The following is a 144,179-nucleotide window of genomic DNA, read 5'->3' on the forward strand; positions in this document are numbered from 1 at the left end:
GTTATGTCCTCAGGCATAATATTTCAGTTTTCCCTCCAGAAAAAAGTCCACAGGCGTCAAACTCGGGAAACGGACCGGCCAAGGTGCAGGTCCTCTGCGTCCAATCCTACGATTTGGAAACAATTCGCGACGACATGCTATAGTACTTCATGCACTGCAGAGGAACATCTTCTAACACCCGAGAAGGTGGACTGTTAGGAGGCTGCGATAGCTATGCGTGTCAGTGCTCCGTCTATGAAAACGGGCCCGTGAGCCTATGATTTGCACAAGTTTACACTCCGTGGACGCTGACGTTCCATCTGCGGAAGCCAACGAGAACTGTCAACAGACCAATAGTGCATGTTTCGGTGGTTTACCTGGCCATTATTGGTAAATGTAGCTTCATCACTGAACAAGATACGTCATACACCTGGAGTATCCTTATTTTAATACCTACATACGAAGGCTAACACCTCATAAGCGTTTCCATGCAGCTCTTGATGGAGAGAGATGTGATAGGGATGGAACCTATGTCGATGGAGAATGATCAGGACACTTGCCTGACTCAAGCCACTTCCTCGTGCGATTGCGCGGGAACTATGTGTAGATCAACTGCAACAGCTCCGCTGACGGCCGGCCGCGGTGGTCGTGCGGTTCTAGGCGCTCCAGTCCGGAGCCGCGCTGCCGCTACGGTCTCAGGTTCGAATCCTCCTTGGGCATGGATGTGTGTGATGTCCTAAGGTCAGTTAGGTTTAAGTAGTTCTAAGTTCTAGGGGACTGATGACTACAGCAGTTGAGTCCCATAGTGCTCAGAGCCATTTGAACCAGCCAGCTCCGCTGACGTCACTTGTTTCCTTCTGTTCCGTTGTCTAGGTGTTACACTTTCACTTTCACGTAACTTGGTTCAAATGGCTCTGAGCACTATGGGACTTAACATTTGAGGTGATCAGTCCCCTAGAACTTAGAACTACTTAAACCTAACTAACCTAAGGACATCACACACATCCATGCCCGAGGCAGGATTCCAACCTGCGACCGTAGCAGCAGCGCAGTTGCGGACTGAAGTGCCTAGAACCGCTCGGCCACAGCGGCCAGCTTATGACTTGCTGTTTTTGTCTTTCTTTTATAGTAACCCATTACCAATTCCAAAGTGATTATCTGTTCTGGGCAGCCTCTCCAGGGTCTGAATCCTCCTTGGTGTTCCCCTAGTTCCATTTCATCTTTACAACGATTGTATAGAACTCTTGACATTACTTTATATGTGATACCCAAAAGGGAAATTCCTCTATAGTTGTCTGGATTTGATTTCTCTCTTTTTTGTATAGTGGACGGATTATGGTTGTGGTCCAGTGTTCTGGTTATTCTTTTTGTTCCAGATTTTCATTATACGTTGATGGAATGATATCTTCACTGCTTCTGCAGCATATTTCCGAAGTTCCGCAAATGTTTGATCTTCTCCACCTGCTTTGTAATTTTTAAGCACTTTCAAAACTTTGCAGACTACGTGGATTGCACATGGGTTTATACTTTCTGCAGTAGTGAGTATTGAAAATGAGTGAAGCGATTTCATAAATTCACTGTAACTATATTAACTGACATACTGTCACAAAACGCAGCATTAGTAAAGAAAGACTCAAAAATTTTTGTTTTGTTACAGTCGCACTTCACTTTTCTGCCACGAGAGCGCAGGAGGGAGATGTTAGGCAAGGTGGCGAAAGGCACCGAGAAAGCGTATGTTGTGTTTGAAATGCATCCTCATCTGTCGGCCGTAACTGTAAAAATACTTCTGAACGAAGTTCATCAAAGATCCACCAACTGCTGACTCCACTCGGAGGTGGTGTGCTCAGCTTAAAGTTTGAGGATGTCTCTGCAAGGGGAATCAACGGATTGGCCTGCAGTGAGAGGCGATATGGTTGACCGTGGTTCAAAAAATGGCTCTGAGCACTATGGGACTTAACTTCTGAGGTCATCAGAGCTTAGAACTGCTTAAATCTAACTACCTAAGGACATGACACACATCCATGCGCGAGTCAGGATTCGAACCTGTGACCGTAGCAGGGCGCGGTTCCGGACTGAAGTGCCTAGAACCGCTCGGCCACAGCGGCCGCCGGCGCTTCAGTGTATTTCACAGGAGTATTTCACAGCAACGGAATTCGTGAGCTCCTTTGACTGCAACGGAATTCGTGAGCTCTATATGGGACGACTCTTCCTGGAACGTGAGCCCTGACCGGTATGCCAAGCGTTTGTCTTGTACCGCTTCTCACTGCTTTTGGATGAGCCTTTCTGAGACGTTCTCGCGCTGATGAAACATACCCGTAAGGAAAGGTGTAGCCCTTATTTGCACCTATAATGTCCCATATTGACGGACTGTATTCAGAAAATGTGCTGTCTGCTTCATGGATAATTATGTCCCCTCTCCTTGAATGGTCCACATAATCTCGGCGGTTGACTGCATCCAGCAGAATTTATGGATAACGCTAGTGTGATTGTGTGCTGGTCAGACAGCAAGGCCATCGGTCAGAGTGATTTCTATGTACGTGTGTGCCGCCGGCCAGCCAGTGAGGCAGGGTGCTTGACCCGGAGCGTTTGATCGCCCGGAACAGACGGAAGCCCGCCGGGGCACGGACCACACGCGAGCGGGCGTGCCGGGGCGGCTGCCGGGGTCGCGAGATATGCGCGCCGGGCCCGGCTGGTCCTGGCCGCGCCTCGCGTTAACGCCGACAACCGGGCGCGCCCGTGTTCTGTGGCCGGCGGCCGCAGCGCGCGTTACCACAGCACGCCGTACCGCTGCATACTCCACGCAGGTACAGCGCCGCGTGAGCCTGCTGTGTTCGCTGCAGCAGTGTGTCGCGGTGGAGTGCAAGGGAGTAGGCTGCAGAGGCACACGCAGTCTGAAATTACCAGAAAAGGCCGGGAACGATTTCTCAATAGGCTACGATTTCTTTTGCAGAACGTCTTGGTCAAACCATACCTACATTTACAGCTCAGCAAGCCATCCCGGTGTGCCTCTTACCACTATCTTTTCCCACTTCCTCTGACTATCAGTAAAACCCCGAAAGAGAATTTCTCTCATTTTCTCGTTTCCATCATTCTGCACGAAGTACGTGAGAGGAAATATACAGTAATGCGTTGCCCAACTCTTTCCGGAAAGTATTCTCTCAGAATTTAGTTAGAATACCTCACCGTGATCTACGACGCCTCTCCTGTAGCGCTTGCAAGGATCCCGTAGTGAACACTACTGCTCGTCGTAGGTCCTTCTGTATTTCTGCTATTAATCCATTCTGGTTTTCTTGTGCCAGTAAACAAGGGCGTACCCAGGATCTTAACTAGGGGGGCAGGTCATACTAGTCTCAGGAAACAAGGGCTCGAGACAACATACAGCACTTCTTATTAAATAAACCAGTAAACCAGTGAAAAATTGCTTTTAATAAACATTTTAAATACAAGAATGTACTTGTACAATCCGAGAAAACATGCATCATTTCTTATTAAATAAAACAGTAAACTAGTGAAAAACGGCGAATACCTTCTGGGGGGGGGGGGGGGGGCAGCTGCCTCCCCCCCCCTGCCCCTCGCTGGGTACTCCCATGCCAGTAAATGCCGATATTAACCTCAATCTTCTACGATGTTCTCCATCGTTGCACATGGGGTGTTCGATAAGAAATGCAACACATTTTTTTCTCGGCCAACTGCCTTTGGAAAAACGTGGAATCTGTTGTGGGACATAGTAGAATATTCTCGTTTCAGCCCCTATAGTTTCACGAAGTTCCGATAGGTAGCGCCACTATATGTACCCTTCAAAATGGCGTCAGTAACGGAGGTGTGTTCCAAGCAGAGAAGTGACATTCAGTTTCTTTTGACGTAAAACCAGAGCACCGCAGATATTCGTAGGCATTTGAAAAAGTCTACGGAGACCTGAAATTGAACAAAAGCACGGTGATCCGTTGGGCGAGGCAACTGTCATCATCGTCCCGCAAATGTGTTCAACATCCCGCGGGCCATCCGGCTGCACACTGCTGTGAATCCTGCAATGTGGAAACTTGCAGTCACTCTCTTTCGAGGTGACCATAATCACCCACCTCGCTGCTCAGCTGGACGTCCACCAGTTGGGGCACTCAAAAAACATGTCTGTCCGCTGGGTCTCTCGCTGCTTAGAAGAAGACTATAAAGAGCACCGCAGGACCATCTGTGCAGAATTGTTCGCGCCTTATGAGGCTAATCCTGACAATTTGTTGTCGAATTGTCGAACATCATTACAGGCGATGAAACATGTGTTCTTCAGTTCGAACCGGAAACAAAATGGCAATCCATCCGAGTGGTGCCACACCAATACTCCTCCAAAGAAAACATTCAGTGCTGGTAAAGTCATGACGATGCTCTTTCGGGAGTCTGAAGTGGCTATTCTGTTTTATGTCCTCCCTCATGGTGCAACGATCAAATCAGGAAATCGAAGAAACGACTTCAGTGCGTTCGTTGCCATAAAAATGCAAACGAACTTCTCCTTCTCCGTGACAACATAAGACATCACAAAAGTCTGCGCACCGAAGAGGAGCTCCCAAAACAGCCCGGATCTCACACCTTCCGACTTCTATCTGTTTGGCCCAATGAAGGATGCACTTCACTGGAAGCAGTACATGCATGATGGAGACTTTATTGATGCAGGAAGATGATGACTCTGACGTCAAACACTAAAGTGGTACCGTGCGAGCATGCAGGCTCTCCCAGTAAGGCAGGATGAGGTCGTAGCATTGAACGGAGATTATGTTGAGAAATAAGAGTTTTGTAGCCAAAAGAGTGGGGAACAATGTGTTGTACTGGAATCCTGAATAAAAACAAACACGCTTTCAGAAAAAAAGTGTTGCATTACTGATTGTGTGCTGTCCTAAAGAATCGACTGTACACTGCCAGCGCAGCGCCGCGAAACGGATCAAGAAACCGTTGACCCGCGCGCCAATGGGAAGAGCGGGCAGCACCACACCTCCAGGAAGACACAGTTCAGAGCTGGCTGTCAACGCTGACTTAACCAGCCGCCCATCGCAGATCGGGCCCATTTCGGTCGCAGACTATGGTCACACCATAGAAGTATAGCATAGGAAATTTATTCTATATTCTGGTCACCGTTCGGTTCGCAACAATGTCGCAGCTTGTGATAATAGGAAGACGATTCTCAGCTTGCTTCTGTGAGTGCTAATAGTGTGTAAAAGTAATTGCATGTAGGAGGCACAGCAAGCATATCAAGCCACCTCATAACGAGAAGGTAAGTTGCGTTTCTTTGCTTCTATTAAGTGTTATGTACAGATCATTTTGGATTCCTGTTACCGGCCACCGCGACTTCTCTCCTTCTTTGTTTGTAGCGGTGCTGACTCCCACAGCAGCCGACTCAACAGACTGAACGCCCCCCGCAGACAAGAGCAGAAACACATCTAGATTCTTTTTATATGCTGCTTGGGCAGTTTAAAACTTAGCAGAATGCACTATCATTACGTTACGGAGATGTCGGAAATTTACATACGGTGTGACGAAACTCACGTTGCTATTCCACCATCATTTTTCTGCGTCACGATGGTAATGTTCACAACTAATCGACGGTCGACGACGAGATGAGTAAAGGTGGATTTCTAGCATAATGATCTAGAATAAAAATGGCTCTGAGCGCTATGGGACTTAACATCTAAGGTCATCAGTCCCCTAGAACTTAGAACTACTTAAACCTAACTAACCTAAGGACATTACACACATCCATGCCCGAGGCAGGATTCGAACCTGCGACCGTAGCGGTCGCGTGATTCCAGACTGAAGCGCCTAGAACCGCTCGGCCACATCGGCCGGCGACCTAGAATACGCCCTGTCCTTATTGAAGCTTAGTCGTTTCCTCGGCGATCTAGTGAGCGAGCATGTCCATGGTAAAATCGGGCTTCATATCGGAGCATAAAGCCGTCGGCTAGCTGTAAGTGGTGTTTGACGTATGTGACGGATTGACGAGCTGAGTGAAGCCAATAAATTTCATTTGTTTCTGTGGAAACTCAATATTTGTTTAAGTATGTTTTTGAATAGGGTCCGCCTTTAGCAAAACACAGTTTTGTTTTTTAACCCAAACATGTTTCACTGCAGTTGCAGCATCTTCAGTGGGCTTTTATTTTTCATCTGTTAAAGATAAAGAGTGTTCTTTGCTGTTTGTATACATGTAGCTATTAGTTTTAAATCGTAATTACAGATATTTGAAAAACACATAAATTATGAATTCATACCTTTCTACCGCATGGTGTGGTTTTTCTGTTGTGTTTGGGTTAAAAAACAAAACCGTGTTTTGCTAAGGGCGGACCCTATCCAAAAACATACGTATTGTTAAAGCAAACACGGAGAAAAAAAAAAGAGCTTCAACCCCAAGATAAATATTTGTTGTTTCTGTATGACTATTTTTCCCGTTTCACTTGGAAGTGTTTTCTATTTTTGGAGCACAGTTGCTGCAACCTGGCTCTAGGCATTGTAGTGACTGTTTCTAGGAATCTTTCTGAATTAAATTTCTGGAGTAGATTTTTTTCCGGTACAGGAGTAGTGACAACTTTAACCCTGCCTCGCTGGTCAGAGTATCTAGGCGAGCTTTAATAATACTGATCTAATAGTGGGCCAGTACAAATGATTAATCCGCGTCCGCCATTAACGTTCCCAAGTACACCTGCTGAGCAATAAGGCGAATAAAATGTTTCGCTCATCACACATCGCTAAGAGTGCATAGGCGCGTAATCCACGGCTGAGTGTCACAGATATGCCCAGAACATTGAGCTGGGAGTCGCTTGAAAATAGAGGCTAGTAATCGCGCAGATGTCTACTTAATGGGATTCAAGAACCATCATGGATGGATATGGGAAAACACAACATCCTGCTACGTATCACTGACGTGGGAACTATGATGGCAAGATAACAGCGCATACAGACACATTTAAGCAAGATTGCTTTCCGCTCTCCACAGGCGACGGAATAGGAAGAAGCCCCAATAAGTGGATCGATGGGAAGTAAATTTTGGGCGTCCAAATCACAGTGATTTACAGATGTAGATTCTGGCCGCGGGACCGGTTCTTGCGGTTACGACACGGTAGCTCGGATAAGAGAGTTAGACAACATTTCACAACTCTTTCCTGTGGACAGTATATTGACGAACATTCTCAGCCAGTGACGTTCGCCTCATAATACAGGATGATTCAAAAAGAATACCACAACTTTAGGAATTTAAAACTCTGCAACGACAAAAGGCAGAGCTAAGCACTATCTGTCGGCGAATTAAGGGAGCTATAAAGTTTCATTTAGTTGCACATTTGTTCGCTTGAGGCGCTGCTGACTAGGCTGAAAACCAAACTACCCGAGGCAGCCCGTGACAGAGCACTTCATCATTGGCCTCCAAGAAGCCCTGATCTTACCCCCTGCGATTTTTTCTTATGGGGGTATGTTAAGGATATGGTGTTTCGGCCACCTCTCCCAGCCACCAGTGATGATTTGAAACGAGACATAACAACAGCTATCCAAACTGTTACGCCTGATATGCTACAGAGAGTGTGGAACGAGTTGGAGTATCGGGTTGATATTGCTCGTGTGTCTGGAGGGGGCCATATTGAACATCTCTGAACTTGTTTTTGAGTGAAAAAAAAAACCTTTTTAAATACTCATTGTAATGATGTATAACAGAAGGTTATATTATGTTTCTTTCATTAAATACACATTTTTAAAGTTGTGGTATTCTTTTTGAATCAGCCTGTATACCTTCGTAAAAATCTTCCAGAGTACACCGATGAGAAAAAACATTATGACCAACTACTTAACACCGTGTTAGTATACCTCGGCAATGCAGTACACCATTGATTCTGCGTATAATGTATTCGACAAATCGCTAGCAGATTTCCAGAGGTATGTAGCACCGATTTGTCTACGCGAGGCTCACACGGTTCCCATAAATTGTGGGAGGGCTGCTGGTGCCCATAGCGTCCCTGATAAGTTTCTTCGGGTTCAGATCAGGCGAAATTTGTGGCCAAGGCATCAATGTGAGTTCCCTGTGATGCTTCTCAAACCACTGCAGCAATATTCTGGGCATGTGACAAGGACTGATATCCTGCTGAAAGATGCCATTGCCGTCAGGAAAGACACCAAGCATGAAGGAGTGGAGACGGTCCGCAATGAAGTTCACCTAGTCCACAGATGTCATGGTGACTTCGGTGACTACAACACGTACCGTAGAAGGCCACGTGAACGCCCTCCCCCCTCCCATAACAAAATATGCCCCCACCAGCCAGTGTCCGTGGTACCCCGTATTTTTCGAGCTGTTGTTCGCCTTGGTGACAGCATACATTTTGCGGGTACGACCACCGAACTGGTGTAACAAGAAACGTGACTGAATCGAAACGTTCCAGTGATCCACGGTCCAATTGCAATGACCCCTTGCCTACTGCTATCGTAGTTGACCATGTTGTTTCATCACGATGAGAACACGTACGGAGCGTCTGCTACAAAGCCCCGTGTTCAACTATTTGCACTGAACAGCGTGCTCCGAAAGATTTGTTCGTACACCAGCAATGCACTCTGTCTCCAGACCTAGCACAGATCGCCGTCTATCTTGATTTACAGAATGAGCAAGCCTCCGACCCCCAAGTTCTGTGATGAGGCATGGATATCCAACATCTTCTGACCTACTCATTGTTTCGCCGGCCTTCAGCCACTTTCCACAGATGCTCACGACAGCAGCATTCGGACAGCCGACCTGTTTCGCCCTTTCCACGTTGCTCGGTCCCAGGCGCCGGTTCATAACAACAACTCCACCTTATGGCAGTGGAATTTCCCATTTGTGGCCCGATTCGTCGCTGAAATGACTACCCACCGGTCTCTTCCCCGCTAAATGTTTCCCGCGTCATTTGTCCGCAACGCCATCGGCTGATGTAGTCTGGATGGGCAGTGGTCGTAATTTAGAAATAAATCAAAAACAGTATTTGTAATGGTTACAAGTTTAGGTCAGAATGTAAATATCTTCAGTCCATGCATACGACGATGGTTAGCGGTGGCGGTGAACGGAGCAGGTGTTTGACTCCACGAACATCAACTGCTCAACTTTCGCCAGTTGACGTTCGTCGGGTAACAAAATCTGCCCCACTTGCAGCCACCGCCAACCATCACGGTATAAACGGTCTAAAGACGGCCAGATTCTGACCAAAACCGGTAACCATTGCAAATAAGAAATTTTATTGCGGTCAAGACTGTTGTCAAACCATTATAAAGTATTTCAGCCAGACGGCTATTTTTCTCCACGAGAAATGTTATAAAAAATTAGTGGTCATAATGTTTTGACTCCTTGGTTTTAAATACACTGAAGTAATAAAAGTCATGGGATAGCGATATGCACACCCAGAGATGGTACTAGTATCGTGTACAGAAGGTAAAAAAGGGCATTGCATTGGTGGAGGTGTGATTTGTACTCAGGTGATTCATGTGAAAAGGGTTCCAACGTGTTTATGGGCGCACGACGGGAATTCAAAGACTCTCATCGTGGATGTTAGTCGGAGCTAGAGGCATGGGACATTGCATTTCGGAAGTCGTTGGGAAAAACCAAGATCCACAGTGTCAAGAGTGTGCCGAGAATACCAGATCTGAGGCATTATCCCTCCCACGGCCGACGCAGTGAGCGACGGCCTTTGCTTAACGACTGAGAGCAGCAGCCTTTGCGTAGGGTTTTCAGTGCTAACAGGTAAGCAGCACTGAGTTAAATAAGCGGAGAAATGAACATTGGTTGTACGACGAACGTATTCGTTATGACTGTGCGGCGGAATTTGGCGTCCATGGGCTATGGCAGCAGACGACCGACGGGGTGCCTTTGCTAACAGCATGACATCGCCTGCAGCGCCTCTGCTGGGCTCGTGACCATATCGGTTTTACCCTAGCCTAGTAGAAAACAGTGGGCCAGTCATATGAGTCCAGATTTCAGCCGTATTGGTGGCGCAGACCACACGAATCCATGTACCCAAATTGTCAACAAGACGGTGTGCAAGCTGGTGGTGGCTTGATAATGGTGTGGGCTGTGTTTACGTGGCATGAACTTGGTCCTTTGGTCCACTTGAACCGATCATTGACTGGAAAAGATTATATTCGACTACTTGGAGGCTGTTTGCAGCTATTTACGACATCCGCGTTCCCAAACAACTATGGAATTTATGTCGATGACAGTGCGCCTTGTCACTGGGCCACAATTTTTCGCGACTTGTTTGAAGAATATTCTGGACAGTTCGAGCGATGGTCTGTGCCAGCCATATCTACCGATATGAATCCCGTCGCCGATCTGTGCCAGCCATATCTACCGATATGAATCCCATCGAACATTTGTGGGACATAATCGAGAGGTAGTTCGTGCACAAACTCCTCCACCGGCAGCCCTTTCGCAATTATGAATGGCTATAGTGGCAACATGGCTCAATATTTCTGCAGGGGACTTCCAACAACGACGAGTCCATGGCACATCGCCGGCCGGAGTGGCCGAGCGGTTCTAGGCGCTTCAGTCGGGAACCGCGCGACCGCTACGGTCGCAGGTTCGAATCCTGCCTCCGGCATGGATGTGTGTGATGTCGTTAGGTTAGTTAGGTTTAAGTAGTTCTAAGTTCTAGGGGACTGATGACTTCAGAAGTTGAGTCCCATAGTGCTCAGAGCCATTTGAACCATGCCACATCGAGATGCTGCACTACTCCGGGCAAAAGGAGATCTGACACAATATAATACCGGTACAATGGTCTTTCATAAATACCAGATGAAGTGTATAATGACAAGTTAACTAAAGCAGATAAAGCAGACGGTGTTTCCACGAGCTGGCGAGTGGCGTCGGTCGCGTTGCAGTCGCCAGTAACTGATGTCGAATTGGATGCAGTAAGGACGCGCCGGCGGACATCGCAGGTGTCAGGTGAGAAGCCATCCCCCGTGAGTTACTGCCGCGGCCGCTGCACGGCGCTGCACCTTGTCTGGCAGTGCGGCCATTGTCTGTCCTCCCCTGCAAACACCATTCAACCATTAATTGCTGTCCATAAACAACGCCGGGAGCGGGCAGGCCGGCCGGCGCAGATTGCGCGCGCTTTAAACGCGGCCCGCGGATTGCTAATGCTTTGAGGGGGGAGGGGAGGAGGGTTGTGGCTGGCAAGTGATGGACACAAGCCTGTCTGGCCGGATTACCGCTAACAGCCCCCCTTCTCCTTCTCACTGCTCCGTTCACTGTATCGCGCTTCGTTCTGACGTTCTGAACACGGCTCTGCCACGTATCGGATTGCTTCTCGCCTACTTCCATTTCCGTCTCGCAGTTGTTGCAGGGTTCTATCGTGCATATGTAAAGTAAATCGCATGCAAGACGCTAGTGTGACCATTTGAGATGTGGTGCGACAGAAGAAGTTTAGGTAGACTGATAAGATAAGGAATGAAAATGTTCTCCAGAGAATAGGAGAAAAAAGGAATATACGGAAAAGGAGGGATAAAATGGCAGAACACCTGTTAAGACATCAGGGAATAACTTTCATAGTACCGGAGGAACTGTAGAGGGTAAAGACTGTAGGAGAAGACAGATATTGAGGTATATCTAGCAAATAATTGAGGACATAGGCTGCAAGTGCTACTCTGAGACGAAAAGGTTGGCACAGAGGAGGAATTTATGGGGGGGCCTCTTCAAACTAGACTGATTACTCAACAAAAAAATTCTCGTTTATCGTCCTGATGCAAATATGACGCGTTGCTGACGGAAATGGACAGATATGAAGATGATACAGGGAGTTCGAAACAATTCATACTGTGTAAAAAATGCTTATCTGCGACTGAACATTAGCCTACAGTGCCCATTTACATAGAATCTGTCAGGGTACGTGTTAGGTAAAGAGATTATTTAAATGTCATCATCTACATAAATACTCCGAAAGTCACCATACATTGGATGTAGGGAGGTACATCGTTACAAATATTATCAGTTTTCTTTCCTATTCCATTCGTATGCCGAGCGAGGGGAGAATGACGGTCCCTTGCCTCCGTTCGGGCCCTAATTTCTCTCATCTTTTTCTCATGATGCCTTCGCGATTAAAAACAGTTACTACTTTAAAACAAATGGAATCCAAAGAACTAATACATTCAGTGCTGCCCATCAACCGCGTATCCATTTATCCTAATATGCAGCAAATAGGTATTAACCTACTGATTAGTGCCATTACTTTGTAACTGCATATCCAAAAACAGAATATTCATCATCACCATCACAAATTAGGCACTTTTCCTCGTACATCATGCTACGTTGTCCATTTGCTCGACGTATATCAGTACTTCGGCAAATGTTGAGGCCAATGTTGTCTGTGGCATTCTGTTTTGTCATTCACGGCGGGTTTTTTGTTGTTATCGAATTGTGTCGTATATGGCGCTTTCTAGAGATATATCCATGAACTCGATCTATTTCGTTTCAGTCTCCTGAATTCTGCCTTCTCCGTGGGTTTTCTAATTCAAATTTCGCGAATCTACAAAAGGTGAAATGTGGCCTGTAGTAAATTACACAGATTTGGGGATTGATATGCATATGGTCCTGCACTGGGCGCCAAAATGTAGTAACTTAAATTAAAAAGTGATAAATACGTCGAAACAATTACATTTATTATTATTATTATTATCATTTACAAATCACAAATACAAATACAGTCTCATGGCTGATATGACTGGTCATAGACACGACTAAGTAATTATGCAAGTAAGTGGGGGGAGGGGAGAGATGAGGATTAATTACTTCATTTCACCACTTGACGGTGTCGATGTTATTTGCAAGTGTGTGTGGCTGAGGTGATGCTGGGGCAACGTGTTGATCTCCTTTGGTGTCGTGTGGCTGCTGGGTGACAGTTAGCTGTCTTCGTCTTTCGTATCCCGTGGTTCTCAGACGGCGCTTTCTGCAGCTTAACTCCTTCCTTCACCCGCTGTTCGACAGCCAGCCAGTTAGAGGTCTGCGTTATTGCCTGTGCGCGCGGCGTTTATTCCTGCAGTGATCAGCTCGCCGGGGCTGCATTCTGCCGAATGACATCCGTCTACAATTGCGACTCAGGCAGTCTATACTGGTCAACACACAACACTGCACCTGTATTTACATGTTCTTGTTAGCATAAGCCAATATGTCATAGTATGATCTCAGGGTGATATCCGGATACATTACGCTATATTCATTGGTTTCGAGATTGTTCGCGAAACCCCTGCAAATTACATCGCAGAAACTGTCATTGTGTTTGTCTGTTTTGTGAAAGAGGATGCTCAGAATGTTAGTTTAATCCTGCTAGTAGATGTGAATCTATGTCAGAGTTGCAGCTACTGTTTGTGAGTCGTCGGCGATCGCTTTTCCGACGTGACAAATTTCTCTGTGAACCGACGCTCTATTGTCCGCGTAATACCTTTTCGTCTACAGCATTATGTTAGGTTGACTAAGTAAAAAGATAGTCTCTATAACTAACAATTCAGATACAGATGTGCCAATAAAACCGGTTTTTGAAACATTGAATACTTCCCGCTCCACCTATACCTGTTGCCCCTATGTTGACAACATCGGTAGCTCCGTGAGGCTATTTGCAGATGACACGGTTGTCTACAAGAAAGTAGCAACATCAGAAGACTCGTACGTACTCCAGGAGGACCTGCAGAGGATTAATGCATGGTGCGACAGCTGGCAGCTTTCCCTAAACGTAGATAAATGTAATATAATGCGCATACATAGGGGCAGAAATCCATTCCAGTACGATTATGCCATAGGTGGTAAATCATTGGAAGCGGTAACGACCGTAAAATACTTAGGAGTTACTATCCGGAGCGATCTGAAGTGGAATGATCACATAAAACAAATAGTGGGAAAAGCAGGCGCCAGGTTGAGATTCATAGGAAGAATTCTAAGAAAATGTGACTCATCGACGAAAGAAGTAGCTTACAAAACGCTTGTTCGTCCGATTCTTGAGTATTGCTCATCAGTATGGGACCCTTACCAGGTTGGATTAATAGAAGAGATAGACATGATCCAGCGAAAAGCAGCGCGATTCGTCATGGGGACATTTAGTCAGCGCGAGAGCGTTACGGAGATGCTGAACAAGCTCCAGTGGCGGACACTTCAAGAAAGGCGTTACTCAATACGGAGAGGTTTATTATCGAAATTACGAGAGAGCACATTCCGGGAAGAGATGGGCAACATATTACTACCGCCCACATATATCTCGCGTAATGATCACAACGAAAAGATCCGAGAAATTAGAGCAAATACGGAGACTTACAAGCAGTCGTTCTTCCCACGCACAATTCGTGAATGGAACAGGGAAGGGGGGATCAGATAGTGGTACAATAAGTACCCTCCGCCACACACCGTAAGGTGGCTCGCGGAGTATAGATGTAGATGTTTTCTTTTTACACACTCCATACTGCACCTTACTCGAACGATCTGCAGATACATAATGTATCTAGTGCAACGGATAGGTCAAACGTCGAACAGAGTGAAATTTGCATCAAAGTGAAAGGCTTATAGCTCATTGTACAGGTCGACGAGCCACGTCGAAAGATCAGTCTTCAAACTGAAATCATTCTACCATAGTGAGCAGGTCGTCTAAAAGCAACTGGGAAGTGTTTTGCGTTCGCTTCGGTTTAGTGTGCACAGCAGCCAATAATTTTACGGTATCTGTCATCCGCCTATTATTTCTTTCGTTCTATAGAGATAGGGTTCCCCTGAAGGACCCAAGATTTTGATGAGATATTATTTTTAAAAAAAAAACGTGTTTTGCCAGACTTATGGCTTACGGTTTTCTATAATTTTTTTCTCCTCCCTTCTCTACAACTGGTAAGTCTCTGTGAAAAACGAATAATTTCTCCAGCTGAGAGAACTAGTGTACGAAACGTAACGCCTCTCAATGCCTCGTTCACTACTATTGTAGGCACCTTCTCTGGGACCCGCAGACGTTCTCCCTCTAAATCATTCCACACCTCTACTGCGCCACGGCAAAAAGTCTTCTTTAATAACGCAAATAATCTAGTTTATTTGTGTCAAAATAGTAATTTGTGGAAGTGATGACAAACTTCGTACGATGACAAAGTATGAAAAAGTTTCTGCTTTGTTTCGCAATAGGTGTGCCATGCCTAAGGGAATGCCGTGCTGACGTGTAATGGCTGTTTGTATCAAGACTCCTTTTAAATGTCTCCATCGAAATCCGTCTATACACTATATAGATGGCAGGAGCTCAGGACACTGTCACTGGTGCCATTTAGCATTCGGATAGAATGAATTGTCTGATACCTTGACTAGACACGGCCGGAAACTTACACGGTCTTCACGTTTGATAATTATAACGGAACCAATACTATCTAGGAATATTTTTGGCGTTTCTGGAGCACATACTCATAACTGCATGCTAATACATGCACATGTGGATTACAGGTGCATCTGCTAACTTCAAACTATTGACAGATGTTAGTACAAAGTGATTAGAAACGTTAAGGGTGTACCTCGGTCACCTCCACCAAATGCTCTACCCGTGAAACTCAGTCATCGAGATTCCCCTCAACCTCTGGAGACAATATATGTTTTGGAGGGAGACAATGTAAGTACTGGTTAAAATACCTCCTAAGCTAGTCAGAATTCAAACACAGCGTTTAGTTTTGGGGATCTGTGGATAGAGGCTGAAATGTACCTACATATATTCGTTTTCAAAGAAGTTTCCGCCTACATATTTTACGATATCATATCATAGTGCTCCAGAATTCCGGCATCCTCTCATCATCACTGCTTCACTACTGAACAACGAGATACAATAATGGACTTGGACAGGCGAACACCTACGCCTTAAGGAATTTGTTACGGAGAAGCATCGACTTCTGTCTGAAGAAGTGAATGGTGCATAGTATGATGCAGTGCCACAGTAGGGTGGTTGATTCAAAGCCACAGAAACGTAGCGTATTGCCGTGTTAGAACGACGTAATAAGCTGAAAATGTAGATGTCTGAGTTGCTTTCATCGTCGATGCTGTTAAACACTCATTCCGTGAACACGGGCCATTACTAGGTGAGTCAAACAGAAAAACAAGTGGAAGAAGTATCATCGTAGTAGAAAGATTATTACGGTTTGAGTGATGTGCACTGTGGCGTAAGGAGAAACTGAAGAAGGAAATGTGACCAAGTTCCGCACATTGAACTGTTTTATCATGTGCGCCTCAAACTATGTCTGTCCTGTCAAAATAAGGCAGGGTACTGTGAATAAATACTCATGAACATTCTATCGCTACTGTTCAAAAAAATGGCTCTGAGCACTATGGGACTTGTAGTATTTACATTACAAATTAAATACCGCATGAAAAAACTTCAACACCTGAAAAGATAGCAAATAACAAAATTATACTTATTGTGTGTATACGGTACAGCAGAAAGAATATATTCACAGACGGTAGGTAGCAGTACTAACAGTGGAGGGAATATAACCGTGTTGGGGGGAAGCGGAAAGCAGTGCAGTCGTTATAGTAATGCAGGAACGGAGCGATTTATCAGACGTCCAAAAGGGCATGATCATTGGCTGCCGAGCAGAGGGTGGAAGCAATTCCGAAACGGCTAAGTTTGTGAACTGTTTCCGTAACACCACGGTTAAAATATATCTTGGGCGGCAAAATAGAGCTGTCCAAAATCGGCGCCGAGGCAACTGTGCTGCGCCACAGGCCATATAACGGCGCGGGGGGGGGGGGGGGGGGGGGGTGAGACGGCTGCAGAAATTTGTACGAGCGAAGAATAGACGTGCAGTTGTTGAGCAACTGACCACCCAGGTGAACCGAAGGGACACCAACAATCTCTCCTCAACGACCGTTCAGCAACGTTGCTGCTTCTGGACCTTGGCAGCAGGCGCCTGGTTAGTGCGCCCATACTGACAACTGTCCATCGGCGACTGAAATTTACACGCCAGTACCACAACTTGATGTTCACTGACAGGTGACAGTTGGCCTTTTTAGAAGAATCTCGTTTTATACTCCATCGGACAGATGGCGGTTGGCGTGTATGCTGTGAAACATCTGGAAACAAATGGCCGAATCCGGAGGAGGAAGCGTTATGGTCTGGGAATTACGTTTTTGTGGCGTTCCCTGGGTGATCTCGTCATACTGGAAGGCACACTGGATCAACACAGGTATGCAACCATCCTTGGGGCCACGTTTTTTCCCCCTCGTTACTATGGCAACTACCAACAGGGCAATGGAGCGCGTCAAACAGCTTGCAGTGTGCCTGTGTGGTTCGAACAGCACCAGGATGTGTTTACTGTACTACCCTAGCCACCAGACTCCCCGGATTTAAACCCGATCGAGAATCTGTGGGACAACCCCGATCAGGCTGTTCGCCCCATGGACATTCAAGCGAGAAATCTGGTGCAGGTGGCCACAGGACTGGAGTCAGCACGGCTCCACATCCCTCTCGGTACCATCCAGAGCCTCACTGATTCCCCCCCTGCACTTCTCGCGGCGGTCCGCGCTCGTTATTCGGTTTTTTTGAAAGGTGGTCTCATTAATGTGACTGAACAGTGAATTTATTAAACTTGATCAATGACAATGCCTGGTGATTGGTGGCGTATCAGTCTATCAGCAAACCATAACCAGATGTTTTCAATTGGTAAGACACCTGCAGGATATACAGGCGAGGGCATCAGACGAACACTCTTCGTAGCAAAGTGGTTCTGGACAGCACAGCCAACATGTCGTCTTACATCCCGGAGACCTCGAAGATAAAGCACAACCACCTACCTTAGAACGTCAGAAATGTATCGGCTGCTACCGAAATTACTGGCTCTGCGAACGAGAGTTGATCGTGTTGATTACCCAACTTCACCTGATTCCGTCGAGCCGTTTGCTGGAACCATAATATGAAATGCAATCGTTCAAAATAGCTCTGAGCACTATGGGACTTAACTGCTGAGGTCAGCAGTCCCATAGAACTTAGAACTAGTTAAACCTAACTAACCTAAGGACGACACACACATCCATGCCCGAGGCAGGATTCGAACCTGCGACCGTAGCGGTCGCGCGGCCAGACTGTAGCGCCTAGAACCGCTCGGCCACTCCGGCCGGCGAAATGCAATCGTGATGCGGTACGCAGAACCGGGCCGGATCCCAAAAAAGGACGTCGTGTCATTCCTGTATCCAGTGTTGTCATTGGACGCACTGCTATTGGCACAACTCTCTCTGCTGCCACGTCAAGGGAGGCCGTAGTAGCGGTCATCGTGCCAACAGGCAGTGGTGCTGCAGACAGCGTTGAATTGTCCATTGCTTGACTCAACGTACGTTACATGGCTGTACGACCAACCGAGTGCAGAAGATGTCAGTCCTCTCAGGTGCTAGTCGCGTGGGACCGTTGAGCTCCAACATGGCGTTGAGTACGGCTCTCCTGACTCATCGACAGACATTGGGGCCCTAGCAACACGAGCAGCAATACTGTAGAATCATAAACAGTACTCTCGACAGATTGAGATATGCAGCCATCGGAAACCAACACGTGCTGTAGATATTTCTGCTTCTTATGTGAGGTACCACACGAGCTTCTCAGAAACAACCAACGTTCAGATGTGATTGAGATACCCGGTGTGTAGTCTTTCTTTACAAATAAAACGTAGATTATGTTCCTCCTGCCCGCTTTGTGTGGTTGAGCAGAAATGATAATCACTTTCATGTTCAAACACGTAGTACTCTTCGTGTCTAAAATGACGGTTGTTGCATGCTGCCTTCATGACGCAAATTTAGTGCTAGCATTGTACGTTGTTTAGATCTGCATTTCTTAAAGGCTGGCTGAATGGATGATATCCGACGGGAAGTAAAAGAAATTAAGAAATTATTACACGGTGATTATAATTAAACTTTCGCTTCGTGAAGTAGTGTAGACGAGAAACCGTGTACTGTAGGGACACAAAAATGTAACGGAATGATGTTCAAACCGTGCGCTGCAGGACTTGCGCTTTGTTACTAGTGTTTGTGTCATGACCTGTCGTTAGGCGCCGGCACTGGTACGGCGTCGTTAGAGAGCCTGTATAGGGAGAGAGTGGCCAACCGGACGATACGGCGGCCATTTTTCTGCCAAACTGCGGGCGGGACTTTTGAATGGCCAGTAGTGGAGTACACACTCACCGAATCAAAAGCACAAGACAATATGGCGAAATCATTCGTTAAATGCCTTTGTTTATAAGAATAATGTGTTATAATAATTTTCACACAGCCAATTTACAGGTCTGTTTTCAAATTTAACTATGTATATTGCAAGTTGTTTTATATGTAGTAAAAAGCAAAAACGACTTACTTCGCATAGATAAGAGTACTTGGTTGGTTCCCACAAGGCTCCTGTTTGATTTATGTCAGCCATGTTGGCTGCGACTGTCCACTGCTTTCGTCTTTCTTCATTGCGTGGAAATGCAAACATGCGAAATCCACCTTCGCCTGTATTGGAACAACCTAGTATTGTTTAGGAACGTCTGCAAATGGTTCAAATGGCTCTGAGCACCATGGGGCTCAACTTCTGAGGTCATTAGTCCCCTAGAACTTAGAATTAGTTAAACCTAACTAACCTAAGGACACCACACACATCCATGCCCGAGACAGGATTCGAACCTGCGACCGTAGCGGTCTCGCGATTCCAGACTGCAGCGTCTAGAACCGCACGGCAACTTTCGGCCGGCGAACGTCTGCAGAACGAATTACAGATGTCGAAAACAATACTATACAATTACTAACGTGTTTACTTCAAACATGTAGGCCTACCGACTTCATCACAAAATGCTTCATTATTTCAACTCGTATTTAAGATCGCAAACGCTAATTACGTACTAAAAACGATATACAACTAAATCGAACACGTATGCACAACGCATAACAAGTCTCTCAATAATTCAAATACCATTTAATCGTTTCCAATAGTCCTCTGAACTTCAATTCAACTCAAAAGCACGGCGAACATAGGAAGCGCGAGAGACGTTTGGCAGAAAAATGGCGCCAAAGCTAATCAACCAATCGCGGGCAACTTCACCTATGGCGACTCTCTCTGTATACAGGCTCTCTAGGCGTCGTAGGGTTGAAACAGAAGTATCAGTTCCAGTCAACATGGGTTTGGACAAGGTAAGCAGGGCTTTACTCGTAAAGCAGGTTTATCAAAACAACAGGAATAGTGCTGTTGCTCTTTGCAAGTATCCTCTTTCCGCACCAGGGTGAGGAGCATGATTTGAAAGTTCTAACTAACTGACGATTTGGAAATTATTCCTGGGAGAATCCGACGGCCAGTTGCGCCAAAAATTACTGAGAATGCTGAACGCAGTGCACGAGGTGTCTCACGACAGCTGAACATTCCATGGAATGTTGGAGCAGTAGAGCAACATTTAGTGCCGTCAGAGACCGTTGTGAATGCAAGAGGATCGTCATATTGAGTGACGTTTGTAACCTGGAACGTAAACATGGTACTCAATTAACAAATGCTACGCTCTCTAGTGGAAATTAAAATGTGTTTTATTTCAGTGGTTTATTGGTTATTTCTCCTCCGCATGTCCTTAAAAATGTTTCCAGAAAGATTCATTGTCCTGTGATAACTCGTTTTTCATGGAGGCTCTCTCAAGCAGCGAAAGTTTAATTATAACTACACTGTACATCACATGAATTTGTTGAAGTCCTTCGCGTAGAAAATCTGCTGCACGGGAGTGAAATGCGACGCGCTCTAGACAGTGTATAGGCATCGCCGCGAGGAGACCGTAAACTGTTGTCACAGGCGGCTCTGAGAGGCGCCGCGCGTTGGCAGATACGCGTCAGCCCGCCTCTGCCTTATTGATTCGGGATCTCACGAATATGTCGGCGCCGATCGCTGGGCATAAACCCGTATGAGGGATCGACCGTGTGACGGCGTACAGCTCGGGACAGGCTGGGACACATATTGCTTCTGCTGCATCCGAGTGACGCGCCGGAGGAACTGCGTCGCAGCGTGCTGCCTGCCGCGAAGTCACGTCCCCCACAAACCACTGCGTAGCGCGTGCCTGACTCTGTCGCACGCTCTTCCATCTTCTCTTGGGTCTCGAGAGGTGTTCAGCAGCGGTAGTACACACACTGCTGTTAGCGTTTATTTGTTTCATGAGTGTGCTTCTTATCGCCAACGTCTCACAACCATATAACACTACGCTCCACACAGTTCCAGAGAAGACTTCCTTGCGCATGGTATCACATTTATCATTTTCAGAAAAAACTTTTCTTGCCATTGCCTGCATGAACTCTATAAACTCTTTACTTCTGTCGTCTTCGGTTAATTCATAAACGCAACACTCTAAAATCTGCATTGTCGTCTCATTTCCTTATGTAATTGCACATCACCAAATTTAACTACATACATTCCGTTACCCTTGTCTTACTTTTATTCGCGTTAATCTTATAATTTATTTTTAAATAATATCCTTTTCATTTAGGCAAACTTCGATATGCACCAGAATTACAATGTCATCAGCAAAACTCAAAATTTTTATTTCTTTTCGCATATGCACATAATTATAGGCCTATTTCGTTGACGTCAATCTGTTATAACGTGAATCTGCCCCATAAAAATCAATATGAATTCCGCAAACAGAGGTCTTGCGAAACTCTGCTCGCCCTCTTCTTCCGTGAGATCCACAGCGCTGTTGACATCGGCACTCAGGTTGATTCACTCTTACTCGTCTTCAGCAAGAAATTTCACACTGTCTCGCGCTGTCGTCCAGTGAAAAGCATTCGACCTTCCCGGGTATCGGATCAGATTAGCGACTAGATTAAAGACTCTCCTGTTGACAGAAGTCAACGCGTCGCTCTTAACGGAACAAAATCTACAAATGTAAAGATAATTTCGGGGGTTATCCCAAGAACCGTTAGTGTTTACAACGTATATAAATGATCTAGTAGAATGCGTTGGAAGCTGTTTAAAGTTGTTCGTAGATAATGAGGTTGTCTGCAATAAAGTAGCAAGGCCAGAAGACTGTAACGATTTACAGAAGGACCTACAGAGAACTGATTAATGGATCAGGGATTGGCAGTTGACCCTGAACTCAAAAAAATGCAACATATTGCTCTGCACAGGAAAGAAATCCACTACTGTACAAAGTACACCATTGCTGATAAATTGTTGGAAACAGTTCTTTTTTTGGGTCATCAGTCTTCTGACTGGTTTGATGCGGCCCGCCACGAATTCCTCTCCTGAACCAACCCCTTCATCTCAGAGTAGCACTTGCAACCTACGTCCTCAATTATTAGCTAGATTTATTCCAATCTCTGTCTTCCCCTACAGTTTTTGCCCTCTACAGTTCCCTCTAGTACCATGGAAGTCATTCCCTCGTGTCTTCACAGATGTCCTGTCATCCTGTCCCTTCTCCTTATCAGTGTTTTCCACATATTCCTTTCCTCTCCGATTCTGCGCAGAACCTCCTCATTCCTTATCTTCTCAGGCCATCTAATTTTCAACATTCGTCTGTAGCACCACGTCTCAAATGATTCGATTCTCTTCTGTTCCGGTTTCCCACAGTCCATGTTTCACTACCATACAATACTTTACTCCAGACGTACGTTCTCAGAAATTTCTTCCTCAAATTAAGGCCTATGTTTGATACTAGTACACTTCTCTTGGCCAAGAATGCCCTTTTTGCCACTGCTAGTCTACTTTTGCTGTCCTCCTTGCTTCGTCCGTCATCGGTTATTTTACTGCGTAGGTAGCTGAATTCCTTCATCTACTTCGTGACCATCAATCCGATGTTAAGTTTCTTGCTGTTCTCATTTCTTCTACTTTTCATTACTTTCGTCTTTCTTAGATTTGCTCTCAATCCATAATCAGTACTCATTTGATTGTTCATTTCGTTCAGCAGATCATGTAATTATTCTTCACTTTCACTGAGGATAGCAATGTCATCAGCGAATAGTATCATTGATATCATTTCACATTGAATTTTAATTCCTCACCTGAATCTTTCTTTTATTTCTACCATTGCTTCTTCGATGTACAGATTGAACAGTAGGGGAGCACTTTGTTCTTGGTCGTCCACTCTTATTATTCCCTCTTGGCTCTTGTACATATTGTATAGTACCCGTCTCCCCCTATAATTTACTACTATTTTTCTCAAAATTTCGAACATCTTGCATCATTTTACATTGTCGAAGGCTTTTTCCAGATCGACAGATCCTATCCTGAAAACTGTAACTGTCGTAAAATGTCTGGGAATCTATCCGCAGAGTGGAATGACCACATAAAAAAAAATAGTAGCAAAATTAGATGCAAGACTGCGATTCTCAGGAATAATCTTAAGGAAATGTAATTCATCCAATAAGAAAGTGGCTTACAAGGCACTTGTTCGACCAATTCTTGAGTATTGTTCATCAATCTGGGAACCTTACCAGAAAGGTCTGATAGAAGACATAGAAAAGATCCAACGGAGTGCGGCGCGTTTCTTCAAGGGTTATTTGAGTCTACATGATAGTGTTACAGAAGTGCTCAACAAACTACAGTGGCAGACGCTGCTACAAGAGAGTTGACCTGCATCAGGGGAGGTTTACTATTGAAATCTCCAGAGAGTACTTTCCGAGAAGAGGCGACAACATGTTGCTTCCTCTCACATACGTCTCGCGAACCACAACGAGAAAATTGGAGAAATTACAGTTAATAAAGAGATTCACTGAGAATCAGTCGTCCCATCTGCCATTCACGAATGAAACACGGAAGGGGGAATGAGTTATTGGTACCAGTATTACCATCCGCGCACGCCGTCAGATGGCTTGCGTAGTGTTGATGTAGATTGATGTAGACGATGACTTTAATTAATTATCTTTCCAAACTTCTCCTCGGATCCCGTTACTGCTTCTTCAGTGTACAGAGTGAATAACCTGTTTGATGAACAACAATCCTGTCTCACTCCCCTCTCTGCCAATGGTTCAAATGGTTCAAATGGCTCTGAGCACTAGGGGCCTTAACTTCTGAGGTCATCAGACCCCTAGAACTTAGAACTAATTAAACCTAACTAACCAAAGGACATCACACACATCCATGCCCGGGGCAGGATTCAAACCTGCGACCGTAGCGGTCGCGCGATTCCAGACAGTAGCGCCTAGAACCGCTCGGCCACCCCTGCCGGCTCTCTGCCAATGCTTCCCTTTTATGTTCTTCGAATCTTATAGCTGCGACCCGGTTTCTGTAGAAGTTCTACACAACCTTTCGCTTTATGCATTTTATCCCCGAGAATTTCCGACCTCCAAAGAGGATATTCCAAATGTACCGAATAAAAGAGATTTGGAGTAAAAGACAGCACTCTTGCGCTCGAGAGGGATTGGGCTCATATATACAACGACTTCCCTTATTCAACAGTCTGGATCATTTGAGATGAATTATACTCGGAAAAATCCATTTCTCGTTTCTTCCCCATCATCGTATCAACAACATTATATCGAAGGCCTTAGACACACACTAACTAAATAAATTGGAGAGCAAGGTTAAATTTTTTCGGCCTGGCAATGAAATACCTTGACTTTTTAGATTAGAAATCCACACTTTTTGACGTTGTTTTGTCTTAGGTCAATGCATTTTCTGTCCAACGTTTTCCCACTGAGTAGACTCCGAAAGATCTGCAAAAGATTCCCGTCTTTTTCTGCCACTACTTCTTTATTCGATTGAAAATTTGTTCCAAAGATACGTTTCTTTAACTGCAGGAATATCAGAAACTAAACTGGTGAATACTGTGGACGTTCCACACATTCGGACTTCTAGTCGGTTTCGTTTACCAGTGCCAAAGGCATTGTTCTTATGATCGATGACTTTCTTTCTCAAACAAGGCCTCTTTTCACGTATTGTTTCATTCAGTCGGTCCAGAGATGTGCCGTAGTACCCGTTAGTTATATGTTTATCCTGTGTTAAATAATTTAGGAAACGTATACAGTCCCAACCATACTTCCTGGCATATGAAACAAACCGCACCATTCTTGCAAGCATTGATTCTCTAGCAATTTTCTTTTCGGAGAGAATTCGTCTACTCACGTTACATCCCTCAGTAACACTGATTTTCTTGTTTGTTTTCGATCAGCATTCAACTTTTCCCGCACAAGACATTCTGTTACGTAATTCTTCACGTTAAACATCTATATATTTTTTCAGTAAACTGTTTCACGCGCCTTAAATCGTCTGTCACACTGTACGAATGTGTGCAATTTTTTGATATCTTATCAGTGACTACAGTTTAAGGACGCTCGCCACATGTGTAAACTTCAAGGATTTCAGTTCTGGAGCCAGTCTAAGCGTTGAAAAGAGAGGCTCAGACTGCCTATAAGCCTTAACCAAAGTTGAATGAATTTTTTTAAACCAACGAAAAGAAGGAGTGTGTGGCGGCAGTTTATCCATTTGAAAATATGCACAACAAGACTACCAGTGTAGACAAATATATATGCAGATAAAGTTGACAGTTGACTCACGTTTAAGAATTAGAAATAAAATTTCATTGGTGTAAGTGCCGCCTCTTTTGTAGGCAGAGATCTTTTCGCGTCATGAAATTCGCGTACCGTTTGTTCCCTGGTACCCCTTGCTGAGCAACGACAACGAAGATCTCATCCTCGATGTAACAACATGAAGAAAGAACATAAAAGAAGTGCACTAATAAAAAACGGGTATTTTCTGCTGTAGCTTTCCTGTTACTGTACTTATGTAAAAGAGCCATATGCGAAGCCACTGCAGTTGTCGTCAGTTGCATGGGCATTTGATTGTCGTGAGATGTTTGCGACGTATGGGGAATCCAGGATACTGATTTGCTGTGCCAGGGCTGCGAATATGCCAATTATCGGAAAGTTAATAGTTTTCTCAAACTGTGAGAAACTGAGTATTCCACAGCTGGAAATAGTCAAAAAATAGGCAGGCCGTAACGTCAAATTGGCAGGCTCAATCAAAATGCGACAAAATGTCCCTACGCGAAAAAAAGCCTATTATTCACGACTCATTGACTGATACGTTGCTGTTAGATGTGTACATCTAGGTTGTGAGTCTCCGAGGAAATTCTCATGCTCTTGCCGTCTCATTCAGTCAGTCCGCCAGTCGTCAGTTGTCGAAGTAGAAAATGGTCACCAGAACGTCCCTGCGACCGGTAGCAAAATGCGATGCCCTCTTGCGACAAGCCGTCCGTCTCACGTTATTTGCCAACGTCTTAAGAGCCAGAGAGAAAAAACGACCGGAGAGTTCGTTCTCGCCTGCTGTGACAGCGTCCGTCGAGATCTGTAAGTCGCACTTAAGACGTGAGGGATCTAAAGCAACAATAGGCCTATTAGCCGAAATAATTATAGGGATACAGTCTACCTGGGTAGCAGAACACAAATTCTTCTCGAATTCTTCACCCAAACACACTTTCAGCACATTCGCTTGCATTTTGTGTTACTGTACATAAGAAAATGTGATAGTTATCCATTTACTTTCGGTAATGTTGGAATATTAGGGCTAAAACTTTCTATCATTTCCATTCACTCTATTTTGTTATCTTAATTGCTTTTTTATTAAATTTTTAGCTAGACATGTGTTGGCTGGGCAATCTATCAACTGAAACAATATGTTGAAAACCAGCCTCAGATACCTGTATTCCGCGAAAAATGTAGGGCTACTAATTACGAACTCCGCAAATGTCATTTTCTCTGTGCAGATGTTGCTCACTACTAACAAAAGCAATATAAATGTCACGTACAAACAACATGCGAATCTGCTAAGCGCTAACTTCATAAAACAGTGTTTATGTTCGCATTACCGGTATGGCTGCGGTGCATGTTCGATTGTTTGCCTCCTGTGTCGGACTCGGTGTCCTATCTCTCTCTCTCTCTCTCTCTCCCACTCTCCCTCCTCCTTCCTCTCCCTCTCCTGTTTTGTAACAATGTATGTGTGTGTGTGTGTGTGTGTGTGTGCATCCGTGCGGGCGCGCCCCCGCGCTTTTTCCCCTCTCTTTTATCAGTTACGTCATTTCAGATAACAATCTACCCAAGCTAAATTGTTTATTCTAAGAGAAAAAAAAAGTAATCAAATTAAGGAATGAAGTTCGCTTGAAAGAATTCAAGAAAGGTTTGTGTATTGCTAACCAAGTGACCTCCATCCCTACAGGTGGCAGACGCACGTTTCACTATGGCCCTCGTGTAACTCGCCAAGTAATGTACGCATCTAAAATGGTGGCTGTTCTAGAGATCGTATCATACGACGTCCATTGTCTCCCAGCCCCCGAATCATCTAGCATGCACATTTCAGAGGGCCGTCCCTCCATGTTTTTAAAGTCGTTTTCCTCTTTTGGTGACGCGATAGTTGGCTATTCCGCAGCCTTCCCGGTAAATACGGAGTTTGAATTGATTAATGAGCAGATACAGCGAACTGTCACTTTAAATTACATTTACGTATGCCCTTCCTGGCTTCGAGCGGCGAAACTCTTCACGAAACAGCGCGCATTCGTGTTGGACGACCTTCCTCACTCCAAACCGGTAATGGCATAAATGAATGTTATTTAAAATGACCCGACTGCTGCTTGTATATCATTAATCACTTCATTTACTGCAGTCATGCATTTTCGTGTAACCCCCACTGTGGATAAATTATAATAGTGAGTTTATGTTAATTTTGCTCTCTACAGTTCTTTTTGCACCACGAAGAAATTAAACAGTCATTTGCATCTTTATTAGTAGTAAATGATGGTGAATAACTACTCAGTTTGGCAGAGATAAGGTAACGTTACGTTATACGTGGTGGAGAAACGACTTTCTCACAGTATGAGAGGGTTCTGTGGTGAATACACTGGACTCGCATTGAAGATATCCAGTTAAGCTTAGCCAAGAGGAAAATTATACCTTGCATCTTCTCATTTTCAACTGTAACTCTGCTCACACTTTGACGAACTACTGATAGAACTAAAATGAAATGATTGTTAATTGTACATCTAAAATGTCCTTGAAGAAAAGTTTATTTTAATAGCAGTACACTGGAAAAAAAGACGTACTCTCGATGGAGATTCTTGATAGATATTATCTTTTTTTTCTTATGGCGGAAATTACAAAAACGTTTCACAGTACAACAACCGAGTTCATCCAGTCAGTGGTCATCATTAGATTGTCAATAGATAAAACGAGGAGACACAGAATCATTGTAGAGTCTGTAAAATCTGCCAAGTAAGTATCTACGTAGCGATAAAACAAGGGAAAAAGTCTAAAAGCACATGCTGGAAGTCGTGACGTAACGTTATAGTTTTATTCCTGTTCTATAATTTACCTGGCCAGATTTTACAGTTCTGCAGTTATTATTTGTTTCCTCTTTTTATACATATTGAGAGTCTGATGACCACTGGTTGGTCAAAACAGTTTACTGCACTGAGAGGTGTTTTGTGTTTGTTGTCATAAGAAAGTAAACTAGCAGTACATGCCCGCCTATATCAGGAGATGATTTACTGTTGGTTGAAGGCGGATTGGTAAGGAGATAGCAGACAGCTGGTTCGATGCAGGCACCATCTTTGTCTTGCTAGGCTCTAGTGTAGAAACTACAGACAAAATGTTACTTTGGAAATTCTCCTAGTTCGCATTATGCAAAAGGAAATTTATAATGCGGTAGCGTTCTCGCTTCCCGCGCCCGGGTTCCCGGGTTCGATTACCGGCGGGGTCAGGGATTTTCTCTGCCTCGTGATGACTGGGTGTTGTGTGATGTCCTTAGGTTGGTTAGGTTTAAGTAGTTCTAAGTTCCAGGGGACTGATAACCACAGATGTTAAGTCCCATAGTGCTCAGAGCCATTTGAACCATTTTTTTGAAATTTATAATTTAATGTCCGGCCGGAATCGGCGCCATTAGACACGTAAAACAAATATATTTGGTTACAGATCAAGAGATCCGAATTAAGAAAACGAAGGAAAACCTCAGTCAGGGTAGACGGATGGATTTGAAGCCCACTGGTTCCGAATAAGAATCGTGTGTCATCCAGTGCGCGCATATAGCTCATTTCATTCGAATGGACTGAACCTTATGGTCAGCTGAGTCAGTATAAAAGACGGTTTCGGTGTTCGATTTTCTCACTGAGTAGACCTTTGCGAAACAGCCACAAAATCGATGACTATAATTAAAACGTCAGTGATACAAAGTGGCTGGTGTGGAGAAGGGCTTACAAATAACTGTTCTTATATGATGAGTGTTAGGAAACACTACATAGGAAACTTCTGAAGTGTGGCCCAGAGACTACTTATTTGCTAGTGAGGTTACTAATGTAATGTAATGTTACTAATGCAATCTAACATAACGTTATTTTTAGCGTAATACCTCCCTGTCAATGTGAGAAGTTTAAGTCTTATCGGCACTCATCTGTACGCTGCAACCCGAACCCATACTACACAAGAAAGACCAATTACCATCCGCTTTCATAATCATCCAAGATTCTAGCATTTTCATCATGAATAGTATCATACCGAAGTCATTCAGACTCAAGCACTTGTCTCACATACACACATCAAAACTGAAATTGACAAGATGAATCCTTTTTCATGTAAAACAGCTCCCCAAGATACACGTTCAGTATTTCCACCATCAACTAAAATTTACGTTCATGTTACTGTGAAATTTAAGTTCCTAATCTAATCCACGAAGGGTTTAAGACTTTAAGGATGGGAACCGTCATATAACGGACCAATGAGAGCACACCCTCAGTACTTTTTCAGCCATACAGTATTATCAACGCAGAGTTGTGAAAATTCACCCAGCTAGTCAAACATTCAGTTTATTCCTTCTTTTATTCCTTTTTGAATGACGTATTCTCAGTGAAGTAGCACACAAACACACATTTATTGAAATGATAATTTCATTTTTCTGTTAATTTTTCTTCTGTTCTGGACTGTCGACTTTTAACAAAATAAAATAATAAAATTATACCTACAACAGATCGTAAGTAACGTAAAGCCACATATAAGAAATAAAACAATCTCAATAATAACGCAGAAAAAAAAGCAACTCAACTTCTCATCAATACAATTGTTGAGCAGAGCTGAATATTATTTTACAAAATGGAGTAGTAGTAACATGTTACGCAAAATTAAGTCAATATTTCATGAGAAAAGCAATAATATGCAGTAAGCCATGATTGTTTTATTTATCCGAGTCCAAAGAACACTAAAACACTATATAATAAAAACTGCGTCTAATGTCAATTAAAATACTTTATGAGTCCAAAGTTCAGCAGTCAGACAGCCACGGTTTTTTGCTTCAAACAAGTCTTCCATGTCATAGGTTTCACTCAGGTTACCGCGGAGGAGTCTTGCACCTTGTCACACTTGTTCTCGGCTGTTTAGGGTTCTCCAGGTCTGGTGGTAGCTTCTCTTTTGCTGGCCATAATCCTTAAGCAGACATAGTTCTCCATAGCTCAGTTCGACAGGCTTCTGCTGAACTCGGAATTGGTGCAGTTGCAAGTAGGAAGCTTCTTCTGGATTACAGTCGTGATGGATAGGTGTGAGCTCCGAACATTGGATACCTTGAATCTGTTTCTTGCTTCTTTTTTTTCATTCTCTGCTGCCATCTCTCTTCTTATATCTGAAGGTGATACTCCCATGAGTTGAAAGACTTATTGACTGGGGTTGGCCGGCCGTTGTGGCCGAGCGGTTCTAGGCGCTTCAGACTGGAACCGCGCGACCGCTACGGTCGCAGATTCGAATCCTGCCTCGGGCATGTATGTGTGTGATGTCCTTAGGTTAGGTAGGTTTAAGTAGTTCTAAGTTCTAGGGGACTGATGACCTCAGATGTTAAGTCCCATAGTCCTCAGAGCCATTTTTTTTTTTGACTGTGGTTGGTCTTCCCTTTGACTATGCGGCCTGTCTCACGAAGAGCCACATAAACTTTCTTAGCTCGTGCAGAGTACCTCCAGACTGGTGCGTAGTACTCCACAGCAGAAAAAGAGTAAGTGCGGATGTGCGGAGGATTCTGGGCTGCGCTCCCCATGTAGAATTTGTCAGCTTGCGGGTAAGTTTGTACCTGGTGCATAAATTAAGACATAACAATGAGAAATTCATACTTCTAGCTCATCCAGGTCGGCCCGAAGTCCGGATCCAAAAGAAAGAGAAGAAATGTCTCTTGTTTTCGTCATGCTTCCAAGGAGACCACATAGCAGTCGGAACTTTCTAATTTTTTGTAGCTGTGATACGAGAAGTTCAGAACTCAAATATAAATCCCCGAAACCAGTTCGATGCAGCTCTCAAATATCCTCGAGAAAATCGATTTTGAAATTGTTTCTAGCGTCTAAATTCCATAGGTGACGGCCGATTCTGTTGCCGGGCCACATGGCTGTGTGAAAGAATGCTTGCCTGTAATGTAGGCGGCACAGGATCGATTCCCAACCGATGCAAATGTCTTAACAGTGATACATGTTCTACGACCATTCCCGTAAAACATAAAATGAGATGGAAAAATTTGGTAAGGTTCGAGATTGATAATACCAGGTTCGATTGGTCGGCCGGAGTGGCTGTGCGATTCTAGGCGCTATAGTCTGGAACCGAGCGACCGCAACGGTCGCAGGTTCGAATCCTGCCTCGGGCATGGATGTGTGTGATGTCCTTAGGTTAGTTAGGTTTAATTAGTTCTAAGTTCTAGGCGACTGATCACCTCAGAAGTTAAGTCGCATAATGCTCAGAGCCATTTGAACCATTTGAACCTGGTTCGATTATCGTCTCCGTCATAATTTTATTCCTGTTTTTCGTTCAGATGTACGAGGCGTATTCCAAAACTAAAGTCGGTTTGGTTATAAAAGAAATAAGCTCATGAGGTAGGTTTTATTGACAGTAACATTTTACTACGTATGTACTTTACTTTTCCACATAATCGCCGTTTACATCTATACACTTTCTGTAACGCTGCACCAGCTTCTTAACCCCTCTGCGTAGAAGTCCGGCGCCTGGGCATTGAACCAGCTGGTAGTGACGGATTTGAGTTCACTGTAATTTTGAAATCGTTGCCCATCTAGTCACTTTTTCCCTTGCAAAAAGAGGAGACAGTCGCTTGGTGCAAGATCAGAACTGTATGGAAGGTAATCGATTTCGGCAGCGGTGTGAACGCATGCTTTTTTGTGAAGCAGGATTATGCCAGACGACAGCTTCCCGCGGTGTTTAATTTGAATCGCACACCTCAGTTTGGTCAGCGTTTCTCAGTACGTCTACGTCAGCTGCAACTGTTGACCCACAGTCCATGAAATCAATCACACGGACACCCTTTTCGTCCCAAAAAGAGGTAGCCATCATTTTCCGATTCGAGAACCGAGACTGCTTAATCTTTTTTGGTTTAGGTGAATTTGAACGGCGCTACTGCATTCACTGTTGTTTCTATTCTGCGCTGGTGTTCTCATTGCCTATAACACCGTGGGAAAACAAATCATCTTCATATTGTCTATTGCGTTTTATTTGCACTATGCTTTATTTGTTCTTTGTGCTGATCAGAAGAATTTTTGGAACCCACCTCGCACACAGTTTGTGATACCCAAGCTGTTTAGTAACAGTCCTGTAAATTCAGGATCGAGCAGCATTTTGAAATTCATTAGCCAGACAACTAATACTCACTGGCCGATCACTTCGAAGTTTTTGGTTCACTTGATCAGTGGTCCGAATACTGGGCTTGCCACTTCGCTGTTCTTCGTGAACATTTGATTGGCCATGTCGAAATTCTGCACACCATTTTCTAACCTGTTTGTCACTCATTATTTTAGTTCCATTCACTAGGTATGACTCACTATGGATCTCAGCAGCTGAAAATCCTTTTGCCAGCAAAAATCTAATCACACCGTGCACTTCACAACTGGCGGGATCTACAATTGTCTTGGCTCTTGCGATCTGCTCTCATCGACTGGCAAACGACTACTGAATCAAGCCATCATTGCAGTAGTTTCCCAAAGAGTCGGTAGACAGCGCTGCTTGTGTGAAACTTCGTTCAGGCCTAACATTAATGGTCATCGGACCTTAACTTTGGAATACGCCTCTTAATACCTACGTTAGTTAAATAAAAAATTCATGAGATATATACCAATTAATAAATAGTTAATTGTCTTTTTAATGAAAATGCCCATGTTCTTATTACTAATTACATATCACACACAAAATATAAATTGTTAATAACTAATCTCTTATTAAAGATTGTTAACAGAGAGTGTTCGAATAAAAAAATACAAATAATTTTTTTCATCTTTATGTATTTTATGCTTCCTGGAAACGCTCGTAGAACATGCACCACTGTTTAAAAATATGCTCCTACGCACGTTGCAGGCGAGCATTCTAAAAGAGAGCCATTTTTAATATGATTTTTTTCAGCAGCAGCTATTATAAATTTTTACGCTGACTTTAAACACAACATTTAAAGAAGATGTATAAATGGTGAGAACTTGTCTATTTCGCCCCGCCAACATGAACCGTCCGTGAATTAATGAATTACAGACGCTCGCAAAATGTGAAAGTTATTTTCTCGAGAATTTTTAGAGTTACATAGAAATGCTTTGGCGGATTGATATTTGAGTTCTGAACTTCACGTACCATAAATATTAAAGAACTCAAGTAGCCGTGCAGGCTACTTGTTGTTCCTCCCAACTCAATAATTCAGCACAGTGTCTTGAATTGTATGACTAATCCCTTTTCTAAGGGTGTCATGCGTGCGTTCGCCGACACATCGTGCGCGTCATTACGTACCACGCGAGGCCACACAGTACGGCTGATGCCTGCGTTATAGGTTTAGTACTTCATTCCTCTGCCGTAAAAGTTTTACTGCATCGAAGGTTTCTTAGTTAGGTGGCGTTCCTCCCAACTCTGTAATTCAGCACATTTCTTGAACTGTACGACCAATCCTTTTTCTAAGGGTGTAATTTGCCGAACGAATCATCCTTCGCCACTTTGCACGTCCTGATTCCTGTGCGCTGATAGAATGGGTATTCCGAGGCTGCCTACATTCACCGACCTCGACGTAAGCTTCTCGCCCGTTCGGTGCGGTGAGACCAGTGCTATTTTCCCTCCAGGTCAGCTGAGGCATTCTGTTTGGACAGCTCTTGGCAGACGAAGAAAGGGCTTCCAACGGCCGGCACTCTGGCGCCGATGCACCTGAGGCGCCACTCCGTCGTTACGAGTGCCACGCTATGACAAACTCGATCTCTATCCGCACAATCCGTTACACGGCCGTTTCAAAGCGACTCGAGGAAGTAAGTAATGGATTGTTTGTGGGTTCTCGGAAGGCCTCTTTTCCCTTGCCAGAGTCGAAGAACAATTACTTAGCCGAGGGGGGAAGCCTTTGTACCGGTGGACGGGAATGAGGATGTGCAAGTGAGCGGAGGACAGACCGCTCGCCAAATTCCTACCGTAAATAAGCGAGACGGCCAGAAGACAGTGTTTATAGCGCGGAAGACGCTCCGGCGAGCGGCCAAACTGCGTCTCTAGCAGGCGGCCTCTCACGTGCGCCGCCAAGGACGCGTTAATTGATGACTTGGCCGCTGCTTTTGCTTCAGGTACCTGCGTTAAGTAATGGAAACAACCGTATTTTGAGAAAACATGATCCAAGTAGGAGTATTCTTTTTATTATCCGTGAAACTGGCCAGTTTCAACCGTGTGTCACTTTCAGGCACAGTTCACAGTATCAAAGATGAACAATTGCTCATAGTTCTTAAAGTATGCGATTTAGAGCCCATGTTTACGTGACGTTTTCTTGTTTTGATGCATACTGCCTTCTCCCAAAGCATGGAAATTAAAGAGCTTGCAGTGAAAGAGGTCCACTGTCATAAGTATCAGAACTAAAAATGGTTCAAATGGCTCTGAGCACTATGGGACTTAACTTCTGAGGTCATCAGCCCCCTAGAACTTAGAACTACTTAAACCTAACTAACCTAAGGACATCACACACATCCATGCCCGCCCGGCCGGAGTGGCCGTGCGGTTCTAGGCACTACAATCTGCAGCCGAGCGACCGCTACGGTCGCAGGTTCGAAACCTGCCTCGGGCATGGATGTGTGTGATGTCCTTAGGTTAGTTAGGTTTAATTAGTTCTAAGTTCTAGGCGACTGATCACCTCAGAAGTTAAGTCACAGTGTGCTCAGAGCCATTTGAACCATCCATGCCCGAGGCAGGATTCGAACCTGCGACCGTAGCGATCGCGCGTTGCCAGACTGTAGCGCCTTGAACCGTTCGGCCACTCCGGTCGACTATCAGAACTATTTTCACCCATAGCTTTCACTCCGTCGTTTCCGCACCAGCGTCTCTTACTTCAAATTCACACATTTACCCTTCATCATACCAGGAAGTTTGTAACATCATTACGGAACCATTCTGTGTAGTCAGCTCTTTCATTCCGGAAGCAGACTGTTTGTATCACGCATTATTACATTTATAATCAGCTAGCATATGTTTAATTCCTGCCTCTAGACATTGCAAACAAAATAACAATACTTTTAAAAACCACATCCGTGGCTGTGGTGGAATTTTGTTGGATCAACTCGTTCGATAACACCTGTAAGAAATACCCAAGATGTAAGAAATCAACTTCTCCAAAACGGTTGCTCCTACTTCCTCGTGTTGGTCTTACGTTTAAAAGTGAACGTAGGCAATCTCTCTGTAGAACGGAGCTCGGAAATGTACACAAGGTACTGAGCAGGCGAGTAATTTAACTGCTCCTGTTCAGTCGTCCCGCTGCAGCCATTATTCAGATCCTATACATTGACGTTGGTGCAGGTCGCTTAATTGCGGCCTACTCGGTTCGCGCATGCAAATCCCGGCCTCTCCATAATGATGTGTAATTAACCAATGACAATAGTGCCATTGTACAGCAGCAACGGCAGCCAGTAAATGGCACTCGTGATGTTAAGGAAAGACATTACCTGCCAAAGGTTCATAGCAAATTCCAAACTGATTCACACATTTATTGTATGAAACAACGACATTGAAACTGACAGTTATTGACAAAGAATAAAATTATTTTAAAATGTTTCCCTTCTTGTAAGGTCGCATATGACAGCAAGTGTAAGCCCACAAGAGCAAAATAGGGAACTAACAGATTAATGTCGACGCCGAGGTCATTAGCGTCAATGCCGTGTTAAATGATCTGCTTGACGAGGTTTAAGGAAATTATGGAAGACCCAAATACAGACTTTGAACTCCGACTCCTCCAGGAGGAAGAGTGTTTCAGTTACCCATTAGAATACATAAATATTAGGACTCAGCCTCCGGGCGACAAAGAGATGATTAGAGAAGGAGAAAATAAATTCCATTTCATCCAGTGAAAATTTGATTGTGTTATTTCTTGTGTGACTTTTCTCCTGTTGACTTAAAAGTGTTCTCTTGATTTGTTGTTGTGGAGATTATCGATGAAAGCTGCTTGGAGCCAGGCGTAGACGGTGTCCATTTTCTGGTCCAATGGTTGGATCGCGGATTTTTTCGGGGAAGTATATTGCTACAGTGATTTTAATTATTGAATTTGGTGTAGTGAGTTTAACCCCGCTCTGCAGATCAAAGCAAGGTTGCCGACCCTTATTTAAACTGATGTTATAAACGGAGCTGTGCATGGAATTAATCCGGGTCCGCACAAAGCATTTCCGTTCAAATCAGCGGTACAGTAAATCACGTAGTTAGTCTTCGCCGCAGCGACGACTGGAAGTTCTCGTGACCTCACTTACAAACCGAACGCGGATGAGAGTAACGCTTCAATACTCCCAGTGTGTGGCTGAACCCAGTCTCTCTTGCTAGCCCGTTAATGCGTCTGTGTATAAAAGAAATTAAGATAAACGTATAGTAGCTCCATATCAAAATAATAAACAGCAGGAAGTTGTTAATTTTTGTACATGGGACGTTCAATAAGCAATCCAACATAATTTTTTTTCTGGAAGTTAGTTGGTTTTATTCAGGATTCTAATACACCGTTTGTCTATTGAACCCTATTTTTCAACATAATCTCCGTTCAATGCGACGGCCTTACTGGGAGGGCCTGTATGCCCACACGGTACCACTCTACTGGTCGACGTCGGAGTCCACGTCTTTCTGCATCAATAACCTCCTTATCTTCCACATACTACTTCCCGCGAATCGTATCCTTCATTGGACCAAACTCGTTGCTCTTTATGGTCTTATGTTAGGCGGCGAGGGAACCAGTGGGCAAAAACCTTTGAGTACCGCAACTGTGGGACGAGTATGTCAACACTACCAACAGAGACGCCCAGTTGTGCATGGAGTTGTTTGACTGTGTTCCATCGATCACATCGAATGGGAGCGCCCGCACGTTCCAACATTGTAGTAGCACTCGACCATTTTGGGGTTAATAATTGTGAAAGCTACAAGTCACAATAAATTTCAATTTGTACTGGCTAGGCACGCTTTTGGTTCCTCTGGGCATAACATATGTAGGGGGGAAATATAAAGGTGAATGTACCGTACGTAACATAAAGCCTGTACTTTTTTTTCTTACGTTATGATACGGATGTTTATGACCTTAGCAGTTTTGCACCCTTAGACATCAACCAACCAAAGTAACATAAAGCCTGTTCTAGACAAGCAACTTTCTAGTTGAAGTCGACTACTCGAAATGCGTGCATCATTTGTACCTGCATAGAAGTCAGCAACCAACCACGTTGCGAGAGTGTCTATGACGTCAATGCTCTATAGATTGTGCTGAGTGTGAAGTTCAGAATTTCAGGGACACTGCATATGGGAATATCGGAAGTTGATCTATTCTGGTCGAGATCAGTCCTATTATAGAAATGGATTCTGCACTATGGCATCTTATTAATCTTTTCTGTGCTGTTTGCACTGTTTCGTGAGGCACTGCGAGGCCTCAAAGCTCCTGGCATGTTTTCCCTATAGTGTTAATTTACTAGAGAGACGAAATATCTGAAAGCAAGTAGATAGGAAGATATTTACGTTTTACAGAGAAAAGCCAACACTATGAATAAATAAGAATGAAAATAGAGAAACGTGTTTTACTGAAAATTATTTCAATAGGGAGAAAGTACTTTTGCTTTTTATTTCTTTTTTTTCAGTGGCTTCTGACTGGTTTGATGCGGCACGCCAGGAATTCCTCTCCTGCGCCAACCTTTTCATCTCAGAGTGGCACTTGCAACCTATGTCCTCCGTTACTTACTGGATGTATTCCAATATCTGTCTTTCTCTACGTTTTTATTCTCTATAGCTCCCTCTAGTACCATCGAAGTCTGTCCCTGATGTCTTAACATGTGTCCTGTCATCCTTTCCCTTCTTTATACCAGTGTTTTCCACATATTGTTTTCCTCGCCGATTCTGCAGAGAAGCTCCTCAATCCTTAGTTTATCAGCGCAACTACTTTTCAACATTTTTCTGTAACACCACATCTCAGATACTTCGATTTTTTTTCTATTCCGGTTTTCCCTTAGTCCATGTTCCACCACCATACAATGCTGTGCTCCAAACGTACATTCTCATACTAATCTTGGCTGGGAATACATTTTTTACCGTGTCTAGCCTGATTTTTATGTCCTAATGCTATGTCCATCATGGATTATTTCGCTGCCTAGGCAGAAGAATTCCTTCGTGATGCCCGATTCTAATGTTAAGTTTCTCGCTGTTCTCATTTCTGCTATTGCTCATTACTTTCGTCTTTTTTTTTCAATTTACTCTCAATTCATATTCTGTACACATTAGACGGTTCATTCCATTTAACGGATCCTGTAATTCGTCTTCACTTTCACTGAGGTTATCAATGTCAGCAGCGAATCTCATCACTGATATCCTTTCACTCTGATGTTTAATCTCATCCTTAAACCTTCCTTTTATTTTAATCATAGCTTCTTCGATGTATAGATTGAACAGTAAAGGCGAAAGACTACATTGCTGTGTTACACCCATTTTAATCCTAGCACTTCGTTCTTTGTCTCCCAGTCTTATTGTTGCCTGTTGGTTCTTGTACACGTTGTATACTACTCGTCTTTCCGTACAGGATACCCCTATTTTTCTCAGAATTTCGAACATGTTGCACCATTTTACGTTGTCGATCACTTTTTCCAGGTCGATGAATCCTATGAACGTGTCATGACTTTTGTCCAGTCTTGCTTCCATTATTAACCGCAACGACAGAACTGCTTCTGTGGTGCCTTTACCTTCCCTAAGGCTAAACTGATCGTCATCTTACAGGTCCTCAATTCTTTTCCTTCCTTTGTATATTATTCTTTTAAATACCTCGGATGCATGAGCTTAAGCTGAATTTGCGGCTTTTGCTATCTTTGGAATTGTGTGGATGATGTTAGTTCAAATGGCTCTAAGCACTATGGGACTTAACATCTGAGGTCATCTGTCCCCTAGAACTTAGAACGACTTAAACCTAACTAACCTAAGGACATCACAGACATCCATGCCCGAGGCAGGATTCGAACCTGCGACCGTAGCGGTGAGGTGGTTCCAGACTGAAGCGCCTAGAACCGCTCGGCTACACCGGCCGACGATGATGTTAGTCAGAAAGTCTGATGGTAGATCACCAATCTCATACATTCTACACATTAAAGTGAACAGTCGTTTTGTTACCACTTCCCTCAATAATTATAGAAGTTCTGTTGCAATAATATCTATTCCTTCTGCCTTTTTTGATCTTAAATCCTCCTAAGCCATTCTGAATTCTGTTTCTAATATTGCATCCCCTACCTCTTCTATATCGACACCTGTTTCTTCTTCTGCCACGTTATCAGACAAGTCTTCCCCCTCACAGAGGCCTTCAATTTACTCTTACCCCCTATCCGCTCTCTCCTCTGCATTTAACAGCGGAATTCCCACTGCACTCTTAAGGCTACCCTGATGTTTAATCTCACCTTTGCTTTTAATTTCGCCGAATGTTGTTTTGACTTTTCTACATGTTGAATCAGTCCTTCCGATAATAATTTCTTTTTCTGTTTCATCACATTTTTTATGCAGCCATTTTAGTCTTTAATAACCTGTAAAAAGGATAGTCCCTCATAACCCCACTTCTACTGCACAGCAGACAGTTCTCAACGTACAACTCTGGAGCTGATGTGTAAACGAAAACGACCACTCGAGACAGACAAGAATCCGTACAGCATAAAACACCTGGGACGCTGCCTTACTTGTTTGTATAGTCGATCGTGCATAAGACTTCGCCCCCACATTACGCATTCAGGCTAGTATCAGAATAAACCGGTACCTGGCGAGCAGCAGGACTGTTGCGCTGATCGCGGGTAGCTATGACGCTGGCTACGCCGGGCTGTCGGCCAGTAATCGTGTTGGGCGAGCAGCTGCCGTCCGCCAGCCGACTGCAGGGAAGCTGCTTTGCATACATTTGGCGGCGACTCGGGGGCGCCGCCTCATTGCGCGCCGCTTATACTTACCACAGGCGCGCGGCCTGTTAAGCCGCGGATAAAACTCGCTATCGTCCGCATAATGAAGCGCTCTGTCGCCGTCCAGACATCTGCCCGCAAAAATTCCCGCCGCCGTGCGGCCGGCGGGCAGCTCGCTTAAACGCAAATACCTCGTGAAGAGCGCCGCAAACGCCAACCGAGCAAAGGCCCGGGCTTCATTCCGAAGCGAAAAATTCTCTAATTCCGTTTGCTTTCAAGCTGTACGCTAATCGCAGTGTGCCCGGTTTTGGGACTTCTTTGCTGCGTGTTTTAGTCACCAGCTCTAAAAAGGAAAATAACGAAATGTGTTATGAAACATGTTCCGTAGTCGGTGCCCGACTGATCATGTTGCACCGTTGTGAGACGCTATAAATGAACATAATTATTATCCCGGAATGAGATTTTCACTCTGCAGCGGAGTGTGCGCTGACATGAAACTTCCTGGCAGATTAAAACTGTGTGCCGGACCGAGACTCGAACTTGGGATCTATTGCTATTGGTTTCAATTTTTACTGGTCATTATCAGGCACAAGAAGTTTTTCAATTACAGTATGTGTGTGCATCGATACATGACGATCCATCCTATCCTACATAATATCAAAATCACCAGCTGGGCAACAAAAATCAACATATTCAAATTAAACATTACCCAGGCATGTCCAGTTGTAAACTGCTGAGACGATGTAATCGCTCTATACTTGAAATAAACAAATATTTCGAGGAAAATTTAATTTTAAAACCTCTATTTGTCTGCCAAGGGGAGAGTAAATGGTGGCGTACACTTCCTGATCATGAAACTGTACTCCGAGGTCCTATGTTATATTTCATATAACTCTGCAGTTTTCTCTTTGAGTGAATACATAACAAAAAGAAAACAATTCTGCACTGCATCTGCCTTCATTGAAAGATAGATCCCTTATCATTTAGCTACAAAATAGCAGGTCAGCAACTGGAAGCAGTTAATTCCATAAATTATCTCGGTCGTACGCATTAGGAGTGATTTAAAATGGAATGATCATATAAAGTTGATCGTCGGTAGAGCAGATGCCAGACTGAGATTCATTGGAAGAATCCTCAGGAAATGCAATCCGAAAACAAAGGAAGTAGGTTACAGTACGCTTGTTCGCCCACTGGTTGAATACTGCTCAGCAGTGTGGGATCCGTACCAGATAGGGTTGATAGAAGAGATAGAGAAGATCCAACGGAGAGCAGCGCGCTTCGTTACAGGATCATTTAGTAATCGCGAAAGCGTTACGGAGATGATAGATAAACTCCAGTGGAAAACTCTGCAGGAGAGACGCTCAGTAGCTCGGTACGGGCTTTTGTTAAAGTTTCGAGAACATACCATCACCGAAGAGTATTGTTACCTCCTACATATATCTCGCGAAGAGACCATGAGGATAAAATCAGAGAGATTAGAGCCCACACAGAAGCATGCCGACAATCTTTCTTTCCACGAACAATACGAGACTGGAATAGAAAGGAGAACCGATAGAGGTACTCAAGGTACCCTCCGCCACACACCGTCAGGTGGCCTATCGACATGCATTGAACATTGGTTGCATTTTGGACTAGACGTTATAATGTTGTTACTAAAATGATGTAGCAGGTAGTTGAGTTGTTTCGATAAGGATCTCTTATAAAACCACGTATTTTGTAAGACACTCCTCTGACTCTACGAGGCGTCAAAAGTGTTTCAGGCAGCGCGCCTGGAGGCAGATATCCTTTGAGTAAACGAGGGCTGACGTCAGCAACGCATGGTTCTCGATACACCGTGTACACGCCTTAGGCTTTTTTTTAAAACTTGTAATCGTTTGTTTCTCTTTCCATGTTCATACATCTACCGACTTTCGTCCTATTCGGACAAGTCCTTCGTGGTGTGCCTTTTCTTGTCTTAGGTGTATATATAAAACGTTTAAGAAAGATGGCAACTACTTGCCGGAAACGGATAATGGGAATATTTTATGAATATTAAAACCATCGTGACGTAGTAAATTGTTATGGTCACTTTTAACTTTCTTGTAAACAGATCTGATGGTGGTTTGCTAATGAGCCAAAACTGATAATAGTGATTTAATTTCTTGTCCAGCGTGTAGAACATGATGGTGCACGTACCACAACAGTAGTAGGCGTGTACGACCATTATATTAAATAACCACAGGAAAATGGCCTTTGTGGCCGACACCGGTCGTGTTTATCGAAAATAAAAGTGTTTCTGATGTTGTTGTTTGGGTCCAGATAATGATGTTATTTCTGCTTGCTATACTGAAAAACTGAGTAAAAGAATTCCGTTACAAGGCGGATATTGTGTTGGCCTTAGAGAGTTTGCTTAATATTTGATTTTTTTCAACAAATGTGATTGGTGAAAATGTTATTTCAGTCTAAATGGTACATCGTGTTAACATGTGCTCATCTGTGTTTCGTCAGAAGTTCTGTCCTTATTTTAATACAAGAGGCTCTCCAGCAAAACGCATTTCCTGAGGCTGCGGTCGCAGTAGGACCGACTGCGGTCGCCACACGCCGTCGCCAGTGGTCGCCGTCGCCGGAGAACTTCGGCCGACATTTTGGTCACGGTGCATCCGATCTCCTTCTCCAATTTTTGGCGGGATCAAGGAGGTTAGAATCTATTCTGGCAATGAGGTTAGAATACACTGCTTGCCAAAGTCTATGAGATAGAGACATTGTTGGGCTGGAATAACCACAGGCAATGATGGAAGAATGAAACACAGAACATACGTAAGAGAGGTGGAGTGTTATATCAATGGAAAAGTGTAGAGGTTTCACCACATGAGAAAGAGGATAATAGACACAAATAACGTTCATGTTTGGCATACATCAGGCGATCAGGTTGACAGGTACGCCTTACCTTATTTTATCTGTACATTCCCAGTTTGTATGAGGGTATATTGTGGTATGAAATACCATACCGTTTTGAAAGATAGAATGCCCACTAGTTGTATATTTTTGTATTATAAATCTGAAGATGGTCATTACTGACTGAAACCGGTCATCGTTGAAGGACGTTATATTGTGATCAAAGACTGGAACAAAAACATTTGGCAAACCACTGTGGCCGAGCGGTTCTAGGCGCTTCAGTCCGGAACCGCACTGCTGCTACGGTCGCAGGTTCGAATCCTGTCCCGGGCATCGATTTCTGTGATGTCCTTAGGTTAGTTAGGTTCAAGTAGTTCTAAGTCTAGGGGACTGATGACCTCACATGTTAAATCCCATAGTGCTTAGAGTCATTTGAACTTGAAAAAACATTTGACACAAGTTTAAAGGTAGATACTGAACTCTCGGAGAGCAATATGCCCTTCTCGTGCACTAATTCACATTTTGCGCCTGTTATAGACGCTGGTTACCAAACTGTTGAGGAATCCCTGGGAGAATATTGCCCCACTCCTCTTTTCAGTTCTTGAACTGTTCGGGGAGGGGTGTTCATTGAGAAACACGCCTGCCAAGAGCATCTCAAGCATGCTCTATTGGGTTTAGTTCCGGGAAATACGCAGGCCATTTATACGTTCGACATCTTCACTTTCCAGTATGCCCGACACCTCAGCGGTCCTGTGTGGCCGGCGTTGTCGTCCATAAATAGGAAGCCGGGACCTAACGCTCCCCTAAACAGATGGACATGATCCAGAATAATCTCGCTACAATACGGCTGTCCTGTAACGGTAACTCAAGCAAAGATAAGGAGCAGTGTTCGGCCACTGTGCACGATGCCTGCCCATACAATCTCTTTCTCTCTCTCTCTCTCTCTCTCTCTCTAACTAACCAACTTGCCACTATTGCTGATCCCAACTAACATGCTCCCTACACCAAAACGAACTCTTTTTCGACGGTGGTGTGGTGGAAGTGGGATGCATTTAACAGGCTTCCAAGCACACAAACCAGCCTGATTTAATCGCCGTGAAATGGTCAGGCAAAGACACGTGTAAAGGGACCGGTTAAAAGGTGAGTAACGATCTGCATAGGAGTGAGATGTCCGTTATTTTTGGCCACTAGGGCCCTTGCGACGACCACTGGCATGCTTCGTACAGCGTTTCCATTTTCAGTGGCGTCACTTTTAGACACAGCCATCACACCAAGCAGTGACACTTCAACCTGCTTCGAGCCCACCAACTGCTCGTCCGCGATCCTAAGCACTCAAATCTGATCTTGCAGACATGATGTCGTACCACAAGGACTGTCGCACTAATCGTTTACAAAATAACGTTAGTCAAACACCATACTACATGAACAATCGAATGTATACAGTGCATTCGTGCACAGCCTTTGCTACAATTAACACGTCCCGCCGTTTATACTTCTTTTCACTATCACTGGTCTGGTATTTCGTAACAACTGTCGGCTACTCGTAGCGATTGGTAGTTGTCCTTAACGAGTGTCAGTTGTTCTTTAGCAAGTATCGCGCATTTTCTAACTTCCCTGTGCTGTGTAAATACCACTATAGATTGGAGACAAGTGCTACAAAGCGGATTTTGTTATTAAAACGATCCCAGATGCACGTAAATCAGCTACATCTGTCTCGAAAAGAACGTTTTGAGTGTACACTCTTTCCTCAGTGACTGAAATAACCAGACAAGCTTTACGGATGTCAGATGAAGAGAGAAACAGACGTCAGTTGACCTGCAATGACTGTCATTCAGCATATGTGTGTTATTTTACAATAGGACACTCTCAACACCTAAAGCTCCGAAAAGCGGAATCACATACGGTACACCACATTTGAAAACCACCTCATACATTAGCACCCTACTGACATAAAAACGCCAGTAATCAGTAATAATAATGTGTGGATAGCTAAACTACCACACCTCAAAAAAGATCAATTACAGTAACTTTAAGCGTAAAATACGCCAACCTTCTCACCTGAACCAATTATTTTTTGAGGTTATAATTTACACCTAAAATTTCCGATAGAGGTTTTACCTATTTGTGGTTTCCAATTAAACTGCGATTTCAGTCCATAGATTCCGAACTAAATCCCGATTATGATATTTTTATCCTCAGGATGCCACAAACTCACTCTTTCTTGAATTAAACTTATCAGTTTCTCACCACCCATGTTGTATGTTGTATGTTAACCGGGGACCTAGAAACGACGGAGAGGCTCCGCCCCCGCAGCAGCCGCAGTGATCCACAGCCCCACGACGACTACCGCAGCCTACGTCACCCCTCCGCCGCCCCACACCGAACCCAGGGTTACTGTGCGGTTCGGCACCCGGTGGACCCCCCCCCCCCCCCCCCCAGGGAACGTCTCATACCAGACACTCGTTTGCGTGGTAGAGTAATGGTGGAGTACGCGTACGTGGAGAACTTGTTTTTCGCAGCAATCGCCGACATAGTGTAGCTGATGCGGAATAAGAGGAACCAACCCGCATTCGCCGAGGCAGATGGAAAACCGCCTAAAAACCATCCACAGATTGGCCGGCTCACCGGATTCGTGCCGGGGACCAGGCGCCCCTTCCTGCTCCGGAAAGCCGTGCGGTAGAGCGCTCGGCTAACCGGGTGGGTCTCACCACCCATACTTCGTTTGTGAGAACGTCAGTCGATTTGACCGAAGGAAACAATCTAACCTGAACTCTACCGATTGTCGCTCGAAGTCTAGATTTTCGGACGATGACATCGGCTACGGTGTGACCGCGCTCATAGTGCTGTACTGATTTGAAAAAATGGGCCGCCTTCGGCCGGAGTCGGTCGTCGGCGGAATCCACCGATGTCGGTGCCACCGTGACCGCAGCCTAAATCCGTTAGCACACGGCTCGTGCATCCGAACGTTGAGCGTTGAGCGTGCCGAGTTTATGACGTCATAGCGTGGAATAGCACGCTCGGGAGTCTTTCCGAACGTGCAGAGCAATATCTGGAATGTCAGATACTCTGAGCGTGCGTCTGAGCGTTGACCAATGAGATGGCACAACCCAACTACGTCACAGCCACGCCGTCTCCCTTCAGTACAGAGTTGTGAGGCGCCATATTGGTATTCATTTCAAGCCTATATGTATATATGCCGTTTCTGAGCACCAGCAAATTGTGAATCACTGGAAAACCCGTTGTTAACAGTGTGGTTCGTTCCAATAAAATAATGAGAAACATCGTATTCGTGGCAAAAGAATTATTGTAACTTGCGTATTCTGAGAGTAGGGTATTTGAAGGCAGCGACACACTGATGATCCACCCAAACGTATTGTTCTTGGTACAATTTGTTATAATTAAATTTCAATTAGTAACATATCTACGATTAAGGTTTTCAGCAAGGGCTAACACAATATGATTGCATATAAAGGGTGTGAAGTTCGTTTTAGCGTAATGAGTAGCGTCACTGTCTTCCGATGTGTCGTGCCGGCACGGTAGCTCAGCGTGTTCGGTCAGAGGGTTAGCTACTCTCTGTAATAAAAAAAAACTGAATTAATCGATCATCAACGAACTTAAACGGATGTCTCACGACGTCCGCCCCGAACAGACGCAACGAACAAAAGCCAACAAAATGAGATTTAAAAAAAAAGCGTGTTCGGTCAGAGGGTTAGCTACTCTGAGTTAATCGATCAACAACTAACTTAAACGGATGTCTTACGACGTCCGCCCCGAGCAGATGCAACGAACAAAAGCGGACAAAATGTGATTTAAAAAAAAAAATGTGTCGTCGGTTGGGGCGGAAGTTCGCATTTCGACATTTCTAAATTTTTTTCGTAACATTCGTGTTTTTATTACGTTCTGTTACTTTATTATTAGTTTAATATAAATATATACTATAATATTTGATTTTATGTAAATATAAGTTCACCTTTTTTGAGGGGTGACTTTGTTCGATTGGCTTAATCTACAGGACGGCTTGCACTACTTGTATAAAAATATTTTGCTCCTTTTTCTTTTACGCTTCGTAATTCACATGATGCAAAGATTCTGCTACTGGGTAGGAACAGTGATCAAGTAAGACTGGCCTTGCGGTTTTACTAAAATTTGGGAATCATGAAAGCCGGCCGGGGTGTCCGAGCGGTTCTAGGCGCTACAGTCTGGAACAGTGCGACCGCTGCGGTCGCAGGTTCGAATCCTGCCTCGTGCATGGATGTGTGTGATGTCCTTAGGTTAGTTAGGTTTAAGTAGTTCTAAGTTCTAGGGGATTGAGGACCTCAGAAGTTAAGTCCCATAGTGCTCAGAGCCATTTGAACTTTTTTTTTTTTTTTTTTTTTTTTTTTTTTTTTTTTTTTTTTGAATCATGAAATAATGTTTGTCTTATGCGGAGAAGTATTCCAAATTTGTAACGCACTGTTTGTAATGGAACTTTAATAAGCCTGTTTCCTTATTGATTGGACATGGTACTTTCCTTTTCGTGGACGATGGAGGAAATGTGCGTTTTAATAGAGCTAGCGTGTGAATTTTACGCGCTCCCGTTGGGTAAACAGTGTGATTTACGAACTAGAAACGCCCCTCAACAGCCGCTGGAATGCGTTGCGATCGCGTATTCCACGTTGGGGCCCACGTACCGTATGCACAAGTAGCATCGTTCCTGAGCGATCTGCAGCACGTTGAACTTAGCACGCTCAGCGTTAACGTTCGACAGCACGGTCCGTGTGCCGACGGCTTAAGTAGCGGCAGCTTCCAGTGTTAAATGAGCCACACGTCGGGCGGCTGGCAGCGAGCGGCGACTGGCGCACAGTATCTGGCGCCGGCATCCGCGGCATCTCTATTTCACAATGGAGCCGGCGCGGCGCGCGATTGTCTGCTACTGTCAGGGAGACGTGGAAGGCGAAAGCAGGCGGGCGCTGCGGCGATAATTCGTGTGCTGCGGCGGAGCCGAAATGAGGTGCGTGACGGCTGAGCGCGCCAGATGCCATCTGGCGGCGCTGCATAATTGATGAGGCCGAGGCGGCCGCCTCGTGTATCGGAAGGCCCCGCGCCCGGCCTGGCCCAGACACGCGCCCGCTTCCGACCCCGACGATAAAAAGAAATCCCTGACTCTAATGACCCCGGCGCTAATGTGCTGTCGCCGGCAGGCGCCGCCGGCCGGCCGGCCACGAAAATGCGGAAAGAGGGCCCAAATAAAAAAAAAATGGAAATAAGTGTGTCTATTCTTATCTGAGGAGGCGCCAGGCGCCTTTCGGAACGCTAAGGCTGTGCTTCTATTTCCGCTGGGTCGAACGTGCGTGCTAACTGCTGTGCTTTTCACACTGGCGAGACGTAGCATTATTAGTTTCCGTTATATGCCAAATGGCTGTAATATTTTTCGCAGGCGTTGTTTTGAAGCAGTTTTGATTCTAAGCTGCGCTTCACTCACTACAGTAAATAACACGAAAAAACTAAGTTTATTAAAAAGCTCTGACTGATAGAAATTTTTACTTGCCATTTATATTTACATCGCTGACCTGTCGATGTTGCTGAAGCGGCAGCGCGCTAGCGCTAGCGTGAGGTAAACAAAGATCGGATGTACTCGTCGGATTAACGGCTATTGGTTTGGAACACCAGACAGCCTGAAGGTGGTTTTTAGGCGGTTTTTCACGCACGTTTAGGCGAAGCCTGGGCTGATCCCCGGTCTCTGGCCAGAAAATTCGATACGCAAACAGAATATGATGACGTAAAGAAGAAAGTTACATGATTTACCGACAGATGGAGCACACGACTTCCTGTCCTTAGGTTAACAGCTGCGGCAATAGTAGTGGCGTCCAGCCACAAATCTGAATCCATACCACTACATAAAGGCAAGTCATTGTTACCAAAATTCTCTAGAAGTTCTTGACCGATATACTCCAGATTTTTATACTGTAATAAATCTTCGGTCGAACGTACGCTACAATTTTATAAAATCTATATCACTATATAAATACAAGCCAATGTTTAAAGTTTTTAAACTCGAGAATTTCTTGACCGATTTAATTAAAATTTGTGTACAATATCCTAATGAACTTTGGGACGGACATAGGCTACACTATTAATTCTTTGCTATATAGATAGACATTTACAATGATCAGCCAGAATATTATGACTACCGACCTACTATCAATATAAACCAGTCCTATTAATAGCAGCGTCACCTGCCGAGAAATGACTGCTAATCAAACACACGCACGGTGGGTGTAGTATTAGTGAGCATGCTGTCCTTGTGTAGAATAAAGAAGGCACGCAATCCATCTGAATTTGATAGAGGGCAGATTGTGCTGGCCCAGAAGCTCGGCATGAGCATTTCGGGACTGTACGACTTGTCGGGCGTCCGAGGAGTGCTGTGATGAGCGTGTTCAAAATGGTTCAAATGGCACCAGCTACACATTTCACCGCATCAGCATTAGAAACTTCTCATACCAAGTTATTACCATATGTTTTTACGTGAATACCTACGCGGATTTTTCCGTGCGTTTACGTTATGATTTGTATAAAAATAACTATACATTACATGTTCTCTTGTAGTTCTCTCTGTTACGTAGGTCGACTTGAAAATTGTACTTTCTATCGAAAGTAGCCGTAAATAAATCATTCACCTCGTGGTGGTAACATGAATTACTTCATTTAATTTTTTCGTAATAGTCCTATTGTACTCTCATACCCTTTAGATCAGAACACTCAGATTAGGGAAACTGCTGTTCTAGAAACACGAAGGTCTTGTGAAGAATTTATGGTGTCGCGTTACTGCCCTATCCCAATGCGTTTCCTTGACACTGGTGTGGTGTCTCAGGTCTTCAGTCACTAGGTACTTCCCTTTATCAACGCGTATGAACTGTACTGACGTGTTGCGAGAGGTGGATTAATAGAAATGTGTGAAGATTCCGATGTATTCTGCTTTTACCGCGTAGTGTACTTCCTACTAAAACAGGATGTACAGCAATGCAGAAATATCATAGGCCAGTCACAGAAAATTTGTTGCGCAGCTCATCAGCAAACGATGACTTCTTACAAAGAATCTTTTCATAATGCGGGGCCACAGTCATAATATATTTCTTTAAAGTCAATACCGCCCTTAGACTGTTGTTTATTTACAGTGTTACATTTACACTTCCACACTATTGATTTCGGCTTCGAAGTGCCATTATCAAGTGTTTTAAGTGTTACAAATTGCCTAAGATGGCAGTGTGTCTAATACTGTATTTTAATACCACAGTAGGGCATCTTAGGCAATTTATAAGACTTAAAACATTTGATAACGGCACTTTGAAGCCGAAATCACAGTTGTGTAAGTGTAAATGTAACACTGTAAATAAACAACAGTCTAATGGCTGTACTGACTTTGAAGTTCTCACAAAGAGATTACCAGTGTTATCTTCCTGCATTTTGAAAGTCCAAGTGCACTTTCCCCTTTACTCCCATTTCGTTTCGCGCTGACCATACATTGTAGTCAATAAATAAAAAAACTTTTTGAACTAATTCCACAGAGTTCTTTACGAGGGCTGAGAAAATGGTAATAAAGTTCCCAGATTGCTTCCTTGAAACAGAAATTGTGTTGTTCAGTTACTTTGACGGAAATATACGCACACACCGCCGATAAAGCAAACTGCCTTTACACCAAAACTTCTGTTGTACAATTATACGTTAGGAAATCAGAGGTTGGTATTGACTGGGCTGATGAAGACGGAAAACTCTTTCGTTCCGCCGCAGGAATACTCCGTCTCCTGAGTTTGTGAATCTGATGGAACTGGAGGAGAAGAGGATTACCTGAACTTTGAGAGTTCTGAGAATCGTCTCGGATTCCGGGGATAATTCTGCAGAAGCGCCTCGTCTAAGGGTGGCGGCCTCTCGTGACCCGAGTCAAAGCTCGGCGCACTGCCGTGGCGAATGGCAAGCGAGGTGTTTCCAGGAAACAACGAGCCGCCGCAAGTTTCTCCGTCATGGGAAAGCTCTCAGACGTATCGCCCTCTGAGGTACTTGATCCCTTATCTTTGATCTACTGTACACCAGAGGGCTATTTCTGTAACTCGTAACTGTGAAACACTTCTGCTTTACGAGGGCTGGTGAGACTTTTGTTAACTGCCTATAAGAATTTACATAACTAAATTTTATTTGATTTTAGGTACATGTTTGCAGTCCCAGTAGACAGTGAAACCCCATAGTCGCATAATTCGGTCCAGTCACATTAACGTGACCGTCGCGTATGTTCATGCAATATCCGCTCACAGACGACAGATGGCAGCATGAGCAAAGGGGGGGTATATGAAACGTATCGGCGGGACCCGTAAAACCGTGCGGTCGTTTTCGTAAAGCGGAAATGAAGCGATTTATTTGACGTCCACAAGGGCATGCTCAATAGCTTTCGGACCAAGGGTGGAAGCATTACCGAAAGGGCTAAGCTTGTAGATTGTTCGCACGCCACCTCGGCTGAAGCGTAACACGCGTGGTAAATTGGTCACTAAGATAATCGCACACTCTGGAGAACAAATGAATTTATGTTGTGGAGAGGTTGCAAAGGAAGAGCAGAGGGGAAAAAGGAATCCACTTTCTAGTTACAGTCATTTTTACGTTCCATTCGTGTAGCTTAAATTCTGTATATGAAGTGCGCAAATACTTTAGGAAAAAGTTGTCGGTCACATAAATCATGACTGTTTTAACACAAATGTGTAGAGGAAATAGGAAGCAAGATCAGAGCATACTTGAAGGGAAATGGATTATCATACATAAATGTAGCACCCTATCACTGTAACACTGGATTTTTTTCCCTTATTTTTAGTTGGGCGAGCAACGCAGACGGCTGTTTTATCCTTCATTTCTGTCCTAATATCAAACTGTGTGCTCATTTTCACTGTGCTTCTTATTGTTATAGGAGCATTTTGTTGTTAGTGTGGTGTTGTTATTAGTGGATCTATCGGTAGTTTTCATTTTATTTCTCTTTTCCTGCAACATGCTGCTTGACGACAGTTCATCTCTGATCGACGAAAATGATGACTTACACACGTTTACAAATCGTACTAAAAATGTGAGTCACATGGAAGTTTGAAATATACAAGCAAGAGGCTTAGGCTTCCAGTTCCATATTGACACGTTGTAACAATATTCAGGCACCAGAAAGGTCAACGATAGTTCAGACCTTTCGAAGCCGAAACTTACTACTCGTCACTACCACGTGAGTGCGTTAATTCCTTACTACCACACGACTGGTGTATTATTTTTTAAAGATATTAAGTAATGTTAAGCGATTTACAATAAGCGAGAACATGAACACTGCTCACGCTTTAAAACCACATAATAAACGAAACGAAGTTACTTATAAGTTGGCATTACTTATTTCGTCAGTGAACATGTTCATGTTACACTGGTTTCCATTGTGCCTTTTTTATTTATTGTGTAGATTCATTCAGCTGCCGTTCCACTAGATTTTATCCAGCCTGCAATGCCTTCAAATACTACATGCAAGTGTTTCATATTCTGTCGCTCGCTACATGCAAACTCTTAGTTCTACAAAAAAAATGAACAAGTTATCTTTGCAGAAAATTTAATGTAGTTACATTCTTCACTGGTATACGTTTTCGCTGGAGACCACTGTTTTCCAGTTACACAAGAAAAATGCATTTGAAGGCCACTTTGGTACCTTTTTCTTGAATAATTCGAAAACTACTGCCTCTAGAGGAAACGCAACCCAACACAGAATGTAACTACATTAAATTTCCTCCAAAAAGGTCCTGTTCATATTTTATGCAGACTAATAGTCTGTACATAGCGAGCGAGAGGATATGAAAATCTTGCATGTGGTATTTGAAGACATTGTGGGCTGCATAAAATGCAGCGGTAGGGGCAGCCTAATGGTTCAAATTGCTCTGAGAACTATGCGACGTAACTTCTGAGGTCATCAATCGCCTAGAACTTAGAACTAATTAAACCTAACTAACCTAAGGACATCACACACATCCATGCCCGAGGCAGGATTCGAACCTGCGACCGTAGCGGTCGCGCGGTTCCAGATTGTAGCGCCTAGAACCGCTCGGCCACACCGGCCGGCCAGGGGTAGCCTAATCGCCCTGTATAAATGCTCTTTTAACAACTGAACTGTATACAATTACTCCCATAAGGAATCATCGCGTTGCATTTTTTTTAACTTCTCGCCTGTAAAAATTTATTCACATAGTTTATTCCATTTTTCCCCTGCTGTCGTTAAGTGTGATTTACGTGAAATGATCCAACAGAACAGAAAACCGTGAAATGTGCTAAATGATTCACGTGCAAAGAGTACATGCTGATCCTGCTGGCTGTTACCTGCTAAAGCGTTGTCTGTTTGCAGTGGTAAGTGAATACGGAACGGCAATACGGAGCGTTCGAGGCGAGGACTCCCCTGCAGAGTTGGGGAGTACGTGCAGGATTAGCCACAACGGCGAACGGGCGTAACGGCGCAGCTGCGGCTGCTGGCGTGCGAACCATGTGCGCCCAACTCACCCTGCTCCTGTAGGCACGCCACATCCAAAACAAAGGGTTTCGCGTATAAAACCAGCAAACCAAGAGCTCGCTTAACGAATCCTTGGAAAGTGAGCTGCTGTAAACCCCAAGAAGAGTAACATTTCTCTTTATTCCACGGTAAAATGTAATATGTATTATATTTGGCCCTGATTTATTTATGTGCTGGCAAACGATTGTAATGGGTCAAATGAAATTAAATGGAAACGTCCTTCCACCTAAGTACGGTACAAGCAAATTTATAAATATTTCAAATAAGAGCGTTTACCAGAAAACAGGTAGTTTGATGTTGGTTGCAATCTTTCGAAAGTATATTTGAGCTTACCGGACGAGGTGGTACAGTTTTTTAAGGCACTGGGCTTTCATTGCGAAGGAGCGCGATTCGAAGTCCCATCCGGTTATCCCAATACAGAAGATCCACTGTTGCTTTGCTCCATATTTGTCCTATTCAAACTTGTCCTTCTTCTTGTCTCTAACGATGTCGTCAATGGACGCTGGAAACTGAACCAACTTCCTTATATGTAGACGAGTGTTTATAATTAAGGGAAAAATAAAAAAAAATGGCTCTGAGCACTATGGGACTTAACATCTATGGTCATCAGTCCCCTAGAACATAGAACTACTTAAACCTAACAAACCTACGGACAGCACACAACACCCAGTCATCACGAGGCAGAGAAAATCCCTGACCCCGCCGGGAATCGAACCCGGGAACCTGGGCGTGGGAAGCGAGAACGCTACCGCACGACCACGAGCTGCGGACTTGGAAAAATCATGAGAACTTACTATAGTAGTAGGATTTTAAGCTGCTAATCAGCTAATCCTGTCCCAACTACCATATCACAGGTCTGATCATGGTAATGACTGTATTGGTGAAAATGTTAATGAATTGACAGTGTGTAGCCGAAGAGCGCGAGGCGAGGATACAGAGTTTGGGAGGGGGCTAGGGAACAGTTTTTCGACCTCACTACCCTCCCCTATCCCTCCTTCTGCCACTTCCCCCTCCCACACACAAAAAACAAAACACAATTTGCTGCCACCTGCAGGTTTCACATCCCTTAGATGCCTAGGATTTAATATTAACAACAGTAAAATATTTTAATAAGGGTAATCATAATAAGTTCTTTACATTAGTGGTTAGTACAAAGCTTCTGCTGTTATTGGAGGGGAGAGGGGTTGGCGTGTCATGCTCCCATACGGATCCATGCCTGAATTCCGGATCATGCCTGTCGCGTCATACATGGACGCCAATCAATCGCTCTCGAGTGGAGCCAATCCACTCGCCGTCAGTTTTGACTGGATCACAGCTTGATCGAAGTTTTTTTCTCTCAGCCTCTGTTTGCTTGATCAATGTTATTCCGTTCATCCCATGGACAGGCCAAATATGTTTTCCTTTTTCTCGTGAATGCTACTTTTCTTTCTCCAGTCTTCTTTCTTGTCGGTTTACATTTCATGTGGTGCGATTATGTCACCAGTCTCCAGTGCTCCATCATTATCTTCTTTCATTACCAATATTTTTATGGATTGATAGAGAAATCTCTTTCGCAGGCAACTGGCCATTTTCGTTTGTTATCGCTGAAGAACTGTGTTATAATTCATGACAAATTCCGTGTCTCATGTCATCTGTTAAGACATCAGGGAATGACTTCCATGGTACTAGAGGGACCTGTAGAAGGCAAAAACTATGGAGGAAGACAGAAACTGCAATATATCCAGCAAATAATTGAGGCTGTAAGTTGCAAGTGCTACTCTGGGATGAAGAGGTTGGCGTAATAGAGGAATTCGTTGCGGGCCGCACCCAACCAGTCAGAAGACTGGTGACTTAAAAAAAATAATAAGCCTGTAACATATGCACATTTTTACCGTCCTTTGGTCTAAATGGTAACACTGTGAAATTACGTACTGAATATTGTTGAATTTTTCTGTCTCTCCAAATAAAAATGTGTTTCAGGAATCAGAAAATTCTATTTTTGTTTACAAACACTTTGTAAGGATGAGCTGCTTATGCCAGTAAGTCATAAATAAATCACACTGTCTGCGCCATGTCATTGAACTCTACCCCATGAATCACAATTCGCTTCGTAAGTTGCTTCAGAGTTGCCACATACGTTCGACAAATCGTAGCAATTCCGTCGCCAGGTCGTGCGATATGTATCGCAGATCGCAGTGATCGACTGCTGATCTCACGTAATCCCCAAGTAATGTGATGAACCCCATGCGAAGCGTGGCAGTATGGATGCGATTCGATTGTTAGCTATTAACTGTAATTTTTCAGTTTCGTTTCGCTATGCCCAAACAAACTCTATATGTTAGAATTTATAGTTACTCTGGAAATACGAAACACTCCGAAAAGTGAAATTGAAGGAGTTACCATTTCTGTACTCTATAGAAGGAACATACACCTAAAAAAATTGAACTCTTTGATTTTGCAGTGAGTAGTATTTTGATGCTTGTGATGGTGAAGCAGAAATTCGTGGAAAGTTCATAGTATGGTCACAACATACCGGACTCTAGCTGATGATTTTGAGTTATTTATGAAACAACTGGATGCATTATTAAAGTTTTTAACTTGCAAACTGAATGAGGTAATATTAAGTGGATATTTTAATACCTATTCCACAGCTTTGGTTAAGCCTCTACTTATTCCATGTCATTTATCTATCCGTCATAAAATGTACAAGAGTTGTTGAAATCAGCAGTACTGCTATTGATAAATTTCTGTAGTCACATAGAGACCGCAAAGCTGCAAAGCTCAAACTAAAACTAATAATTGAAAAAAGGAATTGAGGACTTTAAATTGTATTTGCGGAATACAGACTGGAAAGATGTACGCAACATACTCGACACCAGTGAAAAATGTGACGTATTCTGTAATACAGTTTACTATTCCCAAGAAAGCGATCCCAAACTAGTTTAATAAGTTTAAGTCTCAGTAACTCTTTTCCAAATATTATCATACGGATATCAACTGCCACTGCTGATAAGCTTAGCAGGTGATGTCTCTGGGCAGGACTTCACGGTACAATGAAGTACTGAATGAAATTTCTTGGTAAATCGTTGGTGTGTGGTTGAGTGTAGGCGAGCGACCGATTGTAGGCGATATCGCCTGCGATCCGTCGCTAGAGTGTGGGGCCCTTTAAGACGGGCGAAAGGCAAAGGGTATTAAACAAGTTACAGCTATTACCAGACTTATTGCGGAAACTTCGGACATTCGTAAGTGTGCCCAAGGTCAGTAAGCCAGCTTGGCATTTCTAAGCGGGCAGCCCGTTCGGCGGGAACACCGCTCCTGTTAGTTTGCTGTTGAAGTGGGCGCGCTTAGTTGGCAACCAGTAGCCGCGGCCTTAAATGAGCTGGTATTGGAGAATTAACAGCGGAATCCCTGGCGTTCCTGGGAGTTCCGTAACTGCAGGTAATGCCTTTCATCCCTAATTCCGTCAGATCCACGAACTCAATAAACAGGGCGCAGCCCGCTTGAACTGAGAGTTTGCCAATCTCACGATCTTCGCCACTACCATACCTATTTGACTGTCTAACATTTAACTCAACTACGTGTATTGGTTTGAAGGTAGTTCCTCCCACTACGTAATGTTTGCAAGTGTACCATCTATTAGCTTGTAAATCTGGACCGTAAACGACAACTGCTACCGATTACTCAGTATAGATTCACTAAAAATAATTGATGTTGTATAGTTCACTTGCTCCTAGTATGAAATACAGTGCTACATTACCGTTTAGCGTTTGAATCAAAACCGAATAATTAATGAAAAAATGAAGTAATGTTAACAGCAGACTTCTTTAAAACGTTTAATTAGTATGTGGGGAAATTCAGACCTTTATTACATCATTTAGCCACGTTTTTAAGCTGGTTTTTCACTTCCGCTGAATCCATTTCGGAATTATACATATATCATGAGAAGGAACTACTTATAGATAAGATAACTAATGGATTCCAGCGTTTTAGTTACCTAAAACTCTGTCAATACAAGAAACTGACGCAGCGTATTATTATTCTGTTTCAGGTAAGGCGAAGTACAGCTGAAGAACTTCGCTTCTTCACTATGTAAGTACATGATGCTCCTCTAAGTACCAACGCCGTTGACCTATAGCATTATGAGACAGAGCTTCAGATATTGTTATGAAGTACTGGAGGGGCTAGGTAACTAGGCTGCACAAACTGACAGATAACGGAACAGGAAAGTCAGTTTTGTACAACGGATAGTTACGTACGGTGTACCTTCATTAGGGAGGTGAAATATTTTGCGATTGCTGAGAAAAAAATAGGAGCAATGATGAAGATAGAGTAAATCACTGAAAAATAACGTGTAATAACAATGATACATCAGTCTGTTATTCTAGTTCTCGCTAAAACAGTTGTACTGTACTTTTTTCTGTCAGTAAACCGTTGTTGTGTTCTAGTCCAGTTTATAACTTCCAACTTCTACAGTCTATCACTTAAAGTAAATGATCAGTCTGCTATCCTCATCGTCAATAAACTCTCCAACCTTATTAATAAGGTCCTATTCATTTCTAAAGGTATTTGTTATTTCATTCTTGAGTATTTTACGGTCTCCATGAATATTTCTGAGAAAAATGATTGACCTTGTTAGCTGAAAATAAGCACAGTGAACGTGTTGATCCAGTTACATGGCTACCAAGCGTATACAGCTAATGACAACAAGCTATAACAATCATTTCCGAGTTACTGTTCCTTAGACCTCCAGAGTACACAGCTATGCAACTAGCAAAGGCTCATTCCACGTCATATCGATAAAAGAATTGTTCAAATGATGAATGGAACATGTAATTAACTAACTAACACCACAAACGTGTTCTGCAGCAGCAACGGAGTTTGGACATCTTCCTCTACTCCAATACGTACCCAGCTAGGTGGCGCAGTGGTTACCACACTGGACTCGCATTCGGGAGGACGACGGTTCAAACCCGCGTCCGGCCACCCTGATTTAGGTTTCCCATGATTTCCCTATATCGCTTCTAGCAAATGCTGGGATGGTTCCTCTGAAAGGTCAACGCTGATTTCCTCCCCATCCTTCCCCAATCCGATGGGACAGATGACCTCACTATTTGGTCCCTTCCACCAAATCATCTAACCAACCAAGCAACCCATCCATTATTTTCACTTGCGAGTTTTGAGATCTGGATGTGATGTACCCCAGATGCAGAATCAGGGAAGCAGGCCAGGTGTTGAAGTGTGGATGCAGAAAGAGCCGTCCAGAAAACATTAGGTAGTAAAATATGTGATGTGTTTGTCGGAAGACTAGTGAACACAGCGAAAAGACAATCGGCACTCTGATGTGTGCAACGATTTCTGCACCCTGTACATACGCAATGCCCCAGAAACGTTGCGACAAACATGAAGGGATTGCAGACCGTGCCTTGAGGAACAAATCGAGGATAGAAAATAGTATCCAGAAATATCATCCAATTCTCTAAAATTTCCAATGTTTTCAGTATAAAGGAGAAAAACAAACTGCAAATGGAAACGAAGGCAACGGGGTGTAGCATTCACAGGAGACGAGGCCTGTCTACGCAGCAGCTAGCTCCATCTTCTCCACTGGCGATCATGGAAATCAGTTGCTATCAGTGAATAACACAGAGTATTGTGAGATTTTTCCGACTGCAGTCCGTCAGCGTACACTGTCAGATTTTCTGCAGAATGGATGGTCTAGCGGCAGCGCTGGTGCCTTAACGTCAACGCTCTGTAGCGTCGTTGGATGTTTCCAGGCAGTGCTTCCTGTCCTTGATTTGTCCCCCAACCCTACAGCCCCTTGAAGCTTATACCAACATTTATGGGCCACCCTATATACAGTATGTGCCCCAGCTCTCTCTCTCCCTCCCTCCCTCCCTCCCTCCCTCCCTCTCTCTCTCTCTCTCTCTCTCTCTCTCTCTCTCTCTCTCTCTCTCTCTCTCTCTCTCTCTCTCTCTGTGTGTGTGTGTGTGTGTGTGTGTGTGTGTGTGTGTGTGTGTGTGCGTGTCTGAGAGAGAGAGACTGAGAGAGAGGGAGTAGTTTCCGATAGATTTTCCGAGTCATTTGTGCCAAATTCAGAAGTGATGTAGGTGTAGAGACCTTCCATAACCGTGGTAAATTGTTCCTCTTCTGAATTAAACATCACTTGTTCTCCAGACTTGAAAGGACGACTGTTGAAAATCCCAAGAGCGGCTCTCCGTGTCTACGTCACAGTCCAGAGGAGGCTGTCAGTGAACTCTGAAACAGGTCGCAACCTCCGCATCCATAATTCATGGCGTGCATTGTCGTTCAGCCGCGCCGTGGCCCGTAATAACGGCAAGGACGCACGCGCTACAAAGAAAAGGCGTGATTTTCACACTGCGCGCATTCAGATCGCCTTTGTACATCTGGCAGCGCGCCCCCTAATGCTGCCTAATCTGCACGTTTAGGTGCGGACAATGGCGGCCCGGATCGGGGCAGGTGGCCACAAAAGAAACCGACGCCCTCTCTGAATTTCTGTTCAAATATTCATCAGACGCGGCGTCTCATCATGCAGTTACGTACGCTCCCGCCACCCATTCATTTAGCCTCGCGCTGTCTTCCGCCCAGCTCGCGAAACAGCCGGCTGGCTGCCACTGCCAAACTCACATCTGAAAACTGCCAATCATGCAAACGCGCCTTCGAAAGAGTCCTGTAATAAACTGGCTATACAGCCGTTTTGATTTTTCCTTCTGGCATCTACTACTTTAAAAATGTACAGAAGGTCATCTAGTTTAGCGGCTCATCAACGTATAGACCTTCACGGACGAAGCACGGGTGTTGAAAGCAAGCCTAGCATTGTTGAAAGAGAGCTCAGTGCAAAGGTGTAATTTGAAATATGCCCTGAATTAAAATTCTCTCTCAGTCCACACTAATGAATTCATACAAGATGATTCAGCAGCCCCTACCAGTAGGTTTTATGCAAGCTGCAACGTCACAGTAGAAAAAATGAATAGAACCTTTTTATAGTAAATTCGCTGTAGTTAAATTTCGTACTGGGATACGTTTTCGCTGTAGACCACATTTTTTGAATTATTCCATCAAAGTGCGTTTGAAGGTCACTTTTTTACATTTTTCTTGAAGAATTGTAAAACTGCAGCCTCTGTCGAGAACGGTCTCCAAATACCAAATTTAACTACGTTAGATTTCCTACAAAAAAGCCCGGTTAATTTTTTCTGTAGGGCTAATAGCTTGTGTGAGAATATGAAACTCTTGCATGTGGTATGTGAATGCGTTGTGGGTTGCGTAAAACCCATGGGTAGAGGCAGCTGGATCCCCCAATATTATGATGCGATTTGACCGTGCCTTTAAAGAAGTACGTCGAAGAAATGAGCAATTTAATTTGTGCAATTTATTTGTAATAGGCATACATACGAGGGTAATCGCAAAAGTAAGGTCTATTTTTTTATAAGCACAGAACTCTGTTTGTGTGGCAGTTGGTCACACTGTTATGAACAGTGCTTCACGCACTGTGTGTAAACATGCGAATACCGCGCTCATGCGCTCACTCTTGGCTTGGCAGCCGTTGAGAATGGAGCTTCCATTGGATGTTACCGGCAGATGCGAATTGCGCGCAGTTATTCGATTTTTGAACGCAAAGGGCACTGCGTCGACTGAAATCCATCATCAATTGACGGAAGTGTATGTTGAGTCGTGCATGGATGCCAACATTTTCATAAGTGGTGCAGAGAGTTTGCAGCTGGTCGGACCGAAATTCATGACGAACAAAGGAGCGGGAGACCGTCAATTTCTGAAGAGACAGTTTTGAAGGTTGAGCAAAGCATGCGTGAAGATCGGCGTATCACCCTGGATGATCTCTGCACGTTGGTTCCTGAGGTTTCCCGAAGCACCGCTCACAGAATTTTAACGGAAACATAGAACTACCGGAAGGTGTGCGCAAGATAGGCGCCACGCATGCTTACTTAAGACCACATGCGACAACGAGTTTATGCTACCCGCACATTTCTTCACCGCCTTGCAGCCGAACAGGACAACTTTCTGGACTGCTTAAAAGAACATTTGGCCGGAAAGCGATTCAGCTCCGATGACGAGGTGAAAGAAGAGGTTCATAAACTTTCTGAACAGCATGGCGGGGAGCTGGTATGACATGGACATACAAAAACTGCCACAACGCCTACAACAACGCATCGACAGAAATGGGGATTATGTCGAAAAATAGCTAAATGTTCAAGCTGTAAACTGATGTAAACCGTTGTAGAAATAGACAGGCCTATGTGCTTATAAAAAATAGGAGACCTTACTTATGGGATTACCCTCGTAAATAGGTAACTGAATGTGGTTAACCTTCGCTCGAAGTGTCCAGAATGTTGTGACATGGTGCATTGTCATCCATAAAACTTCCATCGTTTTTTGGGAATATTAAGTCTGTGAATGGTTGCAAATAATCTACAAGTAGCTGAACGTATCTATTTCCAGTGAATGATCGGTTAAGTCGGACCAGAGGACACAGGCCATTCTGTGTAACACTGCCTGCACCATTATGTAGCCTGCACTGTGCCTTGTTGACGACATGAGTCCATGGCTTTGTGAGGTTGCACCACAATCAAACCTTACCACCAGCTCTTACCAACTGATATCGGAACTCATCTGACCAGGCCAAGGCTTTCCAGTCATCTAGAGTCCAATCTATTTGGTCACGAGCCCATGAGAGGCGCTACAGACGATTTCGTGCTATTAGCAAAGGCAGTGGCGTCCATCGTCCACTGCGATAACCCATTAACGCCGAATTTCGCCTAACGGATACGTTCGTCGTACATCACACGTTGATTTCTACGCTTATTTCAAGCAGTGTTGCTGGTCTGTTGGTACTGACAGCTCTACGCAAAAGCCGCTGTTCTCGGTCGTTACGTGAGGGCCGTCGGTTACTGCGTTGTCCGTGGTGAGAGGTAATGCCTGACATTTGGTATTCTCCGCACAGTCTTAACACCATGGACCTCGGAATATTAATTTCCCTAACAATTTCTGAAATGGAATGCCCATTGCGTCTAGCTCCAACTACCATTCCACGTTCAGTGTCCGTTAATTTGTGTCGTGCGGCCGTAATCAGGTCGGAAACCTTTTCACATGAATCACCTGAGTACAAATGACAGCTCCGCCAATGCACTGCCTTTCTATACGTTGTGTACACGATACTACCGCCATCGCTATATGTACATTTTGCTATCCCATGACTTTTGTCACCTCACTTTATTACGAACTTGTACTTCGTCTCTCCTTGTGTTGTCATCGACGGGAAGTTAACATGCTAATCGCTATTTCGCTTCGTTTTTTTTTTTTTTTTTTTTTTTTTTTTTAAATACGAACAACAGCCTTCAAATATACAACCTGTTCATTTGTAGATGTGACAAACAGAAGCAGAAGACGTAACGATGATATGAGTCGTCGATTTCCTAATAAACCAGCCTTTGGAGAATTGTCTGGAGCACGCACTGTTGCCTACCAAACTCTGCCAACCGGCAACAGTCTGTCCGAGACCTCTAGCGAAGTAGGCTAAGCAAAGAGACTACCCAAAAAAATTCAACAATAATTGAGCAAATCTGAGATTCCAAACAAGGTGATTAAATTCTGGTTAAAAATTGCGTCGCCTTACCACCAACAAATCTGATCCCGCCGTGTGCCACACCGCAGGGACCGGAGTTCGGAAAAGTTAATCATCTGGATCGGCGCCAGCGAAAGGGACACGCGCCGGCAAAGGAGCGAACAATGGGTGTCCTTGATGGGCGGGCTGGCAAGCGGGCAGGCAGTACGCATCCAGAGAGCGGCCCGGCTTATTACTCGCCTGCGGTGAAATCAGATACAGCACGCCGTGAGTCAGGCGACCGCGGCAGCGCGAAACCCGACCCGCTATGGGGTGGGGGCGACTCCTCAGCCTGAGCGACCGGCAACCCGCCCAACGGCGTGCTCGCTAGACTGGCCTAGGCTAAAGGCGGCTGCTGCAGCCGGCAGGCTTACCGTACGTAGTATAATGCACAACAGAATTAAAGGATCTTTTTCTTTCGAAATCCTGTAACTGCTCCCATTGCGAAGCAGAAGATTGCAATTTGCCCCAAAGGTGCCTACATCTTCTCTGTAATAGTGAGAAAGCGAGGAACCCTGCGACGTCACCGTCGGGCTCGGTGATGTTTGAAATAGCAAAGTGTCGACACATGCGAAAACGCCACAGCTCAGAAGTTAATATGAGAGTAATATGGGTGAATGACGCCAGACTGGATCAATAAAATCTTCTCGGTTCACAAGCGACGTCATTTCGGATAAAACACTTGAGGTTTCGACAGCTGTCTCCACTATCGTCATCAGGAGTTGAAATCACTGACCGCCGGGGCTGGATCGGTGTTTTGTTGATATGGATTTAATGAAGCGTCTGGAACCTTCCAGAGAGTGTCGGTGTGGCGCATGCACGGAAGGCAAGTTGGGCAGCCCCTAGCAGCGGCGTTCCATCGTGAGACCGCGGCCTACGAAAAAGATAGGACATGCCACATACGTCACAGAACGTGACACGTGACACTGCAGGTCTTACAAGTGCCAGCACCCGTATCCGGAGGAGAGCGAGTAACTATTTCAGACGAGTTTAATAATTCTCGATTGTGTGCTTAAATGCTTGCGGGTTCTCGGTACCACACGACAAAATTAAAACCTTTAGTGGGTACTTTTTCAATTAAATATTGATTTCCCGTGGGGGCTCTGCACGGAGCTGAGCGTACGCGAAGCTTGGCGGACAAGATTAATAGTGTCCCGTCACAAGTTCGCTGCAGGGCCTTTATGCCTCTTTGGAGCCGCTGCGGCACCAAATGACGTCACATGGCGTGAGCGGCCGGCGCCACGTTTGAAACTGCCGCTCCTGCATCCATACAAGAATAAACCGTACGTGTTTGCTTCTGCTCCATGTCCAAAGCCCGCCTCGATGCGCTACTAAGTGTGTAACCCTGGTCTCTGTTAAAATTGTTGTTGTTTGTTCTAATTTCGGCCGCTTTTTTGATAAAAGACACCCAGTATGATGCGGTTCGAGCCAAAACTCTCGTTCTTTTTCAAACGGTATTTCATGCCCGTTTTCTAGGCAATGTCCAGCCAGAGCAGACTTCTCAAGCTTCCTTTGTTTGATCTGTCGTAAATGCTCTGCACAGCGCTCGACAATAGTGCGAATGTTTGATCTATGTACATGCTATCACATTGGTCTATGTACATACTACCACGTTCATAGGGGACACCATACATACGTATCTGGAACTCGAAGACCTATGTTGTCTTTAACGCGACGTAACATAGTTCTTATCTTGGAGATAAAATGAAATAGAAATTCTGACATCGGTTACTGAAATTAAACCAATGGCGACTAGAGAAAACCATGTTAAACTCGAAACCGGATCTCAGCTTTACCCAAGAGGTCGCCTTAACGGCTTCGGCTACTGGAGCACGTCTCCCGTCCAACGCAGATTCCCGGTCTGTCATACACAACTTACGGAGCGCGTCTTGACCACCATACTAATCGCTAGCAGCTGTTTCCTGCAAGAGTTCTGGATCAGATTGTATCCTCATGGATATGATCTTTATGGCCATCGAGTAGTATATACACTCCTGACCATTAAAACTGCTACGCCAAGAAGAAATGCAAATGATAAACGGGTATTCATTGGACAAATATATTATACTAGAACTGACATGTGATTACATTTTCACGCAATTTGGATGCATAGATCCTGAGAAATCAGTACCCAGAGCAACCACCTCTGGCCGTAATAACGGCCTTGATAAGCCTGGGCATTGAGTCAAACAGAGCTTGGATGGCGTGTACAGGTACAGCTGCCTATGCAGCTTCAACACGATACCACAGTTCATCAACAGTAGTGCTGCCATTTTGTGACGAGCCAGTTGCTCGGCCACCATTGACCAGCCGTTGAAGCAATGAGCATTTCTGAACAATTCAACGGAACACATCAATTTCGAGAAGACGTGACTCAACATATTACCAGCGGGGCGCAGAAGGTCTCTGATCAAATACACAACAAAACTACACAAAACAAAAAGGGTAACCACAGCCATGGTCTCCGAGCTGACAGTCCATGCTGCTGCAAACGTCGTCGAACTATTCGTGCAGATGGTTGTTGTCTTGCAAACGTCCCCATCTGTTGACTCATGGATCGAGACTTGGCTGCACTATCCGTTACAGCCATGCGGATAAGATGCCTGTAATCTCGACTGTAGTGATACAAAGCCATTGGGATCCAGCACGGCGTTCCGTATTACCCTCCTGAACCCACCGATTCCATATTCTGCTAACAGTCATTGAATCTCGACCAACGCGAGCAGCAATATCGCGATACGATAAACCGCAATCGCGATAGGCTACAATCCGACCTTTATCAAAGTCGGAAACGTGATGGTACGCATTTCTGCTCCTAACACGAGGGATCACAACAACTTTTCACCGGGCAACGCCAGTCAACTGCTGTTTGCGTACGAGAAAAAGGTTGGAAACTTTCCTCATGTCAGAACGTTGAAGGTGTCGCCACCGGCGCCAACCTTGTGTGAATGCTCTGAAAAGCTAATCATTTGCATATCACAGCATCTTCTTCCTGTCGGTTAAATTTCGCGTCTGTAGCACGTCATCTTCGTGGTGTAGCAATTTTAATGGCCAGTAGTGTATTTACACATGTGTGGTGTCAGTTCTTTCAGATATATCCGAAGGAACAAACATCACACATACAGTGCTCAGCTAGAACGTTATGACCTCCTACCTAATAGCCGGTATATTCACCTTTGGCACGGATAACAGTCGCGACGCGACATGTCACGGGAGCAATGAGGCCTTGGAAGGTCGCTGGAAGGAGTTGGTACCAAACGTCACCTAATTCCCGTGAATTCCGATGAGGGGGACGATGAGCTCTGAGCGTCCCACATGTGTTCGATCGGGTTAAGATCTGGCAAGTTCCTCGAACCAGTCCATCACACTTCTGGCCTAGTGACATGTCGTATTATCTTGCTGAAAAATGCCACTGCCGTCGGGAAACATGATGGTCATGAAGGGGTGTACGTGGTCTACAACAAATGTACGGTACTCCTTGGCCGACATCATGCCTTGCACTAGCTCCCCTGGACCCTTGGATGCCCGCATGAATGTTCCCCAGAGTAAAAAGGAGCCACCCTTCTCTCTGTCCCTCAATACAGATGTCAAGGAGCTGTTCCCCTGCCCTCCCGTCGGCATGATGAAGGGGGTATAAGGATTCATCAGACTACGCATCCCCAACTTCTATGCCTAGTGCTGATGTTTTCGTGCCCATTTCAGTCGTAGTTGCCGATGTCGGTGTGTTAACGTTGAAACATGCATAGGTCGTCGGCTGCGGAGGCCAATCATTAGGAGTGTTCGGTGCACTGTGTGTCCAGACAAACTTGTGCTCTCCTCAGCATTATAGTCTGATGTTATTTCCTCCACAGATTGCCGCCTGTCTCTTTTTACCAGCCGTGCTCGCCAACGACATCTGACATCTGTAATGAAGGGCGAGAAAAAATGTGTTGCATTATTTATCGAACGCCCCTACTACGAGTGTTCCACATTAGCTGTGTAGCATCAAACTTACGTCTTGCTGCATCGATGACGTCCACACATCATCCACCGCTTCCCGCGGAGTGCACCCTTCATGGAAGTCGGAAGGTGCGAGATACGGGCAGTAGGGCTGAAGTTCTCTAACGCTATAGATACAGCAATAAGGAATAGCGCAGTAGGCAGTACAGTTGAAGAGGAATGGACATCTCTAAAAAGGGCCATTACAGAAGTTGGGAAGGAAAACGTAGGTACAAAGAAGGTAGCTGCGAAGAAACCATGGGCAACAGAAGAAATACTTCAGTTGACTGATGAAAGGAGGAAGTACAAACATGTTCCGGGAAAATCAGGAATACATAAATACAAAGTCGCTGAGGAATGAAATAAATAGGAAGTGCAGGGAAGCTAAGACGAAATGGCTGCAGGAAAAATGTGAAGACATCGAAAAAGATATGATTGTTGGAAGGATAAACTCAGCATACAGGAAAGTCAAAACAACCTTTGGTGACATTAAAAGCAACGGTGGTAACATTAAGAGTGCAACGGGAATTCCACTGTTAAATGCAGAGGAGAGAGCAGATAGGTGGAAAGAATACATTGAAAGCCAGTTTGGCTTTAGGAAAAGTAAAGGGACGAGAGAGGCAATTCTGACGTTACGGCTAATAATAGAAGCAAGGCTAAAGAAAAATCACGACACTTTCATAGGATTTGTCGACCTCGAAAAAGCGTTCGACAATATAAAATGGTGCAAGCTGTTCGAGATTCTGAAAAAAGTAGGGGTAAGCTATAGGGAGAGACGGGTCATATACAATATGTACAACAACCAAGAGGGAATAATGAGAGAGGACGATCAAGAACGAAGTGCTCGTATTAAGAAGGGTGTAAGACAAGGCTGTAGCCTTTCGCCCCTACTCTTCAATCTGTACATCGAGGAAGCAATGATGGAAATAAAAGAAAGGTTCAGGAGTGGAATTAAAATACAAGGCGAAAGGATATCAATGATACGATTCGCTGATGACATTGCTATCCTGAGTGAAAGTGTAGAAGAATTAAATGATCTTCTGAACGGAATGAACAGTCTAGTGAGTACACAGTATGGTTTGAGAGTAAATCGGAGAAAGACGAAGGTAATGAGAAGCAGTAGAAATGAGAACAGCGAGAAACGTAACATCAGGATTGATGGTCACGAAGTCAATGAAGTTAAGGAATTCTGCTACCTAGGCAGTAAAATAACCAATGACCGACGGAGCAAGGAGGGCATCAAAAGCAGACTCGCTATGGCAAGAAAGGCATTTCTGGCCAAGGTAAGTCTACTAATATCAAATACCGGCCTTAATTTGAGGAAGAAGTTTCTGAGGATGTACGTCTGGAGTACAGCATTGTATGGTAGTGAAACATGGACTGTGGGAAAACCGGAACAGAAGAGAATCGAAGCATTTGAGATGTGGTGCTATAGACGAATGTTGTTCAAATGGCTCTGAGCACTATGGGACTTAACATCGGAGGTCATCAGTCCCCTAGAACTTAGAACTACTTAAACCTAACTAACCTAAGGACATCACACACATCCATGCCCGAGGCAGGATTCGAACCTGCGACCGCAGCAGTCGCGCGGCTCCGGACTGAAGTGCTTAGACCGCTCGGCTACCGCGGCCGGCCCCGAATGTTGAAAATTAGGTGGACTTATAAGATAAGGAATGAGGAGGTTCTATGCAGAATCGGAGAGGAAAGGAATATGTGGAAAACACTGATAAGGAGAAGGGACATGATGATAGGACATCTGCTAAGACATGAGGGAATGACTTCCATGGTACTAGAGGGAACTGTAGAGGGCAAAAATTGTAGAGGAAGACAGAGATTGGATTACGTCAAGCAAATAATTGAGAACGTAGGTTGCAAGTGCTACTCTGAGATGAAGAGGTTAGCACAGGCGGGTCGCATCAAACCAGTCAGTAGACTGATGACAAAAAAAAGGGCTGAAGAGGAAGAACAGTACAGTGAAGACTTGTGTGAGGCCTAGCCTTGTCATTGAGAAGGAGAAGTTCGTTTGAATTTTTGTTGTCATAAACTTGTTGAAGTGAGTTCTTCAATTTTCTGAGAGTAGCACAATACACTTCAGAGATGATCGTTGCAGAATAATCCAGTAGGCTTGATCCTGTTTTAGTGGATTTTGACGGTGCTGTATATCTAAGAAGGACATCTCGCGAGGCCTTAAAAAAAATAAAGCGCCCTGTTGTGGCTTCTTAGGCGTGATTTCCCGTGCGTTTAATATCTAGCCGGCCGCGGTGGTCTAGCGGTTCTAGGCGCGCAGTCCGGAACCGCGCGACTGCTATGGTCGCAGGTTCGAATCCTGCCTCGGGCATGGATGTGTGTGATGTCCTTAGGTTAGTTAGGTTTAAGTAGTTAGGGGACTGATGACCACAGTAGTTAAGTCCCATAGTGCTCAGAGCCATTTGAACCATTTTTTTGTTTAATACCTACTACGTCACACACCGCTCATTGTTCACCGATGAGCCAAAACATTATGATCACCTGTTTAATTGCGTCTTGTTCTATATTTCAAATCCTGCTTAGCGTGGGTTCTACAAGCCCTTGACAGGATTCCAGAAGTATGTAACGCCAGATGTCTAAGACAGGTCAAGCAATTCCCGCAGATTCGGGATGGTGGTTTACGGACACGCGAGCTGACACCCGATATGTGTTCGAATGGATACAGATTATGCGCCTTTGGTGGGGGAGACAGTTCACTGTAATGCCCCTCAGACCATTGTAGCATGATTTTGACCTTGCCACATGGACAGTCACCCTACCGGAAGTTGTCATCGTCGTAGAGGGAGATTCAACCATGAAGCGATTTAGATGGTCCGCAACAATTTTCATGAAATTCTATTACCGTCACAGATGGCACGGAAGCCCAATACAATGTACCTCACACATAATTCTGCTCTCACAGGCCTGCATCTGTAACGCGAAGCGTGATTCATGCAGCAATTCTCCTGGATGACTGCATGTAAGGATCCAACCATCGACCTGGTGTAACAAGAAATGCGATTCATTCGACAGCCGATGCTGTGCCCACTGCAATCATAATTGACGATGTCGTTGGGTCAACACAGGAACACGAAAGGGTCGTGTGAGGTGGAGCTCCATGTTCACCAATGGCCTTTGAACGGTGTGATCCGAAACACTTGTGGCTGCATCAACATCGTACTCTGACCTCAGCTCTGTCATAGATCGCTGGCTATTCTGGACCCTACGACGTTTTGTGATGAGACGTGGTCGCCCAATACCATACGGCCTATTCGTTATTCCACCACCCTACAACCTATTTCCGTAGGTGCTCACGACAATAGTACGCCATCAGGCGACCAGCTTCGCCGTTTCAGAGATTCTCGTTTCCATCCGCAGCGGCATAACAGTGTGCCCTTTGTCAAAACCGCTTATATCAGTAGATTTCCGCCTTTGTGGCCCGTATCTTCGTTATAATGTTTGCCATTCGTCTCTCTTCCGCTTATCTTCTTTCCTCACTGCGTCACGTGCCAACAACACCATCAAGAGGCTTTCTGCCTCGCGGTGGGCAGTGGTCATAAGGTTTTGGCTGATCGGCGTATTTTAAAAATCTGACCACGACGGTTTCCTACGGGAACATTTGTATGCACGGCATCCTATGTGCTTAACGCCCTATTTTTCCAGCTAATCTGAAGATGCCTCCTATAAGGCGAAACGCGTCTTTTGAAGGATAAATAATATAGAAAATCCAGTTTTGCAACCGAGATTGTTTGTTCTCTCATATTGTTACCACTGGTTGCTGAATCACACCGCTATGGATTGGAAAAAGTTCTAAGCCCTACAAGTAACCGTAACGGTATAGAAGTCTATAAATAACCTAACAAAGTATAATACGTGCGATACAGTATTATGTTGCTTGGCAATACGTGTGATAGCCGTATGGCAATACAGTGTATCTGTGGCAGCAGCAGCAGCAGCAGGTAGGGTTGCAGTGAGAGACGCTCTGATTTGCGACGCTCGAGAGAGCAGCGAGCTGCGCGAAGACTCAATTAAGCGGCGGCAGTCGCGACACGCGACACGTGCCCGGCATGGAGAGCAGGCCGGAGCGCGGCAGCCAAGTCGCAGGCGTCTGCCGTACCGGAAAACCTGCCACCGGCCGCCGGCGACTGCTCAGCCCGCAGCTGCGCGTACCGCCACCGTACGATACTTAGTCTTGTTCTCTGATTTAAAATTCCTCTGTTGCCGAGTATTTCTCGCGAAAGTAACTAGCACTTGCTCCTTACTGCAGAATATCATCTCACTGTAGGCGACTATAAAATATTTACTATCAAAAATAGTCTTGATCACAATTTATTTATTCCGGTGACCGCATTCGACCACTATTCTGGTCATCTTCAGACCAATGAGGTTCTTACTCATTGGTCTAATGATGATCACAGTAGTGGTCGAAACCAGTCACCGGAATAAATAAATTGTGATCAAGACTGATTTCGATAGTAAATATTTTAACAACATTGATCACTGTTCACTCCCACAATGTATTCAAAAGTAATTATCCATACAATACCTGAACGAGTTCTGCTGTGCATTTCTCCATGATATTTCTTAAAAATGGTTCAAATGGGTCTGAGTACTATGGGACTCAACATCTTAGGTCATAAGTCCCCTAGAACTTAGAACTACTTAAACCTAACTAACCTAAGGACATCACACACACCCATGCCAGAGGCAGGATTCGAACCTGCGACCGTAGCAGTCCCGCGGTTCCGGACTGCAGCGCCAGAACCGCACGGCCACCGCGGCCGGCAATATTTCTTATTTAGACTGTAGTTGTGAATTTGAGAAAGAAGCATTTTCATTTCATATATACGGAAATAAAGAACCAAATACGCTGAAGCTCCAAACAGAGATATGTAAACAGGCAGAATACGGCGCTATTGACGGTAATGCTTATAGAGGGTGGCGCAGGGAAACGGGAAATTTCGAAATAACGTCATTTCCATGAATAAATTCATAAAACTAGTAATTTATTAACGAAAGTGAATGTATTCAGTATGCCATTATTCAGTATGTCTTTACAATCAAAATGTCCAAAAGTGTCTCTTTACTTTTTAAAGATAACATCGGAAAGATGTGCTCCCATTCGGCGTTGACACTCTAACAGCCTGTTATGAAAACTCTGGAATGCGCGGTGTAGCAAATCCTGGGGAATAGCAGTGATTTCGTTTTCAATGTTCTCCTTTTGTTCATGGATTGTTGCAGGACGTGTACGGTACACCTTGCCTTTAAGATATCCCCACAGGAACAAGTCGCACACACTAAGATCAGGGGATCTCGCAGGCCATGCAATGTCACCGTTACGTGAAATATTGCGTCTTCCAAACAATTGACGAACTGCTGCCATCGATTGTCGAGCAGTGTGTGACGTGGCTCCGTCCTGCTGAAGCCACATGTTTTCGACGTTAAGATTAAGCTCGTACAGTCTCGGTGTAAAGAATGTTTGAAGCATTGCAACATATCGAGTGGATGTTACTGTCACTGCACTACCATCCTCACGTTCAAAAAAATAAGGGCCGATAACACCATGACATGATACAGCACACCATATTGTGACCTTGGCGCTATGTAGTGGTCGCTGGTGAAACTCACAAGGATTGTCCTGTGCCCAATAACGAAAATTCTGTTTGTTCACGAATCCGTTCAGGTGGAAATGGGCTTCGTCTGATATCCATAAGCTACCAAGGAAATTCGCGTCCTCGTTGATTTTAGCCAATATCTGGCTACTAAACTCCGTATGTGACGCTGGGTCTCGTTCATGTAAGTGTTGCACAATCTGCAACTTATAGGGATGGAAGTCTAATTCGTGCAGTATTCTTTGTAAGCTTCGTCGCTTAATCCCTAGCGAAGATGCATGCTGTCGAACGGAGCGGCGAGGACTTCTCTCGATTGCAGCTCTAGCAGCTGCAATGTTCTCTGGGGTACGTACCGTTGGAATGCCACCTGGAGGTTTCTTTTTCAAGGCAGATCCTGTTTCTTCAAAATTACGCACCCACGTTGTAATCGCATGCGCAGATGGGACACGTCCATGACGTCCAAGCTGGTGATGCTGTCGAAATGTTCTCTGCGCGGCAGTCGCACTATCATCATTTTTGTAAAACGCTCTCGCAGCTACTGCACGTTCCGCACCAGTCCAATTCTCCATGATTACTAAATAACAATGCGTTCGCATCAATTGTGCAAAGTTTCGAACATCTGCCGGCGCTACAGTGCTGCCAACTGTAACGTTCAAAATTTCCCGTTCCCCTGCGCCACCCTGTATAAGACAAGTGGCTTGTGCAGTTGTTAGATTGCAGGTTATCAAGACTAAAGTGAGTCTGAACGTGGTGTTATAGTCAGCGCACGAGCGATGGAACACAGCATCCCCGAGGCATCGATGAAGTGCGGATTTTCCCGTACGACCATTTCACAAGTTTACCGTGAATATCAGGAATCCGGTGAAACATCAAATCTACGACATTGCTGCAGCCGGAAAAAGATCCTGCAAGAACGGAACCAACGACTACTGAAGAGAATCGTTCAGTGTGACAGAAATGCAACCCTTCCTTAAATTGCTGCAGATTTCAGTGCTGGGCCATCAACAAGTGTCGGCGTGCGAACCATTCAGCGAAACACCATCGATATGGGCTTTCGGAGCCGAAGGCGCACTCGTGTACCCTTGATGACTGCACGACACAAAGCTTTACGCCTCTCCTGGGCCCGTGAACACCGACATTGAACTGTTGGTGATTGGAAACATATTGCTTCGTCGGACGAGTCTCGTTTCAAATTGTATCGAGTGGATGGACGTTTACGTGGAGACAACCTCATGAATCCATGGATCCTGCGTGTTAGCAGGGGACTGTTCAACCTGGTGGAGGTTCTGTAATGGTGTGGGGCGCTTGCAGTTGGAGTGATATGGGATCCTGTTTATCTGTAGATACGATTCTGACAGGTGACACGTATGTAAGCATCCTGTCTGATCCATTCATGGCCGTTGTGCAATCCGACGGACTTGGGCAATTCCAGCAGGACAATGGGACACCCCACACGTCCAGAATTGCTACAGAGTGGCTCCAGGAAGACTGTTCTGAGTTTAAACACTTCCGCTGGCTACTAAACTCCCCAGACACGAACATTATTGAGCATATATGGGATGTCCTGCAACGTGCTGTTCAGAAGAGGTCTCCACTCCCTCGTACTCCTACCGATTTATGGGCAGCCCTGCAAGATCCATAATGTTAATTCCCTCGAACACTACTTGAGACATCAGTCGCATCCATGCCACGGCGTGTTGCTGCACTTCTGCGTGCTCGCGGGGACCCTATATGATATTATGCAGGTGTATGAGTTCCTTTGGCTCTTCAATGTATGTGTTTCTGATTCAATCTATTCAAACTTAAAATGGATTGTCTCATTTGCAGGTATTTGTGACTAATCTGTATCTACATCAGTACTCCGCACCGCACCTAACGGTGTACTTGTGATACCACTAATTGATCCCTCCTTTCCCTTTCCACTCGCGAATGGCACGTGGGAAGAATGATTGTCGGCCAGCCTCTTTATTTCCTCTAGTTTCTCGAATTTTCTCGCCTTGGTGATTTCGTGAGTTGTATGTGTGAGAAAGTAATATTTTGTCCGACTGTTCTTGGAAAGTGTTCTCTCAAAATTTCAATAGTAAACCTCTCCGTGATGCAGAACGCCTCCCTTATTCCATCTGTCACTGGAGTCTGTTGAGTATCTCTGTAAAGCTCTTGTGGCGACTAAAAGATCCCGATCTTCTTTATCTCTTCTATCGGTCCTGCTTTGTAAGGATCCCAGATTGATGAAAAATACTCAAGACTCTGTTGTACACGCCACTTCTTTCGTGAATACATTTCCTCAAAGTTCTTCCTATTAATATCAGTCTGTCACCTTCTTTCCCTATTTGTTTTATGTCGTCATTCCACTTAAGGTCGCTCTGGATAGTTATCCCGAGATATTTTGCGGTAGACACTGTTTCCAGCAATTTGTCATCAATAGTGTTCTTATACATTAGTGGTTTTCTTTTCCTATGTATGTAAGTACGTTACATTCAGGGCCAACTGCCAGAGCCTCCACTATTCATCAACCCTATGCAGATTGTTCTGCAAATCAATAGTGTCTTCTTGCGTTCCTACTATCTTATAGACAACTGCAACATTTGTGAACAGTCTTAAGAGCCTCTGACGCTTTCTACTACATCATTTATATACAGTTTACACAGTAACGGTCCAACACACTTTCTTGGCGTACTCCGGAAGTTACCTTTACATCTGTCGATTTCGTTCCATTAAGAGCGTCGTGTTCAATTCTGCCCGAAATGAAGTCTTGACTCCAATACCATCTACTGTTATGTGAATGTTACGGTAAATTACTTTCACTAAATTAGTCCCGGAAATCAGTAGAAAATGCCTTCAGAATTTCCTATGTAGGCAATGCGCTGTCGTCTTCTCTGTTTACACATTATTTTTATAATGAATCTCTTATCAACGTGGGATATGCAGAATACTAAGATCACGTGTACCCACAGGACATGTGGCCTGTAATTGAAGAAGTGTCATGATGATCTCTCCATTGGCAAAAGATTCCGGAATAGTCCCCCATTCGGATCTCCGCGAGGGGACTACCAAGGGGGAGGTTACCATGAGAAAAAGATTGAATAATCTACGAAAGGATAACGTTCTACGAGTCGGGGCGTGGAATGTCAAAAGCTTGAACGTGGTAGGGAAACTAGAAAATATGAAAAGGGAAATGCAAAGGCTCAATCTAGATATAATAGGGGTCAGTGAAGTGAAGTGGAAGGAAGACAAGGATTTCTGGTCAGATGAGTATCGGGTAATATCAACAGCAGCAGAAAATGATATAACAGGTGTAGGATTCGTTATGATAGGAAGGTAGGGCAGAGGGTGTGTTACTGTGAACAGTTCAGTGACCGGGTTGTTCTAATCAGAATCGACAGCAGACCAACACCGACAACGATAGTTCAGGTATACATCGACGTCGCAAGCTGAAGATGAACAGATAGAGAAAGTGTGTGAGGATATTGAAAGGGTAATGCAGTATGTAAAGGGGGACAAAAATCTAATAGTCATGGGCGACTGGAATGCAGTTGTAGGGGAAGGAGTAGAAGAAAAGGTTACAGGAGAATATGGGCTTGGGACAAGGAATGAAAGAGGAGAAAGACTAATTGAGTTCTGTAACAAGTTTCAGCTAGTAATAGCGAACACCCTGTTCAAGAATCACAAGAGGAGGAGGTGTACTTGAAAAAGGCCGGGAGGTACGGGAAGATTTCAATTAGATTACATCATGGCCAGACAGAGATTCCGAAACCAGATACTGGATTGTAAGGCGTACCCAGGAGCAGATATAGACTCAGATCACAATATAGTAGTGATGAAGAGTATGCTGAAGTTCAAGACATTAGTCAGGAAGAATCAATACGCAAAGAAGTGGGATACGGAAGTACTAAGGAATGACGAGACACGTTTGAAGTTCTCTAACGCTATAGATACAGCAATAAGGAATAGCGCAGTAGGCAGTACAGTTGAAGAGGAATGGACATCTCTAAAAAGGGTCATCACAGAAGTTGGGAAGGAAAACGTAGGTACAAAGAAGGTAGCTGCGAAGAAACCATCGGCAACAGAAGAAATACTTCAGTTGATTGATGAAAGGAGGAAGTACGAACATGTTCCGGGAAAATCAGGAATACATAAATACAAAGTCGCTGAGGAATGAAATAAATAGGAAGTGCAGGGAAGCTAAGACGAAATAGCTGCAGGAAAAATGTGAAGACATCAAAAAAGATATGATTATCGGAAGGACAGACTCAGCATACAGGAAAGTCAAAACAACCTTTGGTGACATTAAAAGCAACGGTGGTAACATTAAGAGTGCAACGGGAATTCCACTGTTAAATGCAGAGGAGAGAGCAGATAGGTGGATAGAATACATTGAAAGCCTCTATGAGGGTGAAGATTCATCTGATGTGATAGATGAAGAAACAGGAGTCGATTTAGAAGAGATAGGGGATCCAGTGTTAGAATCGGAATTTAAAAGAGCTTTGGAGGACTTACAGTCAAATAAGGCAGAAGGGATAGATAACATTCCATCAGAATTTCTAAAATCATTGGGGGAAGTGGCAACAAAACGACTATTCACGTTGGTGTGTAGAATATATGAGTCTGGCGATATACCATCTTACTTTCGGAAAAGCATCATCCACACAATTCCGAAGATGGCAAGAGCTGACAAGTGCGAGAATTATCGCACAATCAGCTTAACAGCTCATGCATCGAAGCTGCTTACAAGAATAATATACAGAAGAATGGAAAAGAAAATTGAGAATGCGCTAGGTGACGATCAGTTTGGCTTTAGGAAAAGCAAAGGGACGAGAGAGGCAATTCTGACGTTACGGCTAATAATAGAAGCAAGGCTAAAGAAAAATCAAGACACTTTCATAGGATTTGTCGACCTGGAAAAAGCGTTCGACAGTATAAAATGGTGCAAGCTGTTCGAGATTCTGAAAAAAGTAGGGGTAAGCTATAGGGAGAGACGGGTCTTATACAATATGTACAACAACCAAGAGGGAATAATAAGAGTGGACGATCAAGAACGAAGTGCTCGTATTAAGAATGGTGTAAGACAAGGCTGTAGCCTTTCGCCCCTACTCTTCAATCTGTACATCGAGGAAGCAATGATGGAAATAAAAGAAAGGTTCAGGAGTGGAATTAAAATACAAGGTGAAAGGATATCAATGATACGATTCGCTGATGACATTGCTATCCTGAGTGAAATAGAAGAAGAATTAAATGATCAGCTGAACGGGATGAACAGTCTAATGAGTACACAGTATGGTTTGAGAGTAAATCGGAGAAAGACGAAGGTAATGAGAGGCAGTAGAAATGAGAACAGCGAGAAACGTAACATCAGGATTGATGGTCACGAAGTCAATGAAGTTAAGGAATTCTGCTACCTAGGCAGTAAAATAACCAATGACGGACGCAGCAAGGAGGACATCAAAAGCAGACTCGCTATGGCAAAAAAGGCATTTCTGGCCAAGAGAAGTCTACTAATATCAAATACCGGCCTTAATTTGAGGAAGAAATTTCTGAGGATGTACGTCTGGAGTACAGCATTGTATGGTAGTGAAACATGGACTGTGGGAATACCGGAACAGAAGAGAATCGAAGCATTTGAGATGTGGTGCTATAGACGAATGTTGAAAATTAGGTGGACTGATAAGGTAAGAAATGAGGAGGTTCTACGCAGAATCGGAGAGGAAAGGAATATGTGGAAAACACTGATAAGGAGAAGGGACAGGATGATAGGACATCTGCTAAGACATGAGGGAATGACTTCCGTGGTACTAGGGGGAGCTGTAGAGGGCAAAAACTGTAGAGGAAGACAGAGATTGGAATACGTCAAGCAAATAATTGACGACGTGGGTTGCAAGTGCTACTCTGAGATGAAGAGGTTAGCACAGGAAAGGAATTCGTGGCGGGCCGCATCAAACCAGTCAGTAGACTGATGACCAAAAAAAAAAAAAAAAAGATCTGTAGGTTTAAGATGTACTCTATGTGATCAAAAGTATCCGCACACTCGTACGTAACGAGGAATTGACCACTACATACGCAAGAGACGGATCTGTCGCATAAATGGAGACTGGGCTATTTTGTTGGCTGTAACAACAGAATTTGTCGGTCGGAAGATATCCGGCACTTCCAACTTGGACTGGTCACTGGGTGTTACCTGAATGACAATTCGATCACAGATATTTCAGCCCTGCTAAAGATAAGGCCACTGTTCTGGATGCGATTTTGATGTGGAAGCCAGAAGGAACAACGACAGATAAAAGAAGAACAGGTAGATGTCATGCACAGACGGATGGAGACCATCGAGCATTGAGGGGGCTGGTTGTAAAAATCGCATGAAATCATTGGAAGGACTCACGCATGATTTCCAAAATACTACCAGCAGTCTAGTTGTCACCTACCCTGTGTAGGGAGTTACAAAGAATGGGTGCGCACCGGTCGAGGAGTGCTAAGTGACTCCCGAGTTGGCACGAAGGGCAAAGACACTGGACGGTGGATGACTGGAAACGAGTCACGCTCTGCCCTGAGACAACCTAAGGGAAGGCTTTGGGTTTGGTAAATGCCTGGAGATCGTTACTTGCCGTCATGTGTAGTGCCAGCAGTGATGTACGGGGTAGGTGATGTTACGTTATGGGAGTGTTTTTCTTGGTGAAGTGTGTGGTCCCCTATTCCGCTTAAGAAAACGCTAAATGCGAAACGCTATGATACCATTTTACAGTACTGTGAATTGTTCAGTGGTTTCTATAGAGGCAGCCACTATTGGTTTGTTAGATCAAATATGATAGATGATGTAATAAACAATATATGAAAGCAGAACACGGGTGGAGAATGCTGAAAATCTGAAAAGAGACCACATGTAGACCACAGATATCGTCCAAGTATGTTTTCATCGCCTTGCTGCAAAACGATCTAATAATTTGTGAATTATCCTCGTATTCTTCACAAATTTGCTCCGAATCGTAGACAGCCAGAGAGTTATGCGCACACCCATCATTTATCATCAAAAAACCACCAGCCTATGACGTCGTGTTGTCCGCAGTGCTGCTAATGTCCGTTGAGAACGCCTCATACATTTTCAGCGGGCGACGTACATGGCGATGTTGTGGGCCAAGACCGAATCGGTACGTTGTAACTGCTAAACATGGCACACGTCCTCGTCGCAGCTTAATGCTGCTGCCGCCATGTTTCTCCATATCTGGTCAGTGGGACTACCACCGCTACAGGCTTCAGAAGGTCGTTTCCACAGAATCATTAATATCGGACCAAGTGAGGTAATGCAAAGTGAAGTACGAGTTCGTAATTTGGAGAACCTGATGGCAAACTTTGATTCTTCCGCCTTGGTTCCGACTTTTCCCTGCATTTCTCGAGCCCCAGATCTGAAACAGTCGTTTCTAATGTCTTGACTCTTAAACAGAAAAGGGTGGTCAGACGAGTTACATGGCTTCTGCTTATCCAAACTCCACACAGGCTTTCTGGAATTCCTTACTCAGTTAAAAGCCACAGGACACAAGGACATGGGTTAGAAACAGTTTTTGATTCCAAAATGAATCCTGCGCCCTCCAGCGATGTATAACGTACTGATTTCTTGAAATAAGACAGTCTCGGTTGCAAAATCTTTTTTCATTTCAGATTGGCGTAAAAATTAATGTGAAAAAGCAAAATTCCCCCATCAATGCTCACATGTGGCATGAAGATAAAATTTTGTAAGAAACCATCATCATGAAGTGAATAGAAGCGTAACGGAATGTAAAAATTAATATGGAAAACCAACATTCGTCGATTAAAGTCCACGTATGGCATCAAGATGTGGGCATTAAAGGACGAATGTTGGTTTTCACATTAATTTTTACGCCAATCTGATGATTCCCCAAAAGGGCGAAACACGTCATTTCCTGTAAATAAAAAAGATTTTGCAACCGAGACTGTCTTATTTCAAGAAATTCATAACCTAATGCTGTACCAGTCGCCCAGTATGGAATGGATTCAATTTTACCTGTACTGATTCTTTGCACTGCTTTTGGGACTCGAACTTGGTCTTCGCCTTTGACGACCAACTGCCAAATGTAGAAGAAAGGAACGAGTACTGGCAGCTCGAAGCTTTAGCTCAGGCCAACGGAATTTGTCGGTTGCTTCAAACGGTGGAATGTTGTTGCCAAAGTCTTTAAGTCCAGTACTTAGTTACAATTTGTAAGCAAAATTATGTACGACAAATAAGTGAAAACGGCGAGAGCATCCAAAACACGTTGCTACCAGCACAGAGGTCTGCAGTTCGTGGTATAACTATGCTTTGTTCTCTTGGTGTTTAGCAATTCTGGTGAGGCTGCACTAATAATGATGCGATATTGATATGACGTGATACGTAAACAATATCTGAAGAGTTGTAGTGTGATGATGCCTATTAACCAAACAAGTAGTAATAATAGCGGACATATAGGTATCTGCGTGACACGCATCTCATAAAATGCTTAACAACTGTCGCCAAACACCTTTAAAAATATTAGGTCACAGGTTTGTTCGACCCACGGGAGAGTGTCACAGCGATGCTGAAAGAAATGTACTGGCAAACACTTGAAAACAGACGCCAACTATCCTGTGAACTCATACTCACAAAGTTTCAAGTACCAATATTAAGTGAGGAATCTAGAAATGCCTTAAAACCTCCTAAGTGTTGCTCCTGTAGGGACAGTGAAGATATACGGTCCAGTCACATTGATGTGAGCACCGCTTATGATCGACGTCAACGCACAGTAGCCACACCCAGACGGCAGGTGGCAGCACCAGCAGTAGAAAATACGTATGGCGTGCCGGGAAGGGCGTGACCATCGGCAAGAGAGCCAAAGATGGAATCATTTCCGAAACAGCTAAGTTTGTAAACTTTTCGCTTGCCGCTATGGTTAAAGGATACTGTGCAAAACAGCGCTATCCAAAACCGGCGCCGGCCGGTGTGGCCGATCGGCTCTAGGCAATTCAGTCTGGAACCGCGCGACCGCTGCGATCGCAGGTTCGAATCCTGCCTCTGCCATGGATGTATGTGATGTCCTTAGGTTAGTTAGGTTTAAGTAGTTCTAAGTTCTAGGGGACTGATGACCTCAGCTGTTAAGTCCCATAGCGCTCAGAGCCATTTTGAACCAAAAACCGGCGCCTAACAACTGCAGTGCACCACGAGATATAGATGACAGGGGTGAACAATGGCTGCGGAGATGCGCGCGAGCGAAAAGACGTGCAACTGTTGAGCAACTGACCGCTCAGATGAACCGAGGGCTACCAACCGGTCTCCTCAACGACCATTCCTCAGCAGGCGTGTGGTCCACTGGCTTTTCAGGTGAATCACGTTTTAAAGATGACCGATGACGTGTAAGGCCCTGCAACAATCGTTGAAAGGGTCTAGGCGGAGGAGGGAGCGTTACAGTCTGTGAAATGTTTTCGTGACGTTCGTCGAGTGACCTCGTCATAAGGTACCATGTCCACCGCTACATGGAGTTTGTTTTTTCCTCGGCATGATGGTATCTACCACCAGGACAATGTATCTGTCACACAGCTCGCAGTGTAAGTGCTTGGTTCCTTAAGCATCAGGAGCAGTTCACCGTACTACACGGATTAAAACCCAGCTGAGAATCTATGGGACCACATCGACAGGGCTTTTCGCGCCATGGAACCTTAAATGTGAAACCCAGCTCAGCTGGACCCGGCACTGGGGTCGGCATGGCTCCACTTCCCTGTCAGCGCCTTCCAGAACCTCACAGACTCTTTTCCTGCACGACTCGCGGCGGCCTGCGCTGCAAAGGTTGGTTGTTCACGCTTTTGGAAAGTGACTGGCAGTGTAACATTAGGCTAATTACAACCGCACATTCATTCTTGCTGAGATCGATTTGGGAATGGAATAAGAAGACACCCTAATATATTGTACAAGTCAAAGTACCTTCTACCTGCCGGCCGCTGTGGTTGAGCGGTTCTAGGCGATTCAGTCCGGAACTACGCGGCTGCTACGGTCGCAGGTTCGAATCCTGCCTCGGGCATGGCTGTGTGTGATGTCCTTAGGTTAGTTAGGTTTAAGTACTTCTACGCCTAGTGGACTGATGACCTCAGATATTAAGTTCCATAGCGCTTAGAGCCATTTGAACCATTTTGAACCTTCTACCGCGCACTCAGTGGTTTCCAGAGTATAAGTGTAAATGTCGACGCAGAAGCGCTGATCTGGTCTCCCTACCTGTAACAGTTTTGTAGAGAGGTCAGCCTGAGACGAATAATGACATCGATATCCCAACATGGAGCGACTGCGTAATCACAGGTACCGTCAATTTGCCGCCGATCAATGGCACTGTTGCATATGTTTCCTGTAAACAACACAACACGTCCTATAACGTACCGTTGCTTCAGCCAGCTCACTCTGAAGATGGATGGAAAATGTAGAGCCGAAATATTAGAAAAAGAAGTGAAGTTTATGCTGCCATGCTCCCTAAATTTTATCGATGAACGACAATTGTTGTCTGCTTTCTAAAAGTAGCGATCAAGGAGTTTCCGTTTGAGGGCGTTGCTGCAGCGCATATGAAATGTAGCGCGACTACTACGCGTGTATGTAAGCACCGATTTGTAGGCAAGGAAACAGTGTAGCATTCGTGTCTTTCTGACGTTCGTGCGGTAATTCAGACAATGAGAACTATGGTGTTATTAACCAAATGCGTTATTACCAAATGGCCAACGGCCTTGCCGCAGTGTTAACACCGTTTTCCGTCAGATCACCGAAGTTAAGCGCTGTCGGGCTGGGCTAGCACCTGGATGGGTGACCATCCGGTCTGCAGAGCGCAGTTGGCAAGCGGGGTACACTCAGCCTTTGTGAGGCAAACTGAGGAGCTACTTGATCGAGAAGTAGCGGCTCCGGCCTCGGCAACTGACATACGGCAGGGAGAGAGGTGTGCTGACCACGTGCTCCTCCATATCTGCATCCAGTGACGCCTATGGGCCGAGGATGACAAAGCTGTCGGTTGGTACCGTTGGGCCTTCATGGCCTGTTCGGGGGGAGTTTTTATTACCAAATGCGTCCAAACAGGACCGGTATCTATTATTCTTTTCTTGAATGCAGAAAGACAAACACCAGCAGATATCCACTGCAGAATGAAGAATGTGTATGGGGCAAAACAACCGTTTTGAACGGCAGGTACTGCTGCTTCATGATATTCCACGTCCCTATATCGCAAATGTCGCAACGCAGAAGTTACCCCACCTCAAGTGGGAGACACTTGAGCGCCAACCCTATAGCCCTCGTCTCTCCCCATGCGATTATCACACCTTCGGTCCCTTAAAAATGTCCTTGAAGGGTCGACGATTCCTGTCGGACGAGGATGCGCAACAGGCAGTACGGACTTCTTCATGCAGCAGAACAAGATGTTTTACGAAACGGGTATCGCCAACCTTGTGCGTCGGTTAAATGACTGCCTCAGAGCACACGGCGATTCTGGACTGGACGGCCTTCGAACGGAAACTTTTTGATCACCCCATATAGAAAGTCTTCAGATCAATTGTATTGCCTCTTTCGACACTCAGTAATAAAGTATTCAGTTCGCTAGGCAACGGTGTGAAACCTTTCGAAGGCTGGGAAACACGTTTTTAAGCACGTTTCGTGTACAGACTACCAAACTTCGATCAGTCATTGTCGATCTCCCTACCGTGCCAACACACGAGCACTGTCCGAGAACTCGAGAAGAAAAGCAACCGTGGCATCCACCCGCAAGAATTTTTTTTTTCTTCCAAGGCTATCAGTTAAATCCGATGTTCTATGAAACATTCTTGCAGTAAGCGGAAGTTTTGTAGAAGTTTAGTTGACACGAGGAGTGTTATTCGCGATGTGTAGCGCTCCGCAATTCATCCTACAAAACAGCCTGTTTTCTTCTGCATTTCGATCACGCGTGAATATATAAAAGACTATAAGTCCAAACTTGCCCTAGAAAGGAAGGATGATGTTCTTTTCCAAGTAAGAGATTTGCCCTAAGAGATTTGTAGAGCATGTATGAGGTAGGGAGACCGCAGTGTTTGAAGTACAAACACTAATTACTCAACGCATTCAGTCTAGGTAGCGGGGGATAATGTAGCCCGCTCTGGCGGCGTGACAGAGGCTTCACTTTGCTGAACGCCGAACGCGTCGTGGAGGTCGTAATCACTAGCCCTTAACCGTACAACAAAGGCAAATTACCGATTCCGTAATTTAATTTGACGTGAAGTTATTATGTTAATAGGGCTCCATAGTCTGGCGCATAACGCTAGGAGCGCAGAAATTTAATCAAGTATCGATCATGTCGACAGCTAAAGGACCGCGGCGCGCAGATAATTAGCACCGGGTTTGTGAGGCATAAAAAAAAGGCGCTAAAGTCGAAAAGCGTGTGGTGTAAGTATGTAAGTACATCAACGCCGATCAAGTAGGACTTGCACACTAATACGCCGCGCAAATCTAACATTCCCTGTAAATTTGTGTGAAAATAAGTTGCTGCCTTTATAAGTCCCTGCTATAGATCCACTACAGCGGCAGTCTTCACATTTATCACATGTCTCAGTTTTTTCTGCAAAAGGTTTCGCTGCTAAAATTGATATTTGCTGTCTTACTGTACTCCCTCTCTCCACGCATATCGAATAACATTCATGACAATAATGTCGTGTAGCTCAGTGGACATGTACAAGTCTTTCAATTGAGCGCCACGTCGGCGACATGTGTGTCTCGAATGTATTCCAGTTACCCAAGCGGGGAAAGAGGGCCTACAGCTTAGTGTGGAATCCGAACCTCGTGTCGTTCTTCGCAACTTTTCACGTCGTTCAGAGTTGAAAGCTAGATTAAAGAACGACTGAAAATTTCCTTGGTCCGACAGGGAACCGATCTTGCGACTTCTTGGTTTTCGGGCAGGCGCTTTACCACTATGCAACCAGACCGACATCGAATTACTTTATTTATTACCACTATAGAAAGCCATTATTCCATACAACGAAGCATTTAAGAAATATTAGATGTGTCCAAATTAACTGTGGCACCCTGAAGGATGGTTTAGTTATGGCATCAGTCTGACTGGAAATTTGGTTAAGATGTTGGACTCGATTTTCGATACGAGTAAGATGATAGTTCACTGTCTGATGCTGTTCCTAGCAAGGCATACGTGCCAAAGGCTTGAACGTGTTTATTTTTAATTTTTGACTTGAGCATATCTGCTCTAAACTTTGACCGTTGCTTTCTCGCAGTGTAACTCTACTATTTCTTAAAACTTCACTCTGATGGAGAAATCCTTAGAGGTTTCGAAACCTAGGTCAGTGAACCATACAGTTATTTATAACCAGTTAGCTGTGTGATTCCTATGCTGAAACTTATATATAGTTGCTGAGAGACAGCCATATTTAACACTGTTAGTTGAAACATCTTGAGCCGGCCGCTGTGGCCGCGCGGTTCTAGGTGCTTCAGTCCGGAACCACGCTGCTGCTACGGTCGCAGGTTCGAATCCTGCCTCAGGCATGGATGTGTGTGATGTCCTTAGGATAGTTAGGTTTAGGTATTTCTTAGTCTATGGGATTGATGACCTCGGATGTTAAGTCCCATAGTGCTCAGAGCCATTTGAACCATTTGAAACATTTTGATTAGTGTTTTTCCTACATAAAGGTACTACCCAACCACGACATTATTGCACTAGCCCGTGGCCCTTATCGGAAACACGCGATGACGTAACAGTAAACAAAAACTATACCCATGTTTTGGACCGTCGTATACACTGTGAAAGTCCGAATAGCTTCACGAGCAAATTGCCTGTTCGTTACAAAAGCAGAGCACATTTTGATGGACTTCAAGCACAAAACTAAACACACAGGCCGGTCGACCCACGTATAATAATCTTGTGGTCGACCAATGGACTGGGATGATTCCTTCAGCAAGGTTACTCCTCTTTGTCAAATCAGGGATTGTCTGCAATGATCACAAGGCCGACAACATGATAATCTATTTACTGCATCTAAGACACTCAAGGTCAGTATAGCACATTACTGTGTCGTCTCCTGAAGCAGGCATCGCATAGCGAAACTTGTTGCACAAGGCTGTTCCGCGACAGGGCAAACCCCAGTCAGTTTTCGAGCACCCACCAAAGAGCATCGCTTCTCTTTTGGACGTATGAAAGTCATTAACTGTTGCACGCGAGAGAATTAACCAGTTGAAAAGTGCTCGCCTCGTCGAACAGTACAGAAAAGTTGTTTGCGATCCCAAAGGGAAAGCCCATCGCAATCGGGCAGCAATGCAGGATGTGTGGAAAGATATGAACGTGGCAACTCAGCAGCCATGCTTTTATCCAATCACGAACACACTGCCGGGTGGTAGAGCAGCGAAACTACAGTGCGATCCATTTAAACCTGAATGAGTCATATCATTTGAACCAATAATGGAACAAATTTGTAATTTTGGGAGATGACAATACACAACTGGGAGATTACAAATAAATACGCTTCGAAGTAGTTCAGGTTTATATGGATCGCCCTGTGCTTTCCTCCTAAGATCGGTCTCATTGTGGGATCACCAATGAAGAAATTCCTTTCTACACCGGCGGTACACAAGTTTCTCTTTCACTTTCTTTTTTCAAAAGGAGAAACGCAGATGCAGCAGCCAGAGCACGCCGACATAGCTGCCTCTGCCAGAATGACAGCTCACCCTTTTCGTACCTGTTTTGAGTACGGTCTATGTAAATGAAAGGGCGTGTCGTCCGTCTCACGGAAGTCTCGAAGAAGGGAGGAAGATTAGAGTTTAACATCCTGTCTACAGCGCCATCATTAGAGACGGAGCACAAGCTCAGATTGCGAAAAAATGGGGAAGGAAATCGTCCTGCCCTCTTAAAGGAAGCATAGCGGCATTTGCCTAGAGCGATGGGAAAGCACGGAAAACCTACATCTGGATGGCTGGTCGGGGATCTGAACCGTCGCCCTCATGAATGTGAGTCAAGTGTGTTAACCAATGAGCAACCTCATTAAGTGAAACAGTCTCGCGCAGTTGTGTTGCAGGGCACCTAGAGTAAATGCATCTGCCAGCTCATTCGTGTCAATGAACAAGCGATACTATAGGCTCTATTTTTTAATTATGTATATCTCGTGTCTCGTCGTTTGAGTAGTGCTTTTCCCATAAGGTGGCGGGAGTGTTGTGCAGAGTTTACTCAGTAGACATCTCTGCCCACATCTTCACAACAGCCATACGCATACGTTATTACAGTTTCTATCTGGATGCGAGCACTCGATCTCTGCGAATGGCCCACACGAGGGTATAACACTCATTTACTGACAAACGTGCTGCTACGCATAGGCATGCATTAACCATTCAACCTAAATATAGTTCCCCTCAGGAATCTCGTAATAAATCGCGGATATTCTTCGAAAATCTCACCGGTATTCCGCTCAATGAAGACGAAGTACTGCGACGGCATCCAGCGCCGCCATTCGTCTCTATCTACTTGCGGAGAACAACGCGTTTATGGCCAGACTTAGGGGCAGCCACGAAGCTCGTGAAATACTTCGACGGCCACCCGTTCCACGTGAACGGCACGTTTCCCAAAGAGGCAGTGAGCGGCGGGCAGCGGGTCGGTTTGACAAACAGCGCCGTGAGCAACGAAGGCGCGCCCTCCATCACCGGCTATCTGTAGCCGTACGTTACTGCTTTGAATATCGGTCGCCCGAGTTACGTCAGGCCGTTCCGAAAGCAGCGACAGATGGCGGCTAGGCGCAGCGCGGCTGCAGAACACGATCAGCCGGTCCAGGTGCAGCTCGATCTGGGACTACCTCCACGCTGCAGCACACAACGCACCGATACTACAGTACTTTCATCCGCGGTTTAAACGTTAACTATACGGTGGTACGCATCACTGATGGAAAACCGTCAGCAGGTAAACGACCACCAACTGTCCGCTGTCAGAGGTTTGCGATCTAAATTCCAGGTCTACTTACGTCCACCAACACACAGATAACAGGCGAGTGATAATTAAAAATCTGGATGAATACGAGTAGAACTCGCGCAGTCAGAGTTCCATACAAACTTAATTACGCATATAGATAGTTCGTCCAACCCGGCGGTCGAGAATTTCGACGACTTTTGCCTGTTATCGATATCGATGCTGGCAATATATCAAATTACGTGACGTAAATGACCATATGTTTTGACTGCTTTGACGGAGAAGCTTACATTTTCTGCAGTGGCAAGGGGCTGTAGACTTTAGTATGAGACGTAAATTTCAAAAAAAAAAAAAAAAAAAAAATGGTTCAATTGGCTCTGAGCACTCTGAAGTCATCAGTCCCATTGAACTTAGAACTAGTTAAACCTAACTAACCTAAGGACATCACTCACATCCATGCCCGAGGCAGGATTCGAACCTGCGACCGTAGCGATCGCGCGGTTCCAGACTGTGGCGCCTAGAACCGCTCGGCCACTCCAGACGGCCGTAAATTTCAACTCGACACGTCCACCCGTCCCTGAGAAAAAATTTTCTTTAAAGACGGACGGACAGACAGACTGTCAGATAAAAAACGCCAAAAATATTTTTTCGTGTGATATAATCACAAATTAACAAATTTTCAGATTTTTCTTTTGTTGTGCTGTGAAGCTTTGCTCCTTGCCAAATTTCATGTACCTAGCCCAACGGGAAGTACCCTGTAGGTTTCAAATCAAATGGTTCTGAGCACTATGGGACTTAACATCTGAGGTCATCAGTCCCCTAGAACTTAGAACTACTTAAACCTAACTAACCTAAGGACATATGTCGATTTTTTTCGTAAAAAAGATAGCCCCCATAACCTCACTTTCACTGTTCAGATGCCAAACTGCACAGCGGAAGCTCCCACAACATATGCAGTTTTGCGTTGAGGTGTAAACGAAAATGGCCGCTCGAAACATACGAGACTCAGTACAGGAATAAAATGCCAGGAGCGCTGCGGTAGAGTCACTTGGCTCGAGTAGGCAGCTGGGGTAAGAAAGTCTACAAGGAACTTTAAGTGGCGGTCGGATGACGACATGAACCGATCGTTGTGTGAATACGTATGAACAGTTCGAGTTGCTCAGTTTGATTGAGGTTGTAATTGCTGAGTCGTTATAGCCTCTGAAGATGTCTCCAGTATATAGAAAGACGAAACTTTAGGCAGAGAATTATGCCTTGGACCAAGGCCTAATCAAGCAACACAAAAGTCGCAGAGAACACGAACTTTGTTCGTGTCTTGGGATGTGTATTGTAGATGCGTACTTAAAACGCACAGTTGCATTAAAACTAAAGCACTTGTATGCATGTTGGAGCGATTGCCACTTGTCATCTCTAATATGTTAAAGTCTAGTTTCAGCATTTAATTGCAGTCTGAAATTAGAAACAGTCGTGAAAACTTAAATATTTTGAGGAAGTCGTATTTCAGAACCACCAAGAGGTGCTATTCAAGTAAACCTTTATTCACTACCAGGCCACGCCAACAGCACACCATCAGGTTACATAAAATTATTTACATCAACCTTTGCGGTACCGTTCTTATTGTGGCGTCAAAATCAAAATAAAACAAAATTCAATGTCACTGAAACAACCATCAATAATAAAATGCTTTAATACAATTAAAGGTAACATTTATTGATGGAGCCTACTTAAATGATTTGATGTGAAGACTGATTGATCGAAACCTAATTAACAAATGTTTATTTCATCAGTAAATCTCGGTGGTTTTGAAGCACGACTTTTTCAAATATCTCAAAATTTTGTGCAGCACCTACTAAACACAATATATTAAAATTTTAAATCATTGCTTTCTCACTACATAGGATAGGACGTCCTTATAGTGGTCGGCGATCATTCTTACCACTTACAGCCAAAATTTGTCTATATCGTATTGTGTGTATTTTTTATTATTAGGATAATCGTACGACGATTTGAACTACAGTCCCCCAAAATACAAGCCGTTTCTCTCGACAGACCACTATGAAATAAACATGCAAGCAGGTAGACACCCCAACGTGTTATTATTTTACTCTGCATATGACATTCGTACACGAATTCCGGTTGGTTAAACTCGTAAGAATGCAGTGAAGTGTACGATGAGAAATAGATTCCACTGCTCCAGGACTACAAAGCAGTTTTTGTAACAGTGTTTTCCGCCTGTTGGTGCAGTAGCTCCTTCGTTTCTTCATAAATATGCACAAGACAGGGTTTAACGTAAAAAAGAACTGCTTTGTTTCGATATGAATATTTCAATTTTCCTGACGTTCGTAGAAGATTAATTTCGACAATTTATTATTTGAGGCAACATAGGCAAAAAAATGACCCAAAATACTGATAGGATCACCACTTGCCGTAATTTGCTCCTCTAGCTGTCTTTCTCTAAGTGAATGGTTGAATGCCCATTTTTCTGCCTTGCCCTCGGGGATAACGGCGGCTGTCACTTTATGTAATAACTCTCGGCCTGACCCACGGGTCCTCTGGCACTATTATTCATCGACGCCGGCTCCCAGTGACACGAGTCAACTTTTTTATATATAGGTTTCTTCTACTTCCCTAAGCATTTCCGTCAACCTCTCTGTCGGCGATAATTGTTTTTAATACATAATATGGCCTTGCGTTTCTGCAAATGACCAAGACGTTATCGAGGATATTGATTAATGTAAATTGAAATTTCACTCTTTCGTATCAACTAAATGTCAATCATTATGAAATAACAGCAAACAAAAACTGCACACACAACGTACTTCTGCTGTTACAAACTTCATGGCAACCACATGACGCAATGTTCTTGTGCGTTCAGATGTCTACAGGACTGTGCTCCTACTGTTACACTGTGTTTTGTGAATTCACTAAAAATGTTCGCAACTGACTCCGAACTAGTCTTTGATCCATATATCGTGTGCATCAAGAGGTACCTTACGTCACGTAGCTGTAGGGGACAAAAATTGAACAAACTTATCTCCAGATCAGCGAAAAAAGTATGCTGGAAATTTCGGGTGGATGTTATGAAAAAGAAATCATTTCCACCACTCTTTTGTTGATATAAATATGCAACATACTTACGGTACTAGGAAGATATGTCCACATCTATTTGTGCACTTTAAAATAACGTATGAGTCCGAAGCTTGACAGCAATTCTAAATAAACTACGCATTTTAACCAAACTGTCTGGTAGAACCGCCTTTCTTGGAGTTTGTGGAGGCTGTGACGTCCACCCAAAAGAAATCCATTACATATTGAAACATGCTCTTTCTGTAGCTCCAGAAAGCTCGGTAGGACATTGGTCTGCCAATCGATTACTGTGTAACGGTCGCAGACGTTATTACATTGAGTATAGTCGTGTTAGTAAATCGCAGTCCCAACCATTAATGTCGACTTTCGCAACATGAACATCTCCCTTTTAGACAAAATCGGGCATCATATCATTGTCCTATAGGTGAATGAGCATATATCTATCGAGGTGAACATCACACCAAAATGTTAATCGAAACATGTCTCGATATTCCTTGCCTCCTGTGCATTGAATTGTTGAATTGTTCGGCTTAAATGCCCTTTTTGCATTAGGGAAACTCCACGGACCTCCTGGCCATCTACCTCAGGAACTTGGTGCCAACCAATTTAGAACCTGTTCCCTATGCTCGGACATTTGTTAAGAGTCTGCAGTGGGACACCGTATCAAACGCTTTCCGGAACTCAAAAAATATGGACTCTCTCTGTTGTCCTTCATCCATGGTTCGAAGGTTTCGTGCGAGGAAAGGGAAAGCTGAGTTTCGTACGGGCAATGCTTCCTAACTCCATGCTGATTTGTAGATAGAAGCTTTTTCTATCTCAAGAAAATTTATTATTTTCCTATTTAGAATAAGCTCAAGCACTCTGAAGCAAACCAAGCTAAGGTTATAATGAGAGCAATATAACGGGTTGACAGATTTTGACTGTCCACAGAGTTTCGCAAAGTCCCATCAGTGTGATAGACTCCGTTCAAGCTCCAGAAGTTCACATCAGTTTCTCAACGACAGCGTTCTCGTCACTGGCTGTCAACACACTATCCAGACCATTTACAAGCACAATTGCCACGAATACGTTTGCTACACATTGTACTTGTAAATGAGGACAGATTTGTCTCGCATGGCGCTTCAGAAGGAAACACGTGGAACTGGTTGAATACTCTGGGCTAATTGAAAATCAGGCCCCAAGATTGACTATGCTTCTTACAGTCGCTCTTTTCCTCCTCTTTGAAGCAGAAGTAAGAAGCAAGATTTCCTTCAATTTTAGAGGGAGGTTTCATGGCTGTATGGAACAGTTTCGAAGTCAGAAACAGCATTGCTCCGTGTCCGCTTGCAATGTGCAAATATGCGGCTCTAAATGTTCAGCAGAGCCGAAAGAGCTGACCGTATAATTCGCTCTAGGTCTACTGAAACTGTTTCGAAACTTGCCGTTACCCGATGAAAGGAAAGAAGAACTGCTCTACTCCGATTGTGTTGGTTCAAGATAAAATTTAGTGCTGAAGGCTTGGGAAACGAGACTGAAATGATGGGCTTTATGCAGGCGCTGTCCACGAAGCGAACCTCAGTGATAGCTCTATCAGATTTTACCGCTGCCTTCGTGTCCTCTAAGGAGAGGAAGTCAATATGGTTGTTAATGAATTAGTTACACTGAAGTAACTGCAATAGTGTGCAAAACTTGAGCACGAAAGTAACTTTCGCATGTCACTGCCAAGTAACATAACTCCACGAAACTTGGACCATACACAGAAAAAAAACTGCTACATTGTAATACAGAAGGTCACAGAGAGAAATGCGCAGTGAGACTAACAGATATGAGACTTTTATTCAGAAACAATAATTCCACTGAAGTCACCGTGATTCATGATGGTCCCCTGGACATTACACAAGGCGGGACACGGTTCATCACCATGGACGGCAATGCATGCTCTGTAATGTGCTCCCAAGGTGGCCTCAAGGTTGGTAAAGAGTTCTTGTGGTGGGACGTTCAGTTCCTTCATCATCGCTGTTCACAACTGCTGGATGGTCGTTGGAGCATGTGGACGTCCTGCAATACGTTTGCCCAATGCACCTCGCACGTACTCTATGGGTTTCATGTCGGGGGAACGGGCAGAGCCCTCCATCAGCCGAATATTTTCTCGTTGCAAGAGCTCCACCACCTGCGCAGCTAGACGCTGTCGCGCAATATCATTAATAAAAATGAAGTCAGGCCCGAATACAGCACCATTGAAGAGACACACATGGTAAAGGACTATAATGTCAGAATAATGTTTACGCCGATTTAGTTCGTACTATGTGTTGTCGTCTAGCACAAAGGGCGTAAACGTTAGTTAAAAGTACCACCATAACTACGGAGCATAGGAAAATCATAACTATAAGAAGCTAACTGGCATAGCTTCCGTGGGGAAGTTGTTGGAGCGTTAGACCGTCGTACCATGGGTCCTGAGCCCATACCCCAATGATGACGCACATGTCCGACAGAACAACACACCTATCTATGCAAGTGTACTCTACAGGTTTGCCACTTTCCACTAACGATGCGAAAGCAGGCAGCCAAAAGAACATTCTTACAAACTCCCAAAACTTCTTCTACATGCGAGGAAAACGTTCTTCCATATAACAGTTTCACGCGTCAGCAGTTGAACACAATGTCATCAGCGGGATTTGAACGTGAGATCTGTGGATCGACGACCTCACGCTCTGCCAACGCATCGACGCGAGACCTACAAAGCTATTACTCACACACACACCCATTTCCTGTGCTCCGTAGTTTTGGTGTTACTTTTAATTACCGTTGAAGCATGCTCTACTGGACGACAGCACATAGCACGAACTAAATCGGTGTTTTGGTTGAAACTCTGTCTGCGTACAACGTTTGGTACCGAAGTGAGTGCCTGCTGGCATCTGGAGGTTTGGGTGTCGGACACCGTGGCGTGGCGCTGAGGAAAGTGTGCCAGCCAGGCTGAGGGCTACGGCACTCATGCCAGGACACGGACAACGAACCCAGTTCTTGACCATCCCTGGTGTAGATGGCAGTTAGGGACATCAGAGAGTGAGTTATTATACGCGCAAACAAAGTTGACACTCGGCGCGGTGGCTGATGGGAGAGACTGTAAAGGTATTTCCCGTTTACAGTCGCTCCCACCATCCATTGGACCGAGTGTCAACTTTGTTTACGCGAATAATACATATGTCGTTCTACGCCAAGACTTATTGGCAACGAAACTCTGTCCATCCCTGAGGGATCTTGACAGGTGGAGAGACAGTCAGATTGGCTAATAACAAATGACAAAAATTTTTCTTCCGTGTGATATAATTATAAATTAACGAATTTCGGATTTTTTCCTTTGGTAATAGTGAGAAACATTGCTTCTTCGCAAACGTCATCATTCTAGTTCAACGGTAGGTACCCTATAGGTTGTGTTGAGTGAGCATGTGAGTGTCAAAATATGTGACATAAACAGTCATTTCTTTTGACTGCGTTGACTTAGAAGCTTAACTTTTTATCATCGCCAAGGGATCGTGAATCTTAATATCTAAAATCAATTTCAGTTTAATACCTCTACCCGTTCCTGAGAAATGGCGTTTTGAACAGTCGAACAGACAGGCAGATAGACGGACAACAGTGTGTCCTGTATGGGTTCCGTTTTTACCGTCGGAGGTGACTCCAACTCGCTGGAACAGATACACCAGAGTAACGTCATACGTCAAGTATAATAAAAAGATAATTTTGTCAAACACCAAAGATACTGACAAAATTTCGTTGTTTTCTATCCTTCCTGGTATCGCACTGTATGTGTATAGAGTGTCTCAGGAGGAATGGAAAATATTCAGGGATATGACAGGAATGCGCATTTGAAGCAAGAGACTTCATTTCGACATATGCCCTATTCCGAATGATTTCCGAGTTAGAACAAATTTAATGTACATTTTTACTTATTGAACTGGTGGCTTTACAGCAATGCGAAAATTTGTGCTGGATAATTCAGTCAGTTTCTTAGACATTCACGGCGGTTCGATTTCATGGGAAGACTCGGACTATCAGCAGTACAGCCGATCCCACGAGACGACAATTCAGACAATGTTGAGAAGAAAATTTTTGTGGCTGAGGAGAAATCGCAAAGAGCGTCCCACAGGGTTCAGTTTCGGGTCTTTTCTGTCTCTACGGCAGAAAAACATCCCAAGCATAGAGATTGAAAGCAACGAGGAAGGCTGTGGTAAGACACATACGTGTGCGCCACTAACCCAAAAACAAATGTACATTAAATGTATGCTACCTCGTAAACCAGTATATACAACGTAAGAAGGCTTTTGCTTCCAGTGAGCGTTCCTGTCACATCCCTGAACGCTGACCTCGCCTCCTGAGACACCCTGCAAGAGAGCTATGCTGGTCAACAAGTAAAAGTTGCACGTGAAGCCGGTCCTCTGGAATTTCCGTGGCGGCCTGTACTGCAAGACGAGCCGAACTCAAATTCATGTAGCAGGGCTCCGTCCGCACAGGTGGCGCGCGACCAAGGACGAGGCCGGCCGTTAAACTCCAGAACTGCTGGAATTGCCGCTGCCCCTGCCCCGACGGCGCGGTGGCCACCTGTAGGCGGAAAAAGCTGCGCGTTCCGCTGCCGCAAAAACCTGTCGGGCCGCTCCGCTCCTTAATTAAACCACCGCCATGCTCTCATTTTCATCCTATCAACTATTATCACAACTTGTTTTCAACTTTTAATGCTTCTTGCGGTTTCCTTTAATGAGTTTGCTTGCCTTTTGTTACACATTAATTACGCCACAGGATGGGAATCACAAAAGAAACACGATTGCCCCTGTGTTGAGAATATATTAGGCTTTAGTGGTGGTAACCACGTTTTCTTTTTTTTTTATCGTCTGCCACCTTTTTTTAGCTCTGGTGGCCATAAATCAGCGAGAGTAAACAGGAAAGTGGTATAAATTACTTCTTCTGCTCCAAAACAGGTTATCAAAGTCATAGAAAATGAATATATCTTAATTTAAAAAAGTCTCCATACCAAATGTCTGGCTAGTAATTTTTTCCTTTTCGTTTTCTCCTCTTAATCATACTAACGGTTATATTTCTCCTGCGTTCCACCAAATGAAAAAATCTTGATTCTTTTATATACAGGAGAAAAATCTGTGAGACTTTTTTTTTCAAACCTCTAGCAAATAAATGGTTCTTTTGCTTGTAAAATATTACGTTTCCTGTTTCCTCAATGCCCCTTCCGCCTAACGAAGTTAATTATTGTATTTGTTAAGCTAATAACACTTTCTGAGGTAAGTCATTTACGTGTGTAAAACTCGGAATAGACACTGTACGTCATCACTGTGCTGCTAGCTACACGAGAAAGATAATTGTGAGTGGTTGTGAGGTGCTTATTTTTCCACTGTCAACATCAATTCACAAATAAAGAACGACTACGGACAGACGTTAGAGAAGGTTTATAACTAATAGCGATATGAGAAGCTGCTTTACCAAAATTAGGTAGTTACCTTCAGGCGATCACACAATCAGCACAACATGGTAATGCGTGGCGCATGTTTCTTTTCAACTTGTACAGATGTTCTTAGCTGTGGAAGACACTCATCAAGTTGGGCTCGTAAATCCAAACCACACTACAGTGTCCTATAAAGGTTATAGCCTTCATATCACTGTAATATCCCTAAATAACAGTTTTAGAAGGTTTTTGCCTTTGTATTAACGATTCGTATAGCTTCAAATTTTTAGTGACCGAGAATGAGCTTACTCTTAGCATCTGAATAGTCCCTACACGATTTAAGTGATAGTTTTTCAAGAGCTCATCTTGTCCGTTCCATTCGAGAGCTTATATAACTTTTCTGCCATTAAATGTTGTAGTATCATTGGTAACAGATTTAATGATGATCCAGTTGATTGCTGAAATTAATAATGGTGCTACTTTATGCTAATCTAGCAACAAAAGGAACAACATTCAAATTCTCGATAGAGCAGCGGGTCCCGATGCTGTTCCTCTTCCATCACCAGTATTTCAGCGGATAAGGGAGGAGGACAAATAATCTAGGTTAAATCTTGCCGTATCGTTGGCGGTATTGTCATTAGCTGGACAAGGATGAAAATTAAGTCAAACTTGTTCCAGTACATCGGCGCAAGGTCGGGTATGGTCACTAAGAGATTTGGTATGCTTAATTTAAGGAGTTGCCAAATGCCCCTCCTGCCACCACTCCGTTACCCCCCATCCCCCCACCCCTTCTCTACCTCCGGGATGGAATATGTGCACCACAACCGTCTGCGTGTAGTGCTAAACATGTGAAAGTGAGCGAAAGTTTTCTGAACGTTGCGAATCGTGTAGCCGAGGTGGGACTGGGGTACCAGTCCGGTATTCATTAGTGGGGTGTAAAAAAGCAGCCTAAAAGCCACACCCAGGCTGGCCCGCAGGGTCAGTGAGTCGAATTCCGACCAAAGCGACCAGAGAGAGCCGTCGAGAGGGGCTGCCACCGAGAGAAGCAGTGCACTTCTGAAGTCACAGCCGTGGCCTATTAGGCTGCCGACTGTACACGGGCCTTCAGGTCAGCATTGCCGGGCGCCGACACAGCATTCTGGGCAGTTGCATCTGCCCATACGTCACTGGCAGCTGGGATCAACGAGAAAAAGCATGTTGCTTGGCTGTAGCATAAAGCGGTACAGACTTCGACACCACCACTTACCCACCGTATCTTCACTTTGTTGAGAGGAGTAGACTGTTCCAAGTTGTTTCTCCTTTTCCTCTCTTGTCAGCATTGTCAGCGGTACCACAGTTACAAAAGATATTACAGAGAAGAATCACACACATATACACTGCCTGACAAAAAAAAAAAAAAAAAAAAAAAAAAAAAAAAAAAAAAAAAAAAAAAAAGAGAGAGAGAGAGAAAGTGAAGCGCCCAGAAGGGGAGGAGGAAACGAAGTGAAACTTCACAGATTGAAAGGTAATGTGATGTTATTTCAGTGATTATAGCACCGAGTGAAATTTACAATGAATTTGCATTGGTGATACGAGACACTTATCAATATGATGTTGCAACTCCCCTCCCCGCCTTGCCTGTATGTATGCACTGACTCGACTGGGAAGGATGTAATAAAAGCTGTTGTATCCTGTCCTGAGGAAAGCTAACTTACAATTGTAGTTACTGGTCCTTGACACCCTGCTGGATAAGCGGATCCCATACAGTAACTATCGAGGACAGACCTGGGGTTGTCTTCCGTCACGTGAGTACCTCAACATAACGCCGACAGTTCACATAGATACATGCCCTGTGTAGTCTAGCAATGACCTGTTGAAAAATGAAGCCACGATACTGCCGCATGAGAGGTAACACTTGAGGACGCAGCTGTCCATGATGTACTGTTGTGCTGTCAGTGTTCCCTCAGCGACTACCAGCTGCACCACGATGCCAGGAGTTACCCCCATTGTGCCTCTCCAAAAGATTGGAAGAACTGGACCTCGCCCCAGGTCACCACTATACCCGCCAACGATGGTCATCATGGATAGTGCAGAACTGTGATTTTCGTTTGAACAAACATGAGGCCTTTTATTAGTAATCCATGCTTCCCGGTCCTGGCACCGCACCACATGAAGCCGTTTGTTTTGTGGTACTAACGGCAGCCTGCGCATGGGGAAGGAACTACCTGGTTCGGGTGCTGCTGGTCTACGGTCAATGCTGCGGAACGGCACAAAATACTACAGCGAATCTTTTACTTGTTCTCGGGTGGCAGCCGTCTCCAATGACCTCGTTGTCGACGGGACTGGACGAAGGCAGATGCAGATGTGGAATGGTTACGATGTGCTTGGAGCACAACAATACGGTGATCCTCCCTTGCGGTGGGCAGACATGGTCGACAGTAACCTTCACGATGAATAAGCCTGCCCTCACTGTCCCATGCAGTCCAACGTCGGGCCATTGTCACTATCGAATGAACCACAAATGTGGATAGTGCACGGTTCGACAAGTCGGCAAATGAAGATCCTAATGAGGCATCTTACAAACTTTGTCAGGTTTTAGTAACGCTGCCTTACATCAATACAGGGCATCTCTATGTCCTGAACACTGATCATTCAACTTCTGACGTTGCTCTCGCCCCTTACATATCCTACTATGCATCACTGAACTCGAGCAACACTAAGGCACTCGGGTGACCGTCCTGTCACTGAGAATTGCATGCCCGCCGATGGTGTGTAGCTGTACGAAGTTACATTGACATTCAACCATGTCTTCTGGGTGATTCACTTTTTGCTAGGCAGTGCGTAGGCTTCCGCGGTCACATTACTGTGACCACCTGTCAAAAGTCTGAGTAACCATATTTTGCAGCACAAACCGGTGCGGGACGTGCAGGAAGAGAGTGAGTGAGGTTCTGGAAGCTACTGACAGGGATGGAACGATGCCTACTCTAGTGCCGTGGTCAGCTGCGCTAAGTCTTTCGGCTGACGATCCATGGCGCGAACAACCCTATCGAAGTGGTCCCATAGATTCACGATTGAGTTTAAATTTGAGACTTTGGTGGCCAGAAGGGTACGGTAGACTCAGTCTAGTGCCAGTGTGTCATAGACGGTACACTTTAACAACGGTGGCACACGGAACAGTTTACAGCCTTAGACGTTCTGGAAATTCTTCCGCCCTTGGTCCGGAAGCGAATGATCATGCCGTTTTGGACATAAGATAAATCTCTTCGTTTCTGCATAACGACAATGACTGTATTGTTTTCTACGTCTCCCTGACACACTTTGTATACTCACCCACTGCTAGTGCTGCCATGTGCCGTCCGTGTGTGTTCATTGCTCGTTGACTTCGAACATAGGCGTTGGTCACACTAATGTGACTGGACCGTGTACCTAGTAGGTAATAGTTGCCCCTTGACTGTGAGTAAAGAAAGACGTTTTGTATCACATGGCTGAGCGCTTAGACTTACAAGTCGACTATGTCGTAAAATGTTTACATTCATTTTTGTATTCAAGACCTGAGAAATACAAAGCAAACGCCTAGCTTGTTCGGCTAGAGTTATCACAGTTTGTTGGTCTCACATGCGTTTACAACGCCTGTGTTAGCACATGTAAGTTAGACAGTTGAATCGTGCGCGAATATGATGCTTTCCAACAGTGCTGCTGATGGTGGCAGTCAGACAAACGTAATGAGCATATTGACGGACCGCCAGCAGTGGCTGCTAGGATTTATTGCCTCTGTTAGGATTGATTGCCTCCTGCTGAGCTGTTTCATTCCTTTCGGAAATGATAAAATACAGCGCTCGCACGCTTCCTACTCAGCAAAAGCAGCGGCCGTTAGAACGGATTTTCCTAGCAGCAGTAACTTTCCGCTGCGTAATTCCGTAATGCGTCTTAAAGCGTAGTTTTCTCGACAACGACAAAATAGTGAAGGTGTTTCCCGACAAAGCACAATACGTAGTACAACAGCCCTTTACGTCAGGTGAGAAAAACCAACTGGTTTTGGATGAGTCGAATGCACTGAACATTGCGTCCCAACGAAGCAGTTGCTGCAACTCGGGTAAAGTTCGTGTCCGAAGTGTGCTAAAAATCTCCAAGTGTGTTTCAGCGCCGAGGGAGATGAACTGTTAATTTACATAGGGTCAAAAATATATAGCTACCTATTTTCACTTTTTTGCGCGTCTCATAAGTCTGGAGGAAATCATCTTTTTCGTCGTCCATCTTATATTTCGCTATTAGCTAACCCAGTAGTTTTTTTTCTGCCACGCGATCCATCAATACTGTACACAATCCACATCTACATCATACTCCGCAAGCCACCTAACAGTGTGTGTTACGGAGTGTAGTTCTGGTACCAGTAACTGATCCTCCCTCCTCCCCCCCCCCCCCCCCCCGCCCCTCTTTCATTCTCGAATGGAGCATGGATACAATGACTGTTGGTAACAGCCTATGTTTGCTCTAATTTCTTGAATTTTTCCGTCATGGTCATTTCGCGAAATGTATGTGGGAGGAAGTACTATCTTGTCCGACTCTTCCCGGAAAGTGCTCACACGAAATTTCAATCGTAAACATCTCCGTGACGCACAACGCCTCTCGTAACGTCTGACACAGGAGTTAGTTAAGCGTCTCCGTAACGCTGACGCACTGACCAAACGCGCAGCTCTTCGGTGGATCTCTCTCTCTCTTCTATTAGTTCCACCTCATAGGAACTCCAGACCGATGAACTATACGCAAGAATCGGTGGGACAGGTGCCTTGTAAGCCACTTCATTCTAGGATGAACTGCATTTCCTTCCTACGAATCTCTGTCTGCACCCCGGGTTTCCGGGTTCGATTCCCGGCGGGGTCAGGGATTTTCTCTGCCTCGTGATGGCTGGGTGTTGTGTGATGTCCTTAGGTTAGTTAGGTTTAAGTAGTTCTAAGTTCTAGGGGACTGATGACCATAGATGTTAAGTCCCATAGTGCTCAGAGCCATTTCGGTCTGCACCTGCTTTTTGTGCTATTGGTTTTATGTGGTAATTCCACTTAAGGTCGGTGTGGACATTTACTCCTAGACATTTTACGCGGTACTGTTTCCAACAATTTGTGATCAATAGTGCAATTATACAGCTGTGGCTTTCTTCTGCCATGTATGCGTAATATGTTACACTTATCCCCATTCAGGGTCAATTGCCAGGGCCTGCACCGTTCACCATGCTCTACATGTTATTCTCTAATCGTATCATTTATATACATTCTAAACAGTAATGCTCCTATCTCACTTCGTTACCTTTACATATTCATGTGCCGATTTTGTTCAGTTGAGAGCGACTTGTTGAATACTACCTGTAGTGAATTCTTCAGTCCAGTAGCAAATCTGTCCGATGCTCCATATGCTCGTATGTTTTTTATATTAAATTTTTCCCAGACTAATTGTTTATTTTTATAATATTAATCACTTAGTTCACAGTTATTCATTTTATTGTAAAATTCTTATCTCGATCGAAGCTGTGCTTCTTCAGATTTATTCCTAGTATCCATCAGTCGTGGTGCTAGACACATTTCTTGATTAGTAAATATACTAGAGTTTCTAGAAAAAACTTTTTAATGTTTTCCATTTGATCCTTTTTCATATTTGATGAAAGTTTGTCGTGATTTGAATCCATAAATCTGAAGGTGTCAATAAACTTCACTTTTAAATTTTCTGTCTCCATTAAATCTATATCCTTTCTTGTTCTCTTACAAATAAATGTGAATCAAATACAGATAAATTATGTAGATAAATAGGTATAAAATTTAGGTGTATAATTGTAAATTACAACGATTACATAGTGGTTTTATGTACAGGGTGTACATAAAGTCTGGGAGCACTTTCAATTATTTATTACACAAGAGCTAAACATTGTATAGATGTCATACATATTGCATTTTGAAGAGAAATTCTGAAAGTTTTTTTATTTTTTTTTTTTATTTTTTACAAACAATGCGAACCATGAGTGACCTGGCAGACGGCAATATGATAATAGAATTCTTGCCGTACCCATCCCACCATTGCAGTTGCTTCCCATATTCTCTCCCAGAGCTCTGCTACACCACGTAGTACAGGCAGTACATAGACAAGATCTTTAATGTGTCCCCGCAGAGGGGTCTGATGACCTCAGATGTTAAGTCCCATAGTGATTAGAGCCATTTGTCCCCACAGACAAAGTCACACAGAGTGAGATGTGGTGATCGGGGAGGCCATTTCATGAAAAGGCTGTCGCCTTCTGTAGCAAGGCCAGTCCATCGATGCAGCAGCTCCACGGTGAGAATGGGGTGGAGCCCCATCCTGCTGAAAAATGACTAAACGGCAGTGCGGGCCGGTGTCAAATGCCTTCCTCTTGTCACGGAACGCGTCTTCAATATGAATGCGCTGTGAATCTGATGGGGGAACAGAGCGAGCTGAGTTTTGAAAAATCTTTCAAATGGCTCTGAGCACTATGGGACTCAACTGCTGAGGTCATTAGTCCCCTAGAACTTAGAACTAGTTAAACCTAACTAACCTAAGGACATCACACACATCCATGCCCGAGGCAGGATTCGAACCTGCGACCGTAGCGGTCTCGCGGTACCAGACGGCAGCGCCAGAACCGCGCGGCAACTTCGGCCGGCGCAAAATCTTTGTTTGTGGATCCATGTACAGAAGAGATTTTCGTTCTCGAAAAAGTCATAGTTCTCGATGACAAAACATGTTCCATAAATCTTCAACAGATTGACGTCAACGATGTACGCCTGTAAGTGGGTGCATCTGTCCTACGACTCTTCCTGAAAACGGGCATGTGTGTGATATCTTATGGGACTTAACTGGTAAGATCATCAGTCCCTAAGCTTACACGCTACTTAACCTAAATTATCCTACGGACAAACACACACTCCCATGCCCGAGGGAGGACTCGAACCTCCGCCGGGGTGGCCGAGCGGTTCTAGGCGCTACAGTCTGGAACCGCGCGATCGCTACGGTCGCAGGTTCGAATCCTGCCTCGGGCATGGATGTGTGTGATGTCCTTAGGTTAGTTAATTTTAAGTAGTTCTAAGTTCTATGGGACTGATGACCTCAGAAGTTAAGTCCCATAGTGCTCAGAGCCATTTGAACCTCCGCCGGGACCAGCCGCACAGTCCATGACTGCAGCGCCCCAGACCGCTCGGCTAATCCCGCGCGGCAAACGGGAATGACCTGCGTTCTTTCTTTCAGTTTTCCATGTTACACTCTTCCCACATAGCACGTATGGACTAACTAATGCGCATGCGGTGTCATTTTCTGGGAAAACACAAATATGCAAGATATTGAAGTATTGCGTTCGTGCCGACTCAGAACGCCCTGTCAGTGGTAAAACGTGGCTTTCGGCACACCTGGCTGCTACTGGGGACGGCGCTGCTGCCTTTGGAACGAGCGCGGGAGAAAGCGCGCGTAGGCGGGCGGGCGGGACAGGCGCAAGTAGGTCTGGCCGGGCCCGCGGCCATCGCCGGCCGCAGCCCAGCCGCGGTGAAAGGCCCGCCACCGCCGTCTGACACGCGTCCTCTCTCTCTCTCCTGCCGACACCTCTCTGCACGTAGGGGCGTGCGAACACGAAGGACCTGAGTAATCTCACACAATATTTTAACCAACGGACGCTTCATCCTAGCACAACCGAAAAAGACTGCTGCCACGAAATTCTTTTATGTCGGCTGCTCCATAGCTCCACAGCTAATATGTGTGATAATGTTGATACAGACCACGAGCTGCACATCAAAATTACACTCTAATTGTCTGAAAGGGATGGGAAACGGTAGATATGATCTACATGGACAGACAAATAAATAATCAAAATATCCACGGGTGTACTGCCGGTCTACAGTGTCCAACGGGCACAATATTTCGGCGACCATACATGTCGCCATCATCAGGTGAACTGACGGACTGAGCTCCTGTGAACGTGCCGGTACGGAGATCCGAACGCTATGGCTGCTCAGAGGGAATTGGGTTCGGTCGCGGCGGAGGCCGATTTAAATACCCTTCGCCCTAGGCGCACTCCCTCCGCCGTCCGCGCCCCGCGCCACGGTCGCGCGGTGGAACAGATTGCGACGGCGTCTGAGATGACGTCGGTGTGATGGCTCTGTCCGACGTGGTCGTCACAACTATACATTTGCTCGATTTACTCTTGATTAACCCAATCGCTGGTTCCCAAGCCTTGCTAAGATTATAGCCACAGTCACGGTTTATGAGGTCGTCATTGGTGCGAATTTCGATGGCCTCTCTAACAACGCTGCCCCAGTATCTCGACGTCTGTACCAGAATCCTCGTGCGTTCATACTCCATAGCGTGATTTTCCGACAAACAATGATCAGCGACCGCCGAGTTGCTCGGATACATCAGTCGAGTGTGCCTTTGGTGTTCACGTCATCGATCCTCGACGGTACGCATCGTCTGACCAATATACGACTTGCCACATTGACACGGAATCTGGTACACGCCGGCCTTCCTCAAACCGAGGTCATCTTTGGCGCTCCCCACCAGTGCCCGTTGGACAATGTAGACCGGCAGTACACCCGTGGATATTTTGATTATCAAATACGCCGGGAGAAACTCAAGAATCACAGACAAATAAACTTTTCAGAAAAAAATGGATTATTAGTCAAGAGCTTCACAAATTGTGCAATAATGCATTGGTCCACCTCTGGAACTATTACAAGCAGCTATTCGGCTTGGCATTGATTGATAGAGTTGTTGGATGTCCTCCTAAGGGATGCCGTGTCAAATTCCGTCCAATTGGCTCGTTAGATCGTCAAAACCACGAATTACTCGGAGGTTCTCAATTGGGGAGCGATCCGGCGACCTTGCTGGCCAAGGTAAGGTTTGGCAAGCGTGAAGACAAGCAGTAGAAACTCCCGCCGTGTGGGGGCGGTAATTACCTTGTTTATATGTAAGCCCTGAAAGACATGCCATGAAGGGCAGTAAAATGGGGCGTAGAATATTGTCGACGTACCGCTGTGCTGTAATCATGCCTGGAATGACATCCAAAGGGTCCTGTCACAAGAAGAAACGGCACCTCAGACCCTCACTCTCGTTGTTGAGCCATATGGCTGTCCGGGTTGTCCCCAGACACGTCAAAAAATGTTCAAATGTGTGTGAAATTTTATGGGACTTAACTGCTAAGGTCATCAGTCCTTAAGCTCACACACTACTTAACCTAAATTATCCTAAGGACAAACACACACACCCATGCCCGAGGGAGGACTCGAACCTCCGCCGGGACTAGCCGCACAGTCCAAGACTGCAGCGCCCAAGACCGCTCGGCTAATCCCGCGCGGCCCAGACACGTCTTCAGCCCAGAATCTTATTGACTGGAGAAGAATTATCTTCACTGATGAGTCCGGCTTCGAACTGAGCCCCGCTCCCAAGACAGCGTTACGTTCCAAACCGACCGTTACTGATACGATGTAGCGACCAGGAGTGATGGTCAGGGGTGACATTTCATTTCATCTAAAGACCCCATTAGTTGTCATCCGCGGCACACTTACAGCACAACGGTACGTCGACGATATTCTACGCCCCGTTCTGTTGCCCTTCATGACAAACCATTCTGGGCTTACATTTAAGCAAGAAAATGCCCGCCCAAACACGGCTACAGTTGAGAATTTTACCGACCCATCGCGCCAATTGCTCAGAATTTGGCACGTTATCACTTAGAAGAACAACTCTATAAAGGATTGTAAAGGCGAATAAATGCTTTCGTAAGGACCAGATGTGTGCCAACGCGTTATTGACTTTCTCAATTTATGAAGTTCTTCCTCTTGCGTAAATCGTGCAATTTTTCTGAAACTGTAATCATCTGTTTGTCTTTACGTGTACATCACATCTACCAATTTCCGTACCATTCGGATAATTCCTTCGCGTTGCGTCGTTTTTTTTCCCCTTTTGGAACGTATATGTTTTCCAGACTATTCGCGAATATAGCCCATTTTTTTCGTTTCTTTTCTTCGTTGTATCAGTCATCTGACTTCTTAGATGCGGCCCAGCATGAATTTCGATTGCGGAAACGTCTCCACTTAATTGCTGCATCCTGAGTTATATGTTAGCTTTATTCTAATCTCTTCCCCTACAGTTTTTACCCCCTACATGTCCCTCTAGCACCACGGAGGTTGTTTCCTGATGTGTTAACACATGTCCTAATATCCTGTCCATGCTTCTTGTCAGTGTTTTCCAAATTTTCCTTTCTCCGACGATTCTGCTGCGAACCCCCTCATTCTTTATCACTCCACCCAATTTTCAACATTCTTCTGTAGCACCACATCTCAGAGGCTTCGATTCGCTTCTGTTCCGGTTTTCCCACAGTCAACGTTAGAGTACCATACAGTGCTATGCTCCAAAAGTGCATCCTCAGAAATTTCTTCCTCAAATTCCTATGTTTGGTACTACGAGGTGCATTCAAGTTCTAAGGCCTCCGATTTTTTTTCTCCGGACTGGAAAGAGATAGAAACATACGCATTGTTTTGAAATGAGGCCGCGTTCATTGTCAATACGTCCCAGAGGTGGCAGCCCCGTACGGCAGATGGAATTTTACCGCCAGCGGCGAGAATGAGAACTGTTTTAAATACTTAAAATGGCGACGTTTTCCTTACTTGAACAGCGTGCAATCATCCGTTTTCTGAATTTGCGTGGTGTGAAACCAATTGAAATTCATCGACAGTTGAAGGAGACATGTGGTGATGGAGTTATGGATGTGTCGAAAGTGCGTTCGTGGGTGTGACAGTTTAATGAAGGCAGAACATCGTGTGACAACGAACCGAAACAACCTCGGGCTCGCACAAGCTAGTCTGACGACATGATCGAGAAAGTGGAGAGAATTGTTTTGGGGGATCGCCGAATGACTGTTGAACAGATCGCCTCCAGAGTTGGCATTTCTGTGGGGTCTGTGCACACAATCCTGCATGACGACCTGAAAATGTGAAAAGTGTCATCCACGTGAGTGCCACGAATGCTGACGGACGATCACATGGCTGCCCGTGTGGCACGTTGCCAAGCAATGTTGATGCGCAACGACAGCATGAATGGGACTTTCTTTTAGTCGCTTGTGACAATGGATGAGATGTGGATGCCATTTTTCAATCCAGAAACAAAGCGCCAGTCAGCTCAATGGAAGCACACAGATTCACCGCCACCAAAAAAATTTCGGGTAACCACCAGTGCTGAAAAAATGATGGTGTCTATGTTTTGCGACAGCGAGGGCGTAATCCTTACCCATTGCGTTCCAAAGGGCACTACGGTAACAGGTGCATCCTACGAAAATGTTTTGAAGAACAAATTCCTTCCTGCACTGCAACAAAAACGTCCGGGAAGGGCTGCGCGTGTGTGGTTTCACCAAGACAACGCACCCGCACATCGAGCTAACGTTACGCAACAGTTTCTTCGTGATAACAACTTTGAAGTGATTCCTCATGCTCCCTACTCACCTGACCTGGCTCCTAGTGACTTTTGGCTTTTTCCAACAATGAAAGACACTCTCCGTGGCCGCACATTCACCAGCCGTGCTGCTATTGCCTCAGCGATTTTCCAGTGGTCAAAACAGACTCCTAAAGAAGCCTTCGCCGCTGCCATGGAATCATGGCGTCAGCGTTGTGAAAAATGTGTACTTCTGCAGGGCGGTTACGTCGAGAAGTAACGCCAGTTTCATCGATTTCGGGTGAGTAGTTAATTAGAAAAAAAAATCGGCGGCCTTAGAACTTGAATGCACCTCGTAGTAGACTTTACTTGGCCAGGAATGCCCGCTTTGCCTGTGCTGCCTAGCTTCATCTGTCATGGTTTACTCTGATTCCAAGGTAGCAGAGTTCCTTAACTTCCTCTACTTCTTTTATTCCTAAACTGATTTCTGATACTCCTCATTAATTTTGTCTACCTTCAGTTCACTCTCAGTCCATACTCTTTATGCATTAGGCTGTTCATTCCACTCAACTCGTCTTGTAATTTTCTTTACTTTCACTGAGGACAGCAATGTCATCGGTGAATCTTGTCATTGATATCCTTTTAATTTTAATTTTAATTCCACTCTGGAAACTTTGTTTTATTCATGTTATTGCTTCCTCAACTTACATAATAAACAGGAAGGGTGTATCTTACAAGCTTTTCAGTCCGAGCACTTCATTATCTGTCTTACTTTCCAGATCTTCCTTCTTGATTCTTGTACATAGAACATATTACCCATCCTTCCCTATAGCTCACTCTCATTTTTCTGAGAATTTTGAACAGTTTGCAGCATTTTACATTGTTCAACACCTTTTCCAGGTCGACTAAACCTATGAACGTATCTTGACTTTTCTTAAGTCTTGCCTCCGTTATCAAATGCAACGCGGAGACAGTGTTTGTAAATACCTGTTTGTTTTGGTAGGCTTCCTATATATTCTGTGCCATAGAGTACTGATACTCTTCTTTAGGTCAACATCACTAGAAACGGGAAACCGATCTTATGATCTCACTCACTGCTTCACTCTCTATCCAGATGAAATTGATTTTCGGTTAAATTTTGTTTAAGATATCGTGGAATGTATGTAGCTCCTCTTTGCCGTGAAGCCATATAACAAATGTGTCATCCACATCATTCGCTACACGGTGTCTACATTTACCCAATAGAGCGAAGATTTTTACCCAATAAATCTGCTTCCCCGAAATGTGCAGGAAAACGGCCATCCGTTGGCAGATGTGACTGTGTTCAGCCACCAGAGGGCAACAGAAAAGACGGGTCATAAACCTCGACATTTAGACAATTTTGTGGATTAATGTGAGGCGGCCTAGCAAATAGGAATATTTAAACTTCAAATCTGAAACCTGTGTGACATCGTCAACTGCGTGTCACGCACATAGCTGTTATAGCTGTTAATTATTACAACACACAGAAGAATGAAATGGAGATAAAAAAATGGTGAAATGATCAGTTACGACAAGGATGCACTGGTAGCACCAACATCATTTAAAATATACTTGAATTCTCCCTAAATGTTACGGAAACTTTCCTCTCGTGGTCTGGATGTGTCTATAAATGATAACAATTTATTCACTTCGATGATCGGGAGGTTGCACAAAGAATATGAGAAATGGACAAGCAATCAAACAATTAAATGGAATTTTATAGACCACACACATTAGAAAATGAACAAAGATTAGGATACTTAAAACCATTGCAGAATGTATAGCAAAGTATGGAGCAGAACTGAAAGAAGTAAGACGAAATTTATTATGAGGGGAGATGAGATTTTGGAGATGTAGCTGTAGGTTAGCGTCCGTTAACACACCACAGCCTGGATTTGGGAAGGTGCGTCGGCCCCTGATCGAATGTACCAGGCGGGTTAAGGCGAGAGCTGGTTTGCCAGCCAGATTGGATGTGATATTTAGGTGGTTTCCCTCATCCGACTATGCGAATAACAGGCTTGTACCCACGTCCCGCCTTTGTTACTCAATTCGCAAACACTTCGAAAACGTTCTGACATTTTCGAATGGGATCACAGTAGATGCAGGCTGATGGGGTACACAGATTTCCGTTTCGGGATGGGAAGGGTAGTTGTGGCGACAGGGAGGGCATCGGGTTACACTCTACGAGTAACACTGCCGAAGCCAGATTAACATCCCGATCTCGCGAAGATACGGAGTAAGGCCAAGAAAAAGAAGCAAGAAGATTTGGGTGACAGACACTACGGGGTAAAATTAAAAATAAAACTGGCTAAGTGCAACTAAGACTCAGCTGTGAAGGTCCCTTACAAACTTAATTATGTATATACGCTGTTCATCTAACCCGCAAATCGAGGATCTCGACAAGTTTTGCCCATTATCGATACCGACACTTAACAGACAGACAGTCGGATAACAAATTAAAAGAAATAATTTTCTTGTGCGATATAATTACAAATTAACCATTTGCTGATTTTTTTTTACCATTAGTTGTACTGTAAAACCTTGCTTCGTCACAAATTTCATATACGTAGGTCAAGGCAAAGTACTCTATAGATTTAGTTCGCGAGTATCAAAATATGTGACTTAAATGATCGTACCTTTTGACTGTATTGACTTTTAGAAGATTAAATATTTTACACCCGCCATGGGCTCATAGAACTTCGTATGTGACTTAAATTTCAACGTGATACGGCTATCTGTTCCTAAAAACATCGGAGTCTTAACGGACAGAGAGACAACTAACGGAAAACAAATATTTTCTTCATGTGACACAACATTACAAATTAACTATTTTAGGATTTTTTCTTTTATTTGTACTGTGACCTTACTTCTTGCCAAATTTCATGATTGTAGGTCAACGGAAAGGGCCCTATACGTTCTGATGAGTGATTCTGCGAATACCAAAATATGTGACAAAAATGGCCGCATCTATCGCATGCGGTGACTGAGAACCTTTTCCGTGTCGCCAAGGGACCATAGACCTAACATAAATTTTAATTTGATGCCTGTAGCATTCCTGAGAAAATGTGGTCTTATCAGTCGGACCGAGGTACAACGAAGTGCTATCGGACATATCCGAAAGAACAGACGCCAAGTGGAATCCGGAGCTGCGATAAATATTATGTATACTGAAGGTGGAGGAGAGGGGGGGGGGGGGGGGAGAGGAAAGGAAAGGAAACGGAAGGAGCTGCATCCAACAGGAGTAATCCACTAAATTACAGGCCCATATCGTTAACGTCGATATGCAGCAGGATTCTAGAATATATATTGTGTTTGAACATTATGAATTACCTCGAAGAAAACGGTCTATTGAAACACAGTCGACATGGGTTTAGGAAGCATCATTCCTGTGAAAAACAACTAGCTCTTTATTCACATGAAATGTTGAGTGCTATTGACAAGAGATTTCAGATTGATTCCGTATTTCTGGATTTCCGGAAGGCTTTTGACACTCTACCACACAAGCGGCTCGTAGTGAAATTGCGTGCTTATGGAATATCGTCTCAGTTATGTGACTGGATTTGTGATTTCCTGTCGGAGAGGTCACAGTTCGTAGTAATTGACGGAAAGTCATCGAGTAAAACAGAAGTGATTTCTGGCGTTCCCCAAGGTAGTGTTACAGGCCCTTTGCTGTTCCTTATCTATATAAACGATTTTGGAGACAATCTGAGCAGCCGTCTTCGATTGTTTGCAGATGACGCTGTCGTTTATCGACTAATAAAATCATCAGAAGATCAAAACAAACTGCAAAACGATTTAGAAAAGATATCTGAATGGTGCGAAAAGTGGCAATTGACCCTAAATAAAGAAAAGTGTGAGGTCATCCACATAGGTGCTAAAAGCAACTCGTTAAACTTCGGTTACACGATAAAGCAGTCTAATCTAAAAGCCGTACATTCAACTAAATACCTAGGTATTACAATTACGAACAACTTAATTGGAAGGCACACATAGAAAAATGTTGTGGGGAAGGCTAACCAAAGACTGCGTTTTATTGGCAGGACAGCCCGCATCTCGTGGTCGTGCGGTAGCGTTCTCGCTTCCCACGCCCGGGTTCCCGGGTTCGATTCCCGGCGGGGTCAGGGATTTTCTCTGCCTCGTGATGGCTGGGTGTTGTGTGCTGTCCTTAGGTTAGTTAGGTTTAAGTAGTTCTAAGTTCTAGGGGACTGATGACCGTAGATGTTAAGTCCCATAGTGCTCAGAGCCAGTTTTTTTTTTTTTTTTTATTGGCAGGACACTTAGAAAGTGTAACGGACCTACTATGGAGACTGCGTACGCTACGCTTGACTGTCCTCTTTTAGAATGCTGCTGCGCGGTGTGGGATCCTTAGCAGATATGACTGACGGAGTACATCGAAAATGTTCAAAGAAAGGCAGCAAGTTTTGTATTATCGCCAAATATGGGAGAGAGTGTCACAGAAATGATACAAGATTTGCGCTGGAAATCATTAAAAAGAAAGGCGTTTTTCGTTGCGACGAAATCTTCTCACGAAATTCCAATCACCAACTTTCTCCTTCGAATGCGAAAATATTTTGTTGACACCGACTTACATGGGGAGGATGATGATGATGATGATGTTTGGTTTGTGGGGCGCTCAACTGCGTGGTTATCAGCGCCCGTACAATTATCCAATCTTTGCTCAGTCCAATTTCGCCACTTTCCTGGATGATGATGAAATGATGAGGACAACACAAACACCCAGTCATCTCGAGGCAGGTGAAAATCCCTGACCCCGCCGGGAATCGAACCCGGGACCCCGTGCTCGGGAAGCGAGAACGCTACCGCGAGACCACGAGCGGCGGACTACATGGGGAGGAACAATCACCACGATAAAATAAGGGAAATCAGATCTCGTACGGAAAGATATAGGTGTCCATTCTTTCCACGCGCTATACGAGATTGGAATAATAGAGAATTGTGAAGGTGGTTCGATGAACGCTCTGCCAGGCATCTGAATGTGATTTTCAGAGTATCCATGTAGATGTAGATGTAGATCGAGACTTTTTGCGGAATCAGTGGCGAGGAGTGAAAATGTGAGTCGAATCGGGACTCGAACCCGGAATATCCAACTAGGGAAAATGGTTCAAATGGCTCTGAGCACTATGGGACTTAACTGCTGTTGTCATCAGTCCCCTAGAACTTTGTACTACTTAAACCTAACTAACCTGAGGACATCACATACATCCATGCCCGAGGCAGGATTCGAACCTGCGACCGTACCGGTCGCGCAGTTGGAGACTGTAGCGCCTAGAACCGCGCGGCCACTCCGGCCGGCACTTACTAGGCAGTTGCGTTAACCAGTGCACCATCGAGGCTCAGTGTTCATTGGAATCGCGCGGACCATGTCGGCACGCCTCTCAGCTGCCCGACACTCCCACTTATTGCCACCTATTCGCAGTCTCCGTTCATGGTCTCCACGTTCGCCACTTCTCAGATTCACGCAGGAGTTCGAACGTAAACATACATCCGCACTGCAGGTTTTAGATTGATTCCCCATCGAGGCGAATCAATTACATGAATGCGGGTGTCGTGCATTTGTGATAAATACTATATCCGGATGGTGCAGTGGTTAACGCAAGTATCTAGTAAGCAAGAGATCCCGGGTTCGAGTTCAAGTCTGGCATACATTTTCACTAGTCGTCGCTCGTTCTGCGTAATGTCCCGATGCAGCTGACATCGCTAGTTCCTTCCCTTTCCTTTCCATCTTTAAATTACATCTACATATCTACATAAATACTCCGCAATCCACCATACGGTGCGTGGCGGAGGGTACCTCGTACCACAACTAGCATCTTCTCTCCCTGTTCCACTCCCAAAGAGAACGAGGGAAAAATGACTGCCTATATGCCTCTGTACGAGCCCCAATCTCTCTGATCTTATCTTTGTGGTCTTTCCGCGAAATATGAGTTGGCGGCAGTAAAATTGTACTGCAGTGAGCCTCAAATGCTGGTTTTCTAAATTTCCTCAGTAGCGATTCACGAAAAGAACGCCTCCTTTGCTCTAGAGACTCCCACCCGAGCTCCTGAAGCATTTCCGTAGCACTCGCGTGATGATGAAACCTACCAGTAACAAATCTAGCAGCCCGCCTCTGTATTGCTTCTATGTCCTCCCTGAATCCGACCTGATAGAGATCCAAAACGCTCGAGTAGTACTCAAGAATAGGTCGTATTAGTGTTTTACAAGCGGTTTCCTTTACAGATGAACCACATCTTCCCAAAATTCTACCAATGAACCGAAGACGACTATCCGCCTTCTCCACAACTGACATTACATGCTGGTCCCACTTCATATCGCTCTGCAATGTTGCGCCCAAATATCTAATCGACGTGACTGTGTCAAGCGCTACACTACTAATGGAGTATTCAAACATTACCCTATAAGGGTTCGGTGTTTACCAGTTGAGGTACGGAACGCGAAGAAAGATCAGTTTAAAAGAAGGAAGACAACGAAGCACGAGTGTTTTTGCATATAGCGCCATTTCGACTGAGAAATATGCGTGCGTGCCTGTTTGCCAATTATAGCTTTGGCGCTGTAGCGTTTAGCTACTGACAAGGGAAACTCCCCATCGCACCCCCCTCAGATTTAATTATAAGTTGGCACAGTGGATAGGCCTTGAAAAACTGAACACAGATCAATGGAGAAAACAGGAAGAAGTTGTGTGGAACTATGAAAAAATAAGCAAAATATACAAACTGAGTAGTCCATGTACAACATAGGCAACATTAAGGTGAGGGTGAGCTTAGGAGCGCCGTGGTCCCGTGGTTAGCGTGAGCAGAGTTCAAGTCCACCCTCGAGCGAAAAGTTTAAATTTTTATTTTCAGTTTATGTCACAAACTTATGTTTTCATCACTTTTTCGGGAGTGATTATCACATCCACAAGAAAACCTGAATCGGGCAAGGTAGAAGAATCTTTTTACCCATTCGCCAAGTGTACAAGTTAGGTGGGTCGACAATATATTCCTGTCATGTGACGCATAGGCCGTCACCAGTGTCGAATAGAATGTATCAGACGTGTTTTCCTGTGGAGGAATCGGTTGACCTATGACCTTCCGATCAAATGTTTTCGGTTCCCATTGAAGAGGCACGTCCTTCCGTCTACTAATCGCACGGTTTTGCGGTGCGGTCGCAAAACACAGACACTAAACTTATTACAGTGAACAGAGACGTCAATGAACGAACGGACAGATCATAACTATACGAAAATAAAGAAAGTAAACTTATCACTCGAGGGAAGACTTGAACCAAGGACCTCTCGTTCCGGAGCTGCTCACGCTAACCACGGGACCACGGCGCTCCCATGCTTACATTATCCTTGATGTTGCCTATCTTGCGCATGGACTACTCAGTTTGTATATTTTGTTTATTTTTTCATAGTTCCACTCAACTTCTTCCTGTTTTCTCGATTGATCTGTGTTCAGTTTTTAAGGTCTATCCACTGTGCCAGTTAATAACTAAATCTGAGGGGGTTGCGATGGGGAGGTTCCCTTGTGAGTGACGAGTAACGTGCGAACAGGAGGACGACTCGCAACACGTAGTAGGCTAAGTGGCGGCGTGCTCCGGGGCGCATTATACACCACAGCTCATTTCTGTGAACGAAAGCAGGCAATGTAAATGCAAGAGCGGGCGGCGAGGCGTCAACGCGCCCGCCGCATGCCTAACACCTGCAGCAGGCCACACGGGCAGCTGCCGCCCGCCGGCGCGCGTGCCGCGGTGACTGCGCCGCCGACACACTGACACAGCTTCTGGAGGAGGCCGCGGCTCAGCCGGCCGCCCCGGCGTGCTGTACGTGGCCACCCTAGCGATGTGAGTTGTGGGGAACCAGCACAATTTATCTCTGTTCCACAAATTTCAGACCTTTACAGGACTCAGAGAGCTGGTGTCTAGTTTTCTCAAACAGCTACACTTGGAGAGTGGCCAAAGACTGGTGTCTGCACGGACTGTGACGAAGAGGTCTACATCTACATCTACATCTACTCCGCAAGTCACCTGACGGTGTGTGGCGGAGGGTACCTTGAGTGCCTCTATCAGTTCTCCCTTCTATTCCAGTCTCGTATTGTTCGTGGAAAGAAAGATTGTCGGTATGCCACTGTGTGGGCTCTAATCTCTCTGATTTTATCCTCACGGTCTCTTCGCGAGAAATACGTAGGAGGGAGCAATATACTGCTTGACTCCTCGCTAATGTATGTTCTCGAAACTTCAACAAAAGCCCGTACCGAGCTACTGAGCGTCTCTCTTGCAGAATCTTCCACTGGGCTCTATCATCTCCGTAACGCTTTCGCGATTCCTAAATGATCCCGTGACGAAGCGCGCTGCTCTCCGTTGCATGTTCTCTATCACTTCTATCAACCCTATCTGGCACGGATCCCACACCGGTGAGCAGTACTCAAGCAGTGGGCGAACAAGCGTACTGTATCCTACTTCCTTTGTTTTCGGACTGTAATTCCTTAGTATTCTTCCAATGAATCTGTGTCTGGCATCTGCTTTACCGACGATTAATTTTATGTGGTCATTCCATTTTAAATCACTCCTAATGCCTAGTGCCAGATAATTTATGGAACTAACTGCTTCCAGTTCCTGACGTGCTATAGTGTAGCTAAATGATAAAGGATCTTTCTTTCTTTGTATTCGCAGCACATTACGCTTGTCTACATTGAGATTCAATTGCCATTCCCTGTACTAAGCATCAATTCGTTGCAGATCCTCCTGCATTTCAGTACAATTTTCCGTTGTAACAACCTCTCGATATACTACAGCATCATCCGCAAAAAGGCTCAGTGAACTTCGATGTTATCCACAAGATCATTTATATATATTGTGAACAGCAACGGTCCTACGACACTCCCCTGCTGCACACCTGAAATCACTCTTACTTTGGAAGACTTCTCTCCATGGAGAATGACATGCTGCATTCTGTTATATAGGCACTTTTCAATCCAATCACACAATTGGTCTGATAGTCATATGCTCTTACTTTGTTCATTAAACGACTGTGGGGAACTGTATCAAACGCCTTGCGGAAGTCAAGAAATACGGCATCCACCTGGGAACCCGTGTCTATGGCCCTCTGAGTCTCGTGGACGAATAGCGCAAGCTGGGTTTCACAAGGTCGTCTTTTTCGAAACCCATGCTGATTCCTACAGAGTAGATTTCTAGTCTCCGGAAAAGTCATGATACTCGAACATAATACGTGTTCCAGAAGTCTACAACTGATCGACGTTAGAGATATAAGTCTATAGTTCTGCACATCTGTTCAACGTCCCTTCTTGAAAACGGGGATGACCTGTGCCCTTTTCCAATCCTTTGGAACGCTACGCTCTTCTAGAGACCTACCGTACACCGCAGCAGGAAGGGGGGGCAAGTTCCTTCGCGTACTCTCTGTAAAATCGAACTGGTATCCCATCGGATCCAGCGGCCTTTCCTCTTTTGAGCGATTATAATTGTTTCTCTCTCCCTCTGTCATCTATTTCGATATCTACCACTTTGTCATCTGTGCGACAATCTAGAGAAGGAACTATAGTGCAGTCTTCCTCTGTGAAACAGCTTTGTAAAAAGATATTTAGTATTTCGGCCTTTAGTCTGTCATCCTCAGTTTCAGTATCATTTTGGTCACAGAGTGTCTGGACATTTTGTTTTGATCCAACTATCGCTTTGACACAAGACCAAAATTTCTTAGGATTTTCTGTCAAGTCAGTACATAGAACTTTACTTTCAAATTCATTGAACGCCTCTCGCATAGTCCTCCTCACACTACATTTCACTTCGCGTAATTTTTGTTTGTCTGCAAGCCTTTGGCTATGTTTATGTTTGCTGTGAAGTTCCATTTGATTCCGTTTCAGTTTTGTAACTCGGTTGTTGTACCATGGTGGCTCTTTTCCATCTCTTACGATCTTGCTTGGCACATGCTCGTCTAATGCATATTGTACGATGGTTTTGAACTTTGTCCACTGATCCTCAACACTATCTGTACTTGAGATAAAACTTTTGTGTTGAGCCGTCAAGTACTCTGAATTCTGCTTTTCGTCACTTTTGCTAAACAGGAAACTCTTCCTACCTTTTTTAATATTTCTATTTACGGCTGAAATCATCGATGCTGTAACCGGTTTATGATCGGTGATTCCCTGTTCTGCGTTTACTGTTTCAAATACACTCCTGGAAATGGAAAAAAGAACACATTGACACCGGTGTGTCAGACCCACCATACTTGCTTCGGACACTGCGAGAGGGCTGTACAAGCAATGATCACACGCACGGCACAGCGGACACACCAGGAACCGCAGTGTTGGCCGTCGAATGGCGCTAGCTGCGCAGCATTTGTGCACCGCCGCCGTCAGTGTCAGCCAGTTTGCCGTGGCATACGGAGCTCCATCGCAGTCTTTAACACTGGTAGCATGCCGCGACAGCGTGGACGTGAACCGTATGTGCAGTTGACGGACTTTGAGTGAGGGCGTATAGTGGGCATGCGGGAGGCCGGGTGGACGTACCGCCGAACTGCTCAACACGTGGGGCGTGAGGTCTCCACAGTACATCGATGTTGTCGCCAGTGGTCGGCGGAAGGTGCACGTGCCCGTCGACCTGGGACCGGACCGCAGCGACGCACGGATGCACGCCAAGACCGTAGGATCCTACGCAGTGCCGTAGGGGACCGCACCGCCACTTCCCAGCAAATTAGGGACCCTGTTGCTCCTGGGGTATCGGCGAGGACCATTCGCAACCGTCTCCATGAAGCTGGCCTACGGTCCCGCACACCGTTAGGCCGTCTTCCGTTCACGCCCCAACATCGTGCAGCCCGCCTCCAGTGGCGTCGCGACAGGCGTGAATGGAGGGACGAATGGAGACGTGTCGTCTTTAGCGATGAGAGTCGCTTCTGCCTTGGTGCCAATGATGGTCGTATGCGTGTTTGGCGCCGTGCAGGTGAGCGCCACAATCAGGACTGCATACGACCGAGGCACACAGGGCCAACACCCGGCATCATGGTGTGGGGAGCGATCTCCTACACTGGCCGTACACCACTGGTGATCGTCGAGGGGACACTGAATAGTGCACGGTACATCCAAACCGTCATCGAACCCATCGTTCTACCATTCCTAGACCGGCAAGGGAACTTGCTGTTCCAACACGACAATGCACGTCCGCATGTATCCCGTGCCACCCAACGTGCTCTAGAAGGTGTAAGTCAACTACCCTGGCCAGCAAGATCTCCGGATCTGTCCCCCATTGAGCATGTTTGGGACTGGATGAAGCGTCGTCTCACGCGGTCTGCACGTCCAGCACGAACGCTGGTCCAACTGAGGCGCCAGGTGGAAATGGCATGGCAAGCCGTTCCACAGGACTACATCCAGCATCTCTACGATCGTCTCCATGGGAGAATAGCGGCCTGCGTTGCTGCGAAAGGTGGATATACACTGTACTAGTGCCGATATTGTGCATGCTCTGTTGCCTGTGTCTATGTGCCTGTGGTTCTGTCAGTGTGATCATGTGATGTATCTGACCCCAGGAATGTGTCAATAAAGTTTCCCCTTCCTGGGACAATGAATTCACGGTGTTCTTATTTCAATTTCCAGTAGTGTAGTTCTGGCCCGTCAGTCACCAGAAGGTCTAATATGTTATCGCCACGAGTCGCTTCTCTGTCTAACTGCTCAAGGTAGTTTTCAGATAATGCAATTAAATGCGTCGTAAAACACTGTGATGTTCAAACCAGTCTTCGGGTTGAGGAAAACTTTACCTTTTTTGACCATATCAACGACACGAAGGAACTTGGTAAGTTAAATTCCTGAAAGTTTTCAACCAGCTCATGATGATGCTCAAGCACGTCATAGCATCGAGCTACGCAAATGTAGCACGATAAGGCAACGTACGAGTTTCACTCCAAAAGAAATGCACACTATTTTTTTTAATACATCTTTTATTCTGCATGTTTGAAAGTTTTACAGTTTGTAGATACATCTTTTAGAAACAATATTTCCATTTCTCCACATGATTTCCATAGCTCTCAACTGCCTTACACCATCTTGGAACCAGCGCCTGTATACCCGCACGGTAAAATTCTGGACCAACCTGTTGGAGCCACTGTTTGGCAGCGTGCACAAGGGAGTCATCATCTTCAAACCTTGTTCCACGATGAGAGTCTTTCAGTTTCCAAAAGAGATGATAGTCACATGGAGCCAGTGTAATATTTATGGCTCATTCAGCCATCATATTACGCTCCTGGAAGCTGTTCTCAGGGCAGTGGAGATGCAAGAAGCATAGAGATGACGCAATGTGGGATGAGGTACCGGTGACAGATGTTAGGTTCGGTACCATTCCCGTGAGAAAGATCGGCTGCATGATGCTGCTGCTCTTTGAGTGGCTGCTGTGTTCGGCAGTAGGGCGCCAAAACGTTAAACTTTAGTTGCTATTATTAATTAAACCTGTCATCCAAATTACTTCATTTTTTTAAGTAAACATCTCTCAACAGCCAGCTATCAATCAGTCATTTCAAAATTATTAAAATCAAAGTATTACTAAAACAAAAAACTGACGATATTACTGCCGATGCACTTCGATGGCGTTCGGGTCACGCCTTGCTGGCTTGGCGCGCGAAGTGTCTCGGGCAGTCCGGCTCTCCAGCTCTGACCGTTCCAGTAGACAGACATGTTGTCTGTTATAGCAGTGTTTGTTTCATGCAATTTTATTTACTACAGTTCCGACCGTCGCTAGGTACAGACATGTTGTCTGTAATAGTAGTACAGTAGAGCGTCGATCTTCCGAAGTAATTGGGGGACATGGGTGTTCGGAAAACTGGCTTGTTCGGATAATCGAACTGTACATGTTTATTTGCCAAAAAGAAGTACTGTGCAGTAAATTTATTCATAAAAACAGGCATCTCTTTTCGTATTACAAAGTAACATACAAAGGCAACTTCAGTAGGAATATATAGTATGTGGCACAGTTTATTAAACAAAAATATATACATATTACATACGCATTTTGCATGAACAATACACACAGTACACAAAATTAACTTTTAAAAAAATCCTTTATTTTGGTCTGTCTAAGCAAGCCTACACGCTTACGAGCATCTAAGTCACGTACTTTTTTCATTACACATATCTGAAACTGGCAACTTTCATCTTGGGCTTCAAACCATCGCAAGGCAGTATCTAAACAAGTGAACGCCTCAGAAGCTGTTGGTATACTTTCATCTTCACATTCTGGAGCACTGATTGACGAGATGCTGGCGGCGACATCTTTATCAGTGACGACGTTTACAATCTCGCTGCCCTGCATGATTTGGTGTCCTGGATCTGCATCATCGATATTCATCCATTCGTGAACGTCTTCTTCATCACATTCGTGGCAATCTATTTCTTTTAGCATACCGAGAATTTCGGACATATCATTCTGTTCATCATTTTCAATCATACCTTGTGAATTTTCTTCTGTGTCCAAAATTTTATTCCAGGCTTTCTTCAAATTCTCTTCCTTTACACTATTCCATGCTGTGCTGATCATGTAGGACGCGTCTTTCAAGTCAATATTCTTATGATTTCTTAAGAGACTTTCTTCTCCATCCTCTTCTCTTTCTAACAATAACTTATGCAACAATTCTTTCCTGTAATATCGTTTGAAAGTCTCAATAACGCCTTGATCCATGGGCTATAATAAGGAGGTTACGTTAGGTGGAAGAAATATTACCTTTATGAACACGTCTTTTTCGTTTCAAATATCACATGACGGATGAGTTGGTGCATTGTCAAGGAGAAGTAGTGTTTTCTCCCTCTTCCCATTCTTTAGCTGATGAGCTTTTACAGAGGGTACGAAAAGTCCAGAAACCACTTCATAAAAATCGTATTATCCATCCAGGCATTCTTTTGTGAGGTGTATACAACAGGCAAGGCTGACATATTAACGTACTTGAAACAACGCGGTTTTTTACTTTTACCAATAACGAACATAGGCAGTCGGTGACTTGCAGTAGCATTAGCACAAGCCAAAGCTGTAATACGGTCCTTGCTTGTTTTAGGACCAGGTGCTGCTAATTCATGACCAGAAACAAGAGTTTTTTCTCGGTAAAGCTTTCCAGTTAAGTCCCGTTTCGTCAGCATTGTAAACTGCTGTGGGAAACTTGGTTTGGGAGTGAGGGGGATGATGGACGGTAGGGTGGGAGAGTAACAGGTGCGAGCGAGTACATGCGAGCGAGTACACAGTTCAGTTAAGCGGTCGTTCGGTTGACCGACGTTCGGATAATCGACGCTCTACTGTATTTGATTCATGTAATTTTATTCTCCAGTTCTGACTGTTCCAGTAGACAGACATGTTGTCTGTGGCAGGATGTATTTCATGTTATTTTAGCCAGATATAATGACTGTGGAAAGATATGTTCAATACGTTGCGATTAAGAATAGTTTCTCGTGTATATATCGATAAAAACGCGAGTGGCATCCCAAATGAGCTATAGTTTATTCGTAGTAGCAGTTCCTTGCGAAGTTAATTTCAGCCTCAAGAAAAAGAATCCACGACCTGCGTGCTGTGTTCTGCGCTGGGGACATCATCATCATGAAGACAGCAGGTTAGTGAAGTGTACAAGAACTTATGTAGTCCACACAGGGCACTGTAAACAACTAGGCACCTCACGTGTACTGCACGCACAGTGCAAATGTGCTCAGCGACACGTCATCTGCAGTAATGCAGAGGAGGTAAAGAAGGATGAAAGTGTTAACACTATCTCACTTTTATTCCTTTTTCTTGCCGTACCAGGTCAGGACTGTAAGGAGAGTGTTTTAGTGTTGTCCATCCGAGTTTTGTGATCGCTTCCATGGTTTTTTGACTGACAGGTGGCGGTGCATTGTCGTGCAACAGCAAAACATCCTGCTTTTGCCGATATGGTCGAACACGACTCAGTCGAGCTTGGAGTTTCTTCAGTGTCGTTTCATGTGCGTCAGAATTTATGGTGGTTCCACTTGACGTGATATCCACAAGCAAGAGTCCTTCGAAATCGAAAAGCACCATAGCCATAACTTTTCCAGCAGAAGGTGTGGTTTAGAATTTTGTTTTCTTGGGTGAATTTGCATGATGGCACTCCATTGATTGCCTCTTCATCTCTGGTGAAAAATGATGCAGCAATGTTTCATCACCTTTCACAATTCTTCCAAGAAATTCATGTCCACCATTCTCGTACTGTTCCAAAAGTTCGCTGCATACCGTTTTCCTTGTTTCTTTGTGAGCCACTGTTGCCGGCCGGAGTGGCCGAGCGGTTCTAGGCGATACAGTCTGGAACCGCGGTCCCTGGTTCGAATCCTGCCTCGGGCATGGATGTGTGTGATGTCCTTAGGTTAGTTATGTTTACGTAGTTCTAAGTTCTAGGGGACTGATGACCTCAGAAGTTCAGTCCCATAGTGGTCAGAGTCATTTTTTAATTTTGTGAGCCACTGTCAACATCCTGGGAACCCACCTGGTACAAACCTTTTTTAACGCCAACACTTTCAGTATTCTGCAAACACTTCCTTGCCCTATCCCAACGTATCGTGACAATTCGTTCAGTGTGATGCGTCTGTCAGCAGTCACCAATTCGTTAACTCTCTGCACATTGTCTGGTGTGTGTGCAGTACGGGGCCTGCCGCTGCGAGGAAAATCACGTAACCCGCTTGTCCACGGACTAACTGCACTGCGATCGACAGCAGCATCTCCATACACCTTTTTCAACCTCTTGTGGATGTTTCCCACTGTCTCGTTTTCATAGCACAGAATTCTATTACAGCATGTTGCTTCTGACGAACGTCAAGTGTAGCAGCCATCTTGAAGACATGCTGTATCTACACACTGTAAAACGTTCACACATGCAGAATGAAAACTGTATTTTTCCAAAAATAGTGTGCATTTCATTGGAGCGACCTTCGTAGTTTCAAGACATCGATAAGGTGTATTCTGCGTCACCTTACATTTTGACTAATTCACGAATAACTAAGCCACTTCATCTACAGTGCGATTGGAAATTCCCGTTACAGACTTCTAGGACTTGTGGAATGGGAACCCATGTCCGTAACGTTCTTGAGAGTGTCGATTCAGGTGAGTAACGCGTCCACGTCTATTTGAGGACTTCCATTTATCGCTGAAGCACATTTGTTTGTTTTAACACTTAAACATTACATGTTTACGTTGTTCCAAAACTAAAAAGAACCATACATACTGTACGTACAGAACTGATACATTACAACGGCATCTCGATGTAGCGACCACCTACGTTGTTACAGACATTGTACCTACGAGGCATGTTCTGGTACACACTCTCCATCCCATATGATGTCTCTTCAGTTTCTAGTGCAGCATCCAGAACTTGTACCAGTAGATCTCCCTCAGTCTCTACATGAGTATCGAAAAATTAAACTTTGCATACGACCCCATAAGAAGTAGTCCACAGGAGTTAAATCCGGTGATCCCGGCTGCCACGCATTTGGACCACCTTGGCCTGTCCATCTTTCACTATAACGTCTGTTGATATATCTCCGAACCGCACGTGAGGAGTAACGTGGTGCATCATCCGTCTGAAAGCGCATTTCCTGGCGGACATTCTGTGGCACAGCTTCTAACAATGGTCCAATACGTTTTCTAGGACGATCAAATATGTAGGACCATTTAGCCTGTGTTGAAGGACGTATGGTCCAATCCAGAATAGCTGCCCACTCGTTACTACCAAACCGGTGCCGAAATCCCTGAACATGTATGGCACCATGGTTTTCGTCTGCGAATTCAGAACGTAGCCCCTAGTGAACTGCTATTCATCTGCGAACAGAACTCGGCGTGTAAACAGGAGTGCGTCGATGCAGCGGTGCAGGAACCACGTGCAATAGCCAACGCTTTGTGGAAAATCCGCTGGACCCATAGCGTGAATCTTTCTAAGTGGTACGGATGTAACTTTTGCTCACGCGGAACGTTTCAAACGACACTGTGACTAATAGCCATTGCACGCGCAATTGTCCGAGTACTCGTTGACAGGTTCTCTTCAACGTGATATAATACTTGTTCTTCAGATTTGGACGTGGGATGTTGCCTCGGAGCTCCAGAGTCCTGCTTCCTGACAGTGAAGGTACCTGTTTCTCGGAGCCGCTGCGTAGCGTGAGCAAAAAGTTTGTGCCATTGCGCGCTACGCTGCGCAAAACGTACGTGATAGAGCCGATTAGCAACTCTTCTCTTACCTCGGGCTTCGCCATACAAAAAGATCATGTCTGTGTACCGAAAACGTGTACCGAACCATGTTTGCTGTATCGGAGACGCCAAGGCATTGAACAGGTCTTGCGTTAAAGCAGACGTCGAGTGACGTAGGTGATCATCCTGTAAACACTATTGCACACCAAGACAAACAAGTCTGAGACTTTTGTCTTTTCCTCAGCAGAATGACCGCCGCGTTACACATCTGAAATGAAACAGTCGTAGAACGGAAACGGACGTGGGTTCCTGTTTAAAATATTATGTACTCACTCCCTTCTACAAGTCCTAGACGTTTGTAACGGGAATTTCCCAGCACTGTATATCTATAAAAGCGTAAAGCTGTCCTGTCTGTTCTTTTGAAGATTATCATCTCCAACACTGCCAGACGACGTTTCATAGTGTTCTCAAGGGTAACTTGAGCACAGCTTGGGGCAACATGTGGGCTTTATTTCATCAAAATCATATCACAGGGGGAAAAGATATCGTAATTTAAGGTTTTGATAGTCTGCTCAACTTAGTAGTTCAGATGTTTAACGGCGACGGCGTAGTACACCAAAGAACCAATATAAGGCATTGTTATTTTCGTAATACACCAAAGTACCAATAATTGCGCTTCAGCTTTTTACCTCAGTGACAGAAGTATTTTCGAACGTTTAAGTCAGTCATCGACTAAAGCGCCTCGTCTTAATATTTCTACTACAAACTAAACTTGAAATTATTTGGCTAGAGTATATGGATTTACTGATTTCGCTTTATTTATTGAAAACTTTTGAACAATTAACTTGCTTGTTTCGATAGGTTTCATTTATGTTTGACTTTTTGACTAGGCAAAACGAATTTACTGACAAAGTGATCCTGTAAGATATTTACTATTAAAAACAGTCTTGATCACGATTTATTTATTAAGGTGACCGGTTTCGACCACTACTGTGGTCATCTTCAAACCATTGAGTAGGAACCTCCAGCAGAAAGAGGTTCCTACTCAATGGTTTGAAGATGACCACAGTAGTGGTCGAAACCGGTCACCTTAATAAATAAATCGTGATCAAGACTGTTTTTAATAGTAAATATTTCTAACACATTGATCACTGTCACTCCCATAATGTATTCAAAAGATCCTGTAAGAGTTCCGTTTTTACCAACTGAGGCACGAAACACTAAAAAGCAACGGTATGAAAACGCCCTTCGTTATATTCCGTATCGAAACACGGGCGTATAGGTAGTAGGTAAATAAATCCATTCTAAACCCATTCCATTTTTTGTTTTGACGTGCGATTAGAAAAAGCACCTATAAGAAAAATATTGAACTCATCGGCAAATAGCCGGTCGCGGTGACCGAGCGGTTCTAGGTGCTTCAGTTCGGAACTGCGCGACTGCTACGGTCGCAGGTTCGAATCCTGCCTCGGGCATGGGTGTGTGTGATGTCCTTAGGTTAGTTAGGTTTAAGTAGTTCTAAGTTCTAGGGGACTGATGACCTCCGGTGTTAAGTCCCATTTGAACCATTCATCGGCAAATCATATTAAGGCATGTTGTGCAGATAGTGGAAAGCGTGCGACACCAGCGTACTGAACTGCTGCAAGGGGACCCTAGAGGAGCATCGGGAGGGCGGGGAGGTAACAGAGAGGCGAGGAGAACAGAACAGAGAGGCAGGAATGTTGGACGGTGAATGATGTGGCAGTGCTAGACAGAATGCTGAGAGCACGAGGTAGGTGTGACTCTTGAGTAGGGAAGTTACTGAACAAGTGTTATTTTAACAAAGTGAGGAACGGGGTAAGATAATATGGTGTAACCAATCGTAAGCTGTACGATGACAGTTCAGGCCAAAAACAAATTAAAAATAATAATTAATAAAATAAATAATTGTAATTTGTTTAATCACTTACCAATAAATCAACTCCAAAAGAAGATCTTCGCACTGAAGCTGATCTCGCCAACATTTTAAAGGTAACTCAGAGCAGATTATATACGTGTGTGACAAATTCTTCCATGATAAATCCTTGGGAATTTCAGTGATCAGAATTAAAACTGTGCATGTCGCAGATTCTCTCTATAACATTTGATTGCAGTGGACCAAATAATATGAACAGACACAAAGATCCGCTGCACAACTAGACATTTAAAAATTAACTCTGTAAAATTTATAAGCAATTTAATGAAGTAACGTCACGTTATATATGGCTTCACATGCCAGTATTTTAATAGACAGAAACAATATAAAAAGTTTCTAATAAAATGGCACATTACATCTGATGCCCCACGGCAGGATATTGAAAACTCATGCAGTGGTAAAAAAATTGCAACATTTTAAAAGGCTGTTTTTGATATCAGGAGAGGTGTTCCGTCTAAAGCTATGTTACAAAATACACTCCTGGAAATTGAAATAAGAACACCGTGAATTCATTGTCCCAGGAAGGGGAAACTTTATTGACACATTCCTGTGGTCAGATACATCACATGATCACACTGACAGAACCACATGCACATAGACACAGGCAACGGAGCATGCACAATGTCGGCACTAGTACAGTGTATATCCACTTTTCGCAGCAATGCAGGCTGCTATTCTCCCATGGAGACGATCGTAGAGATGCTGGATGTAGTCCTGTGGAACGGCTTGCCATGCCATTTCCACCTGGCGCCTCAGTTGGACCAGCGTTCGTGCTGGACGTGCAGACCGCGTGAGACGACGCTTCATCCAGTCCCAAACATGCTCAATGGGGGACAGATCCGGAGATCTTGCTGGCCAGGGTAGTTGACTTACACCTTCTAGAGCACGTTGGGTGGCACGGGATACATGCGGACGTGCATTGTCGTGTTGGAACAGCAAGTTCCCTTGCCGGTCTAGGAATGGTAGAACGATGGGTTCGATGACGGTTTGGATGTACCGTGCACTATTCAGTGTCCCCTCGACGATCACCAGTGGTGTACGGCCAGTGTAGGAGATCGCTCCCCACACCATGATGCCGGGTGTTGGCCCTGTGTGCCTCGGTCGTATGCAGTCCTGATTGTGGCGCTCACCTGCACGGCGCCAAACACGCATACGACCATCATTGGCACCAAGGCAGAAGCGACTCTCATCGCTAAAGACGACACGTCTCCATTCGTCCCTCCATTCACGCCTGTCGCGACGCCACTGGAGGCGGGCTGCACGATGTTGGGGCGTGAACGGAAGACGGCCTAACGGTGTGCGGGACCGTAGGCCAGCTTCATGGAGACGGTTGCGAATGGTCCTCGCCGATACCCCAGGAGCAACAGGGTCCCTAATTTGCTGGGAAGTGGCGGTGCGGTCCCCTACGGCACTGCGTAGGATCCTACGGTCTTGGCGTGCATCCGTGTGTCGCTGCGGTCCGGTCCCAGGTCGACGGGCACGTGCACCTTCCGCCGACCACTGGCGACAACATCGATGTACTGTGGAGACCTCACGCCCCACGTGTTGAGCAATTCGGCGGTACGTCCACCCGGCCTCCCGCATGCCCACTATACGCCCTCGCTCAAAGTCCGTCAACTGCACATACGGTTCACGTCCACGCTGTCGCGGCATGCTACCAGTGTTAAAGACTGCGATGGAGCTCCGTATGTCACGGCAAACTGGCTGACACTGACGGCGGCGGTGCACAAATGCTGCGCAGCTAGCGCCATTCGACGGCCAACACCGCGGTTCCTGGTGTGTCCGGTGTGCCATGCGTGTGATCATTGCTTGTACAGCCCTCTCGCAGTGTCCGGAGCAAGTATGGTGGGTCTGACACACCGGTGTCAATGTGTTCTTTTTTCCATTTCCAGGAGTGTATTTCTATTTTAAAATCACAGCTGGTTGCGCCTCTGTGAAATTTCATTGACCAAAAAGTCTTTTTTCTGTTCAAAAAGAGTGTGCACAGGCTGACCACTAGGTCAGCCACACCTCAGCGCAAACGAATTGTTTACGAAGTGGACCTTTAAGAATCCAAGGACGTCAGTGTCTGTGTTGATCCATTCTGGATGTGGGGTGGCGGGACGTGAGTGTTGTCGACTCTCCATTGCGCACACCGGTGGAGGCGACCGCAAGCTGGGAAGTACTTTGTAGTGGTAAGAAGGTTGGACGCCTGTGCCTGCAAGTGCATCTGACGATATTACACATTTTCCGAAGTGGCTTTGGCTACTTTGCAGACGACAAGCACCTAGCCATCGTGTGAAAGATTTGCATGATTGGTTAGAACACGTCATCGTGGAGGTCAGTCCTCTGAGTGGCAAGAAAACCAAAGAGATACCTTTCCTGTAATTCCAAATAAAGTGACAGGCCAGAACATTAACACCATTTTGCTTGAAAGCGTATTGATCCTCCTTTGGAATGCAGTACTACAGCGATTCTATGTATAATGGATTCGGCGAGTCCTTTGCAGGGTTCCGGAGGTACTGGGTACCTGATGCTTACATACACATCAAACGACCTTCGACCTGGTGTAACAAGAAGTGATTCAGATGACACGTTACCTGTTGGGCCTTGCCCACTCGCCTCGTATAGGGTGCCTAAGGGATGCTGCGTTCTCGTAATGATTTACAACAATTCAAGCAAGTAACAGTAGTACTCTTATTTCTACGATAAAGATTGACAGTACTTACGTGTACAAAGGTGTCGCAATCGATGGGCGACATGCAACATAAATCCGAGTCCTTGAGATACAACTGTGTGGCTGGTCCCGGCGGAGGTTCGAGTCCTCCCTCGGGCATGGGTGTGTGTGTTTGTCCTTTAATTTAAATTTAGGTTAAGTAGTGTGTTAGGGATTGATTACCTTAGCAGTTAAGTCCCATAACATTTCACACACTTTTTTTTAGATACGCATTGTTCAAACAAGCCATGGAAATGTATTACTACAATCTGAAATCGTAGAACTCTCTGCAAGGCCGTGCTAATACTCTGCCGAGGCTGGCGGAAGCGGCGCTTATATTCACTTTTTGCAGAGATCGCACCTGGCGCGCCCCCTGTCAGCGGGCTATTGGCTGACGTTTCCTCGCCACCTTCTCTGGTCTTGCGTTCTTCTTCTTCGTTCCGGCGGTTGTGGTTACCCCACAACATCACCCCTGATGTCCGGTCCAGTCTCGATGAACACGCGCCGAGTGCAGTCGTATAGACGATGTCGTTGAGCCAACGTGGAAACATGTAACCATCGTTGCTGCGGAAGAAACACTCGTGGCTGCATCAGCGTTTTAATCAGATCTATCACAGATAGTCACCTGCCCTGATTTACGTCGTGGGCTAGCCTCCGACCACGTTCTGTGATGAGGCGTCTACTCGTGATTTCACGGTCCTTCAGTCTACTAGTGGTTTCAGCGTCCTTTCCATACTCATGACAACAACACACGAACTGGCGACCGGCTTCACTATTTCCGAGGTGTCGGTTGCTAGGCCTCGATCCAAGTCCCTTAAGTTACTTGATTTCCCCATTTCCGGCCTGTATCTTCACCAGAGTGGTTACCCATTCGTTTCTACTCTGGTCATACACTTCCGTTGCCGCTTTACTTGCTGGCAATGGAACCACTGTTTTCAACTTTGTGTTGTGCAGTGGACCTAATGTTTTCGCTCAACAGCGTAGATCCATCGAGTACATCCTTCATCTCCATACCGCACTTGAGTTCATTCTCAGTTGGACATGAATGTAGAAAGAAGTAAATTCACCTTAGCCTTGTTGAGAAACCAACACCGTATCCTTCTGATTTTATGGAAACCACAGAAAACGTTAATCTGTGTGGCTCGACTGGGATTTGGCCCCCATTCCCTGCTGACCACCCTCCTTCGGACACAGTGGTGTGTTCTTCCCCACGCAACAGCTCTGAGGCCGCAATTATGCGCCTGCGGCCGAGTGTAGCTGGCTGTAGGGAGGGGTTCGCGCCGAGGTAGCGGCCCTGGCCGTTCTCTATCGCCGAGACAACAAAGGGCACCGAGCCGTCTCTCCTCGGCCATCATTTACAACGGCCGCCTCGCTGATGGTGCTGAAAAAAGCCCTACACACAACAAGATTGATGGCCGGCATTCCCGAAAAGCAATTTGTGCAAACCTACTCACCGTCATTCAAGAGACTGCGTGCCACTCTGCGCTTCTATTCTGCCTCGTAGCCGAGTTGAAGGGACACTGGCTTTCGCCATCTATCATCGTGCTCGTTAGGGCTTCGATTTTCGTATCACGTGCTGGAGATACTCTCTAATTCCTGCCCTGGGTGGCTCCACACTGGGGCACCGCACAATAAGGACGTTTGCTCAAACTGTGCAGCAACGAAACTTGTTTGGCTAACATATCTTCATAGATTGGATATCTACGTCCTCTATAGTAACCCATCCGAGAATTCACAGTGAGTGATTTTACAGGAACAAGAAAAACCTAAACCCTTTACTAACTCACTTTACTCCGAAATACGTATCACTTTGTTAATCGCTGGTAAGTTTGCGTGTTCTGATCCTCGTCTTGCTTCCTCTTCATTAAAAAAATGGAAATAAAAATTGTACAACGCGATTTTCTTTTCTTGAAGGATTCTTTCACTCTCCAGCAGTGTGTGCGCTGTTATCAAACTTCAGGGCACATTCTATATATCCTCTAGAATACGAACAATACCTTTCTCTTCAATATCCTTTGTTAAGGAGCGCTAGTTCCACGAAGCTTGCTGCAGTACTCTGAACGTTTGGAAATCAGGAGAGATAGGTAGCTGTGAGGGCAAACCGTAAGTCGCGCTGGAACTTTCCCTGTCCGGCACACGGTTTCACTATGCCTCGAAGTTCCGTGACGTCGCACGTTCCACTGCAGAATCAAAGACGCATTCTGAAAACAATCCCCTAGCTAAACAATTTCGGCGCAGTATTTTTCCTTCCACAAGCTCTAGACCCGCATCCTATGCAGGAGAACTTCTGTGAACCTTGGAAAGGACGAGAAGAGTACTGGTGAAAGCAAAGCTGTGATGACGGATCGTCAGTCGTGTCTGGATAACTCAGTAGGTGCGAGAACTGCTCGCAAAAAGCAAGATTTCAGCTTCGAGTCCCGGTCTGGCACATAGTTACAAACTGCCAGGAAGTTTCATACCTTCGTTTGTTGTACGTACATCTTAATACGTGTAACGCTTGTTCTTATTCGGCCAAGAGACTGTCCTAGTCTTCTTTGTTTACGTCATCCGTTCTCTGAAAGTCATACTAAATTGTATAGTGGCCAGCATCTTTTCTTAACGCTCGTTCTGATTAGGCCAAAACACTTTCGCAGTTCTCAATTTCCAGCAGTCGATACATGTCTCAAAAAGTCATGACACTGAACTGCATTAACTGGATTTTATTAGTACTACCAGATGAAGGCTTACGCCGACACCGGTAGTACTAATAAAATCTAGTTAATACAGTTCAGTCTCACAGGTCTCTTTTTTTTTACTTCATCAAATCTCTTAAAATCATAATAAACTGTAAGAGGGAGTTCATACTAAGATTTTCTCCTATTGCACTCAGGGAGAAGCATGGAAAGATGCACTGTAAGTTTTGTTTACCTCTGCGGATGGGATACCAAAGGTCCGCCGCGAAAACTGATACTGCCATTTTCTTTGTAGGTTGTCTTTGAAATAATAGGCTCTTCTTCGAATGGATAACAGTGGAGATTTTGCACCACTTTCGTCGGCTGTCTCCCGCGAGCTAAATAGGCCCAATTCGCGCTTCAGTTCTTTGCACATGCTTCTTGTTCCCTGTTTGTCCACCACTTTCAAACAGTAGCAGGGTACAGATTGCAAAATATGTTTTTAATAAGCAACCTCATTCGTAGCTAAACAGCACACTATCCGTTTCGTGCCAATGAATGTAAACAACTGCATGATTTAGGTTCCTAACTTCATTGTAGTACCCGATTTCAGAATCACGTGAAAGTATGCACAGTAGAGACCGCCAAAACAGCTTCCAGCTCTTTTTAGTGCTTTTGTTGTTGTGAGACAGACAAGAGTTTGTGTTTTTGGTTACGTACTACGCATGTAAGTGCTATATTGTCTTTTGAGTGTTATTATTTAGTTACAACATTTTATGCTGAGTAAAATTCTACATATTTTTAAAACTAGTTGAATAAAATGTGGGTCGCTAAGACAATACTTCTTCGGTCGTGCACCACCTTGCACCTTGAAACGGAAGAAAATCTTCTATCACGGAACACGCGATATTTGCAAAATAACAGAGTTCATTTAATGTCTTAACAATGATACCTGCCTTGACAATGGTAATTTGTGTTTATTTCCAATAGCTTCTATTTCAAAAGGTATTTAACTTGTACCTGGTTCTTGGTAATACTCCAACTTAATATGATTTCACTTTATTGCCATTGGTGAATAATACGTAATAATGTAACAGATAGGTTATTAAATACAGTACTGACAAGATTTTTTCGACTGGAATACTTTTAAATTTTCAAGCAATATTTGTTCCTATTACCTTGGAGCAGTTTTTCACATTTGGAAAAAATCTTACTTTTTCGGAGTAATTTTTGTAATTTCAGAAAAAGACTGCAGCACACATAAAGGGAATGTTTTCATTTCTAAACTGAATAAGAAAGTATATTAAATTTCTATTACGGTGCTGGCTAGAGGCGAAAATCTGAAAATTGCTCCAAAGTACAACTCTTCCACTATTCGAATCCAGGCGCAGTTTTCCGTGGTTCATACAAGTTTTCAAATGATTCTTGGAAATGCATTAAATGTATTCTCAGTTGTCCACCTGAGGTAGAGACCTGAGGTAGAGTTGTATCACTACAATCTATGTTGTCGATGGTTTGTTAAACTCTTAATGTTTCGATCTCCTTGCACTTAGTCCATAGCTACTGCATTTCTACGCAATGAGAAGGTCATGTGGCTCTAATTTTGGACAGACCGTGAACTTTTATTAGTATTCTGCAGTTTTCCTGGGGCGTTTCTACAAACTGTGCACCGAAGACTCTTGCGTGAGGTTGAAACGATCCTTTCGTCCGTCCACACAGCTTCTGTGGTGTTGCCCGAATTACACCTCCCTGTAGCGGCCACGAGCCATACAGTCTTAGCGACGTGAACAAACGACTTGTTGCTCCGCAGATTTACTTGGAAACTTTGTTGGTGGATTCTGATTAATTATTTCTACCGTTATATTCATCAAATCAGTCTAAGGATTGTCAGTCTCGCTTTTACAGGTTTAAACTTCACCTCGTCCCAAAGCCAATAATTAAAATCTTGTAGCTGCCTTATTTCAGAAAGATTCCGAGAACCGACGACTGCTTCCCGCTGGCTCGTAGTAAATCTCGCCAATAAGCTTCACAACAATAAAACAGGGATACAGCCCGGAGTTAATAAGGAAGAAGTCACAAAAACACTACTCTCAAATATCATGGAAACGAATGGAATTTATTGGCTTCAGTTAAACCTCACCAAGCCCCACTTCTGTCACTGAACATCACTTCAGCTAGCTTCTGTATTCACAATCTGCCTACCGATCACAAGCACACGCGCACGACCGCAGTGCTTGCCTAGATGATCGGGAAGTTCAATTAGAATTTTACCCAGGTGCACAGGAATGCACTTTCGAGCTCTTCGTCGATCACCAAGAATCATTGACTTCCGACCTGAGGAATATAATCTGAAATACGACCTTCGTTCCAGAGTGCACAATACTTGCTTCCTATGCTCTCGTTCTCGGGAGTTCCAAACCCGGTCTATGCAATTTTGTCAATATCCGTGCCTTGCAGCCAGTCGCGCTGAGTAGTCTCACGGAGACAATTTCATTAGCCATTTGCCGAGCGCGCTAATAACACTCCACAGCAAAATGCAAATTCTTGCCAGGCCTTTTCGAAAGTTTATTTCCAACAGGTGCCGTGAAAAATCTGGCATCCCTCTGCGGGAAGGCATTCGTTGCAACTCCACACTGTAGCGTTATGAAGAGAATATCAAACTCTGTGAACGGAGTGACGAGTTCCTTCCAAGCAGAACACAGCATGTCTCGTGTTTAATGGAGAAAAATCTTCAGACGTAAAAGTAAGTAAGAGCGTACCCCAAGAAAGTACTGTAGGAAAATTACTGTTCACCTAGCACAAAAAGTCGGAAGCTCTACGAGACAGTCCGCAGGTAACATTAATGTGTATAGGTAACTCATACCGCTAGAGAATTCTATCGAAATGCACGAAGACAAGCATAGGATCGTTGCTTTGTGCAAGCTGTGGCAATCGAAGCACGTTTAAAAAATGTAAACTCCACAAGATATGCAGGTGAACTGTGAAATTTGGAAGGTAGGAAAAGAAGTAATGGTGGAAACATAGATGTTTGAGGTAGAATCGTGAATCATGTTGGGATAGCTCAGTCGGTAAAAGCACTAACCCGCGAAAGGAAAAGGTCGCAGGTTCGAGTCCCGGTCCGATACACAGTTTTAATTTGCCGGAAAGTTTCGCCCTGTGGACAATCCGCTGAAGACAGAAAATTCATTCTCTAAACGTAACGTTTCAAGCATAAATAGGCTGAAATCTCATTTAAAGTATGATTACACAACTGTCGATCGATCTGTGGAAGCAGTGACATTCCTTAAGTATCTGAGAGTACGCGTACTGAGCGGCTTCATGAAACTAATCGCAGGAGAGAAAGACGCCAGATTGCGATTTATTGCGAGATTCATTAGAAGGAATTTTAGTACATCCACGACAGAGGTAGCTTACAGAATCATCGTACGCTCGTTACTTGAATATTGCTTGTCATTCTGCGACCATCGCCAGATAGGGTTGATAGATGAAGTGGAGAAGATCCAATGAAGAGCAGTGGGTTTCGTCATAGATTCGCAAGTCCAATCGCATACGCTACAAGAGAGGCGTTGTGCATCACGATGTGGTTTATCGTTAAAATTACGACAGCATACGTTTCTAGAGTCAGCCAACGTAGCGCTTCCTCCTACGTACATTTCGTGATAACATCGTCACGGCAGAATTGTATAATCGACGTCGTACAGGGGCTTACCAATAATCATTCTTCCCGTATATCTTCCACGACTGGAATAGGAAAAGGTGTGGGGGAGTTAAATAGCCTAGCCACTTGCCCTCGAGCCTTCCTTCTAGGCTCCACCACAATATATTCAGGATATTTAGGGAAAGATCGATTCATCGTCTCCAGGCTGGAGAAAGCTACCTTTCCCCCAGGTACAGGAAATGGGCTCAGGGCTATACAACAGCTACAGGACAGGCTTATAGACCATGCTAGGCAATGACATCGTACAAGGTTCAAAATTTCGAAGAGATTAGAAGTATTTATGTCTCGAGCTCTATGGGTCTATGGCAATATTCTTACGGACAAGCTTCAGTTCACATCTATGTCTCCGCTGACCACCTTTCGGTATGTGACCGAAGGTATTTTGTGTATTAAAGTTACTTTCCCCTGCCCCTGTTCCAGCCAGTCGCGAATGGCTCGCGAGAAGCAGTAAGCCTCTGTGTGAACTCGAACCTAATTTTACCTTCAATGTATCTTCGCGAGATATACCTAAGAGAAAGCAGTATTTTGGTTGACTCTTCTTGGCTCGTACGGTCTCGTAACTGCAACGGTAAACCGCACCGTAATGCACCATCTGCCATTGTAGGTATCGCTTACTATATGTACCTGTAACGAAACGCACTGCTCTTCTTTGGGTCTTCTCTGTTTTCTCCATCAATCCTATCTGGTACGGATCGCATAATGACAAACAATACTCAAGTAATGGTCGAATGAATGTTTTGTGAGCTACCCTCCTTTGATGAAAGACTACATTTCCTGAGAATTCTTCCAATGAATTTCTGTCTGGCATCCGCCTTACTCGCGATTAATTCTATATGGTCGTTCCACTTGAAATCGCTCCGTACGCACATTCCTAGATATTACATGGAGTAACTCTCTTAACAGATGTCCTGTCAGGGTCCCTTCTTCTTGTCAGTGTTTCCCATTTCCTCCTTCCTCTACGATTCAGCGCAGAACCTCATGATTCCTACCTTATCAGCCCACCTAATTTTCAACATTCTTCTGTAGCACCATATCTTAAATGCTTCGATTCTCTTCTTTTCCGGTTTTTCCACAGTGCATGTTTGACTACCATACAATGTTGCGCTGCAATCGTACATTCGTAGAAATTTCTTCCTCAAATTTAGGTTGACATTTGTTACTTGTAGACTTTTCTGAGCCAGGAATGCCTTTTTGTCATAGCCAGTCTGCTTTTGATGTCCTCCTTGCTTATTGGCGATTTTTGACCATCAATCCTGGTGTTAAGTTTCTCGCTGCTCTCATTTCTTCTGCAACTTCTCACTACTTTCGTCTTTTTCCGATTTCGTCTCAGTCGATATTCTGTACTCATTAGACGATTAATTCCATTCAGCAGATCCTGTAATTCTTCGTCACTTTCACTCAGGATAGCAGTGTCATCAGTGAATCTTATCATTGATATCCTTTCACCTAGAATTTTAATTCCACTCTTGAAACTTTCTTTTATTTCCATCATTGTTTGTTCAGTGTATAGTCTGAACAGTAGGGGCAAAACACTACATCCCTCTCTTACACCTTTTTTGTTACGAGCGCTTCATCCTTCGTCTTCCATTCGTAATATTACCTCTTGGATCTTGCATATGTTGTATATTATACCCCTAGAACGTTATGAGACGCCAACACACCAGCTACACTAAGGGCGCAATAGGTTGGCCGCCGGCACCCAAGTACTGATCGTTAAAAGCCTGCACCAATTGGAACACTCCGTGTTGAATACGGTTTGTTTCAGATAGCTGTCAAAGTCGGCGATCCAACAGTTGTGACGCTATAGCCGCGTGATGAAGTGTTGTCGGTTTTAGTTTGCATGCGAATGGCTGTGGTTAATAATAGTATTTGTATTTAAATGCACTACTGAATGAGAGACAGCATCATAAAAGTTTGATAAATAATTTAATTGTCAGTTTCCACTCACTAAATAATTTATTGTTGCTTGCTACAAATAAATAACGGATCCGAAGATGACAATCTGTGTAATGCACATTCAGAAATCCCTTTTACTTTTATGTCAACATTTACGAGTAGCGCACACCCGTTTGTTATCAAGTAGGGTCTACTGGAGGACAAACAATAAATAATTACCCCTTGCACATTCTCTAAGCCCACAGTCGTCGCGCTGATTACTCCTCTGCCCTTGAGGTCAGCGGCTCATGGCCGAATGCACCGACAGAGGTTAAAATTAAGCACATCTTAAAATATTAATGTCTCTGTAGATATTTTCGTTCGTTGCGGAGCAGAAGAACAACACTCTTGAGAAGCTCTTAACGTAAGTTGACATTTTATGATTCGGCTGTTGGTTGTCAGATGCATACTATTAAGAAATGTTGCAGAGATCCGTGGGCCACACGATACTTGTTTCTGGCTGCGTGCGGCCCGCAGTTTCATGACCATTGCTATAAAGGAATACCTCTACCAAATATTTCCGCAATTCATACAGGTGTTCTCCGCTCAAAAGAAATCCTGTCTGAGCATCAGAGACGTCTGCGTGCTTCTAGTGTTCGCAATTAAGAGAATACTTTAGACTTAATAACTCGTGTAGGTTCTGACTGATTAACAAGTTGTTTCCACCGCTCATTTTGATCGGTGGCGTTTCTAAGCGAGTGATGCGGTAGATTCCATACTGCAACCAGTGGAAGTGCGTGGCAGTTCCTGCATCGGATAGCATCTCCGCGGAGAGTCTAAACGGCTCAGAACAAAGGAGCAGCAGCCGGGTAGGTTGCTGGAGGAGGCTGGCTTGGAGTGCGCGCCGCCAAGCAGACAGAGCTCGTGCCCGCGGCCGCGTGGGAACGTGCCCGCCGGCCCCAGATAAACGTGATGAATACGACGGCTGCGGCTGGCCGCGCGCCGGAATAAAACAGCCGCTATTTCCATGCCGAGTGGCGGACGCCCTGCCGTGACGTCACGCGCTGCACTTGCTGCCTCCGCCGCTGCTGCTGCTGCTGCGGCTGGCTGGCTTCACTAGACGCCGCTGCGAGATCTCCCTCACCTTGTCGTCCTTTTTCTGTGGTTTGGAACGTTTCCTGCGAAAAATTTAATCTTCTTTATTATATTTCATTCAGTTAAAGGGGGCCCTCACTAATTTCGACTTCACTAATTCGAAATACGCGACAGTTCGCTTATTTTTCATTCATTATTTTTTTATCGCAAAGCGAAATGCTGCCTTACTCTGCCGCGCATAATTCGTGCAAACCTCATTTACTGTAAAATGGTGAACGCATCTCCACCCTTCCTGTTCGCATCCCTCGTGGCGGATAATGAGAAACGTACGTATGATTATTCGTCACAAACGCGTAACAAAGACATCGCTTGCTGATTGAAACGAAAAATGGAAGAGGCACAAAGAGTTTCCAGCTAATAAGAACGTACAGACAATAGACGAATGTTTAATCTGTCAAACGTAAGGGAAAATTTGGACAAACTTATCAACTTTACCGACATTAATTCGAATTGCTAAAAGTATTACATTGTACAAAGGAAATGCGAAAGCAAAACAGTAGCAACCAAAAATAAGTTCCTTCTTTAAACCATTATCAATAGATATTGGGGATGAAATTATTGCCATGGCCACAACAATATGGCGGGCCGGAGTGGCCAAACGGTTCTAGGCGCTACAGTCTGGCAGTTCGAATCCTGCCTCGGGCATGGATGTGTGTGATGTCCTTAGGTTAGTTAGGTTTAAGTAGTTCTAAGTTCTAGGGGACTGATGACCACAGCAGTTAAGTCCCAAAGTGCTCAGAGCCATTTTGAACCACAACAATAGGTAGTAATGTTTCTTTGCTGTGGACTCACATCATTGTAGATCTATACGAAAGCAGCAAATAACTGGTAACCTCAGATTCAAATATCCGTGAAAGATAAGATAAATTACTAGAGCTAGCTAATAAAAACAAACAAAAAACGCACTTAAAGAACTGGGATCACCAAATTAACGGGACCGACATGGAATTAGGAAAGCCACACAAATGCGGGGTTTCGAAGAGGAGGAAGAGAGAAAAGAAAGGAAGGAAGATTAAGGTTCAACGTCCTATCGACGTCGAGGTCATTACAGATGGAACACAAGCTCAGACTATTTCAAGGATGGATAAGGAAGTCAAATGCTCCCTGTTAAAGTGACCATCCCGGTATCTGCCCGGAGCGACGTGGGGAAACCACTGAAACCCTAAATCTGGGTGACCGGACGCGAATTTGAACCACCACCCTCCCGAACACGAGTCCAGTGTGCCAACCGCTTCGCCACTTCGCTCGGTAGGAAAAGAACCAGACAACAGACATGGACGTAGCAACTGAAAGACACTCACTCGTCGCGCATGAAGTAATACTGGGATAAAAGAATGGTCAACAAGTGTTGATTCCTAAGCAACCCACTCGCGAAGAGAAATCATTTCATTCCCCACCAGACCGAAATGTTGCTTGTCTTCATCTATGTAGGTTTTTATAAAACAACGAAAAAATCTCAGGTTCCTAATTCGAGGGACCATGAAGATTCACGAAAAGCGTTCGTAATGGTGACAATGTGCGAACAAGACTGTGCCGAGGCATACACGGTACTCCAAGACGAGACCATTTAGTATGTCTGCAAGTGTCGGTGCGGGTAGAGGTATTGAGCGTAGTGGTTGTGTGCGTGTGCGTATGCGTATGTGTATGTGTGTGTGGTTTATTGGGGCTCAATTAAGATATCAGCATCCTTCTAAAATAAGCCCGGCCTGGGTGGCCGAGCGGTTCTAGGCGCTACAGTCTGGAACCGCGCGACCGCTACGGTCGCAGGTTCGAATCCTGCGTCGGGCATGGGTGTGTGTGATGTACTTAGGTTAGTTAGGTTTAAGTAGTTCTAAGTTCTAGGGGACTGATGGCCTCAGAATTTAAGTCCCATAGTGCTCAGAGCCATTTTGAACCTTCTAAAATAAGTAGAAAAGAGAATTAGTTAAAGCGTCTTAAATATTAGAAAGCAATAGAGGACAATCTGAATTAAAATTGTACTCACTGCCAGTTGAGTGTGTTTTGTGAATAAAGGCGCCTCAATCGCTTTTTGTACTGATGGTCAAAACCTAAGGATGAAAGTAGCTTTCGTGTGACATGTCACTGGCAAGTAACAAAGTTCAATGAAACTTCACCTATACACAGAAAGAACTGCTACATTGTAGTACAGACGGTAAGTGAAAGAAATACGCAATGAGACGAACAGAAATTGCGTTTTATATGCAAAGACAATAATTATACTGAAGTCACTGCGATTGTGATAGACCCTTGGACATTACAAAAGGCGGTAGATTGTTTTCAATAGGATCTGAGATCACCACGAACTTGCTCCCAGGCTAGCCTCAGCGATGGTAGGGAATTCGTGCGTTATGGCGTTCCATTCCTCCACCAGTGCGGTTGACACGTGCTGGATGGCCATTAAAGCATGTGGAGTGCTACAATACGTCTGCCCAATGCGTCTCACACGTGCTTTATGGGATTTATGTCGGGGGAACGGGCAGGCCAGTTCATTTGCCGAATATCCTCTCTTTCCAAGAACTTCACACCCTGCGCGGTTCGGTGCGGTCGCGCATCGTTAGCCATAAAAATGAAGTCAGGGCCGAATGCATCACTGATAAGACGCACAAGGGGGAGGAGCAGTATAATGTTGACCTGTTAGTGTACCGTGTTCAAAGATTTGGAGGTCAGTACACTCATACAACATTATGCCTCCTCACACCGTTACACCTGGACCACCAAAACGATCATGTTCCTGGACTCATTACGTGTTCCCACATGTCACTATATCAGGGAATATCTAGAATCGGCGATCACGATAGTTTGGGTGGTCAAGATTGTATGATATGGGGAGACATACGTTGCATGGGCCAATTGATTTCCAAGTATTTGGACACGACACGCTCACCTGTCAACGTTATTGTGACACTGTACTACTTCCCCATTTGCGTCGATTCAGGGCTGAATTCAGTATTGACTTCATTTTTACAGTTGCCAATGTGGGATCGCGTGTAACCTCGCAGGTTGAGGAACTGTTGGAATGAGAGGACATCCTGGAAAAGGACTGGCCTGCCCATTCACACGACATAAATACCGTCAAACATATGTAGGATGGGCAGACATGTTGAGCGCATTGACATGTACCATCGACCATCCACTAGTTGTCAACCGCGCTGGCGGGGAATGGAACCTTGTGACCAGCATGGAAGGACGTTGCAGAATATGCACTGCCATCCGAGGTGATTCGACACCGTACTAAGAACGGTTTCCTGGCTTTTGTAATGTCCTCGGGGCATCATAAATCACGTCCATTTCTTTGTAATTATTGTCATTTGTGAAAGTTCCTGGCAGATTAAAACTGTGTGCCGGACCGAGACTCGAACTCGGGACCTTTGCCTTTCGCGGGTAAGTGCTCTACCAACTGAGCTACCCAAGCACGACTCACGCCCCGTCCTCACAATTTTACTTCCGCCAGTACCTCATCTCCTACATTCCAAATTTGTCATCTGTGTTACCTGGTTGCGTATTTCTTGCTGTTACCTTGTGAACTGTATTTTAGAAGTTCTTTTAATGTATGGTCCAAGTTTCATCGAGCTATGTTACTTGGCACATCACGCGAAAGTTGCTTTCGTCCCTAAGTTTTGGACATCAGTGTACCTATCCTTTCTATTAAGTAGTTTGGATTACTGCCGTCATCATATCAAAACATAGAACTTGTAAAACACGGTTCAGTGTCGTTACGGATAAAAACAAAAAGTGAGCGTCCTTCTGATGCAAGTGTAGGGCACACAGCTGCCCTAGGCACCAACGTCTTTGACGTCAGACCCTGAGTGAACGCTGTCTGATTGTCGCCGATGAGTTAGTGTGGCGCCTCAGTAGCCCACTTGGCGCTCGCAGAGGGCGCTGCCGGTGGCCCCTGGGAGGAAGCGGACCGCGGCGCTCCTGGCGAGAAGTTAATTTCGAGCGACGTGTAGACCGGCAAGTGCTGGAACACAGCGGCAATAAAGGCCGGCGGTCGTTACCGCCAGTGGCGGTGCATCGCCGGTCCGGGCCAACGTCAGTTCCGCAGCTGACGTAGCGCGCGGCAGAGGCGGCCACCGTAAACTTGTACCGCCTCATCCCTTCGCAATACGTGGTCAACGCCGATCAACTCGTATTGCCAGGCAGTTTATTCGTTCGTAAAAACATCCACAAGTGGGGACGGTACGATCGACTTCAGTATCTCTGATCAAATCTTTCAACCCCTTATTTTAATAAAACTAAATTATTTTATTAGACGATTACCCACACATTCAGAG

The sequence above is a fragment of the Schistocerca americana genome, chromosome 2 (assembly GCF_021461395.2).
Source record: "Schistocerca americana isolate TAMUIC-IGC-003095 chromosome 2, iqSchAmer2.1, whole genome shotgun sequence".
Lineage (NCBI taxonomy): Eukaryota > Metazoa > Arthropoda > Insecta > Orthoptera > Acrididae > Schistocerca > Schistocerca americana.